Source organism: Carassius gibelio, chromosome A13 (genome assembly GCF_023724105.1).
Source record: "Carassius gibelio isolate Cgi1373 ecotype wild population from Czech Republic chromosome A13, carGib1.2-hapl.c, whole genome shotgun sequence".
NCBI lineage: Eukaryota > Metazoa > Chordata > Actinopteri > Cypriniformes > Cyprinidae > Carassius > Carassius gibelio.
In genome coordinates, this window is record NC_068383.1 from 23,208,309 (window position 1) to 23,352,487 (window position 144,179).

At 37.7% G+C, this 144,179-nt stretch overlaps 2 protein-coding genes across 2 annotated transcripts; one reads left to right on the forward strand and one right to left on the reverse strand.

Annotated features, from left to right (window-relative positions):
- Window positions 1-1,055: 1,055 nt before the first annotated feature.
- LOC128026678 (ribonuclease T2) lies at window positions 1,056-6,413 on the reverse strand. Its single transcript, XM_052613932.1, has 10 exons — window positions 6,214-6,413; window positions 5,914-6,011; window positions 5,095-5,149; window positions 4,934-4,983; window positions 4,612-4,669; window positions 4,456-4,520; window positions 4,255-4,368; window positions 3,403-3,448; window positions 2,832-2,906; window positions 1,056-2,613 (listed from the first exon to the last, which is right to left on the reverse strand). Exons 2-10 carry the CDS (start codon window positions 5,982-5,984, stop codon window positions 2,428-2,430), a joined length of 720 nt encoding a protein of 239 aa, XP_052469892.1. The 5' UTR covers window positions 5,985-6,011; window positions 6,214-6,413; the 3' UTR covers window positions 1,056-2,427.
- A 1,057-nt stretch (window positions 6,414-7,470) lies between these two features.
- Window positions 7,471-57,741, forward strand: LOC128026667 (myomesin-2). The gene is made up of 36 exons (XM_052613916.1): window positions 7,471-7,586; window positions 8,573-8,681; window positions 9,940-9,997; window positions 10,168-10,322; window positions 10,483-10,569; window positions 12,100-12,188; window positions 12,315-12,365; window positions 12,461-12,625; window positions 13,855-14,016; window positions 14,179-14,320; window positions 16,105-16,304; window positions 16,389-16,442; window positions 17,348-17,475; window positions 18,360-18,543; window positions 18,783-18,957; window positions 22,214-22,335; window positions 23,853-24,040; window positions 24,146-24,272; window positions 26,093-26,271; window positions 26,400-26,514; window positions 41,440-41,602; window positions 41,771-41,877; window positions 42,193-42,237; window positions 42,764-42,900; window positions 45,557-45,701; window positions 45,817-45,879; window positions 46,962-47,029; window positions 47,120-47,233; window positions 48,682-48,769; window positions 48,874-48,912; window positions 49,917-50,022; window positions 50,754-50,917; window positions 52,439-52,475; window positions 52,626-52,648; window positions 52,745-52,800; window positions 55,881-57,741. The coding sequence occupies exons 2-36, from the start codon at window positions 8,596-8,598 to the stop codon at window positions 56,292-56,294; spliced, it is 4,236 nt and encodes a 1,411-aa protein (XP_052469876.1). The 5' UTR covers window positions 7,471-7,586; window positions 8,573-8,595; the 3' UTR covers window positions 56,295-57,741.
- The last annotated feature ends 86,438 nt before the right edge of the window (window positions 57,742-144,179 follow it).

A 144,179-nucleotide genomic window follows, 5' to 3' on the forward strand; every position in this document is an offset into this window, starting at 1 on the left:
GACAGAATGGTTTCCAGGCAGTGATCTGTGGCCATTATGCTTGTGCCTGGAACTCTTCAAGACATTTGGCTTAGAAGCCAGGTGACATCTGTCTGTCTTTATTCAACAGAAGGCGGCCAGTCTGATGCTAATGTGGAGATAATGGTTATGCTTTTATTCATATTCACCAAAAATGAAGAGATATTGTGAGTGTGTGTGTGTGTGTGTACAGACACACACAAATGTTAAATGTTATTTATTTTTTTGTAAACCATATCATTATTATTATAAATAAACTAGTACAGTGTGTCCACGATTTTTCTAAAATAAGTGAATGAATTAGTAATTTGGGTGAACAAATTCTTAGTTTGTAGCCATAAAATCTTTTATTTATTCATTTATTTATTTAAATCTAAATTCTTCCTAAGACACAGAACTTCACTAATAGTCTGAAAGCTGAACTGAAACAGTCTTACAAATTGATTGCAGTTCTATTAGTGAACAGAAAAGGTCAGATGCATGTGAAACCATTCTTGTAACACTCCACTCAAAACTGATTTCAATACAGTTTGGTGTTAGACTCAAAACGCATCTTTTTACCTGTGCATTTATTGAATGAGCACTGTGCAATGTCCGAACTGATTGCACTATATTTTCACTGTTTTATTATTATTATTTTTTTTATGTAAAATCATTTTCTGTTTTTAAATATTTTAATCATTTAAAAAGTTTTAAAATTGCTTGTTTTATTTTTATTTTTTATTTTTCTTCATGATTATTTTACTTTCTTTTATGTAAAGCACTTTGAATTACCATTGTGTACGAAATGTGCTATATAAATAAACTTGCCTTGCCTTGCACAGGTTCTTGCTCATCACATTCCCTAATACTGGCCACCAGCAGTCATAAACACCTTAATGGCCTTATTAAAAAAAAAAAAAAATTCTATAACACCGTTTGAAATTATGGTTGCTGTTATTTCTATCAAGACAGAGACAAATCGAAGGCCGCATGAACATCACAGTTCAGCAGGGAAAGATATGGAGCTTTCAACATAACAGAGATTCAAACACACCCAGAATTATGTAATTTTTATTTATTCAATTGACACTGCATTAAAAAAAAAAAAAAAAAAAAAAAAAAAAAGTTGATGTTGAAGTGAATGATAGAAGACATTTATCACATACTGTTAAAGTAACAGACCTCTGTACCAACAGAATAATAATAATAATAATGGAAATTACTTTCACCAGCATTATACATGCCTTTCCAGTATAAAAGTTGTGCATCAAATGCCCACATCTGAAATGGCTTTTTGTTAGGTATAAACACCAAATGGGCAAAATCAGCCTCTGATGAAATGATTATCTAAAAATGGTGTTTAACGGTTAAAAAGCCAGAAAAACACTGTTGATTTACCTGAACATTCTGTGCAAATGTGAACAACACATCTGTAAACATTGTGCTTTTTTGTTTTTGGCAGAATGCATGTGCTGCCCTCCAGCGGCAGAAGCTTAAATGTGCAACTGCTGCCATTAGGCCCAAAGCTCCAAACCTACCACAAATTTAACACATTAACACTGCAAATTAAGAGATGAATGGCAGACATAAAATCAATTGTATCAGATTAAATATATCAAAGGCAGAATATTACAGCTCTAGGTCTGTAATATAAAAAGAAGTGAATATCAGAGAATGGGTTGAAAACATGATGGGTCATAACTCATATTAGAATCAAAAGAAATAAAGACTTGCATTTTGCTTAATAATAAAGATACATTTTAACTTTATTTTAGGATCAGTAGGTTACTTTCATGGAAATTGAGCCATTAGCTTACTAAAAATATATATTTCTGATTTACTGGATGAACATAATAGTGCTATATTATGTACATTTTCAAGAATTGATACAGCATGGTAGTATTTGTTGCATTGCTTGTAATTTATACTGATTTAAAAAAAGAACAGTTTTTACTATAATAAAAATACTGTATCATTAAAAGAGAATCATTTAGAATAATGTGAATCGGGGGGAAAAGTCAAATGTCTACATGCACAGTGCCCATTTATGACTCTAAATGTCATAAAAGTAACATAAAAAAAATACAAATAAAAAATGTGGTAAATGTAATTAGGAAAAAAAAATGAGAAAAATGACAGCAGTTTGGTTCAGCAACAGTAAACTGTAAAACCTACAGAACCTGCAATAAAAAGTGACCCCAGTAGAATCCAGCAGGCTGTGACACCCTTAAATCTTCACTAGACTGTTCCAGCATCATCATTTAAAACAACAAAGGAATATGATGTGCAATTGCTTAAAAATATAGTGTAATCAGGAAAGTTTTCCACACTGTTTCCAGTGTTTCAAATACAGGATGAATCCTGGTCTGAACTCTCTTGCTCAGTGATTTCACACTCCTCCCACACGAGGTCTGGGGTTGCCCACCTCTATGATCTGCTGGGCACCGGAGGGTAATAGACCGGCACGGAGTGATCACACACACTGAGATCTGACTGGCTACTGACGAGCACTGCGGGGATGTCATTGCTCCAGATTTCTTTGCTTGACTTTTCGCAATCGATCAGCTGGAAATCCCTGTCGACGCAGAGCTCTATTTGGCCCAAAGTCTGAACCTGAGAAATACAGTAAGAAATGAGATTTCACCTTATCAAAACTGATGGCAAACTGTGGTCAGTGTGCATCGAACTGTTGCCCTGAGCAGATCAGACCCAGCGTATATCAACTCAAGTGAGCTGTAAAGTCAGTTTTCATAGCAACACATTTTTAAAACTTCATATAACTTTCTGTTAAAAAATGTTGGGCAAAATATTCTGTCTGTCTTCATTCATACCTTTCCTGAATGGACGCACTGAATCTTAGACTTCACTCCGAAAAAGCCGGTAATGGCTGTCTCCACCTGATCCAGCTACAAGAAACAGGAAATATAACACACTTACTCTCATGTGCCTATAAATCACAAGATTCTGGTTTAGACTTCTTCATCCCAAGAATAGAGAAGTTGGATAAACGCAACATAAGGTTGCAAGAAGTCAGGTCGTGTGTGTTGAAATGCTGATGTCTGTTGGGCAATAATAATGCAAGCTGTGGTTTAGGAAAATACTTAGAGGCATTTTATTAGATGGATGATGCATTTTGGGAAGTTTTTGAGCTGATCATTATTTAAATTATATTACTTATGTAATCACAAGTTGATTTGTGGAATCACTGACAGGAACAGACTGGACCATTACAGTAGACATATTCCAATACAACCCTAGCTGCTGTTTATATATATATAATGCAACTGTGTAATTAGAAATAGTAACTGCACAGACTAGCACTAAGGTCAAAGATCATAGTAAAATACTGGAATAATTTACAGAGGACCACAGTGTCTCTTAAATGATAAAGCAGCTACTTACTGTGTAGTACTCCTCAGAGGGGACGATGTTGTTGTTCTTTAAAACACTGAAAACACAACAGACTCATGAGGAAATCAACTAGGACTGGGTGGTATGATGCTATTTCTAACACATTTCTATGAGACAGCAGACATGTGTTATCCGGTAGTATTTATAGCATTGTTCCTATAACTGTGCAGCCATTATGGGCTGGACTGCTTTAACTTAGCTGCTGATGCATAACATGAGTAAACAAGTAGTAATGCGGAAATCCAAAATGGGACATGTCCTAGACTTGTTATCAAGGCATGTTGTAATTAATATGAATCGCTTGTTGTGTAACATTATATTTGGCACAGTAAAGGGATAGTTCAACCAAAAATGAAACCTCTGTTATCATATACTCAACCTCAAGTCGTTCCAAACCTGTATGAATTTCTTTCTTCTGCTGAACACAAATGAAGATAATTTGAAGAATGTTGGTAACCAAACAGTTGCTGGTAGCCAATGACTTCCATTAAATAGGGAGTAAATTCATACAGGTTTGATGAGTAAATGATGACAATTTTCATTTTTGAGTGAACTATCCATTTAATATACTGTAGAATTGAAATTGATGTGCATCACAGTTCTGCATATAAGTGCTATTAAAAAAGAAAAAAAAGAAGAAGCTTTAATCGAGGCTGCAATCAGATTTTTGAGTCCGAAATATCAGTTTTATAAAATTTGTCTTGTTTTGATTTCTTTTTTAACTGCAGTGTTACATAATGTCTGTATGTGATGAAATCATCTTTTGCTTTGCATCAGTCAACTTTACTTTAACACAACTCCCCAATGTCCGGTTTAAAATGACACTGAAAAACAAGACCTTACCTATTGAGGTCATACTTGAGGTTTAGCTCGAGAGCTTTGCTGAAGTATTTGTGTTGACTGTTCAGAGAATCAGCTTTCGCAGCACAGGTCCCATGCTTTGTCCATTCATATTGCCTGGGCACCCAACAAAAAGTCCATTATTTAGTTCAAACAATCGATCAAAAAAAAAAAAAAAAATACATTTGCAGGTTTTTGACATACCAAAATTTGGGGGAAGTAGGTGCCAGCAGATCTGGCCAGTATTTTTCCATTTCTGGGATTAAGTCCTGCAAGACATGCACATACAACCTGTCAAGCACATGTCCATCAAGTTAAAATACATGAGATCCAACAGGGCGAGCAAGGCAAGCAAACTACCTCGATCAAACTGACATTAAAATGCCAGGATGTATTGCACCTCATGCCAGTGTTGGGCCTGCAACAACAACAAACATTTTCTTCAAATACTTCTACTGTCATTAATTATAATCATCCTCACACTCACTGGCACTGTCATCCTTATCAGATGATTTTTAAGATCACGTGACAACCTCTAATATCATGCATTTAATAAACTCAGATGATGATCACAAATAGTACATATTAGATAATAAGTCCCTATTAATTTAATGCACCTCAAAACACGAAGGTGTTGTACTTTAACAAGCATTAAGAAGAACATTTGTCTCCATAAACATACCATAATCCATGCAGAGTCCAATAGCTTAAATTTGTTGTGCATTGTTCCACCTATAAATGAAAAACAACTTAATTTATCCCTCAATACCCAGTGGAGGAGCAATATATGGTGCACCTGCAATAATGGCAATAAAATAATGGAAAGTAAAGGCAATACAATACACTGCAAAATGTCTGTGGCCAATGTCGAGTTATGATGAGTTTCGTCCAATCTCCCCTAAAAAAAGCAGTCAGTTCAATATGTATGATTTCAGGGTGACAATTACTATCTGGCAAATATTTTGTACAAAACACAAAACCCAAAAAACTGCTTCACTGTTATGTGTCTATGTAGAAAACATGGTCATAGTATCAGAAGCATATTAAAACCATTACGACCATGCAAATGCCTGCATCTCATTAACTTAATTATTTTTGCTGTAATGCGCAACATTTTGTAATTTCTATTATTCTGAATAGCACTTTTCGTTATATTTAGATTTCTATTATTGTAATTTTACTGGTTTACAGTAAAGAATACTGTGACAATGTTTATTAGTGGGAGTATTATTTAAATGTCATGAATCATATAAAATCATTAAAAGCAGTACAATAAATAAAACCATTATATATATATATATATATATATATATATATATATATATATATATATATATATATATATATATATATATATAAGATAAGATAAATTATTTTTCTTTTTATTATTATTGTAATAATGTTGTGCCTTAAGCACATTTCACAACCAACAATCCTTACCCCAATCGCCCCCCTCCCCTCCCCTCCACCACCACCACCACTATCACTACCATTTAAACGTCTTGTATTGTATATACTGTTTACTCTTTAATAAGTGTATCTTGCTCAATAAACACCGGAAAACACAAACATATGAGGCTATGAACAATATTGATTGTCTGGCTGCTAATACGCCCCAACTTTAAAACGCATCAATATGTATAAATGCATTTGATGACATACCGAGGATGGGCTAAGGCTGTTGAACAGAAATATCCAGCACAAAGAATGACGCCAAGTGCAATGAATCTCATTCTTGCAGATGGTGCAAGTCTGTTCGTCTTAACGAGAACAAAAGCATAATTTATCAGCGTTCATAGTCGTACATTGTATACAAAAACATACATATATACAAAAAACTCTATAAGACAAAGTCACAAAAAATGACACAAAAACTGCGCCCAGAAGAAACATAATCAAAAGTGAGAAAGAAAAGAAAGAAAAAAAAAAAAAAAAAAAAAACTAAGTTAAGACGTCAGTTACCTGTTTAAGTCTGATATGCCCGTTCAATTTACATGCACTTTTCACGTCCTCTTAGTAACAGAGAGGGTCGGTTTTAAAGTTTTTACTCAGTTTGGGTGTATGTCTTACGGCAGGACAGCCCAGTCATATCTTTCCGAAACACTTTGAGATCGAGTCACTTCAGTGCCACTTCCTTATTCACACACTGCTGCCCTCTGTGCATTTTTCACACTGTTTACAGTGTGAGGTCAAAGCAGCGCGTGCGCGGTCAAGTCATGTGACAAGCAAACAATTTATGTCACGTGAAAGTGGATTATGCAGATTAAGCTGTCTATGGAAATTACGCAACCATGAACTTTTCTAATGTCAATGCTACAGTTCCTTTTGGTAAATGGTATATGAACGGGATTCTTCTGTTGCCACTCTTTGATTTAGGCTACTCAAAACTTTTTTTTTTTTGAGATCTAAATCAAATTTGTCATTAGACTTTAGTATTATTTGTTGCTGTACATCAAAGTATTTACATTAATTATTAATGCATCTTATTTTTATTTTATATTTTTATTGTGACTTCTTTCTTTCACCCCTCATTGTTTTATCTTGTTTGTTATGTATTTTGTGGTAATGTTTGATTTCTGTAAATCCATTAATAAACTATCCTCTCTTACTTTCTTTGTCTGTGTCTCCATTCATATCTGCAAGAACACCATTCATGAGACACAGCGAGTTTGCGCATTTTGAAAATCTACACCAATTAATTTGAATGTTGTGGGTTTAAAATAAAATAAAAACACAGAATAAAGCACTTGTTGTTATTTGTGTAATGCCATTTGGTGCCGCTACTCGCGGAAAAAATGGATGTTTGTTCTTAGAAGATCACTTAGCCTTGTATCAAGATCATACATTTTATCGCTTAAAACATTCAAAAATAAAAACAAAACTGTTGTTTAACAATGAAATAAATATATTAATTAATAAAAAAATGTTAAAAATGTAAAAAAAACAAAAAAAACAGCCATACTACATTTCGTTAATTTTCCACTAATTCAAACCAATTAATATGTATTTACGTTAACACATTATTTCAATATAACAATTTCCGTTCGACTCACCTTAAATTAAACTCTCACTCTCTGTCTCTCTTTTTTATTTTTATTTTTTAACTCTTTCAGTATCCCGCGTCGATTTAAAACGTCTGTCTGGTATCTTAATATCAGTGCAAAATGATGTGGGAAGAAAGTGTAAATGCTATATATAGTTTAATGCCTATCCATAAATGGGATGCGGGAGAGGCAACATTCCGCATGGGTAATATTTTGCTTTTCATCAGCTGGTCTCTCACTGGCGGGTAGAGGCTCATCTACCTCCGCGTCGCGCTCTTGTATTCTCCTGGGGTGAGTATGTCTGGCCCTTTATTTCCACATTTTTGAAATTATAATGCAGAGTTGTCCTTGTGGAAATACAAAATAGTCCAGGCTAAAGGGAACTTTAGAACATTGCCTTGGTTGGATGTTGATCTATCTCGAATGATGTTTGCCTGAGTGGGAGCTGCACTTGACTTTGAAGGCATTCACAAAAAGTTGCAATTTTAACCAGTTTCGGGGCATTGTGAATATGAATGAATGAATAACTGGGCAGACTTTGACATTGTTTGGTCTGTGGAAAATGTGTCTCTTAAAAGTGACCTGTTGGATGAAATGACCTTTGAAATATGTATCTCCCTCCCGTAATTCTTGATGCATTATGGAAAGTGATCAATTAATTTATTTTTACATGTTGTCTGTCAAATATGTTATTGAAAACTGTGCATAAGATATGCAAAGTGTATGTGAGGTATGTGGGCTTCATATGTGAATGAGATAATGCAATGCTGCATTTGAGTGCATGATTGTTTGTGTAAATATTTATCAAAAATAAATGGGGAATATGTTCATGCCCCTTTTGAATTGTAGTGTAGTTTGTCCATATTAGAAGAAAAACATTCATGAGAAGTTGGTAATCTTTCCATAGTCAAGTACATTTACACAATAATAGCTTGTCCTTGTTCTTGTACACTATACAGTAGAAATCGCCTTGGAATACTGTACCCATCTCCTTGGACTGTCCAATATCCCAACCCCCAACCTCTAATTTTAAACTGCCGTGAGGTTTGGCTTCCCTTTGGCCCAAAGCTCCAGAGCGCCCCTCCTCTTCATCTCCACCAACAGGCCCTAACACCTAAATCATATCAGTAGCAGGCCGTACTCTGCTCAGTTTACTACAAACTGTACCAAATAATGTCAAGCACTGAGATAGGAAATCGAGAACAGTAATAAGCATCTATCAATGAAAGCATTTTGTCTTGTTTTGTGTGCAAAGACGCTGCATGTTTTCGTTCCAGGTTTTATTCATAGGTTGCCAAATATGGCTGCAGTTGTTACCAGACACAAGCATTTCGGTCGAGAATACCTCAGTACCGAGTCTAACTATGTTGTTCGGGAATACTCCAGGTAAGCTGAAGATCTACAGCAGCTCAAATCAAGCAAGTTCAAGTTTAATGAATTGTTGCAGCTAATCATGATGTCCACGGCAATACTAAAACTACTTGTAATAAAACAGTAACATCATGTATAACATATAATAGCATTGCTGGAGCTCTGCTAATACACCCTTTTACCCACAGTAGATGTTCCCTTCTTGTCACTATACTTCCTCTGGGTAGTTGACATGAAATACTTTAGGAAGTTGACATGGCCTGCAGTGCGACACGCTATACTCCATGTAAAACTCTTTTCTAATTATGCATGCGGGTTATTTGAGATCATATTAGTGAGAGAGAGAGAGAGCACAGGTTACATTTATCACACTGCAGGACCATTTAAAATAAATTGAAAGTTAGCCAAAAGGGGATTCAAATGGTCAGTTTCAGGGCCAGAGGTTTAACTTGACTGATCATATATGATGCACAGGACAACAAATACTCAGATATTGCCTGGAAACATTTTGCTTTCAATAGTACATTTGGTCATTAAAATTGATAACTTGCCCTAAAATTATCAAAATTTGTATATTTTAATATATCAGAACAAAAGCTGATTTATTTTTTTAAACATTTTATGTTAGTGAAAAGAATTCCACACCAAAGCAACATTGTGATGGTGATAGTAATTGTTTGCCCTCTGAAGGGTCAAAAGGTCATTTTTATGTTTCTTTTTATTATCATAGGTTAAAACCTGTAATAGGTATTCATGTGAACTAAAGTTCTTTTTTAAACCTGTTTGTTTTACTTGTTTCTTTCCACTTAAGACCGCCCTAAAAGGTGTTGCTTGAAATGCATGAGTTATGATATGCTTTTGTATGTTTGAATGCATGTCAAAAATGAATAAACTGATTATTAACCTGATATAACATGAAGCGTTGATTAATTCTGTGTCATGTTTCTCTCATGCTGTTTGTTTAAAGTTATGCTTTGAGCCCAGTGGTATCATTTTATTATACACTCTTAGAAAAAAAAAAAAAAAAAAGTACAAAACTGTCAAAATCTACTAATATGTACACTTCAGCTACTAAAACACACACACACACACACGCACGCACGCACGCACACACACACACACACACACACACACACACACACACACACACACACATATATAGTAGTAATATGTATACTAATAATATATACCTTTTAACTTTTGTACCTTATAGGGTACCGCCCCATTGATAGTTTTATAGCTTTTTTAAGAGTGTATGAAAATGTGTTTTCAGCTCTGCGGCTGAACAGGTGAAATATCAGTACCGAACACAGAAGAGAATCCAAGGAGTGGTAAAGCTCTTTAAACAATTATTCCTTTCTTGACATGTTGCTGTTATAATACACACATTAGTCAACATGTACTTTAATATAGTTTAAAGATATTTGCTGTTGCCTGTAGTAGGCATCAAGGGTTAAATAGGACTGAAAAGGACAATGAATTGTTTGTCTCGTTTCATCAGGTGGAGAAGAAGATGCCTGAGAAACACATCCGTGAGGAGACCATGATCAGGGGCCCCAAGTTTGTGGTTAGACTGAGGTCCCACACAGTGTATGAAAACAGTGCTATTAAACTTTTCTGCACTGTGGAGGGATATCCCACCCCACAAGTCAAATGGTGAGGTTTCTTCAAGTCTAATCTCTTCTGCGGTCACACAACGTCACTTTGACATTGAAGTTGCAGGCTTGTTAATTGCATCAAACATTTCATAATACGTGTAACCATGTATAAAGAAACTCTGAGATGATTTATTGTTGTTACATGCCATATTCTACAGGTTCAAGGATGATGTCATCTTGGACATTTCTTCTGGAAAGTACTTTGTGGAGAGCAATGCAGGATTACATGCGCTCACCATCCTCCGGTAATTTAAACTTTTCTGTGTAATATTTCGACTTTTTCGTGATGCAATGACAGAATATGGTTTACTGATGATCTGATTGAACGGAATGAGAGACAAACTTGAATGAGTGACAAGACTCGGGTTGAGTGCTCATTACATGCTCACTTCCTAGTTATTAATTGGCCAGAAAGCAGAAAACTTTCAAAAACGAGACTTGCAAGTTGTTAAACTTTTGAAAAACTTTTGTCTAGCAGCAATCTCAAAAAAAAAGATGCAGTTCACCTAAAAAATAAACACATTTGCTTATAGATAATGTAACCTATTTTAGATCCAGTAAGATTTTACATTGAAACATATCTTGACCATTAGGTAAATAAAAAAATAAATAAAAAAAAGTAAATTCCCCCAACGTTTATAATGCACCTGAATGTTTAACAGATTTTTTATTTTATTTTTTGTGCAATTTTCAGAGGTTATTCTCTTTATTTTGTGCCTATTTTTATTTAAATAATTATTGTAATAAACTAGTTCAGATTAATCTACCATTTTATTTAAATCATCTAATTAACTCAAAGAAAGTACAACAAATACATAATAATGTGCAGATGATTGACAATTAAAATAAGGCAATTTTTTCTTTAACTCATCCTACTATTGTCATACATTTTAATGATTCCAAAACATTCTTCATGTTCTCAATGCTTTTTCTTAAACATTTTGCAATGCAGTTTGACCCCAAAAGGACAAGCTCTTGATCGGTTTCGTGAGATTCCCCCTCTAAAACATTATTAAATGTTACCAGCAAGTTAATTTCCACAAAAGGAAGTCATGTCAATGGGATTGCATGTGAACTTTTCCAATTTAGTCCAGGGCCAGTGGATGCGCCGCCCACGTCTTGAGCTCCTGTCAGCTGTTAATGTCAGAGTGCTGAGTTTGGTGTCATCTGACACTCCGGCGCCTTACAGAGAGATGACTTTCACTGCTGTCAACCCTGTCAGTCCCACAAAAACTCACCCGGGCCCTTATGTCACATTCCTGACGGCGTCTTGCATTCAGAGCCCAAACCTCACAGGTGAAGCTTGGCTCTCAGAATTTTTTTCTAAAATGGCCAAACCTTTCACTTTTTGACACACAGCCATTCTCTTCAAGACCACAGGGGCCAGGGGAGAAGGCTCTAATATAGCACGGTCACTCTGAAGGTCACATTACAGTCGTCTCATTTTCCTGTCCCTTGCATCTCGTGTTTGCCATTCAAGCCTCAGAGCCTCCCGTGTTGAACACGTTCTGAAAACAGGCGCTAGTCTACATTAGCATTTAGTTTGGTGCAATTATCCTCTTGACATTAGAGCATTAGTTAACTGGTAATTTATCCATCATGATGGAAAAGCACTCTATGTGCTTTCCAAATGTCAATTAGGAAATGACTGTGGCATATATCCAATGAAATAACAATCATAGTGATTATTTATTGACTGATTAATTATTGGAGTGGGTGAAGTGTATTGAATGAAGTTGTAGACACCTTTGAATGAGTAATGTATGTTTTTGTAGGTGTTCAACTGATGACACTGCAATGTACACGGCTGTAGCCTCAAACACACATGGACAGGTTTCTTCCCAGGCCTCCATCATTGTGAAGAGTAAGGCTTTTTCTCCTGTTTTCTGTAATCTAAGCATATCTAAGCAAGATACAGTTGCTGGAGAAATTAGCCAAATTCAGACGATGAATCTTTTCTTTACAAAATCATCTCTATGTTGACTTTTAGGATGCAAAGAGGAAAAAGAGTCCACTCCTTATTCCTGGATGCCTTACCAGTGTAAGTGTGAAGGGCTTTATTCATTAAAGAGTGAATAAATGATAATGTTTTACAAACAAGTCATGAACGATAATAACCGTTTTGGTATTTCTCAGATGCCATTTTACCCGAAATCAAGTATACAAAGATTAACATCACCTACACTGAGACGTTTGACGTGACCTTTGGAAAAGAAGGCGATAAGGTCACGTTGACCTGCAAGATGATCATTAACCCCAACCTGGCTAACCTTCAGCCTGAGGCGCTGTGGTACAGAGACGGTAGGAACTGGCCAAAAAAAGGCCAATACAAATAGTGTGTGACTGTAGTGAGGTTATTGTTAATAAAGCCACGGTCATGCTAGACTTTGAGAATGCGAAATTTCTAATTCTTGACCCTCAGCAGTTGATATGATGTCACGTTCTGCAGCGTTTTTTTTTTTTTAAATGTAAAGTTATTCAACACAAAACAAGTAAATCCAAAATGCTAAAACATACAATCTACTCCACTTTCTTGCAGTGCTGCGGTTTTAAATTTACATCCTTTTTATTCAGTCACGAGGCAATGCTGTGACGTTTCAGTCTTCTGTTCTGATGTGAACCCGTAGGTCAAAGTTCACCAAACTTGAACTTTGGAATGCAGCAAAATGTGAACTAACTTCGCATTCGCTTGTGTTTCCACTCACCCACATTTGCATGCATATTAACGGAAGTCAGTGGAACAAAAAGTGTATTTTGTGCACCGAAAATAATGTGAAAAAGAAGGACTGTTCTGAATCCCCTATTATCTATTAATTAGCAAACAGATGTCCCATCCCAAATGCATATCATTTGAGGAGCTAGTGTTTTATAATGGCTGCTCAAATAAACAGATTTCAGTTCCATTTTATACTGTTACTGACGCAGACATTATGCATTTTGCCTTTATGAAATTTTGTATATACCCAATTAGCCATTAGAGTAGTTTCAAATATATATGACACTGTCAAGAACTGTATCTCCCATTTAATGGCATGTACAGTATGTGTTCAAAAACATTCAAAAATGTTCATGGAAGTTCGCAAAAAGTGGATGCTTTCTTGTATTAAAACATTTTAATACAATGTATTTAGGTGATTATCGCTATTTATTGTTATTTTAATATATATTTGACATTTGTGATATATTGTACTTATTCAAATGCATGAATAGTGACATATATTTAGTCTGAAATACTTTTTTTTTTTTTTTTGCTGTATTTTAAATAACCAAGGACAGCTGCATTTATTTATTGTGGCATTCACCCGGGTCATATATTAATTTTCAGGTTGTTCTGTAGGTGTGTTTTGCAGTCGAGTTATGCACAGAGCAAAATTTTAAGCTTTTTATGTCCATTTGTATGACTCATTTCACTCCAATCTCTTTTCTTGAATGATCAGATTACACTTTACAGATCTGCAGTCTATTCTACAAAAGAAATAGTTTAATTTTCTCTCCTCTCATACCCCATGTTGTTTTTTTGGGCCCTCCAGAGTATCTCCTGAAAGAGTCCAGGTGGGTGAAAATGGAGTCTGGAGGAGGTGTTGCCAAGCTCACGCTCACTCAACTTGCTAAGGATGATGAGGGTCTTTACACCCTCCGCATGGTGACCAAGGGAGGCGATGCGGTCCACAGGGCTTACGTCTTCGTTGATGGTAAAGAGTTGTGAACTTTTCCAAGGCTTGTTGAAAATCTTATGTGATTCTTTAAAGGTCTGGATTAGCATAATTCATCTCATATAGCGCATACATCTGTTTGGGAGTGATTCCCTCAGCGAATCAGTGGTGTGTAGGAATCATCATTCTTTGTCTTGGCAGATGGTCCACCTCCACTTCCTCAAGTTCCCGGAGCCCCAATGGACATTAAGATCCATGATGCAAATAGAGATTATGTCATTGTGTCTTGGAAACCTCCTAACACCACCACTGAAGGCCCCATCACTGGATACTTTGTTGACAGGTGACTGCGCTGACTAAGGTGTCTTCCCAGTGGGAGTGGTTTTGTGGAATACAAGTTATTTGATACCGTGGCCTCTATAAATATTTGGACACTTCACACTTTAAAATAGCTGAATGTCATGGCATTCGATAAAAAAATTGTCAAATATCTGCTAGACATTTTTTCTTAGCTAACTTGAGCCAGGTTTTCGGTAACCTATATCAAACTGGTTATTCACGATACTGTTATCTTGATTTTGTTAACTCAACACAAATTGAAACGGTTGCACTAGATTAGCTTACAGCTTCTCCTCACAAAACGGTTCATCTTATCCACATTCCACCTGCAATTTAATCAGGTGTTAAATGTACTAGAACAACCTACTGATAGTCTGATACCTACTGACAGTCTTTTCATTGCAAACCGGTCTTCTTTCTATGCAAGTGAGGATTATTCTGGAATCTACCTGATTGACAAATGTTAACGTAATGTGTCCGATGCAATTAACCTGCTACCCACAGAAACTAGTCAGTAAATGACACTGAAAGCAATATTGGATGTTGAAAAATTTGCGCTCTATTTCTGTACCCTTGTTAGCTGCATATTCTATTTAAATATGATATTTTAGAGATTTTTATATGTAATATTTATTAGAAACCATTTAAGATACCAGAGGTTTTTAATTGTTTTACTACGCAAAAGGCACTAAACTATGGAAGTTCGTTTCCGCCACTAAATAGAACATAAAACTAGGTCTTTGTGATATAAACTCACAATTCAGAATTTCATTTTCTCTGAATAGCAAGTTTATATCTCACAATTCTCCTTATAACTCGCAATTCTGACTTTATATCTCACAATTCTGATTATAACTTGCAATTTTGACTTTATAACTTGCAGTTGCGTGTTTTAAAGTCAGAATTTCAAGAAACTGTATGAACTCGCAATTCTGAGGACAAAGTCAGTATTGTGAGATAAAAAGGCACAATTACCTTGTTTTATTGTTTATTCAGTGGCAGAAATGGGCTTCCATACTAAACATAAGTCTTTGACCATTACGCCTCAATTTTGCGTTTCTGCGTCTCACGCACGAGTACAGTTTATAAAAGTGCATTCTAAAACTGTGTATCACTTCCTTTCTTCAGCCTGTGCACATTTTAAAAGCAAAAATATATGTTTGACAGATCCCACATATATTTGCCTTGTCGCAAATATCTATTTGTGGACCCAAAAAAGGATGCTGTCAATTCTCCGTTGATTTTCTGTGTTTTGTTGTTTAAAACGTAAACTTCATTTTATGCAGTGTTTTACTTAAAAATGCTTGTGTTATTATGTTTCTTTAAAATAAATTTGGGTTTTATTGACTTAGACAAAGTGTGCTTAAAGTCTACAGTTTTAAGTGTGCTTTAAGTTATATTCAAGTTACTTAATTGTAGGATCTCTAATACAGAATAAATATTGTTGTCCTTTCCAATGAAGCTGCTTAGGAAATAGCTACACACATATTTTCGCCTGTAACGTACATTGCATAGGTTAATATATGCTGTGAGTGGTTTGTTCCCTGTCACTTTGAGCTGCATTAGTGTCAAGCTCAAATTTACTCTAGTCAGGCAGTAATCAGACTGTTAAGTGATGCATGGATCTGCAATTACGTAGGCATGCTCCTTGGCTCTTATCATCTCCTCGGAATGCAAAAGTGGGACGTATCATCTCCTCTTTCACAGCAGTGTGGAAGTAATGATAGTATAATCTTGACTACTGTCCATATTCATTGTTCATGTTTTTTTTCATCTCTTGTTGGCCAGGTGTGAAGTTGGAACAGAGAACTGGGTGCAGTGTAACGACTCCCCTGCAAAGAACTGCAAATATCCCGTGCAGGGTCTGTTTGAGGGACACTCTTATTACTTCCGCGTACGTGCCGTCAACTCTCGCGGCAGTAGCAGACCCTCCAGGATGTCTGAGCCCATTGCTGCTCTGGACCCTACAGAGTTTGAGAGACTTCATGGTGAGCAAAACTAAGTTCTCATGAAGTTACATTTAGTGACTGACACTGGATATGTTCATAATGTACTGCTGTTTGATTCAACAGCCACAAAACTTGGTGGAAGACTCGACGTCGTGACTTACTATGATGACCTTGAAGGTACTTTATAGTTTGATTTATTCACTGAAAAACTGGTCAGATTTGAAAGTGTGATTTCAGTGCGTGTTAAAACCATGGAAATGAATATAATCTTTAACAAATAATGGAAAAACTCATGGACATTTCAATAGTAATAACAAAAAATGGCAAGTTAAGTATAGATTGAGTATAAGTTACTTTTGATGAATATGAAATTCTTTAGTCAAAACAAATGTGTACTTTACATTTGGTTCTTATATTAAACGCGTAAAATAATGATTTTTGCCTAAAATAATAGTACTGTCAAGTTAATCAAACTCACAATCAGAACTCCTTATTAATTATTTATACATTCAAAATGCATTCATTTATTGACAATCAATGCAGGATAACATGATCATTAGCCTTAGAGCTCAAAAATGGCATCTGGAAATCCCCTTTACTGCATCCTTAAATATTGTGGGGTGGATCTGCCTTAAAATGTTCTTCCTTTTGTCACTCAAGTCAGGTTTGTGTGTCTTTTGCATTTGTATTATGTATTAGATGACAGCAGCTGTCACTTAATGCTTTCCCCCCTATTCTTTTCAAGCTTTTTGCTTTCAGAATTGGCAATAATTATCTAGCCCATAATTGGTTCTCTTCTGAGAGGTACTGATTCGTTTTTGATGAGAATTCTATCAGGAAGGGAACACACAAACATCGGTGGTTCTTTTTCAAGTTGAAATGAACACATCAACCAGTGTCACCCATGTACATGCATTTGTGTGTGTGTATATATAGCAGTGGCAATGATATTCACATATCAGTCCATGATATTAAACTTGCTTTTAAAGCTAGTGAAATTGCTTGGATAATTTCTAGTGTGTGTAAATGTGTGTGTGTGTTGGTGTGTGTCAGTAATTCTGTTTGATGTGCTTTGGCTGCAGCCGAGGGAAAAGCTCCAGGACCTCCCTCTAAAATCTGTGCTTCAGAGACGGACCGAACATATGTTGTGCTCAGTTGGGTCCCTCCAGTCTACCATAGCAAAGCCCCCATGTGGTATTACATTGAGAAGGTTAGTTTCAGCTCACTGCCAGACGATGACCCAGCCGAATAGTCACAAACTTTGTTTCAGCTGTTTACTTTTCTTTGCATATCACCTTTTATCCATTGAGAAACACCTAGAGTGTAAGAAAGTTTAAGAGGGATATTTTTTAATTAGTTTTTGTTTCGCATTAAATGATGCAGCACAGCCCACAGGAACAATTTATTTCTCAGAAGTTAATCTTTCATAGCTTAGAAATAGATATGACTGATATTGTTGTTTTAATTATATATTCTAAAACCATTTTCTTTTGTTTCATTCCAATAACTGATATCAAAGACCCATTTTTATAAATTTTTTTGATACAATAATAACTTAATATTGCACTACAAGCATATTTGTATTATTATTGTTATTATATTAATGCAATCATAATAATAGTCATGCAAAGTTATGTGATGATCCAAAAGGGCTGCAAATGTATTTCTGACTTTGTTTTCGGTTGTGTAATTGTTAATAAAGTTTTTTGACTTCTGAATAGAAATAGCTGTAGGAGGTTATTTATGAAAACAAAGCATTAACAAAGTTAATTTCCTGTCATTGTATTTAATCTGTTGTCCCAATATTAAATTAACAGTTTATTTAAATGATCAATTGTCTCAGATGTTCCTTCTAAACATAAAAACAAAATGAAATGTGTTGTGTTTGCAGACTTTGGGGTTGTGGCAAATCCACTGTCTGTCTTTTGCTCTATTTAATCTTTATTTAATTTAATAACTGTCAACAATAGACAACTGTGATTTTTTTTTTCTTTACTTTTACAAACTTGTTTTTGTGAGAGGTTGAAGCGGTCAGTCTTATTTTCCCACACAATACATATTTGTGTAATCGTGTGTTTTTATTGACTTTTATAGCTTCAAGTTGGAGCTGGATCCTGGCAGAGAGTGAACACTAAAGTACCCATCAGATCTCCTCGCTATGCCGTCTTCGACCTGCTCGAGGGAAAGAACTATCAGTTCCGTGTGCTATCCGCTAACATGTACGGCATCAGCGAGCCTTCTGAGCCCACCAATACTATAACAACCCTGCAACTGAAGGGTAAATGCCCTAAACAAGCATGTCACAGAAAGGCCAATGTGCCTACGATGTATTTCAAATGCATATGAAATGGCATATAGATCTCTGACTTTGCTCTGACTTTAATGTTGTAATTAAGGCAGTAGTGATTTTTTATCTGCCTTTCTGTAGTGGAACAGATTCATGCATGATAGGTAATTGATGGATTGATTGGGCTGGTTGATGAAATCCCCCTGAAATGAAGTTCTGTGTTCATTCAGGTGTGCCCTCAGCCCCTGGACAAGTCGTTGCAACAAGAGAGACAGACACTTCTGTTCTAATCCAGTGGGCACCTCCAAAGGATCCCAATAACCTGATTGGATATTACATTGATTCTTGTGTGAAAGGATCTAAGGACTGGACCTCTGCCAATCACAAGCCCCATAAGCAGACCAGGTATAAGCTTAGTCTAGGTGAAATGATTTGAGGCACTTTCCACGAAAGCATCTGAAACTCAGGTCAGAAAAACTCTTGAAATTTTTTTTTAACATTTAACCCTCTGGAGTCGATGAACGCGTATACGTTTTTACACACACACACACACACACACACACACACACACACACACACACACACACACACACACACACACACACACACACACACACACACATATATATATATATATATATATATATATATATATATATATAATGTAGAAAACAGATTGTTAAAAGGATTTCTGGAAGATTGTGTGACTGGAGAAATGATGCAATAAATTCTGCTTTGAAAGTCAGCTTTGATTTTTCCTAATAAACTGTTTAACTGCACTCGCAAATGAATATAAAATTATGATGTGGGATAATTAAATATATTCTAAATAAACTACAAAAAAAAAAATTATATAGATTTATTTTGTCCTCACATTCCCCTCTCAGTGAAAAACCTGACAGAACAGCTCATTATGCAGCTCATTATGCAGGCCTTTGTCTTCTCAGGTGTAAATCACAATGATATTCATGATTGTTGATGCCTACTCGCATATGACTTTTACCAACAAAAAGTGTCTCAGAAAATTTTAATCAATATATTGTTTTCCGTGTGTGAGTAAACAAGATGATTTTCACATAATTTAGAAAGAAAAATACTAGGCTACAAGCTCCAGTTCGCAAAGGTCCCGGGAACCAATGTTCTGTATGTGTTTTATGGCCTTATTCAAGTGATTTAACATTTTTAGTTTTTCACTAACCACGCATACATTTTTTTTTCTCAAAAACACAATCATGTACATACATGCTGCTCACATATTATTATGGCCCAGTTTGATTACAGTGAGATTAGACTTTAGACATTTAGATATTTATAAGAAACTGACAAAAGCACAAATATCAGGGCATGACAAAACTTCTCCAGGCCCAAAAAATACCCTTAAGGCGGTCGCACACCGTACAAGAAGCGTCGCGTCGCGTCGCGCCACATGTAGGACAACTCAAGGTATCGCACACCGGACGCGCACATTCTATATGCGTGAGCTCAATTTCGCAGCAAGATGGGAGAGTTTTAACTTCATCTATTATTATTATTTTAAATATATGATTTTAATTGATAAAAGCTGAGTTTTGAACGTTAATTAATGAAAAGAATCTGTGTTATTATAAAAAGTCTGTTATTGTTTTGTGGTATCTGTTGTCTAGGCCTACTTACTGCTTAGTACTTAATTTCAGTTTCAGTTTATAACATCTGGGTTTTTAAATATAAAACTATGCAGATTGCGCTCTGTGGCGCGGCAGAAATTTGAACAGCGTTCTGAGTCGTAGCTGGGCGCCACGGACAGACGGCAAATGGCGCCACCGGTGTGTGTACTCCCATAGAGAATAATGTGTTCGAATTTTAAAGACGTGGCGCGACGCGACGCGGCGCTGCGCTTCTCGTCCGGTGTGCGACCCCCTTTAGACTCCAGGGGTTAAACAAAATAAAATAAAGTTCTAATTTTAGCAAATGTAAAAGCCCTCACACTAAAATTTAAATGAATAAGCCTCAGGCTAAAGGAAATTTGAATTCATGTCCGTACAATATAGGGCACAGCTCAAACAAACCTTTCAGTTGTGGACTGCATGAAGAATACAATGTAGGAGAAGAAAGTCCAACACTCTTGTGCAATTAAAAAAAAAAAAAAAAAAATGGTTCCATTTTATTATAAGGTCCAATTCTCGCTGTTAACAAAATATTAATTAACTTTTGCCTCAATAAACTCCTAATTTGCGATTGCGGTCATGGGGTTCTCAAGTGGTCTTGGGGTTTCTCCTCCCTCAGCCACCGGATCCAGTGCCACCTCTTCACTTTCTGTTGAAGAGATCGCCAACTGCCCGGTCGGATCAGTGCTACAGTTCTTGCAGGCTAGATTCTCTGTAGGGTTGACAAACTCTACCCTGAAGGTGTACGTGGTGGCTATAACTGCTTACCTCGCCCCTCTCGGTGGTCCATCTGTCGGAAGACACCCCCTGATTATTTGTTTTCTCCACGGTGCGCTGAGGCTGAGACCTCCTGTACGACCTCGTGTTCCACCATGGGACCTGGCCGTGGTCCTGAAGGCTCTCTGTAAACCTACGTTTGACCCAATAGAGGAGGTTTCAGATCGAGTTTTGTCACTTAAGATGATCTTCTCATCAGCCATCACTTCTCTAAAAAGAGTCTTGAGATTTGCAGGCCTTGTCAGTGGCTCCCTCCTTTCTAGACTTTGCCCCCGGCTTGGCCAAAGCTTTTCTGTACCCTTTGTGGCCAGGATACATCCCTCAGTACCACGGCCCATCATACTTCAGGCTTTCTGTTCTCATCCCTTATGGGAGCCTGACCAGCAGAAGCTAAATTGCATGCACTAGACACATATGTCGACAGATCTGCCATGTGGAGGAATTTGTTTGTTTACATCAGTTGTTTGTCTGTTATGGTTTGACTGTTATGGTTGGTGGATTGTTGATGCCATTTCTACGTCATAAGAGTCCTCTGCCTTCCCTCACACTTAGGGGTCAAGGCTCACTCCACCTGAAGTGTGGCGGCCTCTAAGACCTTCCTGTCGGGTTCTGGCTATGTAGGATATATGTAACGCTGTGGGTTGGTCTACATCGCGCACATTCATCAGATTCTAAGACCTCGATATTCACACTTCTCCTGGTTCCTCTATCGTCTTGCCGTACTTATGCAGAAGTCATACACAATACGCAGGGACTTGTAACCTTGAGCATTTATTGATCTTAGTTAATGTGAATTTCAACATTTACTAATACATTATAAAAATCAAAAGCTGTATTTGTTATGCGAGGGATAATGTACATCCAGCCAGTTGTTATCGCCAAATAACCGCCAAAAGGGTGATTATGATCCCGATGTGAAGTATTATTACACAGCTACTTGCCTCATAAGTCAATAATAACACTCAAAATATTGTTCAGTTGAAATATTTGAATGCAAAGCATCCATGAAAGCTACAGGGTCTGCTAAATAAATCAGATTTGTGGAAAGTGCCATAAAGTGCATGATAAGGTAATTGACAAAAACAAAATATGATCACATATTTCAACATTAAATGCCACTGGAAAACCATAAAGCTTACATCAGGAGTTTGTGTTGCTGACTAACTTTTTTTTTCTTTTTTTTTGAGGATGCTATTCCCTAAAACTTCCTCTTTCACTGCCTCATTACTGGGTTCTCACAGGTTTGTTGTGCACGGACTGACCACCGGTGAGACGTATGTCTTCCGTGTTCAAGCCATCAATGAGCTGGGCCTCAGCGATGAATCCCAGGAATCGGCCCCTCTTTCTGTGAAAGCTGCTCTTAGTAAGTCTGCCTCTCACAACCCAGTCTCCTTTGATATTCCATCAAGAAACCATTTATTTTGATCCATTTCCTCTTGCCAGACACATTCAAAAGTTGTTTTTCAGCAGGATGTGTTTGTTATTGATAAACCCACGGTGTAGTAAATGACAAAAAGAAAGGCAGGCATCAGAACTGGCTCACAAGACTTCTTTTTAATGACATTACAACAGGTTGGAACAGGTCTTTATTGATCTTTATTCATAGGCAGTGCTCAGGAAAGTTTGCCACATAATCACAGCAGAAAAGATTAATTCTAGATATCAAATGTTCCTTTAGTATACAGTAGATTGTGCTATACCGTTTATTAAAGCAAGAAACAAAAAGAGAGCGTGTTACAGTAATTTTACCATGGATAATGCACTATAGACAATTGGAGTGATTTAATTTTTAAACATCTCATCAGGTGTAAACAAACAAATAGATCCAGATAATAAGAAAATGTAATGAATCAGATATATATCATGATATAAAATTATTCATAATGTAATATAACCATCACACTATGAATATATAAGATATGGTCATACCACCCACCCCTAGTAGACAGATGCATGGAAGAGTTTTTAAAAATGTTTTTATTTCCCTTAAACCTCATACCATTTGCTAAATTGGTTTAATAATTTATACCAAAATGAGTTAGAATTTTTGTTTGTTTTTCCTTATCTCTGTGGGACACTTAGTCAACAAGTATAAATGATTTCAGCCAGCAGACCATTACATTTTTACAGATCTGGATGATTTGTAGAGCTGTTTGCTTTGTAACTCTTTAGCTTTAGCTAACAGCAATCCTCTGTTTGGACTCAGGGGGACAATTCCATACTCAGAGTCTTCAAAAGATTAAACTGAAGATGAAACTTTTTGTCCTTAAAGTGCACGCCTGTCTATAGTAAAGAGACAGTAAAAACATTGTTTGGGAAATTAATTTAGTTTATTAGATGGAATTACCAATTTTTGCTATGGACATTATTGGTACCTTGTGTGGCTTGAGGACAGTGTTTCATTTACAGCATTTGCCAGTCAAAAACAGTAAAAAAACATAAATAAAAAAAAATAAAAATAAATTATAATAATAAAAATAAATATATACAAAATAAAAAATAAATAAAAAATACATGAAGACTTACACTGACCACTGGCCCGAGGAGTATCAGGGACCAGAATATACAGTATAGGGACCTGAATGACGACTCTTTTGATCTGCAGCAGTAGGCACCTAGCAACAACTCCTTACACCCTAGAAACTGCACTGAAATTCTCTCTTTTTTTCAAAATATTTTTTTTCAAAAACTCAGTGAGCTGCGTATATAGCCATTTATATATAAACAATGTATTACATTAAAGATGCATTCCAGCCTCCTATATCACACCCGCAGACACAACACTGTGCATAGTATAAGCCAGAGCTGAGGCATGTTCATCTCAGTCCAAGACATTGAGTGATGTGCAGGACCAGCTAAAACGATCTGTCTTCTCCACAGAGCTGCCCTCTTCCCCTTATGATGTCTCTCTTCTCTACTGTGATGGGGAATCCATGGTGCTCAACTGGAAGAAGCCCATCCATTCTGGAGGAGCAGAGGTCACTGATTATTACATCGACAAATGCAATGTGGCCAAGAAGACATGGAAGGAGGTCAACATCCCACCCATTAAGGAAAGACTGCACAAGGTGGCCATGTATCGCAGTATCCTGTGCATGTTATTGTTACATCAGCTTATATTGATTGAGTTATAATATGCATATAATAACTAAGATAAACTGTTGCTTTTTAAGATTGGAGGTCTGACAGCTGGGTCAGTGTACCAGTTTAGGGTCTATGGAGCTAATTTGATTGGACTGGGTGATGCTTCGACCCCTAGTGCTCCCTTTAAATGTGAGGCTTGGACCATGCCTGAGCCAGGTAATGCGACATATGCACATAGTTTTAATTCTAAAATTTGATCATTATTTACTAATTTTCATGTCGTTTAAAACGTGTGCTGCTATTTGTTGTTACAAACTGGCACATGTGCTAACGTAAGGATTAAGTGCTCGAGGAGGATAGTGTTCAAAATGAGGAGTTTACTGGAAGACGAAGGAGAATACAGACAATATACTACACAATACAATAGGTTAAGTTACAGCTATGTTCAAAGATACACATTCAGCATTAACATAGACATTCCGGTTAGGTTACAATACATTTAATCACAGACGAGGGAGAACTGAACAGACTGGGTATTTAAACACTCAGGAGGTGATGAGGGAACTGGAGACAGGTGGGGACTAATCAATTAACCAACACAAGAAAAGGAAGGTGACCAAATAAGGGAACGGAACGTTCATAAACTGTAACATTTGTTCTGTGTAACACAAACTGAGAAATTTTATGGAATCTTTCATCAGCTGTTTTCTATTCAGAGATTGTTCATAGTCCCCATGTCTGTCCTGTTTGGTTTGTTTTTAAAGTTTATTTACAATAAATACAATAAATATATACTTTATTATTCTTAGTTTATGTAAATTTCAACAGTAATTTAATCGACTCGAATTAACATAAAGTAACAATGAATATGTGTATTTTATCAACTAACGTTAAGGGAGATTAATGCATACTGTAACAAATGTATCGCTCAACCATACAGTTATACATTTTACAGGAGAAGCAGCAGAATTTTAATCAACATTGTAGATAACATCACAAAAAGCCAAATGTTGAAGTTTCGATCAATAAATGTAAGATTTTCATTTCATTTCAGATTTAATGGTCTTTTGAAAGCACAATGTTGCACACGGTCACCGTATAGAATCTGAATTTTTACCTTTGTTTTACCTTTGTTTGTTTTTTTTGTTTTTTTACTCAATTATTTAATATTGTAAAAGAGGTCTTTGAAGATTCTACATGAAGTTATACCTCTTTATTTCCACAGAAGAGACTAAGTCATGCATTGAATGTTGGTAATTATGTGGTGTCCTAAGAACACTTTAGAGGAAGTAAAAGTCTCATGTGTGCAAAATACACTCTTGCATGAGTCTTCCAACCCACAACTCTTGGCAAACATTGGTAGTTGATGTTTAGCAGATTTATAGTAGTCTTAGAGGCACAGATCCTCTGCAGCAAGATTTCTTGTTTGCATGGTTAAAAACCTTTTTAAAGTCTACAAAGGGAATAAGAGCTCTCCATAGCTCTCTTTTGGCTATATACTGACCCTACAGGATTCCAACCTGGGACCACCATGCTGCCAGCCACCACTGCACTATATCACAATCATTCAAAAATAAACTATTGTTAGTATAATAAAACATGTTTCAAAACATGTACTTACTTGGTTTCATGTGAACCGAGTAAGATGATCAGTAGCTGTTTTCAAACAAAGAGCTGTTGTTCGAGACACATTTTCGAGACACACTCTTTTCCTCTTTACATTTGTGTATTGAACAGTCAAGACCAGACAAGAAATACAGAAGACCAATACACGTGATGGAAGCTGTGTAGAATATGTACCAGTTATGTTTTACCCTAAAATCAAAGAAATCATATCTCAGCTGAAAATCAGATGTAAAACATCCAGATTAATTTCAGTGATGAGAATATGGGTGATTAATTTACATGAAACTAAAGTCGCTTTTTTTCCCATTTTAGATGATATGTCATCTGAACATGTTTCTATGAAATTCACCCAAATGGATTAAAAGCATGACAACCTGGAGCATTTATTTCCTCGTGTTTGGATTTGGCAGGTCCAGCCTATGATGTGACCTTCACTGAAGTAAGGGATGATTCAGTGGTGGTGGAGTGGAAGGCTCCGGTCTACAGCGGCACCTGTGCCATCACTGGATACTTTGTTGAGAAATCCAAGAAAGGCTCTAATACCTGGAGCAAAGTCAACGAAAGTTCAGTCAACCACTGCTATCTTAAGGTATCGATTTGTGCTGTCAAACTCACATTCTCAGATGTTTTGTACTTTTACTTCAGCTAGACATGGAAGTATGAATACTGGTGTGTTTCTCTATGGCTTTATCAAACGTATTGTTTGAATTTTTGCAGGTCAAGGGTCTAGAGACAGGCGAGTTTTATTTGTTCCGTGTGCAGGCAGAGAATGCCCAGGGCATTGGTGTGGCTTCAACCCCATCTGACCCTGCGTGCATCAAGGCATTGCCAGGTAAACCATTACTGCATACTTGTATATATATGAATTCTTGTACATATAAGAATGAAAAAAACAAAAAAAACAATATATATATATATATATATATATATATATATATATATATATATATATATATATATATATATATATATATATATTTATATATATATTTATTTATTTATTTATTTATTTATCATTTAACTTTATGTGTCACACTGAATGGGTACTTTTTGTGCAATTTGAGTTTAGGTATCACAGTTAAAGAGACGATTAACGTTGGATTTTTGGCTGATTTGTAATTTGTTATTGAAATGTTTGAAAAACAATTACATGCTGTCGATTGTTTGCTGACAGCAGATAGGAAGTAGTTTTCAAGAAAACTTCTCTCCCTCATGTCAGTCAAACCCATAAGGCTGTGGTTCACCTTCGAAACACAAATTAAGATATTTTTAATAATAATAAGAGGTTTCTGTCTATCCATCAGAAGTCCAGGTAACCAAAAAGATCACGCATCGTTAAACCAAATCAATATGAATGAAGTGATGTTATCCAAGTCTTGTGAAGAGATTAGGTCACTTTGTTTGATGAACATATTTAATTATGGCTTTTATTTGCATCATACATAGACTAGAGCACATTACAAGGTAAACACGAAAGTTTAAATGTGTGCGTGTGATGCTTGAGAACCAGTAAGGTTTGTTTTAGTGACGCATTACAAAGTTTAGTTTACAGTGTGATGAGCTCTATGTATGTGTGTTTATATTTGCATAAAAGCTAAATCTATTCATCAAAGCAAAGCAACCGTATCTCTTCACAAGACTGTATTATTTTACATCCATGGTTAATTTTTGGGTGACTCTTCCTTTAAGGCAGCAATCCTCAGTGAGAGAACTTTGGGGATCCTGGAAGATGTATTATTAAAGGGGTTTTGTTTAAGACAAGTTTACAGCAAAGATTCACATCGAGACGAGCTGAAACTTGCAACTACTTGCAAAAGTATCATTCTAGCACACGCCAGTTTATACCAATGTGACTTGACAAGACAGGGCATTGTTTCCATAGCAACTACTCTTTACTACAGTTATTCTGTCAGCTTTGTGAAAGCAACTTAGTGTCTAGCTTCCAGAAACACGCTATAACATATATAAAATGATCATAAGAAGAGGAATGCTTGTTTACTGATTGGCTGCTGTTTGTGATGATGATCAAATTTATGTTTGAATGTCGAATTGCTTTGCATTTATTGAACCATAAGAAAAAACCATATCTATTCACATGGCTTTTTTTTCCTCACTGGGAAACTAATGATAATGATAATTTAGCTGATAAACTTGTGGAGAACCACTGCCTCAAGGGGAATTTTGTTCCAAGTCGATATGAATTGCTGTTTTCAGTCCCCTTTTTACTTCTGTAATGTGATTAATTTACACACGAAACAGGATTTTTAACAAGAAAAATACTGGGGAAATCATTTCACATCAGAATAGAGCTAGATTTTTGCTTACTAGCATGATCCAACTAGCCCTTCATGGTAGATGCAGTAAATTGCTTTGCATTCTGACAAAATCCTTTGTCTTTTGTTATTTGTATTTTATTTTATTTTCTTTTTAATATGTTATTTCTACATACAAGCATGAAATGTTCTGGAAATGGACAATGTCTGTTGTTTTTGATGTCACATCTCAGGATAGTGACTAGTTTTCAGCCAATCAAATTTGTCAGGACGTAATTTTCCTGCAGCACAAGGGGGATTAAGAATTGGTCACATGACATTTATGGTTCAAAAACATCCATCTTGAACCGAGTGGCTGTGAGCAAAGATGGCAGATTTCAGTTCACATACTTCTGAGGGTCTTGTGCACGCCGAAGAATTAACGGATAGCTTTCTTCAGATATTATATAGACCACATTGGCTTGGTGATGTTGTCATGCATCCAGGGGTTTTCCCTGCCTTTGCCTAGTGATGATGTGATCGTCTCCAGCATCTCCGTGACCCTATCGGTTGGGAGAATAGTTGCATTTCAGAGGTGGTTATTACTAGAGTATGAAGATGGGATTTTGGGATTGTGCACAGTGAAACCAGGTGCATTCAGTTGTGTCAGTTGTAAAATCCTATAGTCTTTAAGCACTTACAATACCACAGAGGATCCAGAATGGCTGAATATCAGTGCATTTAAAAGAAGGGATCTTTATTTTGGATGAAATGGGAGGAGTTCAGAGCCATGTGGGGCAGTGTGGATGACAACATGGGAGGCGTTCTGAAGTGACTTGGGGAACAGCTTCCTGCTCATTCGCAGATAAGGAAAACGGGATGATCCAAGATGATTCATCCTGAGCATCCTGAAAGGTTTTGAAGCTGATAAAATGCCATCAGCCAGTAGAGTGCACTGTGGACCCGTCTGTCTATATAATGTGTGTGTGATGTTGTATGAGATGCTGAGAAGGGAAGCCCTGTGTAGGCTGATTGGTCATAATCAAGGCCAAATCGAATCTGCACCAATCATTCACAAGCTTCTTCACACCTTGCATGTTTATTTTATTTATTTAATTTTATATCACTACCCTGAAAAAATTGAAACCCCAAAATGGTAGCATCTAAATTAACTGGTTTTATTCAAACAAAAAATATTATTTAACATAACTGATTAATAAATAACTTATTAATAAAACTAATCTTTATGCTTTAATTCAGGTAAAAAATAATTATTTAAGGTCACAACCGCAGGTCACCACTTTTACAGTTTACAGCAACATTTCACCTAATAACAATTCAAAATGAAAATTATTTTCTTGGCTTTAACTTATTCTGAAATTGTGCTATTTACTGTGTGAAGCGAATTTACAGAATATTCTGGCCACTTTCCAAATAATGAAAACGAATAGTAACACTTTACAATAATTTTCCATTATTTCATGCATTAACTAACATGGACAAATGATGGACTATACATTTATTGCAGTATTTATTCATCTTTGTTAATGTTAGTTAATGAAAATACAGTTGTTCATTGTTAGTCCATGTTAATTCACAGTGCATGAACTAATGTTAACAAGCACAACTTTTGATTTTAATAATGCTCTATTTAAAGTTTAAATCAACATTAACTAAGATTAATAAATGCTGTTAGTTCAGGCTAACTAATGTAATATATATATATACAGGGACGTGCACAGGGGGGTTGCTCAGGTTGCCCGGGCAACTGCCCATATGCCCTTCTCGACTCACGTTGCCCTTCCGAGGTGGAAAAAAATAAATAAAAAAAATCGTACAATGGATGCAGAATTTCACGTAGGCCTAGATAAAATAAATAAATAAAAATCGCAAAGCCTCTTTCACTTCCATATTCGGGCACCCTTCCGAAAGTGAAAGTCGGTAGGGGAAGGGCAAACTCTCTTTACGTGGCTGCAGCGCTGCACGCGACCGGCACCTGAGCTGAGCCTGCATGAGCGGCCCTAGAAGGAGATTGTCGCGGTTGTCGGGTGAGACGACTCAACGTTGTCGGAAAAGTAATAGTAAGGTTATAATCGTTAACGAAAACGAACGAAAAAACGAAAACTAGTTGGGAAAAAAAATTGTTTTAACTGAAATAAAAATAAAAACGAGACATTACAAAACAACGATAACTAACCAAAACTGTAATGTGTGTTTGGCAAAACTAACTAAAATAAAATAAAATTATAGATTAAATGTCCTTAGTTTTCGTCTTTGTCAATGTCTTTCATAGAGCAAACGTTCAGCTGCATTTCATTTCCCTGCGTCTCTCACTCACGCGTCTCTCTCACATAACGTTACTCGCGTGCGCACAGCCCTCCCCTCCGTGCACACCGCGTCTCCATGAGAACGAGTGTTGGAAGCAAGTTCGCGAAAGGTTGGTATCTCGTGAAAACCATTACACAATCACACATTAAAAAGTGGTATAAAAATATTTTTAATTCTGAATATAATTTTGTCAGTGTGTTAATGTCGACCCGAGAAGCGATTGCTACTTTAGAAAGTTAACTAGACGCAAGTTTGAGGTAAAATGCACTTGGGTTGTCGATGTCAAAACACTATTTAAGCTGTGATTCAAGTAAGGAATAATTGACGACGGGCCGTTTAATTATTAGAAAAATAATGCACACCTGAGGTGGTGATTCGGTCACGACTCGAAGCAGAGTCAATTATTCCGCTTATACCAAGGTTACCACACCTCAAGACATCGATCAGATGATATATTTAAAGGGATTCGTTCGGTTTTTGTACTTAATTGCTATTGTTGGGTAGGACTATTTCTTCCGCATCTCATCCAACGCTTCTTTTGCTGGTTTCACAATGTCATTTTAAAGCTGGTAATGGAGGCTTGAGCCGTTGATAGTATTATAATGCAGTTATTAATGAAGTTATTAGAAAGAGAGCGAGAGAGACAGACACACACACACGAGGCTGACTCCAGCTCTTTATTCGCCAGCTCCTTATTCGCCGAACTATCCATTCCACCTTAAAAATGTCTAGTGGTTGTTAATCCTTCCCTGTCAGTGCTATTGGTTGTATTTTTTAAAGGGACAGTTGCTCAAAACTGGCTTGCTTCAGACAGCAGTTAACAATGAACGGTAAAAATATAAAGTTATGTAAAAATGTATTGTATGTTTCAATACATAATGCACGTGACTTGCGAATGCAAGTTCTTTTTTTTATTTAAACGCCATGCCTTACTCAATGTCTTTTTCAACATACCCTGTATGAATAAAACAAGATAATATTGTTTGCAGCTCTTATGTAATCTTTATTAAAATGTATCCATTACTGTAAAAGATTAAATAAACATACATTATTTAACTGTCACACAAAATCTTGTATTACTGCAATTTCTGATGTGCTGTTGAAGAAACGTGCCCTACTCAACTGTATTCCGACAAAGCATATTGGGCATGTCATTTTTTTATTTCAAAGGTTCTCAAAAAAAGGATTACCTACAGGGCAAGAGTAATTCACTCTCTAACGAAATCCTTTATTAGACCATCTTCTGATTTTTTATTATGGAAATATAACCCAGACAAAAAATGCCCTCCAAAGCATCTGTATTTGACGAAAAAGCATATTGGGCATGTCATAATTTTTTTTTTTGAAAGGTTCTCAAACAAATGAGCATGTAGAGGGCAAGAGTAATTCACTCTCTAACGAAATCCTGCATTAGAACATTTTCTGATGTTTTATTATGGAAATATGACCCAGAGAAAATGCTCTCAATAGCGAATTTATGGGCCGAAAAAGCATATTAGGCATGGCATCATTTTCTTGTTTCAAAGGTTCTCAAAAAAAGGAGCATGTAGAGGGCAAGAGTAATTCACTCTCTAACGAGATCCTGCATTAGAACATTTTCTGATGTTTTATTATAGAAATATGACCCAGAGAAAATGCCCTCAAAAGCAACTTTATAGGCCGAAAAAGCATATTTGGCATGTCATCATTTTTGTGTTTCAAAGGTTCTCAAAAAAGGAGCATGTAGAGGGCAAGAGTAATTCACTCTCTAACGAGATCCTGCATTAGAACATTTTCTGATGTTTTATTATGGAAATATGACCCAGAGAAAATGCCCTCGAAAGCAAATGTACAGTATTGTTCAAAATAATAGCAGTACAATGTGACTAACCAGAATAATCAAGGTTTTTAGTATATTTTTTATTGCTACGTGGCAAACAAGTTACCAGTAGGTTCAGTAGATTGTCAGAAAACAAAGAAGACCCAGCATTCATGATATGCACGCTCTTAAGGCTGTGCAATTGGGCAATTAGTTGAAAGGGGTGTGTTCAAAAAAATAGCAGTGTCTACCTTTGACTGTACAAACTCAAAACTATTTTGTACAAACATTTTTTTTTCTGGGATTTAGCAATCCTGTGAATCACTAAACTAATATTTAGTTGTATGACCACAGTTTTTTAAAACTGCTTGACATCTGTGTGGCATGGAGTCAACCAACTTGTGGCACCTCTCAGCTGTTATTCCACTCCATGATTCTTTAACAACATTCCACAATTCATTCACATTTCTTGGTTTTGCTTCAGAAACAGCATTTTTGATATCACCCCACAAGTTCTCAATTGGATTAAGGTCTGGAGATTGGGCTGGCCACTCCATAACATTAATTTTGTTGGTTTGGAACCAAGACTTTGCCCGTTTACTAGTGTGTTTTGGGTCATTGTCTTGTTGAAACAACCATTTCAAGGGCATGTCCTCTTCAGCATAGGGCAACATGACCTCTTCAAGTATTTTAACATATGCAAACTGATCCATGATCCCTGGTATGCGATAAATAGGCCCAACACCATAGTAGGAGAAACATGCCCATATCATGATGCTTGCACCTCCATGCTTCACTGTCTTCACTGTGTACTGTGGCTTGAATTCAGAGTTTGGGGGTCGTCTCACAAACTGCCTGTGGCCCTTGGACCCAAAAAGAACAATTTTACTCTCATCACTCCACAAAATGTTCCTCCATTTCTCTTTAGGCCAGTTTATGTGTTCTTTGGCAAATTGTAACCTCTTCTGCACATGCCTTTTTTTTAACAGAGGGACTTTGCGGGGGATTCTTGAAAATAGATTAGCTTCACACAGACGTCTTCTAACTGTCACAGTACTTACAGGTAACTCCAGACTGTCTTTGATCATCCTGGAGGTGATCATTGGCTGAGCCTTTGCCATTCTGGTTATTCTTCTATCCATTTTGATGGTTGTCTTCCGTTTTCTTCCACGTCTCTCTGGTTTTGCTCTCCATTTTAAGGCATTGGAGATCATTTTAGCTGAACAGCCTATCATTTTTTGCACCTCTTTATAGGTTTTCCCCTCTCTAATCAACTTTTTAATCAAAGTACGCTGTTCTTCTGAACAATGTCTTGAACGACCCATTTTCCTCAGCTTTCAAATGCATGTTCAACAAGTGTTGGCTTCATCCTTAAATAGGGGCCACCTGATTCACACCTGTTTCTTCACAAAATTGATGACCTCAGTGATTGAATGCCACACTGCTATTTTTTTGAACACACCCCTTTCAACTAATTCAACTAATTGCCCAATTGCACAGCCTTAAGAGCGTGCATATCATGAATGCTGGGTCTCATTTGTTTTCTGAGAATCTACTGAACCTACTGGTAACTTGTTTGCCACGTAGCAATAAAAAAATATACGAAAAACCTTGATTATTCTGGTTAGTCACATTGTACTGCTATTATTTTGAACAATACTGTATATGCGAAAAAGCATATTAGGCATGACAACATTTTCTTGTTTTAAAGGTTCTCAAAAAAGGAGCACGTAGAGGGCAAGAGTAATTCACTCTCTTATGAGATCCTGCATTAGAACATTTTCTGGTGATTTATTATGGAAATATGACCCAGAGAAAATGCCCTCCAAAGCAACTGTATGCGAAAAAGCATATTAGGCTTGTCATAATTTTCTTGTTTCAAAAGTTCTCAAAAAAAGGAGTACGTAGAGGGCAAGAGTAATTCTGTCTCTAACAGGATCCTGCATTAGAACATTTTCTGATGTTTTATTATGGAAATATGACCCAGAGAAAATGCTCTCAATAGCAACTTTATGAGCCAAAAAAGCATATTTGGCATGTCATAATTTTCTTGTTTCAAAGGTTCTCAAAAAACGGAGCATGTAGAGAGCAAGAGTAATTCACTCTCTAACAGGATCCTGCATTAGAACATTTTCTGATGTTTTATTATGGAAATATGACCCAGAGAAAATGCTCTCAATAGCAACTTTATGAGCCAAAAAAGCATATTTGGCATGTCATAATTTTCTTGTTTCAAAGGTTCTCAAAAAACGGAGCATGTAGAGAGCAAGAGTAATTCACTCTCTAACAAAATCCTGCATTAGATCATTTTTTGATGTTTTATTACGGAAATATAACCCAGAGAAAATGCTCTCAATAGCGAATTTATGGGCCGAAAAAGCATATTTTGCATGTCATAATTTTCTTGTTTCAAAGGTTCTCAAAAAAAGGAGCATTTAGAGGGCAAGAGTAATTCACTCTATAACAAAATCCTGCCTTAGAACATTTTCTGATGTTTTATTACGGAAATATGACCCATAGAAAATGTTCTCAATAGCAACTTCATAGGACGAAAAAGCATATTTGGCATGTTATAATTTTCTTGTTTCAAAGGTTCTCAAAAAAGGAGAATGTAGAGGGCAAGAGTAATTCACTCTCCAACGAAATCCTGCATTAGAAAATTTTCTGATGTTTTATTATGGAATTATAACCCAGAGATTATTACCTCCAAAGCAACTGTATATGCGAAAAAGCATATTAGGCATGGCCTAATTTTCTTGTTTCAAAGGTTTTAAAAAAAAGGAGCATGTAGAGGGCAAGAGTAATTCACTCTCTAACAAAATCCTGCATTAGAACATTTTCGGATGTTTTATTATGGAAATATAACCCAGAGAAAATGCCCTCCAAAGCATCTGTATGTCGAAAAAGCATATTGGGCATGAAAACATTTTCTTGTTTCAAAGGTTCTCAAAAAAAGGAGCACATAGAGGGCAAGAGTAATTCACTCTCTAACGAGATCCTGCATTAGAACATTTTCTGATGTTTTATTATGGAAATATGACCCAGAGAAAATGCCCTCGAAAGCAAATGTATATGCGAAAAAGCATATTAGGCATGACAACATTTTCTTGTTTTAAAGGTTCTCAAAAAAGGAGCACGTAGAGGGCAAGAGTAATTCACTCTCTTATGAGATCCTGCATTAGAACATTTTCTGGTGATTTATTATGGAAATATGACCCAGAGAAAATGCCCTCCAAAGCAACTGTATGCGAAAAAGCATATTAGGCTTGTCATAATTTTCTTGTTTCAAAAGTTCTCAAAAAAAGGAGCACGTAGAGGGCAAGAGAAATTCACTCTCTAATGAAATCCTGCATTTGAACTTTTTTTGATGTTTTAATATGGAAATATGACCCAAGAAAGAGAAAATGCCCTCCAAAGCATTTGTATATGATAGTGTAGTGGGAATCACAACTTAAATATGCAGGATTACATTAGAGAGTGAATTACTCTTGCCCTTTACGTGCTCCTTTTTTGCTATTGAGAGCATTTTCTCTGTGTCATATTTTCGTAATAAAACATCAGAAAATGTTGTAATGCAGGATCTCGTTAGAAAGTGAATTACTCTTGGCCTCTACATGCTCCTTTTTTGAGAACATTTGAAACAAGAAAATGATGCCATGCCTAATATGCTTTTTGCATATACAGTTGCTTTGGAGGTAATATTCTCTGGGTTATAATTCCATAATAAAACATCAGAAAATGTTCTAATGCAGGATTTCATTAGAGAGTGAATTACTTTTGCCCTTTACGTGCTCCTTTTTTGAGAACCTTTGAAACAAGAAAATTATAACATGCCAAATATGCTTTTTCGGCCCATAAAGTTGCTATTGAGAGCATTTTCTCTGGGTCATATTCCCATAATAAAACATTAGAAAATGTTCTAAGGGGAAGGATTTTGTTAGAGAGTGAATTACTCTTGCCCTCTACGTGCTCCTTTTTTTGAGAACCTTTGAAACACAAAAATTATGACATGCCAAATATGCTTTTTCGGCATATACATTTGCTTTCGAGGGCATATTCTCTGGGTTATATTTCCATGATAAAATATCAGAAGATGGTCTAATGCAGGATTACATTAGAGAGTGAATTACTCTTGCCCTCTACGTGCTCCTTTTTTTGAGAACCTTTGAAACAAGAAAATTATGACATGCCCAATATGCTTTTTTGGTCATAAAGTTGCTATTGAGAGCATTTTCTCTGTGTCATAATTCTGTAATAAAACATCAGAAAATGTTCTAATGCAGGATCTCGTTAGAAAGTGAATTACTCTTGGCCTCTACATGCTCCTTTTTTGAGAACATTTGAAACAAGAAAATGATGCCATGCCTAATATGCTTTTTGCATATACAGTTGCTTTGGAGGTAATATTCTCTGGGTTATAATTCCATAATAAAACATCAGAAAATGTTCTAATGCAGGATTTCATTAGAGAGTGAATTACTTTTGCCCTTTACGTGCTCCTTTTTTGAGAACCTTTGAAACAAGAAAATTATAACATGCCAAATATGCTTTTTCGGCCCATAAAGTTGCTATTGAGAGCATTTTCTCTGGGTCATATTCCCATAATAAAACATTAGAAAATGTTCTAAGGGGAAGGATTTTGTTAGAGAGTGAATTACTCTTGCCCTCTACGTGCTCCTTTTTTTGAGAACCTTTGAAACACAAAAATTATGACATGCCAAATATGCTTTTTCGGCATATACATTTGCTTTCGAGGGCATTTTCTCTGGGTTATATTTCCATGATAAAATATCAGAAGATGGTCTAATGCAGGATTACATTAGAGAGTGAATTACTCTTGCCCTCTACGTGCTCCTTTTTTTGAGAACCTTTGAAACAAGAAAATTATGACATGCCCAATATGCTTTTTTGGTCATAAAGTTGCTATTGAGAGCATTTTCTCTGTGTCATAATTCTGTAATAAAACATCAGAAAATGTTCTAATGCAGGATCTCGTTAGAAAGTGAATTACTCTTGCCCTCTACATGCTCCTTTTTTTGAGAACCTTTGAAACAAGAAAATGTTGTCATGCCCAATATGCTTTTTTGACATATGCAGATGCTTTGGAGGTAATATTCTCTGGGTTATAATTCCATAATAAAACATCAGAAAATGTTCTAATGCAGGATTTCATTAGAGAGTGAATTACTTTTGCCCTCTACGTGCTCCTTTTTTGAGAACCTTTGAAACAAGAAAATTAAAACATGCCAAATATGCTTTTTCGGCCCATAAAGTTGCTATTGAGAGCATTTTCTCTGGGTCATATTCCCATAATAAAACATTAGAAAATGTTCTAAGGGGAAGGATTTTGTTAGAGAGTGAATTACTCTTGCCCTCTACGTGCTCCTTTTTTTGAGAACCTTTGAAACAAGAAAATTATGACATGCCCAATATGCTTTTTTGGTCATAAAGTAGCTATTGAGAGCATTTTCTCTGTGTCATAATTCCGTAATAAAACATCAGAAAATGTTCTAATGCAGGATCTCATTAGAAAGTGAATTACTCTTGCCCTCTACATGCTCCTTTTTTGAGAACCTTTGAAATAAGAAAATGTTGTCATGCCCAATATGCTTTTTTGACATATGCAGATGCTTTGGAGGGCATATTCTCTGGGTTATATTTCCATGATAAAACATCAGAAAATGTTCTTATGCAGGATTTTGTTAGAGAGTGAATTACTCTTGCCCTCTACATGCTCCTTTTTTTGAGAACCTTTGAAACAAGAAAATGATGCCATGCCTAATATGCTTTTTCGCATATACAGTTGCTTTGGAGGTAATATTCTCTTGGTTATAATTCCATAATAAAACATCAGAAAAAGTTCTAATGCAGGATTTCGTTGGAGAGTGAATTACTCTTGCCCTCTACGTGCTCCTTTTTTTGAGAACCTTTGAAACAAGAAAATTATGCCATGCCAAATATGCTTTGTCGCATATACTGTTGCTTTGGAAGGCATTTTCTCTGGATCGTATTTCCATAATAAAACATCAGAAAATGTTCTAATGCAGGATCTCGTTACAGACAGAATTACTCTTGCCCTCTACGTACTCCTTTTTTTGAGAACCTTTGAAACAAGAAAATTATGACATGCCAAATATGCTTTTTCGTCTCATAAAGTTTCTATTGAGAGCATATTCTCTGGGTCATATTTCCATAATAAAACATCAGAAAATGTTCTAATGCAGGATCTCGTTAGAGAGTGAATTACTCTTGCCCTCTACATGCTCCTTTTTTGAGAACCTTTGAAACAAGAAAATGTTGTCATGCCCAATATGCTTTTTCGGCCATAAAGTTGCTATTGAGAGCATTTTCTCTGTGTCATATTTTCGTAATAAAACATCAGAAAATCGTCTAATGTAGGATTTCATTAGAGAGTGAATTACTCTTTCCCTTTACATGGTCCCTTTTTTGAGAACCTTTAAAACACAAAAATGATGACATGCCAATTATGTTTTTTTGGCATATACAGATGCCTTGGAGGTCATATTCTCTGGGTTATATTTCCATAATAAAACATCTGAAGATGGTCTAATGCAGGATTTCATTAGAGAGTGAATTACTCTTGCCCTCTACGTGCTCCTTTTTTTGAGAACCTTTGAAACAAGAAAATTATGACATGCCCAATATGCTTTCATATTTCCGTAATAAAACATCAGAAATTGTTCTAATGCAGGATCTCATTAGAGAGTGAATTACTCTTGCCCTCTACGTGCTCCTTTTTTTTGAGAACCTTTGAAACAAAAAAATTATGACATGCCAAATATGCTTTTTCGCCCATGAAGTTGCTTTTGAGGGCCTTTTCTCTGGGTCATATTTCCATAATAAAACATCAGAAAATGTTCTAATGCAGGATCTCGTTAGAGAGTGAATTACTCTTGCCCTCTACATGCTCCTTTTTTGAGAACCTTTGAAACACAAAAATGATGACATGCCAAATATGCTTTTTCGGCCTATAAAGTTGCTTTTGAGGGCATTTTCTCTGGGTCATATTTCTATAATAAAACATCAGAAAATGTTCTAATGCAGGATCTCGTTAGAGAGTGAATTACTCTTGCCCTCTACATGCTCCTTTTTTTGAGAACCTTTGAAACAAGAAAATGATGCCATGCCTAATATGCTTTTTCGGCCCATAAATTCGCTATTGAGAGCATTTTCTCTGGGTCATATTTCCATAATAAAACATCAGAAAATGTTCTAATGCAGGATTTCGTTAGAGAGTGAATTACTCTTGCCCTCTACATGCTCATTTGTTTGAGAACCTTTCAAAAAAAAATTATGACATGCCCAATATGCTTTTTCGTCAAATACAGATGCTTTGGAGGGCATTTTTTGTCTGGGTTATATTTCCATAATAAAAAATCAGAAGATGGTCTAATAAAGGATTTCGTTAGAGAGTGAATTACTCTTGCCCTGTAGGTAATCCTTTTTTTGAGAACCTTTGAAATAAAAAAATGACATGCCCAATATGCTTTGTCAGAATACAGTTGAGTAGGGCACGTTTCTTCAACAGCACATCAGAAATTGCAGTAATACAAGATTTTGTGTGACAGTTAAATAATGTATGTTTATTTAATCTTTTACAGTAATGGATACATTTTAATAAAGATTACATAAGAGCTGCAAACAATATTATCTTGTTTTATTCATACAGGGTATGTTGAAAAAGACATTGAGTAAGGCATGGCGTTTAAATAAAAAAAAGAACTTGCATTCGCAAGTCACGTGCATTATGTATTGAAACATACAATACATTTTTACATAACTTTATATTTTTACCGTTCATTGTTAACTGCTGTCTGAAGCAAGCCAGTTTTGAGCAACTGTCCCTTTAAAAAAATACAACCAATAGCACTGACAGGGAAGGATTAACAACCACTAGACATTTTTAAGGTGGAATGGATAGTTCGGCGAATAAGGAGCTGGCGAATAAGGAGCTGGAGTCAGCCTCGTCACACACACACACATACACACAGAGAGAAAGAGAGAGAGAGAGAGAGAGAGAGAGAGCTTGTGTGAATTAGACTGCAGCAGCGTCTCTAAACAGCGCTGTTAGTACCTCGCTAGTGAGAAATGTGTACTTTTGGAAAATCGTCTGTCATGTTGTTGTTTTTGTTAGTCCTGTAATTTCCGTTATTACAGTTTTACTATGCGAAGTGATATGGAACTGTAATGCGGTCAAGATAGCTGCCTGGAACTACGTTCGCCATGCTTTTCCCAGAAAATAATGTCACGCCTCAGAACGTTCGTCAGCCAATCAGATTCAAGCATTCAACGGCCCTGTAGTATAAATATTAAATAATGTTATGCCATTTTTTTACTCTTACACTGAATGTTTGCTCCTTCATTCCAGATGAGTAGGCTATTGTATAGGGTAAATTTAGTATAGGGTGTGAAAATTGTACAGCTGTGGAATTTGTATAGGGTGTGAATTCTGTATAGAAAATTATTGCTTGACTAAAGTAAAGCCGTCTCTCTCTTTGTCACCAATGCACACTCACTCATGCACACACCCACGGCACACACACACACTAAAAAAATTATGCTGTATTTAAAGTTTTCTTTTTATTTGTTATTTGTCATGTTCTTTTCTCAGATTAAGCTCCCTGACAATCTCCCTGACAATCTTGTCTTGTTGTAGGGATTTTCATGACTCAAGTCATGTTTTTCTATGTTATTATTAGTAGTAGTTAAGGTGATTGAGTGCTGTATTTCAGTGTTTTACTTTGTGTATATATATTTTAATAAAGACCTTGTTATTCTCAGTCCTTCATATAGCCTGTGAGGTTTTTTTTTGGGGGGGGGGGGTGCCCTTTTTTTAGGTCAGAGCAACTGCCCCTCAAAATTCCTGTGCACGTCCCTGTATATATATATATAAAATCCTTAATAAAATATATAATAAGTCTTCTGAAACCATAGCTTTGTGTGACAGAATGAATGTAAGCTGATTTTTACTGAAAATGAAATATAGTGCAGCGTCAGGTTTGATTTCAATGACATTTGGTTACAAGACACATTGGATCCAATGGCATATGACGTCAGTGGTGTTAAATGTCATCAACAGGGATGTTTTTATATTTGACATTTGTAGTCCATTGTAGACCATTGAAATATCTTCTAATTAATATTAAGATCAACTGAAAAAAAAATCCATATTAGCAATTAAATATATTAATTATAATATTCGTATAATATTCATTAGTATTTAAATCTGAAAATTATGAGTACTGACCAATAATCCCACTGTGTCCTATAATTCTGTTATATCCTGCAGTACTTGTTTTGTAGTCTGCGCTTCTTATCTGCCTGTTTGCTAATTCTTCTCTCTTTTGTTATTTTGAAGGCGCCCAGGAAATCAAATGCGGCGTGGATGAGGAATCAGGTGACATTTATCTCTCTTTTGAGAGCTGCCAAATGACGGAGAAATCAAAGTATGTGTGGAAGAAGTCCTACCAAGAAATCACTGACTTCTCTAAGGGAATCGTGGTTAAGACATCAGGCAGCCAGTAAGAAAAAACACACGTACGATGTGTCCCAGCTAGATCTGGACGAGACACATATTAGCTCAAAGTATATTTAGGGCAATACCACAGTCTGTGCATATTGAATTCTATTTGTTTTCCTTTTGTTGTCCCACCGAACAGACACTAATATTTGCTCATTTGTTTGTTTAGCTCAACTTTGCTTTTTAAGAACCCAGACAAAGAGGATTTGGGCACATACTCTGTGTCTGTTACACATACTGATGGAGCCTCCGCCAGCTACAAGATCTCAGCAGAAGGTGAGGCCTGTTAATATATTATGACTATCGCCTTCATTATTAATGCCGTTCCTCAAAATCATATAGTGTACCAGACGCTATCAAAACATTCCACAGACAGATCTGATTCATATTTGATTCAGATACTTGTCTGCATGTTGATCTGTATTATGGATGTCACATCATTTGCAGAGAAATAGCTGCCATAATAGTATACATGTCAAAGATCCTTAATAATAATAATAATAAACATTTGTGTTGTGATCGCCTTGAAATTGTTGATAATGATGATTGCTGATAAAAAAAAATGATAGTTACCTCTGTCCTTCACTTTAGAGCTGGAGAAGATGTTGGCCCTCAGCTATGACATACGCAACCCGAGTAAGTGACCCTGCATAGCAGAGATTGAACATGAACATGCTCAGTAGGCACACTCGACACTTTAATTGAAGAGTATAATCAGTGTTCCCACAGTCGTGGAAATATTCCAGGATTGTAAAAGTGATGGAATTCAAGAAAATCCTAAAAGGTCATAGAAATGATTGCTCACATTGCTTGATAGCCATACTTGCCCCTACAGTAATAAACTATATGCCATGATGTGTTATACTATTTATTAAACATTAGTGTTTTTTTGTTGTTGTTTTTTTTTTTCAAATTACTGTAGTTTTATAATACACTTGAGGCAATTACAGTGATTTTACCAAAGTTAAATGGATTTGGCTTTACACTGTGCCTGAAAATACCATTTAAGCTTGATAAATTCACTGTGAATTCACATGGGACATGACTTATTGATTAAAATACACTTTTTATTTAGGATCGGCATGTGTTATTTCTGCGTATGTAACAGTGACAGCACACTAGACAACATGTCAGATGGTCAGGTGTGACTCTTGTGCCGCAGTTATTCCTCTGAAGACTGAACTGGCCTATAAGATTCTAGAGAGAGGCCGGATGCGCTTTTGGCTGCAAGCTGAGGGCATCTCCTCTGCTGTGACCTACAAATTCTTTGCCAATAACAAGGAGCTTGTCAACTGTGAGGTAAACAACTGCAAATAAAATGGTACAGGCAGCCACATGTCTTCATTAGTTCATAAACAGTAAGCAGGGAGTTCTATTTTAAAAGTAAAATTAAAAATTTACATTTAAGTTCTTCCAAACCCCATATGACTTTCTTTCTTCTGTGGAACATAAAAGAAGATGTTTAACAGCACAATAAAAGCACCATAAACAGGGTCCTTGTGACTTCTTTACTATTTCTTGAGTCATTAAGTACTGACAGATTATTTTAGATATTTATATTGACCAATATAGTATGTTTAATTATATATTCTAGTATCCTTTGCCACAAATCTTCACAAACACCAATAATTTAATAACTGCTTGTTAAATGTAACCAATAACAGATCTAAAATAAAATGTGTGTACTGTACATTATAATTGTGTGATTTCAGCTTTTAGTTTGTGTTTTTATTTTTTTATTTGGTCACACTTTATTTTAGTCCAATTCTCACTATTAACTAACCATTAACTATGACTTTTGCCTCAATTAACTCCTTATTTGCTGCTTATTAATAGTTTATAAGGTATTCGGTAGGATTATGGATGTCATGCATTATATGTACTTTATAAGCACTAATAAACAGCAAATATGTTAATAATACACATGCTAATAAGCAACTACTTATTAGTGTGAATTGGACCCTATACTAAATTGTTACCTTTTATTTTTTTATTTTGAATTTAATTATTTCAACTGGTTATTAGCAGTGTTGGGCAAGTTACTTTTAAAAAGTAATTAGTTACAGTTACTAGTTACTTCTTCCAAAAAGTAACTAAATTAGTTACTCAGTTACAAATTTTAAAAGTAACTAGTTACTTAAGAAAGTAACTATTGCGTTACTTTCAAGTAAAATTAAATTTTAAATGCTCTAGGGGTGCTCCGATCGTGATCGGCCGATCGTTATGCGCATCTCGTCAGTAAAGCCGGTTATTTAATCAGCGGTTAATTCCATCAGGTGCGTGATTTCACATAGAGCAGCTGTTACTACACAGAGCCGTTGTTAATAGAGAAGATGCGCAAATCCACTTCATTTTCAGCGTTTATTGGCGCATCTTCTCAGTTAACAACGGCTCTGTGTAGTAACAGCTGCTCTGTGTGAAATCACGCACCTGATGGAATTAACCGCTGATTAGAAAACCGGCTTTACTGACAAGATGCGCATTAACGATCGGCCGATCGTGATCGGAGCACCCCTAAAATGCTCAAATGTGACCCCACCTCTACCCCTCTTTAAAGGAACTTAAAATACATGTGCATGTTCAATTATTTATGATAAATCTGAATAGTATAATGAAATGGACACTTAATACAATACATTATTAACAGAAACATGAAACATTGTACACACATCTGAAGTGAGACTAGCCTCCAATCAAATGCCATGGATGTAGATATTATGTTTATATAGTGGATCAATGCAAATAACACGATAGATTTTTGGGAACTTTTGATATTTCCTTTTATTGTTTCTTTAATTTCTTGAAGGAAAGAGTAATGTATACTTCTATTTAGAGAAGGCTACTGTTGGATTATTTGGGCTCGTCGCCATACCTGTCTCTCGTTGACTGACTGGCTTGTGTTGTTCCTTGTGTGTCCTGTCCTGTCCGACTATGAGTTATGATGGGTTGTTCGTAATTCATGAGCGTTAGTGATGATGGGTCGTTCGCGAATGAGCGTTAGTGATGATGGATCGACTCGTTCGCGAATGAGCTTTTGATGAGTCGTTCGCGATTCGCGAATGAGCCGACTCTAAGAGCCGGCTCTTTTAGTTGAACTTCGGGAGCTGGCTCGCATATCTGAAGAGCCGACTCTATTTTTTCAAATTTAGCCTATAGAAATTAAATAATTATGTAATAAAAATGGAAATATTATAGTCAAAGTCATTTAAAGAGCCGTTTGTGAGCCAAAGAGCCGGCTCTTTTCAGTGAGCTGAGTCAAAAGAGCCGAATTCCCATCACTACTATGCGTGCTTTCGAACACCCGCCCAACTCTACCTCTGATTGGCTTACAATGAAATTTTACTCTACCTCAGCCAATCGTCAGCATTTATGCGCTTGTCTCGTGCTCTGCCCACTAACCAATGAAGAACAGTAAAAAAAAAAGTATTTGCCTCTCGCTCAGAGATCTAGTTGGTCTGATGAAAAAAAAGAACAGCTTCATCATCAGTTATAGTAACGCGCCGCATTTTTTGGCAGTAACGGTAACGGCGTTATTAAGATGAGAAGAGTAATCAATTAGATTACTCGTTACTGGAAAAAGTAATGCCGTTAGTAACGCCGTTATTTATAACGCCGTTATTCCCATCACTGGTTATTAGCCATAACAGTTATTTGCTTTTCGATATCAGCCAGCAATTGAATATTGGTGCTGAATAATTGAATAACTTCCCTCTCATTGAAATGAAAAGGCCAGCATGGACTGGTTTTGTACTGGATTACTGAATGGTCATTCCCAGTGTACTATCACTTTAAGCTTAGCTCCAACCTTTGCTGTGCAAGAAAACATAACCATTCCAAATAAACAGATTCAGCTCCATTGCAATACTACCGTCTGTTATGTTTTTCTGTTCCATTTGTGTGAGCCTCCTAAGAAAAGCCCAGGAGAGAAATGTTTACCTCTCTGGCTTTTTCACAGCAAACTAAAATGAGTCACGATGCAGCTACGGGCATTATCGAGATGGTGATGGATCATTTCACTGACGACAGCGAGGGCACTTTCACCGTGCAGATCCAAGAAGGCAGAGCCAAGGCCCAGTCCTCTCTGGTGCTGATCGGAGACGGTGAGAGCCAGCAGCGCTCTAGGGCTTCTGCGCCTCTCATCTTGAGAGACTGTGCTCTTCTGTTGAACTCTACTCACTGACCTCTTATAGTTCCTGCTTTATTTTCCTTTTCCAGCCTTCAAGGCAGCGCTGGCTGAGGCGGAATACCAAAGGAGGGAATACATTCGTGTGAAAGAGGGTACTGCACTCATCCTGTTGATGTAGCTGTTGAAATACACTTAGAGTGAATTAGACCCTGTGGTTTTGTAATCCATTCTTGGTATTACTTTTTTACAAACAAGCTTTGCATTATATACAACATCTCGTATTGGTTTCCTGCTGAAATATGCATTGAATAGCTCAGCCTAAAAGGACATTCTGTCACTGCCCTCATGAATTTTATTTTATTTTTTTAAACCTGTATGACTTGCTTACATAGAACATACATGAAGTGATTTTTTATAATATGTCTCTCTATTACACTGTAGGTGCTTCTCAGACTAGTAGATTTGATAACACTTTATTTTAGGGTCTCTTATCTAGTTACTTATTAGTATGCATTACTAGAATATTAGCCATTTATTACTATTATTGCTAACTAAGTACACATTAATGCCTTATTCTACATGACCTTACTCTACATCCCTAATCTTACCCAACACCTAAGCTTAAAGGGTTAGTTCACCCAAAATTAAAATGATGTCATTATTGACTCACCCTCATGTCGTTCCAAACCCGTAAGACCTCCATTTATCTTGGGAACACAGTTTAAGATATTTTAGATTTAGTCCGAGAGCTCTCAGTCCCTCCATTGAAGCTGTGTGTACAGTATACTGTCCATGTCCAGAAAGGTAAGAAAAACATCATCAAAGTAGTCCATGTGACTTCAGAGCGTCAGTAAGAATTTGTTGAAGCATCAAAAATACATTTTGGTCCAAAAAAAACCCAAAATGCATTGTCTTCTCTTCCGTGTCTGTTGTGAGCTTTGATTATGTTTTTTATTACTAGCTTACTAACTATTAATAAGCAGCAAATTAGGAATTTATTGAGGAAAAAGTTTAAGTTAATAGTGAATAAGTGTTCCCTATTCGAAAGTGTTACCGTAGATTTAGAAAAGGTTAAGCTTTGCACATTGCAAATTTTGTCACTCAGCTAAAACAGATAAAAACCTTCTTTGCCAGACTGGGAGACAAGCAAATCACTTAGGCTGGTTTATTTTTTTATTTATTTTTCAGTAGGGTTTCTCACTGATTCTTTGAGTTTTCTCATTTATTCTTTCAGGCCCTCATTTTACGGAGTTCCTCTCCATTCAAACTGGGGATAATGCCTCTGTGACTCTTGTTTGCAAGGCAAGTTGAATGGGAACGATTAAGCCAAAGCAAACTTAATGTCTTTGACTGACTGATGATATAATGCCATTTTCTTGCATGTCCCTTCAGGTGGCTAATCTGAAGAAAGAATCTGTGTTCCAGTGGTATAAGGACGATGTAGAGGTGATTCCTGAGGTGCCCGCCGATTTGAGCTCAGGAGTCTGCAAGTTCCCCCTAACTAATGTGAGCAATTCATTGCATAAACACGGGAGCTAAAAAAAAAAAAAAAATTAGCAAAGTGGTTCTTAACTGTGCCAAAATTGCTTAACATACAAAAGTCAACCAAAAAGCCTTAAAATCACACAATGAAATGTATTAAAAAGACTAGTTCACCTAAAATATTATTTCCAGGTTATTAAATATTTCCAGTGAATACATAAACAATAGTTTTGTCATGACAACTCTTGGAGCGAAAGAACAATGTTTATGTGCTTTGTCTTGGCGGAACAGACTTGCTACTGCTAATACATCCACAGACATACTGCTGTAAGCATAAAGGAAATACTGCTGCTGCACATTTAACATACAGTACAGCATCCATATATAACATACATGAAATGACCCCATAGCAGATCTATACAGGTGGAGCTGGGGAAGGTGGAGGGTTTCTTAAGCATGCGGCAACAGCTACAGCAAGCACTAGTCAAGTATTTGAATGTTGAGCAGCAACATTGGCTGCTGACTTGAAAAGAAACCAATCAGCTGTATCATGTGGATAATAATGAGATTATATCAGATTGAGTTAGAACATATCGGCCTGCACCATCTAGAGTTTCATGACAGAGCTTTGTTTAACAGTGATCTAAAAGCCTAACACATGAAACAAATGCTGGGCTAGATCGTATTACTATGAGTCATTAGCATTAGTGAGTTTACTTAAATAAAATTACTTATGATGTCAACTGAATATGATTGAATTGAATTGTTTACTCTTCATGTTCTCTTAATATTGTGTTTCTTTACACGTTTATGTGGCTAATTGCAATTTATTAGTAGCATTTTTTTTTTATTCATTATGTCCAGAGAGCAGAACAGACCTGTGAGCCATTTATGGGTTCATGATCACTAGTTTAGTCAATAACAGATGTTTGTGTTTGTGTTTTTCATAATCAAAGTTTAAAATTAGTATGAAGCATGTCCCATAGCTACAGTTATTTAAGTAAAAAGACAAATAATCCCTGCTGGACTGTTACGGGTAATAGCTCTGTTTTGTTTCAGTCGATATTTTTCCCAGGTACAAAGTAAAACAGCTTGTGCAACTTCCATAAATACAAAGAAGCATGACACAATTATGGTGTATTTGTTATAATCGCTCCTGACATCTTGTGAGAACTACTATAAGAATATTTAACATGAGAAATAACCTTTCTGAGTTTTTGACTCCCAGGGATTTGAAACCAAGGGTCTCAATCAATTCAGTGCCATAGTCATTTTTTTGAAATGCTGGTTATTCTTTGACATTTTTTGTTAGAATTATTTCTACAAAAACTATATGAAATAGCTATTATTTACTCCCAAGACAATGTAGCACAAAAGCTATTCTGCCAGTAATGCTCTAAAAAAAGCATCACTCAGGTGGCCTGTTTTTGTGAGATGCTGTATTTCTTTACTTTTTTATCCTGAAATTGTAGTTCTCCAAGAAGGATGTGGGACTATATAAAGCAACCATCACTGATGACAGAGGCCAAGATGTGTCACAGCTTGATGTTTCTGGCAAAGGTACCATCTCTCAGGATTGTCTTATCAAATATAGAAAAATGTAAATGTGTGCTGGAAAATGTTCCATAAAACATGTATTAAAGATCTCTTATTCTCTCTCACAGCTTTTGATGACATCATTAATGAGCTGAGTCGCATCGCTGGTGTGTATGACATGTATCATCATGCTTGTCATTTGGCTCTCCGAAGCCAGCCTGTCTTTCCTTGTGTTAACATCAACTGATTTTAAATCAACCGTCTTCCACCCCTCTCTCATCTTCTCTATCCATGGAGTCTAAATCTGGTCATCTAACGTAAAATGATCCAGAACTTCAATTATGAACTTTTTATGGTTTCCCATAGTTCATTTTTAGTGCTGTGCTGGAGCAGTCACGATCTTAGTGATGAATTGTATGACTGTAAACCAAGGGAGACTCTGATACTCCTTTGCTAAAACGCATGCCTTGTTGGTGTTTAAGTGAGTATTCAGATTAAAAAAAGAGCATAAATAAGCATAATAGTAAATCCATCAAATAAAACATCATATACAAAGTAGATAAAAATACTATTACAGTTACATAAAACCCATTTTAAGCTTTTATAAGCCCAAGATTTAAATTCACAAAGAGTGTTAGAAGCATAAGTTCAGTCAAGCATGTCCAAACTTTATACTGGTGAAATACATAACTATAATTTTAATAATATATATACTTTTTTGTGGACTGGTCATCCATGCGGGGTGTTTCCCTGTCTTCGCCTTGAGATGCTTGGAAAGGCCATAGAATCCCTATATAGGAATTGATTAATATTATTTTTCCAATTACAATTACTTATGATTTTGAGGTAAAAAAGGTTTTGTCAGATTCAAAATTTTTTTTTACACACAATTAATGTAAACTACACTGGTTGACCAATTCATTGCACTTCTACCCACTTCAGTTTCCAGTGTACTAAAATAATTACTACTCTTTATTCCAAAAAAGAAAACAATAAAATGAAAACAGCAGAAGGATCATTTTGAAGAGAAAAACTGTTGTTCCTTGTTGCTGGGTGCCTACTTGGAAATCTTTGCATAAATAGCACAGAATCTCAGCTTTAACACGTGGTGAATCACAGCATTGTTGGTGAATTTTAAGATCTCTTTCTTTCTTTTTTCGGACCTGGATAGGATCCAGCGCCTCTGAGTTGTCGATTCAGTGCACTGCGGAGGGCATTATGCTTCAGTGCCATATGAAATATTACACCGAGGAGATGAAGATCCATTGGAAGCAAAAGTATGCACATTTTCCACTCTCACTTGAAATGATTTCCTAGAATAAAAAAAAGATACACAAATACACAAATACGCTTCATGTCCCCAGGTGTGACAGCGACTCTACATGTAAACATGGTTTTCAGATTTTGTGCTTTAGTTTTGTGTTGCTTTAGAGTGAGGTGTACAAAATAAACGATTGTTGAACTACAGGAAATTACAAGAATAAAGAGTCTGTCTTGTTCCTCGCTCTGTTGTCGAAGCAAAACAAATCATTCTGATGGCAGTTGCCTAATGCTCTGCCCTAGAGGTGGTTCAGTAGCATGTGAAATTCTAACACAGTGAGAAAAGCCTCGTCTGCTCGCATGGCTTCTCAAATCCCTGTATTAGCATTTTGAAGTGGCTATTCTGGGTTTTTCCTCCCCCTGTTGCACGTTTTGAATCACATGCAGTGCAGGTATTAATGCAGGGGAAATTTCACATTCAGTCGTGACACAAAAAAACACCCGCTGTGTATAATTTTACACTAGGGACATGCTAATTTGATGCCCCACTTTAAAAAAAAGGCATGTCAAACGATTTGAGAGCATTTACTCTATGGAAAATTAGCAAACAATTGATCTTAAAAAGGGATTGAGATTAAAGAGGCCTTCGGTGTAACATGTTAAAAGCTTGCTTGTGTTCATATTGGTTCTATCATTCTCTCAGTGACAAACAGATATTAATGCATTCATGTACTCTTTGTACTTCAAGGGATTCTAAAATCAGTGCATCAGAAAGGATGAGAATTGGTGGCAACCCAGCAATGGCAACTTTGGAGATCGTCGAACCTACTGATAAGGATAAAGGAATGTACACTTTTGAGATTGTGGATCCCGAGAAGACGCATTCTCGTATCATGGACCTCTCTGGAGAACGTGAGTTGTAAAAAAAAACGTATAGACTGTACTCAACAAAACTGAGGTAGTGATTTGCACTCAGTTTGTTTGGGTAGATTTCTTCCCATGTGTTGACTGAAGACCACCTAAATTTACCAGCTATGACACACTAAAATAATTTAGGTTGATATTTGTCAATAAATTACACACTTTATTGCTTATTAAATGTGAGTAGTACAAACTCTTGACTGTCACGTTTGCAGTAGGAAGTTACTCATCACTGTATTGATGTTAATGCAATGATCACTCACTGAGTGGAGCAACATTTACTATAAACTTAATTAATGTAGCCACCCACAACCTTAACTACAAGCTCCACTCTTCAGCACAATGGTAACCCCAAAAACTTAACTGATCATTGAGCACTACCAGATCTTTCCCTAGACTCAAAAACACTTCATATCAACATTTACTCGTCTGATCCAACCCTGAATGATGAAGCATGCTGAGAACTAAAAAGCCACTGCCTTGTTTCAGTTTATGATGCTAAAATTATTTTGGTAGTACCAACCAAATTAAGTAAACTTCAGTTTTACATATTTAAGTAGATTGAACACAATTAAATTAAGAAAAAACAAAATGTTTAGCAATTGTGTCACTTCATGTACCCCATTTTGTTAAATCAATTTAACAACCAGCAAAAAAAAAAAAAAAAAAAATATATATATATATATATATAAAAATAACTTCCACCTCATTTAATTTTAATGGTCAGAGAGAGGGTTGTGAGTAATCACAGCAAACTATTAACTGTTGGCATAAAACAACCTTTACTAAACATTATAATTGGACCTCAGGGGGGCGGGAAATATATTCAAAATGTGTGAAAAAGAACCCAATTACATTTGAACTTAATTGAGTATCAAGTGAAATACTTGAACAACAGCTCAGATATTTTTAACCACACTACCAGAATCAGCATTAATGAGAAAAACACATCCGTGTTGAAGGTGATGGCAAGACTGTCACGTTTTGAGAAGGTTTTGTCTATTTTTAAAGATTTTTTTTTCCATTTAAGAAAAAAAAAAGAGTTACAACAAAGATGGTCAACATAAACATGTGTTCTAAAATTGATCCCGTGAGAATGTGTTCATAATTATAACTATAAAGGCCGCTGTAGCAGCTGCACACACAGGAGATGTATTTAGGGAAATCCAGGGATGAAAAAGTGCTGTCATAGTATCAAAGGTGCAGATACTGGCAGGGGGTTCAGTTAGTCAACAGACTGTTTGATGACAAACATAATCAAGGGCTGGTTTCTGACAGGTCATGCGATTTGCCGAATGGTGACAGTAATGAGTAGGGGAAGAAGAGCTATTTCCAGCGAAGCAGGAAAACAATGCTATTAAAATAATGAGAGCTGATTTTCTTTTTATGCAATGCCTCTGGGACAAGACGCTGCGAATAAAGAGACAGTGCTGTTTTCCTTTTTTAAAAATTTGTATTCATGTTTTATATGTTCTTACTTTTATTCTTTTCTTTCTGTTTTCCCCTCTGTAGTCTACAACAACGCCTACGCAGAATTCCAGAGACTCAAGTAAGAAAACCAGTGCATCAGACCACCACATGGCTTTCCACGTCCTAAATGTTTAGAGTTGCAAAGCATGTGAGCTGTAGATCAGTGTTTGGGTAAAACATTAAGGTCTGCTAATGAACTCAACAATGCTATGTTTCTTTTGCCCTTCAGAGCAGAAGCATATGCTGAAAAGAGTAAGTATACTCAATCACTCCCAACCCTCTCAGGGGTCCTGTTTTGATATGTAATTATACTCCTAAAATTAACTTTGTGTTTTTTTTCACTGTCAGACCGTGGCAAAGTGATTGGTGGTCTACCTGATGTTGTAACTATCATGGAAAATAAGGTTTGTTTAAACTGAAATTGGATTCTGATCTGACTTCCCTTTGAAGAAAATCATGTCAAGACCACAACATATGCCTATACATACATACATACATATAATTATATGGAGTGTGATGTGATATTGTATGTATTGTATGTATTGTATTGCATGTAATGGAATATTGCAATTTTGTAAGAACATCCTGCCCAGGGACTGCAAATGCAAAATTATATATATATATATATATATATATATAAATATATATATATATATATATATATATATATATATATATATATATATATATATATATATATATATATATATATATATATATAGTTTTATAAAACTATGAGAAAATGCAACTGAGAATAGGCATTATATTGTATTACGTTGTACAATATTCCCAAATCTTATATTTGAGCTTCTTCAGAGTCATCACACTTTGTCCGGATTCCAGCTCTGCTTATTCTGGACTTTCTCTCAACTAATTTCATGAAGTGCATTCTGGGATGCTTTTTAAACAAATTGTGCAGGTGTTCACATGTATGCTGGACATTTTTTGGCTGCTTTTCCCTCACTATCTGCTCCAACTCATCCAATAAAAAATGGGTTTGTGATGTTGGCACGATTTATATTTGTCTTCAAACCTAATTTCAGGAATTTAAGCATAAGCCTTTAGATCAAAAGGTTTTTAAGATCATAATAAACTAATTCAGCTTAGTGTGTCCAAACTTTTACTTTGCCAATCTGTGTCCGAACTTGGAAAGTGTTGGCATGAGGTTGCATCCAATCTTTCAACTACAATATTTGACCACACCAGTAAAGCTGCTAAACTCGGTTTTGCATTATATGCACATTAATATCTTGAAATGGACCTTTTACTTAAAGCAATCTACTAATAAACTACCAACTAATTATAACAGTAACCAACACAAACACATGTTCATCCACCTAGACAGATAGTCCAACAAAAGCAACTTTACAGCTCAAATAATGAACTAGTTTTCACAGAATAATTCAAGCTATTTAACCAAAGACCCACATATTTCTGGTGACTTATGAAGCCTTACTGTAAAACAATCAAACAAAAGTTCTACGTAGAAAAGTAGTCACCATCAAAATGATGATTTAGGCAACTTAACCATTTATATATATATATATATATATATATATATATATATATATATATATATATATATATATATATATATATATATATATATATATATATATATATATATATATATATATATATAAATGGTTAATATATATATAATTAAAAGTTTTTTACTGAATAATTATTGTAAGTGCCATATTAAAATGATAGGTTACACTTTATTTTAAGGATCAATTCTCACTATGAACTAGGTGCTTATTGGCAAGCATATTACTAGCATATTGGCTGTTTATTAGTATTTAGAAGGTCATATGCCTTATTCTGCATGACCATAATTTAGATCCCTTAATCCTACTCAGTCTGTCCTACCCCATGCCTAAACTTAACAACTGTCTTACTAAGTGTTAATAAACAGCAAAGTATTGAGTATATTGAGGCAAAAGTTGTAGTTAATAGTTAGTTATTCGTGATAATTAGTCCCAAAACTAAAGTGACCAAACTATGCGCTTCATGTTTCTGCTTAGAGACCCCCAAGAACACTGTCCCCATAGACATCCATTGAATCTGCTTTACTTTACCCATGATGTTCATTTGCTTTTAGAAACTGAGCAATGAGTCAGCCTTATTTTTTGTGGTAATCAACATTATGCCTCAAATGTTGTCAGTAGACCCAAATTTGTATTATACCCAGAGCATTCCTTTCAGTCATCCATGGAGAACTGTAGCCAATGCATTAGTGACCTGTATTGCCGCAGGCAGTCGTGTCGGTGAGTGCCGTTCTGTGGCTTTTCCCTTCAGCCCTGGGAGTGTAAGCTGGAGGGCGTCATACTTCTCCGCTCCCTAAGATCCATGTCCATTGTCTTTGGCTTCATAATCCATTGCTTGCAAGCAGCATGAAGCCAGCTTGGGGAATATGGTGTATTCTGCCTGTGAAAGGATATTGGTGGGATTAGGATTCGCCTGAATAGTTGATGCTGGAAACACCCAGCACCCTTTTCTCTTTCAGATCAAATAAACAGCAGGTCAGTGGCTCTCAGATCCATTAAAGCAGTGGTTTTCAGTCCTGGTCCTCCTGGGGACCCACCCCTCAGCACATTTTGTGTGTCTCCCTTATTTAACACACCTGATGTAGATCACCTCCATGAACTGAACTGGGTGTCAGATAAGAGAGACATATAAATGTGTGTAGAGAAATGGATCCCTAGGACCAGGATTGAAAACCACAGCATTAAAGCAAACATGAGGTGAACACATGGTGACCTGCATAGGTCACATACACACTGTTTTTCCAGTGAGAGCTCCCCACCGCAGGGCTTCGTACTATATTTTAGTTTTCATTGAGCTGCTCTTCTCCCTAAAAAAACCAAATGAGTCACTTTGTTGAAATCCATTACGGTGAAATATGTCATGTAAACTGGAAAAAAATACAACTGTGGCAAAATAGAAGCAACACAAAATTTAGAAACAGCATTAGATTTATGTTGTCACGTACAGACTAGAAATATTCTTCAGAAATTGGTTTCTCACTATAACATTTTTAAGTTTAAGGAATGCAGCAAGAAGGTACATAGGTATATATATATATATATAGATATAGAAGGTACATAGGTATATATATATATATATATATATATATATATATATATATATATATATATATATATATATATATATATATATATATAGATAGATAGATAGATAGATAGATAGATAGATAGATGTAAAACATTTTATATATGTAAAATATCAAGTATATAAATAAAGAAATATATAAATAAATGTATTCTATATGTTGAAGACAGATGCATAGCCATCCCACCTTCAGAATTCCATATTATCATTCAGAATTATGCGCATCTGCTTAATGTAGTCATGCTGTTTCTCATATTTATGTCTTTAGCATGATAATGGCAACCTACTTCCTCTGAGGATGCTCTTAGAAGAAATATGTGTTTATGCACTTGTTTTTTATTTTCTTCAGACTCTGAGTCTGACCTGCACAGTCTGCGGTGACCCCAAACCTCTGGTCAGCTGGTCTAAGAACGAGCAGGAATTAGAACTTAGTGATCAGTACGTCGCTGCCTTGGACTCGGGCAAGTTCGCCAGCCTCACCATCAAAGGCGTGTCCCTGGAGGATTCCGGCAAGTACACCATGACGGTCCTGAACAAGTACGGCGGCGAGTCGGTGGACATCATCGTCAGCGTGTACAAACACGGCGACAAGATTCCAGACATCAAACCCACATCCTCACCCAAGAGGATCATGCCGCCCACAGTTCCCATCGTGATTCCCACTGCCCCTGCTGCGGCCAAGTCTCCCGCTCCTCCCCAAAATGCCAAATCCTCTGTACCACCCCGTGGCATGAAGTCCCCCACTCCCACCAGGAAGAAGTAACAGTAACTTCTTATTCACCCGTACAGCACAAATTAGATTAACATTTCTGGTAGGAAATATCAGTGTTTGCAAGGCAGCAAAGGAGGTTTAGGTTTAGTTTTGGATTTTGATTTGCTGTAAACATAATGCCATTTTGCCACCATTGTGACACAGCACATCTTGTTTTCCCCCGCCTGTAAACAGGAATCTCCATAGTTCATTATATGGCTATAAAAGGGTAAAGATTATTTTTCTGATGAGTTGTGTTGAATCACATACTGTTTAGTATGTCTGTGCATACTACATTTATTTGAAACGTCACAACCATTAAACATATGTTCTTTGTAGCTTGTCATCTGATCTACCAGCATTACTATAATTGCTTCACTTCCATTCACAACTTATCTTCTTTGGCTTCATGGGAGATTCTAGATCAGGGATCCTCAAAGATCCACTTTCCTGCAGAGTTTAGCTCCAACCCTAATCAAACACACCTGAGCATGCTAATCAATACCAATCAATGTCTTTGGGATCATTAGAAAATCACAGGCAGGTGACTTTGATCAGGGTTGAAGCTAAAACTCTGCAGTGCATTGCACCTCCAGGGCAATATTTGAGGAAGGGGGTTCTAGATTCTTGGTAGATAAAGTAGGTAATCTGAGTCCTTTTTCCAAATACTGTGAATTTGGCATACTACTCTTTTGCTGTACTGGTTTTAGCATACTATGGAAGTAGTAGTATTCCACTAACATGGAAGTAGGCATATATTTAAATTCATTGTTGTTTAAGCATTCAGACCAGCTCGACACATCTTTTGCACAACCAATGTTCTGAGTTTAACGTTAAGTGAGCATTAGAAGATGGCACATTTAATCTAAAGATAGTAAGAGTAAGAGGTAATTGTGCACAAATTCATTCAAACTCTAACCAGAATAAATGAGGAAAATCAATATTATGCTGTCTTGCAAACACTGTGATTGAACTGTAGTGCGTAAATCAGTGAATAAAGAAACTAGAATTGTAGGTAGTATTTTTCACCCAAAATGCATCATCGTATCATAAAATGAGCAACCATGAAGTATGAAGAGAGAGTAGGAAGTATGTGTGAGGGAGGGTGGGGCAAGTTATATTTAGTGCCGCGAAAAGAAAAAAAAATGTGTGAAACAGTTTGTCATCTGGGCTTCCTAAGCTGAGCGGGCCTCTAATGAATTTGGCTCCCTCTCCCCTGAGGTGCTTGGAGGGAAAGCTTTGATGTTAGTTTATTAAATCTCTGTTTAAAAGCTGCTCTTTCAGTTTGCCACTGGAATCCAGAGGCATTTGCTTTCTCCAGTGGATGGATGTCCTGAGAGTGCAGGACCTCCACTTAGCTCCCAGCTGCAGCCACGAGACCATCAGTACCTCTCTCAACCTCGTCTCACTTCCTCACAATTTTCTCCTGGCTTTGTGTTAATAAAAGAGTTGGAAGTCACTACCTGTGTCATCCCTGCCTTTACATCGTACACAAACACACACACAATGATATTAAAATATGAATGTGATTACAGAAGCTACCGGCCAATCTGAAACGCATCAGCACTTCTCTTCGGCTCTTGGGCCAGTTGTACTTCACAAATCATTTCATGTATATGAAACACCTAGCTTGAGGTGCTTTGCTGCCAAGAATGCACTACTACTTCCTAATTCACGATGGATGACTTGGCAATTTGGATTGCCTGGCATATCTCCAGATATTTATCAGAATTACTTTTACCTATTTTGAAATAAATGCCTTTGGTTTACAGTGGCCACAAAGTGGAACTTAGACTACTCTGAAAACCACTCTTTGTTGCATTAGATAATACACAAATGAACCAAGGTGACACAAATGCTGCTAGATCATTTCTCTTCACTTTTCTTCATTGACTTTTAATTAACTGGCAAGCCGATGGTTTTTAGTGAAAGTCAGTACTCCTCAAGTGCACAGAAGTGTACTGTTAATTTATTACAGTAAATAAGAACATGATCCATCAGTTTCAAAACTACAAAGTGGTACTTTTGTCATCATTTTGAACAATCCATCTACTGTTTTATTATCTAAAAGCCCAACAAACCTTTTTTGTTAAATGTTTGCATGAAGAGTGTGCTTGTGCTAGCAAATTGCAAGTAAATTTCACAAATAATTACAAAGAAAAGGCAGTAACACATTAAAATGGGAAATATTACTACTAATAGTAATACTACTACTCCGGCTAGTTTTATTATGTAACTTTAAAAAATATATATATATACATATAATTTTAAAAAACTATTTAAACTATGGTATAACCATGCAAACCAGGGGCCGCTGTATCTATGCTCCCGATAATGCTTTTCATAATTTAAATGTTTAAGTAATGAGTTCGTATTTTTAATGCTAACAAGCAGTGGCACTGTTTAATGTTTTTTTTTTTTTTTTTTCTGATTAAATGACTTTAGTAATCAGTTCACTTCAATAGAAATTTGATTGGAATAATTAAAAAGTAGGAAATTGTTTTGATTTTGAAATGAATTTAATTATAATATGTAATTTAATCAGTGGATTTTTATTTTTTATTTATTTTTTGCTTTGAACTTACAGATTTCTAAGGCAACTGACAATCTCAACAAATCACTTTCAAGACATGAGGAGTATCATTTCCAAATTTTATGCAACACAGAGCATTGGCAATATCACACGCAGGCTGAAAATGCCACTCCTGCATTACAGATGATCCGCAGTGAATTCTAATGGAGTCATTGTTGTAGCTCTGTTGCTGACCAGTGCTTGCACGGCAGACTGACCACCAAACACAAATCCGTAAGACTGAACACCACATGGTGGCACTGGTGTCCCAGTACGAATTCTCTGCAACCTGCTTTCACCCAACGGAAGAAAAAAAGACACAATACCAGATTACTGGGCCTGGTTTTATACTTTGATTTCCAGTGAAGAAGCAAATGAAAAAAAGTATGTAATGTGTCAAGGTGTGTGTGTATGTGTGTGTAAGCAAATGCAGCATCAAGGAACTTTAATTTTAATCAAACAGCTATTAATGTAAATTTAAAATGTATTTTGTAAGAACTAAAACCCATCAAAATTAATATTTTATTGCAGTTCTGTTATGCTTTCGGAAATTCGATTAATTGTATTTCCACTTTTTTTCAAAGTGATCTTTCCTTTTTTCTTTACTGTGTAGGTGCACTAAATCAAAGCTACTAAAACGTATTTTGAATTTATCAATAATAATACGAGCAGAGTAAATGATAGTGCAGAGTAAATTACATCTTTTGATCTTTTCATTTTATTTCATTATTTTATTTTATTTTATTATTTATCAGTTGGTCACTCGTATGTATTTATACACACAAGAGGATGTTTTAAACAATTCTACTTCCTTCTTAATGGATTCTGAATACCCAGCAAGTAAATTGAGAAAGTTATGACTCTAGCATTTCATTGAAGAGCCCCTTGGGTATCCCACAACACAAATATACATAAAACATAATAGAATCTGAGACTACTTTGAAGTAAAGAAACTTTGCTATTGTTATCACTGCTGAGTGCACACAGCATTTTCACTGGCAGATAATCTGAGTGTGGGTGAGCGTGCTTTGAAGATGTGCTAGCTTCCACTGCACTGAGCAAAAAAGAAAGCCATGCTAACAAAACATGTTGAGATTCTTATAAACACGAACGGCTGCCTAAAATAAGAGTGGAAGCACTGTGAGGCTCGTCAGCCATTCACACTACACCACGTTTCATTAACAAAAAAAGTTCTCGAAGAAAGTTCCTCTCACACTTTCTTTTACAGCCTAAATTCACACGTTCATGGAGATGAAGATAAAGACTACAGTTTTTCTCATTTCTTTTTTAGCTTGCTGTAAGAGAATTAGCACAGAAAAGCCCATGAATTGATTCGTAAAGGAAAGTGTTTCTTCGTCTTCTTCAGTGTTGATCGTGGAGGTATGTTATACCTGGAAAAAGCCATTTGTTAGCATTCCCATTCATCTCAAATTATTTTATCTTTTCTCATGGGAACTCACTTATAGATACAAGTTTGCTTTTAACTAATCACCTGAGCGATTATACTAATAATCATAAGAAAATAAACACTGCAAGCGTGTCTTCTAAGGAGTTTTTGATATGCTGATTTAAGGTCTCTATGTGCACATATGTATATGAAAGGACTAGATCTTCTCACTATAGTGATTATTTGCCTTTCAGCACTAAACACATGTTGAATATAAATGTGTCCTCTATTTTGAGTGGTTTTCAAAACTGTGTTAAAGGAATAAGGAAATTAGGTTGAGATTCACCCACTGTGAAAGAGAATGACACATAACGACCGCATAGCATGACAAATGACTGACTTCGCAGAGTTATGTAGCATTCAGGTTTTACGCTCCCCAGCACATTTGAAATATAATGACATTTTCTTATTTGTAACTCGTTGTCCTTGAACAAATTCATGAAATGCATTAGATTCCCAAATGAGAATGGCTACTACTTACTGGGAATTTTTCTTATTTATTTATTTTCACAAAACTGGTTGTGAATCACCCAGACCTTTTCCAGACTCCATGACAATCAACTGTCTCTACATCTCAGCTACTATCACGGCACACTATTAAACTTTTATGAATTGCATCAAATCACCAAATGACAGACTTTTCCTTCTTAACTACATAAAGAGAACTGATTTCGAAAGGTCCTGTCTTGCCCCAAGCAATGCTCGCCATCAAGCAATCTTAGAAAATGAGAAGATAATGATGAGAATTGTGAACGGATATTGAAAAGAATATAGCTCGAAATCACATTTAACAAATTGATTTGCAAAATTATTACGGCATGTTAGAAATTCTTAAAGGTAAAATGTGTCTCTATCCCACGAGCAGAAGTGCAAACTAGTTTTCAATCTAGGTTTAAACACTTTATTTTCGATTATCATTATTTTAGTTCTTTTTTGAGTAAATGATGACAGAATTGTTGCAGTTGCAGCATTAGATAAGCAACCCCAGTCCTCCATATACTCATATGGTAATGTTGATTGGGCCGGGACTTTTAAATTCATAAATTATCAGTACCTTTCTTTGCACAGTTTTGGTCTAGTCCACAAATGTATTTTGAGAGCAGTGCAAGTAGCTTTCAAACTGCATTTCAAACCAATTGAAATGAATCAACAGTAGTTCAATGGTGCACACTACTGATGCCATCCAGAGGATTTGATCCCAGAATGCTATTGGAAATATGCCAGAAACTGAGTTCCACTTACACGCCTCTGGTTTCTGGTTCCCCCAAAGCGAAACTCCTGCTCAGCGCTTCAGAGAATGCTTTCAGCGTTAATAACATCGGGGGATACTAAAACAACAAACAAGAGTAAAGATTCCTCTCCTTCTGTCCCCTTGTTTTAGAACAACTGATAGTCTTGGAAGGTGTATTAATTATTTAAGCTGAATTTCACAAGCTTGAGTACTGTCTTTTTATCAGAGTAAATATATTTGCATACATGTTGAGCTCCATAGAGTGGCTATTCACGTATACCATAACACAGCAGATGGATTCATTATTTATTCTGCAAAAAAATGCAGGGAAAAAAGTTCATGTCTGTGAAGCATTGATTAGAATAACCAGGAGGGTAAGCTGAGCAGTGAATAGCATTTAAAATAATTATTTCCGTTTGGACCCACGGTAATATGCAAATAACAGTTTCAGGTTCAGTGAACCTTTCCATTTGTAACACAGAAGTCTACACCATGACTGCTTTTTGCTTATTAGCTATTTATTCCGTTTTTACCTAGAAGCAATGCCACAACACAATTAACACTTGAAAAATAAAACATCCACTCAGGACAGAGGAAGAAAAGCCTTCTGTGCCAATAAATGGCCGACTGATAAGCCAACAAATAAACAGACAATAGACCAGCACCTCAGCGAATTAAACAGGTTTTTAAAAGGACCCCATTTAGCATTTTAGCTGCATGTATATGAATGTTATTTCAGAAAGGAAGGTCATTACATCAGCAGCACTGCTCAGACAATTCAAATGCTCAATTAATGTCAGGGTGTATAAAATAATGAATTATTACCGCGAAAAAAAAAAAAAAAAATAGGCTGAAAGCTGGAAATGTTTCATTCGAATTTCAAAAGAAAAAAAAAAATGAATAAGAAATAATATATACTGTCAATGAAACCTGTTTTTAGAACCTCCCATATATTTACTGAAATAAAACATTTTAAAATTTAATTAAAATAACTATTACTGTAAATATAGTTATGCCTGAAAAGACAATGGAAGTTAAAAAAATAAAATTGACGGAGACAATGTTTCATTCATTTACATAATGCACAATATACTTTTTTGAATGAAATTTTCTTGACAGGCTTGTGGAGATTCACCCATGAGACAGTAACATGACATGACATGAACATATTATTTAGGTTCCTCAATGGAATGAGGCACACTGAAGGAGAAAAAAAAAATTCTATATAGCAACTCACTCAGTAATTGTATCTGAAAATAAAAACTGAGAAAAAAATCCCATGAGTAATCATATTACTGCAGAAAAAAGCGAATTCATCAGATGAAAACCACTTAAAGGTAAACAATCTAAAGAAGCTACATGAGCACTTAATCATGCAAACATGTTTTCCATTGTTTTCAATTGTCTTTATTTAAAAGCTTATCATACAAGATGGTTTCAATAAGCTGTACCGTGTTTAGATGTTGTACTCGCTGTGTAAGATGCCAAGGAAATGTTCACGTTGCATCTTGTACAGATAATTTGCATTTCCTAATTGATTGCCCATATGGTTGCCAAATATAACACAGGTATAATTTCCCCTGGTATGAAAACTCCTTAATGTTGTTCTCCCTTTTCTACATCTCTATTCACATACGCTTGGGTATTATGTATATAATTTATATATTTTTACATAAATGCCACCAGTAAGACTATAAAAGACGATCATTTACAGTATATAACTAATAAAGAACAAAGACGAATACCAGCATGTGACTAAATATTGCATTTCATTATAGATATTATAGATATCAGGATATCATATTGGTCACACTTGAGTTTAAGGACCAATTCACACTATTATTAACTAACTATTGACGACTTTTGTCTTTATAAACTTCCAATTTGCTGCTTGTGAAAGTTAGGTAGTTGTTAAGTTTCAGTATGGAGTAGGATTATGGGATATAAAATATGGTCATGCAGAATAAGGCATTAATATTTGCTTTATAAGTATTAATAAACACCCAATATGCTAGTTATATGCATGCTAGTAAGCAATAGTGCATGGTAAAAATTTATCCCATGACATTGCAAAATTAATTTAGAATAAATAGTGAATCGTTTGACATGTTTTATTCAGATCAAACTAAAAGGAATATGATCAAATTTTTCACATGAGAGAGTGCATTTTTTGGAGTATGTGTGTTGGTGATGGTGAAGATAATAATAATTATTCAAAGCATACATTTCCCAAAACTATGTGTACAATAAGTTATTCCAAAAAGCAATCTAAAAGTAGCTGCTTTGAGTTGCTGAGCTGATGCTTTATTACAGTTTTTCTCAGTCGCTTTGGAACATTTCTTGAATCATTCTTGAGATTTGCAAAACAGTAAGTGCATTTCTCAAAACAACTCATACAAATAGCAAAACACCATGGATTACCTGCAAAAGCCAATCTCTTGCTAGCTCAATATCCTTAGTTAATCTCTCAAAAATAAATATCTGTGTCAATGAACATGTCAGTGCCATCAGAATGACAAGTCCTTGTGTTATAGTTTACGGATAAGACAGTCAAATTGCTTAGTCATGTTGTCAATATAACAGTGTACTCTGGAGGGATGTTCTGATGTAAACTATGGCAGCATTTTGGATGATAGTTACTGTATTGAACAGTAAGCCATATGCTTATGTATGCCATATATCCATTTGAAAAGTACACATTTACACATTATGTGGGATATTGATTGAAAGAGACTAGATAGAATTCACAGTTACACTTTTACTAGTGGTCTGACCAAAATATATATATATATATATATATATATATATATATATATATATATATATATATATATATATATATATATATATATATATATATATATATATATTTAAACCTTTACAATGTCATTGTGATATAGAAAAGGAAAAATAAATACGGGCACAAAGATGAAAATAAGTCCATTGTCAGAATTTGTAACTCTTGTCTTGTCCTCTGTCTACACAGTATGAGCTTTCCCACTGAAGACTCATGAGATGAACCTTTGAGCTTTTTCAGAGAAATGGTTTATCATTGGTTTATCATCTACATTCTCCTCATTAGTCAAGATTCACTTGCACAATTTATGCCATATTGAGAAAAAAAAGTCTAATTATAATGTGTTATAAAAAATAAATAAAAAGTGTTTGGCAGTTTATGACAACTAGGTTAACAATTTAGCATTTAATTACTTATGCGATGAACTAAAGACTAGATGTTTTGAGCGGTAAGACTATTTGCACAGAAAAGTATATAATACATTTTGAGCGACATGACATTAGCAAATGATCATGTAGGAAAACGCCGATAAATGTGTGTAATCAATTGCATGAATGTACAAAAGCAATTGCAACTTGTTCAAAAGAATAAAAAAAAACAAAACATGATGTACAAGTAGTTTTGAGAATTTTATTTCTGATTTGAGAAATGCACCAAAGTTCTTCTTAGAGGATGCTTGAAAGTAGGCTGCTACTGCTCATAGCGGGTCTCATTGCCAGAGAGAGCCCACCACACCCAGTGGAGCGAAATAACAGCAGTGCCTTCCGTGGTGTGCCAATCAGCCCAGCCACACTCAGAGAGGCCACATTGGGTGAGTTCTAACAGCACCTGCCTGTTGAAAAGCTGTCTTCATGTCTGGCCTGGCTAGGTGCCCATTATGACCAGTCTCCCATGGTTAAGGCCTCTCCGATCTGACAGCACTCCAGCTCCAGGAACAAAGGTCCTCCACACCAGGTGCTCAGAGCTCACCATCTGCAGAGCTACACCTAATGACCGCCTTTCTTGAGTTGATCACCGGTGTTTGGTCTGCCCATGAAATACGAATTGAAGGTGACAGAAAATCACACAGTCCTATCTTAGTTTTAAAGTGTTACAGTGAAAAATAAACCAAAAATGACTCTATTTACTTTATTAAAAAATGTTCATGGCTTTAAGTTAGTGCCATATTTAATTTTGGACAGGAAAGAAAATGAGGCTTTGAAGGGTAGAAGTACAGTGTGTTCAATGGATTGTACTGCTGTTTATCAGCATGTTCAGCTGACAAAATCTTTCTAAAGACTTTCAGAAAACCAAAACCTCATCAAACAGGAAGAAAGATAGTGTTGTTAAAATGACATATTCGAGGATCTTTAAACAGTGGAAGCCATAGTAGACTGTAATCTATCCCTCACAAACTCATTTTCATATAAATTACATTTTGGACTTTAAGCATAATATAACAGTCTCTATTTACATTTCATAAGAAGTTATGAAAGCGGAAGTTGACATGTTGGACCATTCAAATGCAACTCAGAATTTGGGCTTTTGTCCACAATCTCAATAATTGTGTATCCAGCTTTACAGTTGTCATATTAACTTGAATAGCCTATAATAAAAAATAAATAAATAAATAAAAAACACTTTTACAAAAAAAAAAAAAAAAAAAAAAAAAAAAAAAAAAAAAAACATTATCTAGCTGTACTAGACACTAAAAATATACTAAATGGATTAAACTATGGATTTTTGAGATCGATTATAACCGATAGGCATTGCCAGATTTCTTCTTCTTCTTCTTCTTTTATTTTATTTTTTATTTTTCTTCACAATGCAAAAATGTTAGCTTGTCAATTTATAAAAGATGGGCATATCAAAAATGTCTTTCTCAGTGATTATTGACAGGTTTGTTTGGCTGATGGTGACAGTCAGACTGTTATGTCAGGCTTCGATCAACTAGCAAAGAATTTTTGCGCTTCATGTGAATGTGACAGTTTAGTTGGACTTCACTAGCGCATGCAGTGCTTGTCTGAAATTGATCTTTGATTTTTGTCTGTCAGACAATGCTCAGATAACTTACTGAAGCTTTTCCCTTATGAGTTGCCGTTTACTTTACTGGCTTACAATGATGCAGCAACATCTATGATATTAAGCAGACAGCTTAATTATTTTAAGCCAGTTGTTTGCAAACCAGCTAGTGCTTTTTCAAGAATTTGCATGATCCCTGCAAAAATGAATAAGTATTATTTGATTATTCTGGATATTTGGTTTGAGAAGACGTCAATAGCTCAGTTGAAATGGAAGTGTAGAACTAGAAAAAAAACAAAAACAAAAAAAAAAAACTTTATTGAGATGTTGGCTTGACAAAGCCTTGCCCAAAAGTTGTATAAGCCTTTGCAAAGTTTAAGCCTTTGCAAAGTTTAAAAGCAGCTGTATGATTTGCTATGTGGTTGCTAATTTATTGTAAGTGGTTGCTAGGCATCTGTTTGCTAAACAGCTACTTGCTATTATGTTTCACATGTCCAGGCTATATTCAAAGACTGGTCGGTAAGCAGTTTTTAAGGTGGTTGCTATTAATGCTGTAAGCAGTTAAGGCTAAGATGTTTTGAGTGGTTGCTAGGCACTTGCTACGCAGTTGCTAAGTTATTCTGAGTGTCTGCTAGGCTATTTCTAAGGCATTGTGTGGTTATAAGTGGTTGCTGAAGTGTAGATGTCTAAATAGATATATTTTAAACATGATTTCTAAAGCTACAAAGAAGTACAGGCTATATATCATCTTCTGTAATTGCCTTAGGTCACCCAAAGGTACAGTGTCAGGTGCTTTCTCTATATATTGTCTTGAAATCACAGCATAAAAGAAGTTACATTCCCCTAGTTTGATCTAAACATAATGTTTTTACCCTGCTGCTATGGAATAAGGTATCTCTATAAAAATCCCTGAACTCTCAAACTTTCTATTTCTCTCCCCATCTGTCTTTTTGAGACCTTGGGTTGCTTTGGATGCATTAAGATGCATCAGGGACTGCTGTTTTTGAGCTTTTCATTAACTTTCTAACTTTACAAATGCTAATGACACTGCTGTCTGCAAGACAACTTTGAAAACTTTCTAAACAGCAGATTGTTATATTAGCGTAGGTGTCCATTTTGGCATGAATTGTTCTTTTAGCCTTGCTTATATTGAATCTGGTTACTTTTTAATATAATTTGTAGTAATATTGCATCACCAGTCTCTCTACTCCCTAACATTAAAGCTCTTATTTTGTCAGTGATAAATGGAGTTACCGGGAAATGTGCTACATTGTAGATTAGTTCTACCCCCACTAGTGCCAATTATGACAATACATTAAAGGTCTTGTTTTGAAATGGAGTTCTTAAACTGTGCATTACTCTTAGGCTTCTAATTATAAATGATAGTATGGATGACTGATTTATCAAAAATGATTGTGACTCAGTAACTGAAGGCCAAAATGCAATGCAAAGCACATATGGCAGCATATTGGATACATTATGCAGTGACATTTATACATTTTAACTGCAGCTTAAGTGTCTTTGGACTTGGAATTATATTTTAAGAATATTATACTTATCTAACCCCAATTACTTAAATTAAAGAATAACTAATTTCAATATATATATATCAAAGCTTGGTCAAACAATAATGGCAGAGGAAAAGTGTCATTATTTTGATGTAAATCCAATTAATTGTCCATTATCTTTTTTATTGAAGATGATGTTTATTGATTATTCTAACCCCTTATAATAAGGAAGATATTTATTTATCTAACTGTTATAGAAAACAATACTATATAATACTACATGCTTATAATACTATGTACTATATGCAGCAGAATAATAATGAATGGATATTCTGATCATTTGCTTTGTGCAAGCTTGCATGCTTCAAAAATTAATTTGGAGACGCATGTTCATAGCCTGAAAAATGGACATCAACATTATATGATGGCAACACCATACACCGATTTTCCTCCCCGAGACAATAATTGCACTATTACTCTGAGCGCTTTATAACTTTCATTAAGCTCATTTCCCTCGTGATGTATAAAGAAATGTTTTGTATTGTGAACACATCTGCTTTTGATTAGTGCATCTCATACACTTATCAGAAATAATGTTCAGATCAGCCGCCCAGAAAGGTAAAAGAGCGTAGAATATGAATACCAGACGGTTAAAACAATTAAATCTAACTGAAATTGAAACATGGGGTTATGTTTGCACTACTGCAAGGGAAGTTTTTGACAGGGAATTTTTGAGCTGTATGTAGTAATGCATAATGAGTTCTCCTGTGAGCTATGTCACGTCATCTGGGGCAGGTTTTCTGTCAGCACGGAGATAAAATGTGGAGTTGTTTGGGCCCGTGGATATGAGACATTTGGTTCTCCATTGTTTTATCCCGGTGCCTGCCATAATTCTGCAGCACAGTGGAACAATACAGAGGATTAGGGAATGTGGGTCGTCTCCATCAGTTAGACTGCACTGCGGAGCCCTCAGTGAGTGAGAGAGAGACAGCTCCAGAGACACAGAGAGTGGGAAAGTGGTATAGACAGTGAAATCTGCAGTTAGAAATCCAAAACAAAGCCCGAACTAAAAAAGGATACAAAGGTTGCGTTATATAACACCGATCAGTGTGCACATTGTTCCTGAGCTCATGGAGTGGGCTGCCATAAAAATACATCACACACAAATTATGTGTTTTGGGAAGATGCAGACAGAATTGTTCAGGAATAAATCGGCAGTGAACCAGTTCAGGTTGTTCAGGTTCACTGTGGAAATTCAGTCACAGGCTAGCCATTGTTCTCAGATGCTAAAGAAGATTTCTTTGGGTTCAAAGTCAGCACTATTTCGATATGCAGGCCTTTCCTGTATTATCGATGAAGGAAAAAATGCTACAGCATTGAAATCTCACCAGGGTAACCTTGCTCTTCTTGTTCCTTTGAATCAGGAGAATAAGAGAAAAGGAACACAGTACCTTAAATCAGTCCAGTCTCATTTATAATCCATGTTATACACAGAAACATATGTGTAGGAGAGACCATAGAGTTTTGTAATATAGGATATATACAGTATTGTTCAAAATAATAGCAGTACAATGTGACTAACCAGAATAATCAAGGTTTTTCGTATATTTTTTTATTGCTACGTGGCAAACAAGTTACCAGTAGGTTCAGTAGATTCTCAGAAAACAAACGAGACCCAGCATTCATGATTTGCACGCTCTTAAGGCTGTGCAATTGGGCAATTAGTTGAAAGGGGTGTGTTCAAAAAAATAGCAGTGTGTCATTCAATCACTGAGGTCATCAATTTTGTGAAGAAACAGGTGTGAATCAGGTGGCCCCTATTTAAGGATGAAGCCAACACTTGTTGAACATGCATTTGAAAGCTGAGGAAAATGGGTCGTTCAAGACATTGTTCAGAAGAACAGCGTACTTTGATTAAAAAGTTGATTAGAGAGGGGAAAACCTATAAAGAGGTGAAAAAAATGATAGGCTGTTCAGCTAAAATGATCTCCAATGCCTTAAAATGGAGAGCAAAACCAGAGAGACGTGGAAGAAAACAGAAGACAACCATCAAAATGGATAGAAGAATAACCAGAATGGCAAAGGCTCAGCCAATGATCACCTCCAGGATGATCAAAGACAGTCTGGAGTTACCTGTAAGTACTGTGACAGTTAGAAGACGTCTGTGTGAAGCTAATCTATTTTCAAGAATCCCCCGCAAAGTCCCTCTGTTAAAAAAAAGGCATGTGCAGAAGAGGTTACAATTTGCCAAAGAACACATCAACTGGCCTAAAGAGAAATGGAGGAACATTTTGTGGACTGATGAGAGTACAATAGTTCTTTTTGGGTCCAAGGGCCACAGGCAGTTTGTGAGACGACCCCCAAACTCTGAATTCAAGCCACAGTACACAGTGAAGACAGTGAAGCATGGAGGTGCAAGCATCATGATATGGGCATGTTTCTCCTACTATGGTGTTGGGCCTATTTATCGCATACCAGGGATCATGGATCAGTTTGCATATGTTAAAATACTTGAAGAGGTCATGTTGCCCTATGCTGAAGAGGAAATGCCCTTGAAATGGTTGTTTCAACAAGACAATGACCCAAAACACACTAGTAAACGGGCAAAGTCTTGGTTCCAAACCAACAAAATTAATGTTATGGAGTGGCCAGCCCAATCTCCAGACCTTAATCCAATTGAGAACTTGTGGGGTGATATCAAAAATGCTGTTTCTGAAGCAAAACCAAGAAATGTGAATGAATTGTGGAATGTTGTTAAAGAATCATGGTGCCACAAGTTGGTTGACTCCATGCCACACAGATGTCAAGCAGTTTTAAAAAACTGTGATCATACAACTAAATATTAGTTTAGTGATTCACAGGATTGCTAAATCCCAGAAAAAAAAAATGTTTGTACAAAATAGTTTTGAGTTTGTACAGTCAAAGGTAGACACTGCTATTTTTTTGAACACACCCCTTTCAACTAATTGCCCAATTGCACAGCCTTAAGAGCGTGCATATCATGAATGCTGGGTCTTGTTTGTTTTCTGACAATCTACTGAACCTACTGGTAACTTGTTTGCCACGTAGCAATAAAAAATATACTAAAAACCTTGATTATTCTGGTTAGTCACATTGTACTGCTATTATTTTGAACAATACTGTATATATATATATATATATATATATATATATATATATATATATATATATATATATATATATATATATATATATATATGATTAAAAAAGAACAGTATTTACAGATAATGCAATACTAATACAATAAAAGCCAAATTAGTTGTACTTAGAGTACACATTCATGACTATTTCTTAACACATGCATGTTCATATTTTCAAAATAATGAACACAGTGGAGAAAAGGGAAAGAGAGAGCATTAGAGCAAAAAATAATAATAATAATAATAACACAAAAACACTGAATAAATTAATTATTTGTGTATTACTATACACCCAATGTGCTTTAAAATATACACCCCTATTCTTTACGAGAAGTGCCATGGGCATTTCTAATGACCACAGAGAGTTAAGAACTGGGTTTAACATCTCATGCATGGTGGTTTTTACAGTATAGTGTGCTTACCACTATACTGGGACGTTAGGACCCACACAGGCCACAGGGTGAGCACTCCCTGCTGGCCTCACTAATACCTCTTCCAGCAGCAACCTAGTTTTCCCAGGAGGTCACCCATCCAGGTACAGTACTGACCAGTATCAACCCTGCTTAGCTTCAGTGGGTAACTTGGGCTACAGGGTGATATGATAAAAAGATAAAAGATAAAACATAAGTAAACGTTATGTGTAATGCAATTAGAATGTGCTTTAAGTTCAAGGATGACACATAAAACTAATCATAACCTTAATTAATGTGAATGCATGAAAATCATAAAACATACATAGAAAATAGTGTTATAAATATGATTTAAATGAAAACTCTAAGTATATATATATATATATATATATATATATATATATATATATATATATATATATGTATTAGGGGTGTAACGGTTCACAAAATTCACGGTTCGGTACAATTCACTGGTGTCACGGTTCGGTTCGGTACGGTTCGGTACGTTTTAGATAGAGCAAAAAGAAAAAAATTGGCAGATAAATTTCCTTGATTTTTAAAAAATGTTTAATTTATTAAACTTACTTTTTTTTTTACATTGAACTATGATGGGGCTATTCTTTACCCAACTTCTATGGTGTTTCCTTAGCAGCATACTGTATAAAACAAAAACAGCTCCTTATAAAAAAAATGAAAATGTTATATTGTTGTAGTAGTTATGAACAAATACAAAGATGTAACTTTTTATATGGAACTCTATAACTCTTTATATTGAGTGTGTTTTTACTCAGTTGGTTCTCTACAGGGCTTATGTTTTTTGGAACAAAGCAGGAATTACAGTCTGGCTGAAATGGGCTCGTGAAGGAATATTGTAACGGGGCTCAATTACGCATGTTCTTAAAACCTGCGTTTTCCACTACAGAGTGCGCTCGCTCACTCAGTACGCGCTGAAGGCTAGTTGCAAAATGGCTAAAGGATCTTTCACACAGGACGTGGTACGCGCGGCGCTGGACCCTGGGCTTAGCATTGCCCTTCAGATACAATGCGATTTGCGCTGCACTATGCCAAGAGCAAAGTAGGTGGAGTTTTCAAAACTGCCTGTGCATACGTTCTATTTATAACAGTTCTTCTATCTAATAACGTGCAGGCCTGTTAATTGTATCGTACTGCTCAGGAAATTCCAACACAGTACAGTACTAGTCCATTTTGATTTCCGTGCTTGTTTGGATGCCCCTCGATTGGTAAAGTGCACCCAAACACTAGACCTGTTGGTTATTGGAGGATCTTCTATTTCTGGTCTGTTAAACGCATTGGCCATTTTGCAATGAGCCTTCAGCGCGTACTGAGTGAGCGAGCGCCTGACTGAGTAGCCTAACATAAGCATATAAGTTGGTGTTTTTTTTCTTCTTCGTGGGTGTCGGGGGGTTGCCTGTTACGTCATTTGGGTTATTGAGCAACCTTGTTGAACGCATATCATCATATTTCAAAAAAATTTTTTTTCCAAATATAATTAATTAGTCCAACGAACCGTTCGGTTCATAATAATGTGTACCGCGTACAGAACGGTTCAATACGAATACGCGTATCGTTACACCCCTTATATATATATATATATAAGCAATCAATAATTTACATGCACTAAAGTCCTACTTAAGTGTGTCAAAAATGCACTCAGCTAATTAAATAATTACATTTCATATACACATTTAAATTATAGTATACTTTTTCTGTCTTTTTTTTTTGTTCGTTTGCTAATCACATCAGCATACATCATACTGTATGTTCATCTGAACACATGATAATTGTACAATCTTTACATATTCTCCGGAAATATTTTGAAGCATCTTGATGCAGGAAACATGTCTACTTTGTACTGTACTTCAATCTTCATCTGAGAGGCTTCTCTCTCACGCTTTCACTTATTAGCTGTTCTGTCCAATGGCTTTGAGCAGAGGCAGCATCACAATTCATGTTATTCATGTTACATTGTGTGCTGAAACTATCTTTGCAGTCTCTGTAGGATTTCTGACTGAAAGCTTGCAGGCTCACTGTGAAGTTTGTGTTGTGAATATATGCTGGTCACCTCAGCCAGCCCTGTTTTGGAACAAATTCCAAAAGATAAACAGACAATGGCTTTATCAGAGAGCAGACAGACCTTCTGTGAGTTATAATATGCCATGTGCTCCCAACTCCCAGCACAGACTCCAGAGCACAAGCTGACCATTTGCAAATGATTCTGCAGTGATGAAACAGGAAACATGGCTAAATAAAACCTGACTGAGCATATTTAAGACCTGGCAAGACCAGACACCATTGCATTTCAGCCTGGTATAAGTAACATTAACAAAGTACATATTCTTATACTTTATGTCTGAGTAGTTGCTGCAATGTACAATATGGGCATACAGACAGCATCTAAAATGTAAATCATATGTACCTATAAGTCTGCTGCACATTAAATTATGAAAGACGTTTCTGGTTTGAGGAAGTTCCACTCAAAAAGACTGAAACTAATTATTTCACATCATAAGGTTGCATTACAAATAGTCCAGTTTGACAGAATGAACTACCGTATTTACTTTCCTTCAGGTTTGTTTTCACACAGAAGCTTTAAAATGTAATTGTATCCCATTTTCACTTCAAATCCCAATTCGCAGTAAATTGCAATGGTTCTAATGTTGTTAAATACAGTATTTGTTATTTTTCTAAATGAAAGAAATCACCTTGAAATAATATTCTATAAACATTTTTGATTAAGCCAATGTATGTTACATAATACATTATTAATATTTAATTACATTATATAGTATTATAATATGATATTACTACAGTGGAATGAACTGTGGAATGTTGTGCAAGACTGTGTAGTATTTTACAGCATAACAATAACATGTTTATTGCAAAATATTTACATATATTCAAATATTTAAGTTGTTTGAGAGCAAAGACACTAGGGAGATTTGCTCAAATAAGATATTTTCCATTTCCATTATAAGAATATTTGGTAACACTTAATTTTAAGGATCAAATTTCAGCTTTTAATTAGTTGCTTATTATCATGCATATAACTAGCATTTTGGCTGTACTTATAAGTACTTATAAAGCACATACCAATGCCGTATTCTTCATGAACGTATTTAAGACCCCTAAATCCCCCCCATACCTAAACTTAACAACTGCCTTACTAACTATTAAGAAGCGGCAAAGTTTGTTCAGGGAAAACTCTTAGTTAAAAGTGAATGTGTTTTCCCTATTCTAAAGTGCTACCGAATGTGTTTTCTGACTGGCAAATCTCTAATAGGATTAGTGTAGCTGCCAGAGATGTATAGTAACGAAGTAGAACTACTTCGCTACTGTACTTAAGTACTAAAAGGCGGTATCTGTACTTTTCTAGAGTATTATTTTTTTCTCCTACTTCCACTTTTACTTCGGTACATATTTTCGCTGAGTTTAATACTTTTACTCCGATATTTTTTTTATGTGCTGCATCGTTACTCGTTACAATTATAATAATGTTACGAATCATTCCATTACAAACCACTGCCAGAACTGTAGATGGCAGGTTTGATGAAGCTGGCACATCATTGAGCGAATCAAGCGATTAAGAAGACTGCGCGTGCTGACTGAACTGCTGTGAAGAGAGAGATGAACACCGAGCCGAGCCAGATAATGACTCGTTCACGAGTCAAGAACCGGTTGCATCGGTTTTCGGATGACCAGTAACGTTAGTTCTTTCTGACAGTTCGATTCAATAAACCAGTTGAAGAAAACAGTTCACCGATTCTTTTGCGCTCGATGCAATGGCGTCATTGGCGTCATTGGCGTTGACTGCACATGGGCTCATAACATTAACACAGAATCAGTTCAGAATCAATCACCAAAAGAAAACAGTTCGGTTCCAGACGCTCTGTGTGTCGGTTTGCTTCACGCTAAATCACACATGCGCAGTATCATCAGCTCCTCGGTTCACGAATCGGACGCGTCTGACACAAACGGTTCTTGACTCGTGAACGAGTCATTATCTGGCTCGGCTCGGTGTTCATCTTCAGTTCTCTCTTCACATCAGTTCAGTCAGTGTACTGTTTGAATCAATGAATTACTCCGGGATATTGGTTTGTTTTAACTCAGAGGGAGTGTCAGACACATTAAACAAGTTAACATCTTAATTCATCTGTGGATTAATGCGTATTGGAGACGCGAACTGTTTAAAACGATTCAGTTCGATTTGGTGGACTGTTTCAAAAAGATCCGGTTACATCGAATGATTCGTTCGCGAACCAGATATCACAAACTGCTTTGTTTTTAACTGTCTTAAAACAGACACGGAAGAGAAGACAATGCTGAATAAAGTCATAGATTTTGCTATTTTTGGACCAAAATGTATTTTCGATGCTTCAAAAAATTCTAAATGACCCTCTGAGGTCTTATGGGTTTGAAACAACATGAGGGTAAGTTATTAATGACATCATTTTGCAAATTGGGCTAACTAACCCTAGTAACCGTTTTTTGTTTACAAGAAGTTACAGTCAAAGGAATTGTGATTGTCCTTTAGGTTAATCATTTGAAATAGTAAAAACAATATGTTCAAACTTTTGACTACTTTCTTTAATAGCTACATAACACAATACTTCTACTTTTACTTTCAGTACTTGAGTAGTAAATTTTAAAATAGACTACTTGCAATACTTAAGTACAAAAAATGTTGAATACTTTAGTACTTCTACTTAAGTGTGGTGCTTAAAGAGCACTTCTACTTCTACTCAAGTCACTTTTTTGATAGAGCACTTGTACTTTTACTCAAGTATGGTTCTCTAGTACTTTATACATCTCTGGTAGCTGCTTACCTGTGATTTGGATGTTAAATTGAAGTTAACTCATCACACTGATTTGTCTTCTGCCCAAGTGTATATCCAAATTTACTCTCAAAGCACCTTCTTTAAGAGGTTATCGTCAAAAATTAATTTCTCTGTGGAGAACTTGAATATGATTTTTACCTCTGGAACCCTACTGTTTTGCTCTGTTGGAGTTCTTCGTTTAATTATTTATTGAAGATCATTACAAAGAGATTAAAAGTAGCATTTTTAAAAGGTTTGAAGATCTCCCTTAGGCACAAACCAGAATGACTATTTATTTCTCCCACTGAAACATTTTCGTTCTTTCTTTTTTCCTCCGAAGGTCTTCATATCATTATCAAGATGTGAAAGCAAGGACAGTGACAGATTCAGAGAGAACTCAGCTGTATTCTGTTTTCAGGTCAAGCAGTCTCTGGTGGCCTAGCCTGAAGTGGCTTTACTGTCACTTCTAATCAATGCAGACTTAATTTCCTTTTAGAGATTCAGAAATCTGTAGTACTGAGGACACGATATGTCTGCTGTCAATAATCTGACAACATTTGTGCTGAAGTAAAAAGTGACTGCTTTCAATGTAACTGCTTTCTTTTCAGGGTGACATTTGTAATATGTGCCGACTCTCTCAGCCTGCTGATGATATTTTCTATGTAGAGTAGGTGGACCATCCTTAATTTTGCATAACACATAGCTGTCATAGAACTGAAACTATAATGGATTCAGCATGATGCTGGACACCTCCTTTGAGATTTTGGTAAAATTTCTGTTAGCTGTAGTTGCAGCTATTTTGGCATGTTCGTGCTGTCTTGGTTTGAAACCTATGCATAAGCCACTGGGGTAAACTGTCATGTTTGTGGAATGAGCTTTGGAGCAGCAAGTGGCTTTGCTTCAGAATCGAGATTTTACATCTGAAATCAAGTGGTGGTCCTACACAGTGCCACAACTGTTTATTGTAGGAAAGTTAACAAAAATATATGCTTAAATTCGATTCAGAATTAAATGTGTAAATATTAACATAAACTGCATAGGCCGAACAACACCAATTTTTTAGCATGACACAGAAATAGGAAAACTAACTGGATAAGAAAGCTGACAGTTTGGTTTTGTAAATATCATATGATAGTTTACATTAGATGATTTTTTTTTATAATTTTACAAAATACCATAGATTTTTCTCCTCCTTTTGTGAGCTGATAAATCTATTTATTTTGCTAAAATTATGTGTAGTTGCATTTTAGTACCACACTTTATTTTAGGGTTGTAGTTAACTATTAACTACATTTTTTTTGTCTCAAACTCCTAATTAACAGTTCGTAATGTAGTTGTATGTAGTTCAGGTATGGGGTAGGACTAAGGGATTCAACATGTCGTCAAGCAGAATATATGATTTATAAGGACTGACAAACAACCAGTTTGTTAATAATATGCATGCTAAATGAGACTTAAAATAAAGTACTCGTCTATTGTGTCTCATGTAGCATAAAAATTATCTATATGTTACCAACAATCATAGCAAGTTGCTCAGACCACTTATCCTCCATTATGTCTAGTATGTCTAGAACAATGCTGTATACTTCTGCCGGCTTTGCGGCTTTAAATATTGAGTTGCAACCACACAGCTTTTGGTTCATGTATGTACTTCTTTATTTGCTCTCTTATTTTGGTTATACATCATTATTTGGCCTATATGTTTATATAACCCCTCATTCATTGCGACGAGAGGGTGAAAACAAACGTAACATAGGTTTAGAAAATGCATTAACCTCAGGAATGCTGGGCTTTGGAATGGAAGATACCTGAAGATTGTTTTGACACTGAGCCCCGCGGTGAGGTTGAGCTGTGATGCGCTGTACACCTTCTCTCAGATGGATAGCGTGTACTTTGTTATTCCGCCTCTGGGAGAAACACATTTTAGTGTCAGTCTTTTTCAATGTTCACCACAAACTGAAGTTATGGAAATGTTTTTCTAATTTCCAGCATAAGTGATGTTAATATTTGCCCATGTCGGCAGGTTAATAACTGCATCAGACACTTTTGCAGCACACAGACCTCTTCTCTGGTACACTCGGCACACTCATTACCCCCTGTTTCATGCTTGAATGCTCTGTTTTTAAATCAAAGACAATGTTCAGTTCTTTGGACAGTGAAGTGGCATTCCAAGAATCTGTCCTTCAGCCCTGCACATAATACAGAATATTGAAACAAGCTTTGGGCCCGAGGGGCATTTTCATTTGAACCACCTGCTTTATTGACCTTAAAACGCCTGATGACAAATAACTTCACAGTGGATGGACTCATTTCTAATAACCCATTTTATATCAAATCATATTCTTCCTTCCTGGCCAACCAAAAGTAACTGAACACAGTAGAAAACTACAGAACATTATGACTGTGTTGGAGAAGCAAATAAAATTTAGCTAGCTAAGCTACAAACTATTACAAACATCAGCTAAACTAAGCTATAAATAAGTAAATGCTCCTAGGTTTTAGAGAAAGTAGCTCGTTATAGAATGGTGGTGGGGAGCAGCAGCTCATTTGCATTGCCATTGGCAAATTCGCTCAAAAGGGAAATACCTATTAATTATGATCAATAAAAGAATTTGGATCAAGTAACTGGTTTGGGGGATCCCTGACAGAATCAGTCTTAGGTGTCCTGCCAACAATGGTCCAGCGAATGTTTAGTGGGAATGTCTATAGACTATTACTATTAGAATATCACTATTTTGGCAATAGATAATAATATCCTAATACCCATCCAACACACTTTAATAGCATATAGCTGTGAGACAACATGAACAACATGTTTAGCAAAACAATAAACAACCTAAGTGTGATATAAAGAAGACTTTATGAACTGCACTAAACACTTAACTAATCTAACACACACATAAACTTTAAGTTTTGTGGATGAGTGAGAGTCGGGTTTTATAGAAAGTCGTTGATGAATACAAAGACAATGCTGTAGTAGTTTTGCAGATGAAATTTAAGTGGGTGATACAGGAAAAACCTTCAATATTGTTATATCTTTCTCTGACATTACACATTTGAAGAGACACTCATAAAAGCAGCATATTTTTGCTTCCACCCTGAGTTTGCTGGACCCTCTCAGGCTCCTGACATCTCATCCAGGGCTCGCGAAGAGGACCGTATGTCGATCGCCGCATCACAAGGTGGGCTTGAGTCCTCGGGAGATGAGGATTCGGCTGCGTTGCCTCCCTTGGGAGTGCCAGTGTTGTCCGAGTACTTTCCAGAACTAACGGTCATGCTTTCCCGGGCAGCGGAGAGCATCAGGCTTTAGTGGAATCCTCCACCCTGTCCCGAGCTCTTGAGGCTGGATGACTGGTTCCTGGGGGCTGCTCATGCGGATCGTTGGAAGTTCATGGAAGGCACCTATAACTGCCCGAAACCATTCTGGTACTTTCCCTGCCTTCACTGCCCTCTATGGCGAGGCGGCCAAGGGGTAAGCTGGGATTTGCTCTCCGCTCTCTGGGTGACAAAGGTCACTGCGTGCTCCTTGGGTCAGGTGATGTCCACTTTGGTGGTCCAGTAGCGCCACCTATGGCTGAACCTGGCAGACATGAGGGAGTCTGATCGGTCTCAAATCCTCAACACCCCGGTCTCCCAGGATGGCCTCTTCTGCGATGAGGTAGAGAGCTTTGCCCAGCAGTTCTCTGCCACCCAGAAGCAGTCTGAGGCCATCAGACACATCCTGCCCCAACGGCCCACTGCTGCCTCCACTCTGCCCCTGGCGCAGCCACCTCAGCCTGCTCATCGCCGAGGCCGCCCCCCTGTGGCCTTCTCCACTCCCGCAGAAGGGCACAGAAGGGCAGCACAACCCGTCTCTGCCCCTAAGTCTGCCAAACACCAGGCCAAGTGGCGTTCCTGAGATGGGTGACCCGGAGTTGGAGACATCAGCTCGTCAGGAGATGGTAGCAGGACCACTCCTTCCCCCGGAGGAGGGCTGGGGGAGAATCCTTTCATTCTAATTTTCTTTTTGTTCCGCCACTGACCCTGCGGCCGGTTGCACCCAAACCTTCACTAAAAGAGCTGTTTCCTCTACCTCCAGGTCCCAAGAGGCCACGAACGACAGTTGGTGACGTGCTTCCTCGTCGCTCTCGTTTTCCTCTCCCCTTGCCAGTTTCCATGCAAAGCCGGCTCGAGAACGGTTTGCCTTCTCATGCCCTCTTTGCTACTTGGAGTCAGACGAGTGCCTGCACTCTGCCCCTGCTAAGGGACGCTATGCCTCCCATGCCGGGGCTGTCTGCTCCACCATGCTGCCCCACCGTGGGTACGCCTGTATTCCCCTTGACTGGTTGGGTTTCTGGGAGCTCCCCAGGCCTCCCCACTGGCTCATCCGGATGCTCAGGCTCGGCTATGCGATTCTGTTCGCCCGGCTTCCCCCAGGTTTCGGGGTGTCCATGAAACGATGGTGGGCAACGATGCCCCTGTCATGCACGTGGAGGTCACGACCCTACTGGCAAAGGGCGCGATAGAGCCAGTCCCTACAGCTGACATGGAGTCCGACTTTTACAGCACTTACTTCATAGTACCCAAGAAGACAGGTGGGTTACGGCCATTCCTGGACTTGCGTGCCTTGAACCGAGCTCTGCACAGACTCCCGTTCAAGTTGCCAATGCCCAAACACATTTTCAAATGCATTCGTCCAATGGATTGGTTTGCAGTGATCGACATTCCGGGCAGCCTCAATTGTGCAGCCGTAGAGTTCTCACTCTGGGGAGAATCCACCCCCAGTCGGTTCAGCTGATTTGGGAATGCTTCAAAGATGCCCAGGTAGACCTGTTCGCCTCTCCAGAAAATTCCCACTGCCAGTTGTTTTACTCCCTGACCGAGGGCACTTCCAGCACGGATGCCCTGGCACACAGCTGGTCGCTGGGCCTGCGCAAGTATGCGTTTCCCCCAGTCAGCCTTCTTGCACAGATGTTGTGCAAGATCAGGGAGGATGAGGAGCAGGTCCTCTTGGTTGGGCCTTTTTGGCCCAGCCGGACCTGGTTCCCCGAACTTGTACTCACCGCGACAGCCCCTCCCTGGCCACTTCCTCTGAGGATGGACCTTCTTTCTCAGAAACGGGGCACCCTCTGGCACCCACGTCCCGATCTGTGGAACCTACATGTGTTGGTTCTGGATGGGTCACGGAAGGTTTAGGTACCTTGCCACCACAGTCGGTAGCTACCATCACTTCAGCTAGGGCTGTGTCCACCAGACTTGCCTATGCTTTGAAGTGGAACCTCTTTGTCACTTGGTGTTCTTCATGGCGTGAGGACCCCTGGAAATGTCAGATCAGGTCAGTGCTTTCCTTTCTTCTGGAGGGGTTGGAATGAAGGCTGTCTCCTTCCACCCTCAAGGTGTATGTGGCCGCCATTTGGCTCACCATGATCCTGTTGAAGGGTAAGCCACTTGGGAGGCATGATCTGATCATCAGGTTCCTGAGAGGAGCAAGGAGGCTCAATCCGCCTTGCCCTCAGCAAGTCCCCTCTTGGGACCTCGCAGTGGTTCTATCGGCACTGCAGAGGGCTCCCTTCGAACCCTCGCTCTCAGTATAGCTAAAGTTTTTATCTTTGAAAACTGCACTCCTAACGGCTTTGGCTTTAGTGAAGAGAGTCGGGGACCTGCATGCATTTTCAGTTGATGAAGTGTGCCTGGAATTCGGGCCGGCTAACTCTCACGTTATCTTGAGACCCCGGCCGGGGTACGTGCCCAAAATTCCCACCACTCCTTTTAGGGATCAGGTGGTGAACTTGCAAGCGCTGCCCCTGGAGTAGGCAGACCCAGCCCTGGCGCTGCTCTCTCCAGTATGTGCGCTCCGCACCTACGTGGACAGAACTCAGTGCCTTAGGACCTCAGACCAGAACTTTGTCTAAAATATATATATTAGAGGTAGGCATATATTATTATTTTTTTATCTAGATTAATCTAGATTAAAATGGCTTATTTGAATTCTGCCGACGGCATTCAGAATATGTGTGTTACCGAGTAGTAGACTGCAAACGTGTCCTATGTGAAAGCACATTGAGTCCGTGCTGCACCACATGCGTAACGCACACGGACTGCATACGCACTGCAGACGGAATATTTGTGAAACAGGCATGAGCAGGGCGGCAGCTGGGGTCAGCGGGGCCCGGTGAAGGTTGTACCAGTGGGCCCTGTTTGAAATTGCTTAATTTGTATTTTCGTTTATTTTTATTTATTTGTGCTATTTACACAATGTTTAAGTTTTTTTTTTAAAGTTTGTAGGTGTCAAGATACAGAAACTAAATAATTAAATGTAAAAAAGCACTGTATAGTCTTCAATGTAAAAATGAAATACAATCAAACCTAAATTTATTCAGACACCATCAACATTTCTCACATTATTACAGTTTTGCTATATATATAAAAAAAATATATCTGGTGTCTGAATAATTTTTGGTTTGACTGTTAAAACTACAAAGTAGTCAAGAGCAGTGAGTGATTTTCATTTTAATTTTCTTGGATTAACATTACAGTAGCTAGTAGCTAAATTAGGCGCGGTCACTTTAAGAGACGATGAACGCATCCAATATGATACACATCCCATTTTTTTCCTCAACTGTTTACTTTCACTTAAGAAATAACTGGCAGTTTTTTTCGAGCATAATTTCCAAGGTTGATATTTTGACATATTTCGCATGTATTTGTCGGCACTAGAGCAAAAATAAGCAAATTCGATGTTCAAGTGTTTTGGTCAAAACCAGTGGCGGCTCCTGTCAGTTCTCTCAGGGGGGCACATGTTTGCTCGATTAATGAGGATAGTTCAATTGATAAATTAACAGCTAGTTAAAGATGTAAAGGGAACTGAACTACTATAGTATAAATTAAAAATAAACTGACATTAGGAATTAATCTCTTGCTCTCCTTATGTTTTTATATGCATGTTAACAGCAGCAGCAAATGAAGACTGATGTCAGGACTTTTTACTTCGATTTCAATAAGAAGGTTTAATAAGAAATAATTGAAGTCACATAAATCACTGTTTACACAACTCGCTTATATTACTGCTCATTTATATCATATTCCTCACTTACATTACACTGCTTACTTAAATTATTCACTTACTGTATATTACACTGCTCCCTACTATCCATATGCATCTTTGCTTTTTCATGATTTTTCACCTTCTCAGAGAGATGATGCATTTCGGTGACACCTGTAGTTGTCCATGCAATGTCCATCATGCTCTCGCGATGTAACAAAATGCAGCTGTAAATTAGCAGAACAAAGCATCAGCTACTTCACAGCCTATTAGCCTTTTTCTCTGCTCATACCACTTCCTTGAAAATACTTGCTTATACGACTTCCCGCCCTTTGTAGATACTTGTTTGATGTTTACATTTGGTCTTGGTTGTCCTAATTCTTTAATTGCCAATTTATCCTTATTGCTACAACGAATTAATGGTATTTCTTTCAGTGACACGATAGAAATAATCTACGCTGAGGTAACGTTTGCCGTGATGTTGATCAAGTTCAGCTGACAACTGAATTTGCATAGCTGTCCCCGTCTCTCTGTTTTTTTTTTCACATTTGATAAAGGTATTAAAGTAGTATTTAATTTTTTCCTTGTTGTTAAAATTAAAAATAGTTTTGAAATATTTTTGGATGTCACTGTTCCCACCAGTAGTTGCCCAAGTTAAGGTTATGCACGATGACGAAAGCACGTTAGGGCGAGCCCTCCCGGAACTCATTGAGATTGCATTGCAGTGGCTGCAGTTCGAAAAAAAAAGATCTTTGAATGGAAGTCTATGAGAGCACTATGGGCGATTCAAAGTTTGACAGAAATCGCCCAAAAAGGGGCGGTACTACACAGAAAGCGACTTAACGCTGATTTGACTATTTAGAGGCAGCAAAAACAGTCTAGAATAGTGAAAGCTAGCGTAACACTGTGGTTGAATGTAAAATAAAAAAAAATCGTCGCCCAATCACCCCAATGGAGAAACCGCCACTGGTCATAACACTTGAAAACGCTTATTTTTAGCGTCTCGAGACGCCTTTCTCTGTGTGAGCCCTGAACACCAGAACACTGTGAGTATTGAATTGGGCTCTTTCACATCTTTTGTTTGTTCAAACTGCGATTTGAATTTGTTCGTTTAGGTGCAGGAGGGACTACGAGGAGAAGTTCGCAGAACATAGCTCGGTTCAGTGTCGCTGTCCGTGACACGCGGCTCTCTCTCTCGTGCGCACCCAACACAGTGTGAGTAACCAGCTACTCTGTTCAGCTTTTCCGCGTCTTGTTTTTGGATGCTTTAATGTTTAAATTGACAAGCGGTAAGGCTTAACAACACATGAAAAAGATAAGCTTTCGTGACGATGCGCAACATTTATATATATACAGGGGCGCACATAAGTGGTCCGCAGGTCTGCATGTGCGACCAAAATGAAGAATACGTTATATAAATATGTTCTGACAGCACATTCATGTACCGACATGGTTGACAGCTGTTAATACACAATTACCATTTTAGATCACAAACTGTACTATATAAGTTTTATTTTCAACCTGAAAGCATAAACCTAGGCTATGCCATGTAATTTTCAAAGCACAATGCAAAACTGTGACATTCATCCACTGACGCTCTTTAATCAGCAGCGATAAATTTACTTACTTGCCTCTAACCTGCCAAAATAAGCCTGCTGATTTTATATTTGAATCATAGACTATATGTTTGAATACGATGAAAACGCTTTAATTTATTTATCTTTAGATGCTTTTATCCAAAGCGACTTGAAATTAGGGAATACAGAAAGCGATTCTTCTTAAAGAGGCAAACAAAGAAAGTAGTAGTAAATATTAGTGTTCTATTTTTAAGTTTACTATAAAATAAATGTATTTGTATTTAATACTAGGACTGCCTTTTATTTTTAATAATATTATCACACACTATTACTTAGTTTATTTAATATTATTTTATATATATAAAAAAAAAAACTAAATAAATAAAGTGCAATAATATTATAACTATTATTAATTCATCTTTCATAGTTATATTTAATGGGTCATGTTATATGCAATGTGAGGACCAAACCAAATCTCCAGGGGCTGAAAAAATTATGTGCACCCATGTGTGTATGTATATATATATATATATATATATATATATATATATATATATATATATATATATATATATATATATATATATATACATACACACACACACACACACACACACACACACACACACATATGGAATAATGATTGCCACCCCCCCCCCTCCCTTTTTTATTGTAAGGTACTACCCCTTATAACTTCAGTACAGTTAGCTACATATTCTCAGTATATTGAAGTATACCTACCTCATCTTTTAAAAGAGTAGCATGATTATAGTTAAAGTAAGTTATCCAACACTGTTACTTAAGGCAACATATAAAAAAAAATGATAGAGGAAAATATTTGAAAAGAAAACAAACTTTGGTTGTTGAGATCGATAGACCCAGTTGTCAGACTTCAAGGAACATTACGGGAAACCACTTTGTTTTCAAGAAGCCTTACACAGGCTCCATTTTGAGAATACAAATATCTCAAGGCATTGTGCATGTATTATCCTAAGCAAGTTTGGCCTTTACAAGGACAAGGACGGCAGGCAGGATGCTGGGAGCTTTGTGAACTGCAGAAAACCACCAGAATCCTCTGGGCCTCAGGGCCTTTCCCCGTCTTCACAGCCACCATCATGAACTTTTCGCCTAGAGCTTGCAAAGTTCAAAGCAAACACACCCTGTCTGACACATACATACTCAAACAAACAAAAGGCCACCTTCTTAAAATAGATGATGACTGAGAAAATGAAGGATCAGTGGCTGGATGACTTTATCCTCTTCGCTGCCAATAACAAATAATGTAATTTTTCTCAGCAGAAAGTCTGTAATAAAATAATTGATTACACAATGCAATAACACACACATACACACACATATATACACACAAATTAAATAACAAAAAATAAATAAAACAGTGGTTGCCATCAAATTTCAGGTGTGCAACATTTACGTTTTGATAATGGCTGTTTTCAAAAAATATGAATCAGAAATACAGTATCTTAAAGGTCCCATGACATGGATTATTTCCTTTTTTTAAATGCTTTTTTATTGTTTCTTTAGGTGTACCTATATTGTTAGTAAGATTTTTACATTTAAAATTTAGAAATACAAAGCATTGTTATATCCAGATAGCTTTTATAGCCCTCTGACTTGAATGCTCTGTTTGACCCTTCGTGTCTGCTGTGAGTCTCCGAGTAAACGACAACTGTTGTGATTGGCTGACATCTTTGCATACGAAATGCATATTACATGTGGAATCCCTCTCAAATATATATATATATATATATATATATATATATATATATATATATATATATATATGTATATATATATATATATATATGTATATATATATATATATATATATATATATATATATATATATATATATATATATATATATATATATATGTATGTGTGTGTCTGTGTGTGTGTGTGTGTGTGTGTGTGTGTGTGTGTGTGTGTGTGTGTTATTTATTTATTTTTTTACTATTACAGCTGTCGAGATTAACGAATCGTGGAAGTGTTGATTATATAATATTTTTTTCGATCTTTTCACATCACATGAAAGGCTGCAGTGATGAGCACTGAGTAAACAGAGTCTGTTTATCGCGTGAATGCAGTGCTCTAGTCATTATTGCAACACGTTTTCTCTCACAAAATGCTTTCACCACAACTAACAGAAAACACATGAAGACACCACATGAATACAGTAAGAGCTTGCGATGTGTGACAGAACTTGAATAATTAGCTACACATCAGAAATCACTGATCACAGATCAGGCATTAATGAACAATGTTATTCACTGTTTGTGGCGGTGCTGTCGAATCCATATCATAAAAGTCTGTTTGTAACGCCTGTGCTGACATTGCGACTGAATTATATGTAAATATTTGGGCGTGCAAAGCAGAGAAAGGGGAGGTAACATTTAGCCTTATAACGTCACAAGGAGGAGATTCAAGATCAGCCCGTTTGAGCTTCCATTTTCTCAAAGGCAGAGAAAGATAGCAAAATCTCGATTTACACCGATTCAAATTTCTAGAACCTTGGGGACCATATACAGGCTAGGGGAACTCATATTAATGTTAAAAAACCTCAGAAAGTGAAAATTTCATGTCATGGGACCCAGAGGTGGGTAGTAACGAGTTACATTTACTTCGTTACATTTACTTGAGTAATTTTTCGGGGTAACGAATACTTTTCGGAGTATATTTAAAGATGGGTACTTTGTACTCTTACTTGAGTACATTTTTTGGGAAAAATCTGTACTTTTACTTCGTTACTGTGGGCGACGCCCCTCTCGTTACTTTATCTTAATGCAATAAATGCTTCAGTTTATTCCAAACGCGCCGTCTACTTTTCTCTGGACAATGAGCGATGCCCATTCGCGAATGATTCATTCTTTTGAGTCAACTCTGTTCAAAGGCTTGATCAAACCAATTGGCAAACGAGTGAATTGGTTCATGAATCAGTTTGATTGAGTCGTTCAGTTCCATGCTGCACGCGCTGAGCTCTGAAGCGGTTCACTCAGAGTTGTAACGTTTAAGAATATTAGCAGCGTTGAAAACGGGGCTATGGAACTGCACTGAATTGAAAGCTAATCTGCAAAGGCTATTCTTTTCTTGCGATGGAGATCCTTATTAGATGAACGCGTGTGCTGTCTACTGTTTAACAGGTAATAACTTGGGCTACATTCGATTACAGTACACGATACCACTGTGACATTAGTTTGTTGTACGTGTGTGGCTTATAACAGGTTGAATGCAGCTTCCAAAAGACAAAGAATAGCCGATTAAGATTTTATTAATTTTAATACAATCACACCAGTGCGAGTACGTTCATCAAGTCATATCATCAGCTGCTAAATTCAGATCTGTGATCGCTTGCTGGCGCTGAGCCAGAGACAGACGCGTTTTTACAGCGCTGCGCATTAACCAATCACACACGGTTCTGTTGAGCTTTTGAATGCAATGGCCAATCAGAGGTGTTCCGATGAGTCATCGCTGAAATGCCGGTGCTTCCTTCACTCGCTCACTTACTGAATACCTCTTTCTGCCGAATTCTCTCGTCAGAAACAACAAAGTGCAGATGTGTGTACGAATCTATAATTAAGATATTGATTTCACAGTGTTAACAGTTTCAGTGATTTTAATGGTAGTTTCTGAGAGTGAATGAAATCTAGACTGTCAGTGAAAATTATGTTTAATAATGTAAATGTTATTTGCTCTCTTTCTGAACAATGAAAGATTAGTAGCAATATTTATATCACATTAACTTTCAATGTTAAATTCACATTTAAAATAAACTCAGTCGTATTAAAAATATGTTATGGCATGACACCTATATTTGTTACTTAAATAAACAGACAGGGTTTTATAATAAATTACATAAATTGGATTAAAGGCTGATGAAATATATAAATTTATACACACACACATACATTACATACATTTTTTGTCTATATATCTATATAAAAAAAGGCTCCGTATATATGACCCAAAGTAACTAGTAACTAACTACTTGAGTAGATTTTTTATCCGATACTCTTTTACTCTTACTCAAGTAACTATTCAAGACTAGTACTTTTACTTTTACTTGAGTAAATATTTCTAGAATTACTTTTACTTTTACTTGAGTAAAGTTTTTGGGTACTCTACCCACCTCTGATGGGACCTTTAAAGTACTTGGCATTTGCATCAAATCTTTAATCGTGTGTAATTTGGAGAATGAACAGAATCTGTTGGAAGCATGATACCACATTACGTGTAATGGTCGACTGTGTTGCATATCAAATGCGGCTTTGCTCCTATTGAATATCACAAGACAGTGATGAAATATTAAAGAGCCACACAGATGGGAAATCAAAAATTACCTGTATTACAGTGTATGATGTAGCTGTCCATCAGTGTAAACAATGTGCAAAGTAATTAAACCAAAAAGTACACGATTTATAAAGTTATTGGCTTCTAAAGTAAGGAGTCTACTCTGAATCGCTGAAACGAGTCGTTATAGATTTCAAATCTTTTGCCCATCTCTATGTACGTCACTATGAACACTTTGCATAATAATCTCCGCCTACCGTCTTGAGAGAAACGGATCTCTGACCTCCCCCACCCCCACCTCACAGACGCTCTGGTTGGTTTGAGAGCATCATGTCGAGGAGACCGTGTGTTTTTAATTGTAAAGGCAAGTGTATTTTATTTTCACTGCCAAAGAATGAAGATCAGAAGAACTAATGGCTAAAATTCATTTTTACCACAATAACAGAGCAGTACAACAAATTCCTTTTGTTGTGTTCACAACATTTCACTGATGACTGCTTTTCTAATCTCGGTGAGTACAGCGGGATTTTCAAAGCGTTTGGCCATAAAAGATGGTTCGTTACCAACTTTATTTAGACCAACAAGCATCTCTGAATCACAACGCGAAGCATGATTATGAAGTTATGTGTTTGTTTTCTCCCGAGCGTCTTATCAGTATGTGTGCTGTCTGCAGCCTTTAGCTGCGCTGATCTTCATTTACAAACACGTCATTAAAATGAAGTGTAACTCTGTGAATACTCATCGAAGATAAATGAGAGAGATATCTATAGAAAGCTTGACATGTCTTCTTTAAAACTAAACAAGTGCTGCTAACAGATATTCTGTGATAAAGTAATCCATATGATAAGAACGCGATGTCCGTTTTTCACGTCTCCCTTCATTATATCTAATATGACCACGCCCCCGCGCTGAAAGCGCTATTCAGATTCAAACTGAAGCGCGCGGCTTGAATACGCCCACACAGAAGAAAAAGCAGCGAGACTGTTCAAGTTTTTATTTTACTGTTTGCTTCGCGATGAGAGGAGTAAGACATAATTCACCCCAAAAAGATGCTAACGCATTGTTTACCATGAAGTTGCGTGCGGAACAACCAATCAAACCTGACTATGTTAGTTGACCAATCAGAACACAGTATGCTACCGAAAGGTGGGGTTTAAGGAAACTGAATCTTTTGAACAGCTTTGCGTGAACCGTTTGGGGATCTCTGAGAATTGAGGTCATTTTAAAATGATATTTTGACAAAATGACAATGTTTTTTAACCTTGGATGGATTTAAACCTATTGTACAGGACTTATAAACAGTGATAGGAAGCTTAGAATTTTCATCTTACTGGCTCTTTAATGAAGCACATGTATAGTGGACTGACCATCAATAACTGGGCTCAACAGGGTCTATGTACTGCATGACACTGGTGATCAACAAATCAACTATTCTGCAGCAGTAAAAGCCTCTTTGTATTCCACTCTTTTGTTGTTCGTTAATTGCTAGCTTTTTACATACGTTTCTTCTTGTGATATTAAAGAAACTTATTACATGTCTCTGTGGAATACTTGATTCTGATTGGTCAGTTGTGACAAAAGCTAATAACACAGACTCATCCGGGTAACAGCAGTCGGCGCTGTACTCTTGCTTGAACTATTGTTTTATACTCTGTAATGGATTATAAGAGAACTAACAAACTGTTAAGGTTTTAAAACATTTTTGTCTTAATTATTTTATTGCCTTAATTATTTTGTGGTGAAATGTTGTTTAATAAGTGGTCTAGTATGAATTTGCACATGCTCGCAACTTCTGTCTTCATGGAAGCTTTGCTTTCAAATATTTCAACTCATATCAATATTTCATGTCTAATTATTTACTTAAGTGGCAAGTAGCTGTTTAATAAGTGGGATAATGTACATCCAGCCAGTTGTTATATCAGAATAATCCCCGACAGGGTGATCAGGACCCCGATGCATAGTATTATATTATCCATTACAAAATGCACATACCTGTGCAAAACCCACTGTCACAATGCTAGGGTATTGTGAGTTGGCGACAGGGCATTACTGTGATGTTGCTGGGGTGTTTCTTGGGTGATTTCTCACATGTCTAATTCAAAAGAACCCATCCCCCATTTCTATGAAAGTTTACCAGTTTAGAGGCATACCAGGAGTTGCATGTTACCCACTAAACTGAGTGATAATTGTCTGTTGCAATGTTTAGTATGAAAATATACTACATCATCTTATTATATAAGATGTGTCTTTTTTCCTATTTAACCATTATTGTGATTTTGCATTGCATTGTACAGTAACTATGTCACATCTCACTCACTTTGTATCCTTTGTAACATGGACACTCAAATTGGAATTTTACTCAATATAAATACCCTGTGAAGTCCACTTGTCATGTGTGTCTATGGGATTTTCCCAAAGTCCATTTGTTTAACTGTCTGATTTGAGGTAACATTGTGTCTGTGACATCAATGGTTTGGGGCGAATTACTCACCAAAGTTTAATACTTTAAAGTTTTTTTTTTTTTTTTTCAAAAGTATGAGCAACAGTTATGCCATATCAAGCACCACTAATTATGAAGTCAAGATTTATTAATTCATTTTTTTTTTGTTAGCCATGCTATATACAGTGTAATGGTGTAGTGAATGAAAAGCAATTTTTGGTCTTATATGTGCATCACAATGTCATGTTTTATTTATTTATTTATTTATTTATTTATTTTACATGGACTATTATTTGCATAATTTTCTGTTTGTTGCACTAATGTCAAATTGAAAGACACCTAAATAATGAATACGGTTTAAGAATATATTTTTCACAACATTACCTCATGACCTGTTGTCACATCATTAAAACTATACACTACAGAGTCAGCCAAGTCCTCATTGTGATTATTTTGAATTATGTGAGGATTATGAATAATTGATGTAATATTGCAAGGAGAATATATATATATATATATATATATATATATATATATATATATATATATATATATATATATATATATATATATATATATGTTTTGCTCAGGCTCTTCAGGTCCTGAATTGGTTTTCACACTCAGTCATCACTGTAAAGCTGCTTTGAAATAATCTGTATTATACAGTATAAAGTGTTATACAAGTAAAGGTGACTTGACTAATATTACTCAGTGCTTAATATTTTGATATGTTGTATCAACACATTCCAATACACATTTTAAGGATAAGTGATAACGAGAGACTAACACTTTACATAAACCTATTTAAATGCATAATACATGCAATATGCTGTGCTGACTTAGCTTTGCAGTCTGTAGCAACATCCCTTTATCTGTAATTACAATGTATTAGAAACATTTATTATACAAGTGTGTTAAAGACCAACTAACCTATAATCAAATTGATAATTTTATTATCAGGGCCAAGTGTAAGTTTAAAGTCCATTGATAAGCACCCCCCCCCCACCCCATTATCAACAGGTTTGTACAGATTCCACTGTTTCATTCACCATGTCAATTACAGACTCTAATTATAGCTTTCACCAGCTCAGTGAAAGTGTTTATGTGGTGTAATTATTTTAAATACAATAAGGAATGGTGTCGCCATAAAAGGTCAGATGACATTTAGCAAAGCACTCTCACCATGTGGTATTCCTAAAAGCAGATCACACACTGACACGTGTGAGCATGGCTACATTAATTTTTAATGCCCTTTCTAGCTCGTCTCTTGGTTAAGAGCTTGAGCATGGTGAAATAAATTCATCATGGCAATTAGAAAGGTTTTTGATCTGGCTTGTAAGAACTTTGCCTGACAAAGGTGGGGACACCCCCAATTCACCCCCTTCATTCTTCTGCAGATGTGAATGGAACTCAGATACACTTTGCTGACTGAATATACAGCAATGCAGTAAAATAAAACTGTTTTAGCAGGGCTCTGCACTTACAGATATTATATTGTAAAGACAATAATAATAGTATATATATTTATAAATCGATGAAAAATGGTCCATATAAGAGATAGGTAGCGGTAATGCACTTATAAGTCTGTGATCCGCAAAACGAAGAAGAAGATGCCTCACACAACTGCTGTTGAGAATGCGCATAGGAGGACAAGCTCAGGAGACTTTGGACATTGCTTGAATCAGAGTTAAAAAATAAATAAATAAATAAATAAAACTATATAAAAAGTGTCTTGCATAGAACTGATCGTATTGTGTTTTTACACATCAATGTATCGTCACGAGCTACAGGGTTTAATTTGGTTCTGGTTGTGTATGGTATTTTTTTGTTTGTTTATTTTATTTTATTTTAATCTCAGTTTTATTCTACTGAAAAAACAAAGTCACCTAATGAGGGAAGTTGTTGCCTAATGGTTAGAGAGTTGAAGAATTGTAGATGGGGTAAGAGAATGCACAGCGCTCTCTACACCTTCTGTACCATGACTGTGGTGCCGAACGCCCAACTGCTCCTTGGGCGCCACAGCATACATGTCTGCCCACAGCTCCAGGTCTTTGTTCACTGCTGTGTGTGTGCACTTTGGATGGGTTAAATGCAGAGCACAAATTCTGAGTATGGGTCACCATACTTGGCTGTATGTCACTTTCACTTTACATCTTGGATGCTCTCGGGGTAAGCAGATCAACATAAAATTTTCATTTTTGGGTAAACTATCCCTTTAACTTTAGGTATTGGGTAGGATTAGGGATGTAGAATATGGTCATGCACAATATGTGCTAAGTACTAATAAATGCAAATATGTTATTAATAGGCATGCTAATAAGCAACTAGTTAAACATGTATATTGGTCCCTATACTAAGTGTCACCAATGTTTTAAAGAGACACTCATCTTCTGCATCTCCATGTATAATTTTTCAATACAACAACAGTTCACAATGATCACATCTGTCTGTAAATACAAAAGATACCATAAGCACAATAAAACTAGTTTGTTTGCTGAATTTCAAGCCATGTGACAGTTTTGACTAATATTTAAGTGTTTTTTTCTCTAAACATCTTCCCTTCCAAAACTCTCAAATCAAATATCATGGCCTCAGGTCAAGCTGGACGTCACTGACATCATATGAAATTTCATATCCAATATAACTTTGCCATATTTGATTTGAGAGCTGCTGCAGAGGAGAAAGATTTCTGTCTGTTTCTCAGATGAATCTTTTGATCTCAGAAGACACTATTATTTTATGCCGCTATTAGTCCTTTTTGGAAAAAACTGCCATTACAGTGCCTTTAAAAACTCTTCTTTTGTGTTCCACAGACAATACAATTGGTTTGAAACAACCCATGAGGTGAGGATGGGTAAATAACAGAATTTTCTTGTTGGTTGAACTTCTCTTTTAACAATAGCTGACTAAGTTTTGTTGAGTGGGTTGGCTCTCTGCTTTCCACCTCTCAGTTACAAAGAGTGCACAGATATCACAAGGTTCCAACAACACTGCACTGCAAAAAACACTTCTGAGTTTTCTCTCTCTCTCTCTCTCTCTCTCTCTCTCTCTCTATGTAGTATGGTTTTAATACAAAAAATAAAATAAAAAATACCTGATATACAGACCAGCCTCTCCATGAACATCTGTGCCAGATTTCCAGGCAGGTTGTCTCATGCAGGTTGAAACTGTTTGAAAATCACAAGTTCAATTGAAAAGCAGCAAGTATTTTTCACACAAGGGCCCTGTCATGTGGCGATGATGTCTGTTCTCATTTTCCACAGATTTCTCTAGGCAGTTATGATTTCTCAGTGCCTCTAAGAGCTTTCTTAATCTCAGTGTCAATAAGTATGCTAATGTAAAATCAGAATGTGTTATAGAAGTTGCGTATGAAAGGAAATAATGGTGCATTAGACTACTTAAAACACCTTGAGCAGTCAGACATGGCCTTCCACTGAACCTGCATTTGCATTTGTTAAAAAAAGTGTCCTAAAATCATTGCTTGCTCTGATAAATTGCCTTGTACGTGTGTGACATAAGTAGCACTAACTACACAGTTGCTCCATCACTGTAAACCAGAGCAAGAGCTCACCCGGCTTTGGCTGCATGCGTTCTAGGAGAGCCGACAAGTCTACACCTTGTTAACAGCACTCAAAGTAGCAATGAACCTCATCCTTTTAAAATGTTCTCATTCCATAAAAACCTGCAAGGCCTCCAGTCATAGGCATGTAGCCTGTCTGTTCAGTGTAGAGAGGTAAGGGGCTAAGAGACTAAGAGATTCAAGCCGAATGCTGACAGAGTGCGCAAGAGAGGGGCTACAGGCTCGGCAGACAATGAGCCCTGACACATGCCAAATCAGCCTGAGTGCACACACAGCAAAGCCTTAAGGCAAGTGACAAGGTACCTGGCCTAAAAAAATGAGCTCATCTTGCCCAAGTTTTGCCCTTAAAGTGTGGTTTGAGAGTTACTTATCTCATTAATGATAACTAGATTTGCATTTCCTGAAGGAACCAGCAGTGTTTCCAAGGCTGCACAAAGATAGTGTTAACTTTTGGGTTAAGTTTAGGTTACAGCCTTATAACATGTTAATAACATATTTAAAAACATCACATCTCAAGACCCCTCTATTCTGTTCTATTGCTTTTTGCTTTGTGTTTATTAAAAAAATCAGGATGCAAATAGATTTAAGAATAATAACTGACATGAATTCAATATATACATTTTATAATAGCCAGGGGTCCATCCACTTATAATAATTTTATATATATATATATATATATATATATATATATATATATATATATATATATATATATATATATATATATATATATATATAAAAATTTAAAAAAAAGCAGATGCCCGTAAAATGCACATAAGATTGTAAGATGTACATTAAAAATTGAAAAGTTTTTTTTTTATCCATAAAAAACATAGAAACATATTATATCTATATAAAACAGGCACATATACTAAAAGCATTGTTTCCTTCCATATAAATTTAGTGACTTTTGAGATATTATATATACAGTACAGACCAAAGGTTTGGACACACATTCTCATTCAAACAGTTTTCTTTATTTTCATGACTATGAAAATTGTAGAGTCACACTGAAGGCATCAAGGGCTATTTGACCAAGAAGGAGAGTAATGGGGTGCTGTGCCAGATGACCTGGCCTCCACAGTCACCGGACCTGAACCCAATCGAGATGGTTTAGGGGTGAGCTGGACCGCAGACAGAAGCCAAAAGGGCCAACAAGTGCTAAGCATCACATGTGTTAATTCATAGTTTTGATGCCTTCTGTGAGAATCTAAAATTTTCATAGTCATGAAAATAAAGAAAACTCTTTGAATGAGAAGGTGTGTCCAAACTTTTGGTCTGTACTGTATATATATATATATATATATATATATATATATATATATATATATATATATATATATATATATATATACTTGAATTGATTTGAATATTGTTGCGTCCGAGCGGCTGTAACAATATTTATTAAGATATTTTTTAACAGACTGAACAGGAATAACTTTTTATCTTAACATCACCTCACACACCCAATCGACATTCCTTCGGGGGGTTCTCTAGCTCTCTTATTTAATGCTTTTTTTTAATACACTACAGTATGCTTTGACTCCATGTTACAACGACTTTATTATCTAAACATTTAGACTTTGTTCTTGTAATATTTCGACTTTATTCTTGAAATATTACATCTTTAATCTCATAATCTTAGTTATTTTTTTTCAACGTTGCAGTAAAACGCCATCGTAACAAATAATCAGATACCACATAATTTTCACATTTTCCCTCAGTTTAATAGTAATGACTTTATGAATTTCTTCACTGATAAAATAGATAACATCAGAAATACAATAACAAATGTAGATTCTACAACATCTAATACTTCAGTTTCATCCATCGCACCTAAAGATAAACTGCAGTGCTTTACAACTATAGGACAGGAAGAGCTTAATAAACTTGTCACTGCATCTTAACCAACAACATGTTTATTAGATCCTGTACCCACTAAATTATTGAAAGAGCTGTTACCTGTAGCAGAAGAACCGCTGCTCAATATTATTAACTCGTCGTTACCTTTAGGTCACATCCCAAAACCATTCAAGCTGGCCTTATTAAGCCTCTTATTAAGAAACCACAACTAGATCCTAGTGAACTGGCAAATTATAGGCCCATATGTATGAGGAGTTTCATTCAGGCTTCAGGCCCCACCATAGCACAGAAACTGCACTTGTTAAAATTACAAATGACTTCAGATCTAGGCTGCATCTCATTGCTACTTTTATTTGATCTTAGTGCTGCATTCGACACCATACATGTAGATCATGACATACTCATGAATCGATTACAAAACTATGTATTCAATTCAATTCAATTCAAGTTTATTTGTATAGCGCTTTTTACAAAATAAATCGTTACAAAGCAACTTTACAGAAAATTATGTTTCTACAATATTTAGTAGTAGCTAGTAGTTTGTGCACATTTGACAGGATTTTAGAAAAAATAATAATAATAATACAAGACGTAGTCAGCTAGACGATGAACTATCAATATTATTAAGTTATTATATGATTCAGTCACACATTTAGCAATAATTGTTAGTTCTGTTTGTTGATTCAAGGTTAGCATCATCTGGGGTCCTCTGAGGGTCAGCATCATCTCTTCTCAGGTGTTCTGGATCCAGACTGGAGCCTGTTTAAATCCTAGTTACCACGGGATGTAAATCCCGTGGCGAAACATAGAAACAAAATACAGACATCATTAGCATAGCTGCTGATCCAACAAAGTAAAATTAGTTTAACCCAAGCTAATGAATAAAAATGCAACTTTGAACAGATGCAACTACACTCACAATTAAAAAGAAACATTATTCGAATGCTTGGCGAAAGAGATGTGTTTTTAATCTAGATTTAAACAGAGAGAGTGTGTCTGAACCCCGAACATTATCAGGAAGGCTATTCCAGAGTTTGGGAGCCAAATGTGAGAAAGCTCTACCTCCTTTAGTGGACTTTGCTATCCTAGGAACGACCAAAAGTCCAGCGTTTTGTGACCTTAGGGTGCGTGATGGGTTGTAGCGTGGTAGAAGGCTAGTTAGGTATGCTGGAGCTAAACCATTTAGGGCCTTATAGGTAAGTAATGATAATTTGTAACTGATACGGAACTTAATAGGTAGCCAGTGCAGAGACTGTAAAATTGGGGTAATATGATCATATTTTCTTGACCTCATAAGGACTCTAGCTGCTGCATTTTGGACGACCTGTAGCTTGTTTATTGAAGAAGCAGGACAACCACCTAGAAGTGCGTTACAATAGTCCAGTCTAGAGGTCATGAATGCATGAACTAGCTTTTCTGCATCAGAAACAGATAACATGTTTCGTAGCTTGGCAATGTTTCTAAGATGGAAGAATGCAGTTTTTGTAACATTGGAAATATGATTTTCAAAAGACAAATTGCTGTCTAATATAACACCCAGATTTCTGACTGTAGAGGAAGTAACAGTACATCCGTCTAGTTGCAGATTGTAATCTACAAGATTCTGTGTAGTGTTTTTTGGTCCAATAATTAATATCTCTGTCTTATCCGAATTTAATTGGAGAAAATTGTGTGTCATCCAATCTTTTACATTTTTAACACACTCTGTTAGCTTAGATAATTGGGAAGTTTCATCTGGTCTCGTTGAGATATATAGCTGAGTATCATCAGCATAACAGTGGAAGCTAATTCCGTATTTTCTTATAATATTACCAAGGGGCAACATATATATTGAAAATAGAAGGGGACCTAGGACGGATCCTTGTGGCACTCCATATTTTACTGATGATAAATGAGATGACTCCCCATTTAAGTAAACAAAATGGTAGCGATCGTACAGGTAGGATCTAAACCATCTTAGAGCCTGCCCTTGAATACCTGTATAGTTTTGTAATCGATCTATGAGTATGTCATGATCTATGGTGTCGAACGCAGCACTAAGATCAAGTAAGACTAGAAATGAGATGCAGCCTTGGTCTGACGCAAGGAGCAGGTCATTTGTAATTTTAACAAGTGCAGTTTCTGTGCTATGGTGGGGCCTAAAACCTGACTGAAATTCTTCATACATATCATTTTTATGCAGGAAGGTGCTCAATTGAGCAGACACAACTTTCTCTAAAATTTTAGACATAAATGGAAGATTTGAAATAGGCCTATAATTTGCCAGTACACTAGGATCTAGTTTTGGTTTCTTAATAAGAGGCTTGATAACCGCCAGCTTGAATGGTTTTGGGACGTGTCCTAAAGTTAACGACGGGTTTATGATATTGAGAAGCGTTTCTTCTGCTACAGGTAACAGCTCTTTCAGTAATTTAGTGGGTACAGGATCTAATAAACATGTTGTTGGTTTAGATACAGTGATAAGTTTATTTAGCTCTTCCTGTCCTATGGTTGTAAAGCGCTGCAGTTTATCTTTGGGTGCGATGGATGAAACTGAAGTGTTAGACGCTGTAGAATCTACATTCGCTATTGTATTTCTAATGTTATCTATTTTATCAGTGAAGAAATTCATAAAGTCATTACTATTTTACGTTGGTGGAATATTTGAATCAGGTGGCATCTGGTAATTTGTTAACTTAGCCACTGTGCTAAATAAAAACCTTGGATTGTTTTGGTTATTTTCAATGAGTTTGTGTATATGGTCTGCCCTAGCAGTTTTTAGAGCCTGTCTATAGCTGGACATACTGTTTTTCCATGCAATTCTAAAAACTTCTAAGTTAGTTTTTCTCCATTTGCGTTCAAGACTACGAGTTAATTTCTTGAGAGAGTGAGTATTACTGTTATACCATGGTACAGTACGTTTTTCTCTAACTTTTTTCAATTTGATTGGGGCAACAGCTTCTAATGTATTAGAGAAAATAGTGCCCATGTTGTCAGTAATTTCGTCTAATTCGTGTGTATTTTTGGGTACAATTAGCAGTTGAGATAGATCAGGCAGGTTATTTGCGAATCTAAATTAAATTGAATGTAGGTATTCAATGACAGGTTTAAAGGTCGTTTAGATCCTACTTGTCCATTCGCTACAACTTTGTTTATTTAAATGGTGAGTCATCTCATTTAAGCACCAGAGTTAGGTGCTTCTACACTCTTGTTAATCAGCTATAATTTCTGATTATAAACTGATTTTGGAAATGAATTAAGGGTAGGGTTAGGTTTAGGGGTAGGGATTGGGTTAAATCTATATTTTTAATAATAATGTTGATCCAGGATCAACAAAACATGTCATACTTGGCAGAATCACGGCGACCTGCAGGTACAAGTTGAAGTATGGTAAATGGAAACAGAAGCATTACCTTTCACAGTTTCAACTACAGTCATTTCATTTTAATAGAAAGACTGTGATGTTTAGGACCGGTGGCACTACTTTTGAAATACAGTGTATTTTAATGTTTATTGTTTGTCCCCATGCATGCCTAATGTAAATGCCTTTGCTGAAATCATTATTATATACGTTTTATATATAGCCTAACATATTTTCTGAGGTAATCAAAAACCATTATGTGACTAAAACTTCTTCTTGAACTTCTGAACATTCCTGAACAGCCTGTACAACAGCTCAGCGGTGTCGGTTCAGGGATCACTGCTGTCAGAGGATCTTGGCTTAAACTTTTTTGTTTTATATAAACTAAGAACAAATCAACAACACCAACTTTCAAAATCCTTTTGAACGCGGGACCTGCATAATACCTGCATAATAAATAGCATTCACAAATATTTGGAAATGTAAAAGGCAGGACAGTTTTTCAGAGAGGGCCGGGGATTGAAATTCCCAGACTTCATCTCTTTTCATCGAGTCCTAATCAAGGAGACTTGTGGAAATGCAGCTCCACTGATGAAGGGGATAGAAGGAGGTTGAAATTCTTGCGAGTATGCAGTCGGCCTTAATTGCATATTTGCCAGCTCTTAGCAGGCCAAGTGGAAGACAATGGCAAGCTGTGCAGACAGGTAGAGAGTGAGAATTTTTTTTTTTTTTTTTTTTACAGGACAATGACTGATACAATTCTGTAAAAAAATATCTGCAGGGAGCTCAGACTCCCTGGAGTCTGGGATTCAGGTTATCGTTTCCTTGTGCAATCAAATGTGCTAAAATTTCAAATTGCTATCCTATCACTTACTCCCTATTTGAAATCTAGCGTATTATGACTCTAGGTGACATGAAGCCTGGATCCTAATATCTTTTCGAATATATAAAGAAAAAAAAAGAGATAAATTAATAATAATAAATTACAATCCATTTTCAGCGTTATTGTCCACAGTTCACCATTTTGATAAATTGCTGTGTGATGCAAATTGCACACCAGAATACACTTTCCTCACCTGTCACCTTACTGTGAAATATTATTATCAAAAATAAATAGGAAAGAAAAAGAAAAACAACTTTATTTGAACATAAAGGTAATTTATTCAAAGCTGGTTAGTAGGTGCCCAGGAAAAAAATATTATTACTATGATTTTTTTTTTTCAGTATCCTTTGATAAATAGGAAGTTCTAAGGAACATTATTTATCTGACAAAACAATAAAAATAAATGAAAACTATTTTGAATGATGATAGAACATTAACCATGTAGCACATTTTCTCTATAGTACTGCATCCATTTGCATTCTTTCAAAACTGTCACCAGGGATTGTTTCATATTCTTTAATATATAAAGGAGGCAATAAAAAAAATAAATAAAAACAATCATATAGCCTTTCAAATTGATATATTATGCATGTTTTTATATATTAAAGCCAACATTCATCAAACCATGCGTTGTCTTTGAGCCTAAATTACATGTTCTTTGTAGTTTGTGATTAAATGCATGAAGAATTCCTCTCATCCAGGGAAGTGCTTTCTACTCTAGGCATTTCTTTAGACTGCACAGCCTCATTATAGTAATAAGAACAATATTGAGTGCATCTTTGCAGAGAACATGAACGGCAACACAGGCTAATGTACAATGATACCTGCAATAATGGTTTATCAGTCAAGCCAACTGCTGTAGCTGAGCGAAAATAAATTTGAGGTGATTGCAGTGCTGTATCATTTCAAGAGAACATTTGTGTTGTGGTTTCATTGATTTTCATTAGGCATGTTCCAGGCACCGAGCATGCTTTAAGTGAAATTAATGCTTGAGACTTCAGTGTCACATGGGCAGCTCACAAAAACATCCTTATACATCCAGTGCCTGAGTTAGACGAAAGATAAATGAAGCCAAAGGATTACACAGTGGTCCGATGGGACCAATGCCCTGGGGCCTGAGACTGTCAGGGGCCTCAAGCCGAAAGATCTGCAGTGCCTCGACATTTGTAAAAAAGCTCCTGCAAATTGAAAAAGACAGATGAATAGTGCTTGATGTGCCAGTGACTATTGTATCAATGTAAAAATACCAAAAGATGAAAAATGGGATCTGCATCTGTCTCCTGAGACCAGCAGTACAGCTGTGTTTTTTTAACAGTCTTTTGCTATTTATTATGCTTGTGTGTTCACGCAAAACAAATACATTTTATTTAGACATTATGTCTTATGTATGTGTTTTTTAGACACTAGACAATATACATATCTGAAGGAATTACTCTGCAATAACAAATCACTTTAATAAATTAATGGATGAAAAGTACAAGATGATTTCAAACTGAAAACTGATAAAATATACGTAATACAGAACAGTATGCTGTTAGCGCTAATACAATACATACCATCTTAAAATAAGAAAAATGTCTAAATATTACTATTATTATTATTTTTAAATTTGTGTGATGTTGAAAATACAGACTACATTTTGAAATGACTAAAGGTTTGAGTACTGCTGTGAAAATGTACTATTTAAAAGTAGATATTCTAATATACATATTCAGTTTTTTCTTGAATTTATGTTTTTTTATTCATATGAAATATTAACTTATGGTCTTGGTACAGGTGGCTTTAGAGGTAGTGAATTTTGAATTGCCAAAATTGTCAATAAAGCCTTGCTTGTGTAAAGGACATTGTATCTATCTTCTCAGATTTACTTCAGTAGAAATATCTCAAACCTAATGAAAGGTTCATAGTTTGACGGAAAAAAAAAAAAGTGTGCATCATTTTGTCTCAGGAATCATAGAAGTGTGCAATGTACCAACGGCCTCAAAGGACCATAATCCATCCTTGATGAAACCATCTTTCATTTCTCTGGAATTGCAAAAGAGGAGGTGGAGACGAGCAAATACACAAACAGAACACAAGAAGCATTAAAGAATCGGATTACCCATCCTACTTTGTTGTCTGTTCATGGTCTTCAGGAGTACAGAAAACAAGGATATGCTATTTACCATCATCTCTGTATGACAGAGATATTTCCTGGCCCTCTTCGGCATTGATATGGCCTCCCGAACCCCTTTTCCTTTGGCTGAATCAGAGAGAAACAGAGTAGTTACTCAACCTCAGAAACATATCCAATCACCTGCTGTCTGCCGATAATGGAGCCAGGTGGAGGCCGGTAATAGAAAATGTGAATTGCCGTGTGTCATGCCATTCGGTGAAGAAAAAAAAAAAAAAAAAAAAAGTGATTATCAATATTTCACCTGACCCATCCTTCTGTCAGAGTCCATTTCCATTCGAGGATTCCATTAAGCAGAATTCACATGGATACTGAAACCTAGACAATAATAATAATACAAATAATACTTGAGCTCCCTCGGGTTTTGACGTGGAGATGTAGCAAATCCTTGTATTTGTGATGAAGGAGTCACAGGAATCAGGGGCACCATGATATCACAAGTGACCAGACAATGGCTTCAGGTATTCTTTGTCTTAATTATGTCCTTTCTGCACGAGCAAGTGATAATGTATCTATGGTGTAGGACATCCATTTTCCAATGGTGCAAGATAATGGCTTTATTCTGCTTGAGACAGTAATGACTTGTGTTTTAGAGCCAAATACTTTGGCTGAACAGGCAGATTGGCTGCAATTATCAAATAATAATCCATATTTCATATTGATAATCCCCTTGCAGTTACACAATCCATTCCTGGCCAAGTTTTATTCATCAACCCCTATAGTTGCGTTATCGGGAATGCCACTATCAATAAAAACATTTAACATTTAGGGAAATAGTGAATGATGGTATAGGTGCGATTTTGAACACAGCACAGGACAGTTGAAACTTGAAGGTTCATCAGAAACTCCCATTTGGCTATATTTTCCTTTGTAGGAAAAGTTTCCTCAAAAAGTTTTGTGTTTTGAATCTATTGCTATTATTATTAATGACTATCCAAAAAAAAGGGTCTTCTAAGGTTTCATCAATTTATCTTATTGCCCAAAACCAATTGCATTCCTTTCCCTCTTTCAACATCAGATTAACGCAGCTGTGCCTTAAAAGGCTTCTGCCTTAATGACTTAGCCAAGCAAACATCCCCTGTGATCCACACAGAGGTTTGTGAATCCATATGCAAAATGAAAGACTGCTCCGACTGATTAGTTTTCAGGAAGACAATCCTTCATCCCTATTGCCTAGATTAGTTGTAATCTTCCATTGCAAACATAGCTACCTGGATGTCATCTAGCCAACACCGTATTTGTCAGTCTCAAGTCAACGCTTCACTGAAAAAGCCCCCCTCACCGGTTTCAAAAACTCAAAAATTATCCCATGTGCATGAGTGATAATAAAGAGTGAAGTTAATCAAATCATAACGCCATTAAAACATGCAGATGCTGGAAATATGCTAAAAATACTTAATGGCTGTAAACAACATATTTGTCATTAAATCTAATCTGATTATTATTTTTATTTTTTTACAATAATATATTTACAAATGAGCAATGGCTATAATAGTCATCAGTGGCTGAACACTACCCTCATAGGACTGTCGCTAATAGGGTAAAAGGTGGGAACAAATCTAGAGGTCCACAGCTGCAGGGGGCGGGGCACAACAGTTTTAGTAGAATAGATGAAGGATCCAGTATAACACTGTGAAACAAATTTTTACAACAGTTTTGATTTGCTTTTATTTTTAATGTTTCTATATGAAATAACTTGGCTGTATACAAAAATCCCATAACGTTGTGAATAGGGCTGGGACAACGCGTCAAGGTCATCGATGACGTCGACGTATTTTTTGCATCGACGTCATAGATGATGACGCAAAATATGCGCATCGATTCGTCGACCTGTTTTTGTTTCTCTAAAAAAACGTTTGCAAAACGTATACCTTATGTGCGCTGAATATAAGCGATGGCCGGACCAACATTCTGTCCAACGTTATATAACCAACGTTATTTTTTTTATTTTTTTTGGCGGCTGTCAAAGCCTTATTTGATCGGTGAGTGATGTGGAATAGAATGACTGCTGCTTGACAGGGCGCGTACGAGAGAGAGCCCCGGCTGCGCGCGCACTCACAGTCTTCAAACAACACGAGTGCTGCTTGCTCTCTCTCTCCCTTGTGCATATTAATCAAAATCATTAAACACGATAGAAAAAGGGTGGAACGCCAAAGTTTCACGTGGAGCATTCTGAGATTTATTTATTTTTTCTCCATGACAGGCTGCTGGCTCCCACTGTAAAAACAAGTATTTTGTATTTCTAGTATAAAACAAGTATTTCTAAACAAGTATTTTGGGTGACCTTTTTTATTGAATGCTAGACATCAAGTTGTTGTTATTTTCATCTGAAAGAATAACTTTTTTTTTTTCAGTAAGCTAGGCCCTATGTGTTCAGTAAGCTTGTTTCAGTAAGCTATGTGTTTTCAAGGCTTCAAGGTTTTATTGAATGCTATCTCTATACAAGTGCAAAGTAATGCATTCTTAGTCAGTCTATTATTTTGTAATTTTAAGAGCAATATACATATATTGCAATGTTAAGGAATTCATGTTTTTTCATTCAGATATGTAAATCAACATGTATAAATTGTTAGTAGTCAATTAATGGGGAGATAATCGAAATCGAATCGGTCTGAAAAATTAATCGTTAGATTACTCGATGCATCAAAAAAATAATCGCTAGATTAATCGTTTAAAAAAATAATAGTTGTGAATAATTAACTATGCTCATGAAACCTAAAAAAATATTTCGATCTTGTCTCCTTGACGGAAACCGGGACAAGACCACAGGAAACAGATGGTTCTTCTGCACAATCGGACTTTGCTGCAGCCTGGAATTGAACTGCTTATTTCGTCTGGCCAGCCAAAATCTGGCCCCCAACTGAGCCTAGTTTCTCTCAAGGTTTTTTCTCCATTCTGTCACCGATGGAGTTTTGGTTCCTTGCCACTGTCACCTCTGGCTTGCTTAGTTGGGTATGGTTATGCCGAGTTCACACTGCTTGATTTTTCACTTGTTGACAGTTTTTGTGAAATTGCAGACAAATGCCCGAAATTGGAGCAGTCGGAAATTCACAAACACGCTGTGGGCAATGATTTCTGATTTAAAACTACATTGGCGTTGTTCTACAGCCAATGAGAGACTAAGGTACAGGGCAGAGGGAAGTTCGGAGAGGAGTTACAGACCAGAATATAAGTATTTTAATTAGTCGACGAATCGATGCTTTGATTCAAGGAGGCTGATTCAACTACACCTCTAACAGTCAAATATTTGTGGGGTGTTACTGATTATGCCATTTTGACTATATTGGGGAGCTCAAATGTCTGATTTCACATAGAACTGCTTGTTTTCTCCCAATAAGTTAATATACAGCCTATTATGATAAAGCTATAAGAATCTGAAAAGAGAGAAGCTTCAAATTAATATTTTAAAGTGTGTGAATGAATCCAACCACCCCTATAGATTTATGTTCCTCCTTCTATAATCGGTGACCGACAGAGGAGCATCTTGGTGGCAGGGATTTAAAACTTTACCAAGACTCAAACTGACACAGGCAGAGACTGGACTTTTTAGAACAGGTAGGGTAAAAGTGATTTCATAATTTCAGCCGGTTTATATATATCATGGATATATTATTTACCTGATATAAAATGCATAATATGCATTTGGTTTTGATTCAAGCACTTCATTGTAGCACTAAAGTGATATGTCTTCAGCGCACAGCACGAGCAAGTCAAACTACAATGCAGAATTTAATAACTATGACTGGGACAGTTATAAACATACTATTATAATTAGTAGACCGTTATACTAAAATGCTATGCATTTTTAGAGTTTAGCTGCTGAGTTTCTGGACATTGTTTCGTGAAGACGCGTCCACAAAAGGAGTTCGCATTCAGAGATATGTTCATGTGCATTAGGGCCCTTTTTGCAAACACCCTATAAGTCTTAATATTAATGTTATGTTGTATAAATAAAGAAGCGTATTCTATATGAAATTATGAGTTGAATCCCATTGATTAAAACTTGCTATTAAATGTCAAATGTCACTCTACTAGTCATCTTCAGCGCACGTGGCTCAAAACAGAAATGCAGAACATTAACTGCTAAAGTTTTAGGCATGTTATAATGAGAGCACTATTGTAAGAAAAATACAATTGTTAATTGTTATGGTTTCGCCGATGCTAAGTGTTAGCTACCTGTTCATCAAAACATAAAACATTATTTACCCCATTTATATCTGGAAGGTGTTCAGTACACATTGTCCCTGTGTGTTAATATCAGTAATTATGTTAGTCGAAAGTCTGACTTGACTCTTGTTAATGTATTTTGCCCCGCCCCCAAACATATAATTCGACTATCAGACGAATATCGGCAAGATTCGAAAATTCCGATTCAACTATGAAAATTCTTAGATTTTGTACTCATAACATAGGGTATACCTGAACCACACACACACACACACACACACACACACACACAAACACACACACACACACGTCTGTTTTTGTGAAAAGTGGAGCAGTGGGCAGCCATTTATGTTTCAGTGCCTGGGGAGCAGTTGGGGGTTCGGTGCCTTGCTCAAGGGCACCTCAGTAATGGTATTGCTGGCCCAAGACTCAAACCCACATACCGTTCAGAGGGGTGGCTAGTGTTTATCAAAGCTATACATCATCATATGTTAAAGACAGATCTTATAACACATTCACAACTGACATCATAATGAAAGTCTCAAACTCAGTCTCAGATTGTGTTCATACGTTAATTCGACCAAGAAGAAGTGATGAAACCAAAAGCTACAGTACAGAGTTCTAATGAAATGATAGCATTTCTCCAGAACTGAAGTGGGATACATCAATTAATGACACAAAACATAATATTTTTTAATTTGTGAGGGGTTTCACCTTGCCTTTGGCCCGAACTGCCAAGATGTTTAATATGTTAACCTTAACGGAAAAGGAAATCATTTTTCCGTCTGTTTACAATTGTGGGGGCAGCGCACCCTATGGCTCATTGGAGGGGATAAGAATGAATGTCTTAAGAGCTTGCAAACCATTCCCCTGACACTCAGCTGGAAATTGCAGCAGTCTTTTTAGATATTGAAGGGTTCTTATACTTATAAATGGCTTAAAAAGAAATGCTGCCCCTCTTCTTGGCCCAATAAGCAATGTCTTGAGGACAAGGAATCTCAATAAAGAAAGGATGAGCAACAAGGGGGCATCATCTCCTTTTTTATTGTCCCTGGAACACATGATCTGTAGTGGAAATGACGCCACATATCTTCTCTGACAAGTTGCGGAGGACAATGATAGAGAGATTTGAAATTGATTTTGCTCAGATACTAAAACAAACAAGGTCATATTTGGCTGGGGAGCTTATAATGCCCATGATCTACACTGTGAAATCAGTCTCTGCTTCTCGCAAATGGAAAATGCTGAGGTATAAATAAGGATGATTGTTCATGTTCTGGTTGAAATGGAAATGTGAATTGCCCTTAAACGGACAAAAACCTTGGAAGGGTGCAATCCATTTACTATGCCCCAGCGTCTGAGCGATCTACACTGCAGCTTATGGATTGGTCCTGGAAACATGGGTCAGAGATGTATTAAGCTTTGGAGATTTGGAAATACTTCATAAGACTGATAAATTTGTGAGAATGTCTTGGCCCAAAAGAGCAAGTAGTTCTGAAAATGTGCTTAGATTATTAAACAAATCTGAAAATCTGTGAAAATATGAGTTAGCTATAATATTTTGTTTATTAAGATAATAGTCTTCAAATAAATAAATAAATAAATAGTCATTGCTTACTCTCATGTCCTTTGACCTCCTTTGATATATATTTCCATCCATTGATGTTCTTGAACCAGACTTCCACATTTGAGAAATACAGGACATCAAAGACTCAATATATTGGCCTAATTTGTTATGTGCCAAATTTAAATCTGAGCACAAATGAGATTCAAAAGCCTTGCCGGAGGGCGAGATGATCAGTGAATGATTTAACAATAATTTTTGCTTCTCATATATCATATGGCTTTAGAACACTTGGATAACAGCACAAACGTCTTATGGACCACATTAAGGGCTTTCTTTTTTATTTTTTTAGAGGCTCTTATCCCTAACCTAGCATTATATGGAAATGCTTGTCTATAGATTGTAAAATTGCAACACCTCATTTGGATGGATACTAATGCTTGTAACATTTCTTAATCCTTCTCCACCGTCATTTCCATCATGCTTTACTCAACATCACATACAACCCTGCCCTCTCAGGGGAAGAAATTTTGCAAGAAAGGATAAAAATCTACCAAAGCATTACTAGGCTTACTAATGTTGCTTGCAGAGGTGAATATAATTGAAATGAGTGAACATATATTGCATTTTTGACATTTCTTTCACAAAGTGAAATCAGTATGAGGGAACATTGCATTTCTGCTAGCAAGCATATTTGAAACCACTTAACATTTTAGAGTTTAAAAAATAAAATATAGTATTACCCAATATGCTTAAAGTGCCAAGATCAATGACATTGATTATAGTAGAGCATTTATACTCAACTCTTATCAATAGCAATATTGTTGGGCATAGAAATTTCAAGAAAAAAGGAATCTGTGGACACACTATATTTGGACATGATGTTTTATACCGTTCCTGATTACAGATTCATAGCCACTGTAGTTGATCAATTTCAATTTCATCTCTACCTCACAGCTAATCTGAAATATCTTTTATTACATTCTCCCAGAGTTTTACACCAGCAGCTGCTCCTCTGGAGACCAAGAGTGGGATCTTTTATTATTTATCTACCATATGCACTCGGTATCATTGTTCACTGTCGCCATCTTCCAGACAGACACATTGAGTAGCCTTAAGCCATGTATCTTTCTGCAGTGATGCCCTTGAGAAATGTCCAAGATTTTAGGGTGTACTGTCCCTAAAAGTAGTAATGTTACTAACCCAACTGCATTTTTCAGCAGCCTGACAGCTTTTTCAATAACTACCTTATAGCAGTTTCTAGCAAGTAGAACTGTTTTAAATTTTATATGCAACCAAGTGAGCTGAGGCTATAATCAAATGTACTCTTAATATTAATATATCATATAGCATTAGGAAGTCAGTTATTTAAAATCAATTCATTTGAATTTTAATAAATACATGTTCCATAAACTCAGTGTGCATCTACATAAGTCAAACAACTCAAACTTCAAATTTGTTTTGTTTATTTTGCATTTTAGATTTGTATGTATATATTTTTTTTCTTAAAACATTTATTCATCTTGTCAAGGTTTTTTTTTTTTTTTTTTTTTTTTTTTAAACTGTTTAGTTTTTTTTTAAAACTGTTTAGAAATTCACTATATAGAAGTTTCAGTGACAAGTTTAATTGAAATTAAGTGAATTTTAGAATGTCTATGTCTATTTTGCCTTTATTGATGTATAAATCAAAGCCATATTCTCTGGAATGATTTAACAATGTTCCAAGTTGCATCTTTTGTGCATCAATGGAATCACAACATTTGATATTTTGTATGAATAAGTTCATATCATGAGTGTTACAAATAAGCTTACATTTCATCAGAGACCTATAAATCATAAATAATTCTTCTTCATTTCTCAAAACTACTAAATTATAATAAAGTATTCAATATTATGACATTTTAGTTTGTTTGTAGGTTGGGCAGAGAGAGAGAGAGAGAGAGAGAGAGAGAGAGAGAGAGAGAGAGAGAGGAAAAAGACTGCAATATCTATTATTTTGCATTATGTTATTATATTAAAAGGATGATCTATACCTAAAAGACACGGTCTATGTTTCCTCCAGCCCTATATTATTTTACAATTATTCTCTGCTATATTAAAAGGAAACCAAAGGCCTGATAAGGATTAGGGGAATTTTGAAGATTAGTTTCAATGACAGGTCTCAGTCCTGATTTTCTCTTTTCAGACTTTTCAGCCTGTGGGGAGAAGCACACTCATATTTGCCCATCTATTTTGTCCCTCAAATGAGGTAACTTCAATTTTGGTCTAGTAGAATGAAAAACTGTGGCAGAAAGATGTATTTTGCCCTTGAGTCTGCAGCGAGACATGATTCCCACACTGATATCCACCATGCATTGAGCCTTATGTGCAAAGAGTTTGTAGACCAGCTACTTCAAAGCATGCAAAGGTCTGAGGAAATATACATTGACATATTGAAAGCCTGACTATTAAAAATGCATTTAAGTATTAAAGAAAAAAAAAATAGGTTTACCACTTAAAAGAAAGTAGAATACAGTACCAGTAACAAATTAATTGCCATTTAATAACTTTGTGGGCTCAGTTTTCTCATGTGTTGACATGCTCTATTATACATTATAGTCTGTGGCGTGTGTCCAGTAATTCCAGTTAGTTTAGTAAATGAATGCTCTACCATACAGGCAGTCACACACACACACACACACACACACACACAAATCAGCGTATTGGCTCTCGAGCCTTACTGTATATGGTTCTTTCAGTGAGTGCCTATGGTTCGACTTTAAAAAAAAATCATAAAACAAACTAAAAAAAAAAAAAAAAAAATCTTATCAATGATCAAAGTTAGTGTGTTGATTTAAAGATCAAAATATTAAATATTTTAGAATATTAAATCATTCATCAGTGCCCGTTTGTCATGTATTATACACCAACCAATCATGACCTGGGACAAGTTCAAATTTTAATGGACAATGTAAAGTAGAGTGGTAATTTGCCATTTTTGTTTATAAATAGGTTGAAAATTACAAATGTACATTTGTGGAATTCTCTGGATCTGTGGTTTGACTCATTTTATAAATTGTATCTCTAAAAAAATGGATTCTAACTGACTGATGAACACTATAAAGCGTTCAAAAGTAGTGTTCAGTTCACTTGTATTTATTTGTATTGATGTCAGACACTGCAATATGCTCTGGTCCCCTCCCTGCTTGCCGTGGTGATGAGATGCATAGCAGATTGTCATCACTCAATGGCTGGATGTCTAAGTGGTGCCCACAGAATAACATTGGTTTCATAGACAATTGGACGAGCTTTTGGGGCAGACCTGACCTGTTTAAAAGAGATGGTCTTCACGGTGGTCTTAGAAATATGGCAAATAGTCTTAGTGTTTATACTTGACTAACTGGGGCCCAGGTCAGGAAGCAGACAGACTGGCTAAACTGACCGTCTGCTAGCTGCCTCCCGTCACAGAGGTCAGTTAATTGTCAGCACACAGAGACTCTTTCACCTAGATATCACACTATAGAGACTGTCTGTTCCACGAACTAGAAAATACAAAAAACGTCCAAACCAAGTTAAGGCTAACAATTTAATTGAGGTCCAACAAATAAAAAACAAATGCAATATGGATAAACAAATGATAAAGCTTGGCTTATTGAATATCAGATCCATTTCTACGAAAACACTTTTTGTAAATAATATGATAACTGATCATAATATAGATGTGCTCTGTTTGACAGAAACTTGGCTAAAACCTGATGATTATATTATTTTAAATGAGTCCACCCCCCAAGATTACTGTTATAAACATGAGCCGCGTCTAAAAGGCAAATGGGGAGGAGTTGCTTCAATTTATAACAACGTTTTCAGGATTTCTCAGAGGGCAGGCTTCAAGTATAACTCATTTGAAGTAATGGTGCTTCATATAACATTATCCAGAGAAACCAATGTTAATGATAAATCCCCTGTTATGTTTGTACTGGCTACTGTATACAGGCCACCAGTGCACCATACAGACTTTATTAAAGAGTTTGGTGATTTTACATCCGAGTTAGTTCTGGCTGCAGATAAAGTTTTAATAGTTGGTGATTTTAATATCCATGTCAATAATGAAAAAAAATGCATTGGGATCAGCATTTATAGACATTCTGAACTCTATTGGTGTTAGACAACATGTTTCAGGACCTACTCATTGTCAAAATCATACTCTAGATTTAATACTGTCACATGGAATTGATGTTGATAGTGTTGAAATTATTCAGCCAAGTGATGATATCTCAGATCATTATTTAGTTCTGTGCAAATTTCATATAGCCAAAATTGTAAATTCTACTTCTTGTTACAAGTATCGAAGAACCATCACTTCTACCACAAAAGACTGCTTTTTAAGTTATCTTCCTGATGTATCCAAATTCCTTAGCATATCCAAAACCTCAGAACAACTTGATGATGTAACAGAAACTATGGACTCTCTCTTTTCTAGCACTTTAAATACAGTTGCTCCTTTACGCTTAAGGAAAGTTAAGGAAAACAGTTCGACACCATGGTATAATGAGCATACTCGCACCCTAAAGAGAGCAGCCCGAAAAATGGAGCACAGCTGGAGGAAAACAAAACTAGAGGTATTTCGTATTGCTTGGTGGGAAAGTAGCATATCCTACTGCTAGATCTGATTACTTTTCTTCTCTTTTAGAAGAAAACAAACATAACCCCAGGTATTTATTCAATACAGTGGCTTAATTAACGAAAAATAAAGCCTCAACAAGTGTTGACATTTCCCAACACCACAACAGTATTGACTTTATGAACTACTTTACTTCTAAAGTCGATACTATTAGAGATAAAATTGCAACCATTCAGCCGTCAGCTACAGTATCACATCAGACAGTGCACTATAGACCCCCTGAGGAACAGTTCCACTCATTCTCTACTATAGGAGAGGAAGAATTGTATAAACTTGTCAAATCATCTAAACCAACAACATGTATGTTAGACCCTATACCATCTAAGCTCCTAAAAGAGGTGCTTCCAGAAGTCATAGGTCCTCTTCTGACTATTATTAATTCCTCATTGTCATTAGGATATGTCCCCAAAACCTTCAAACTGGCTGTTATTAAGCCTCTCATAAAAAAAACACAACTTGACCCCAAAGAACTTGTTAATTATAGACCAATCTCCCTTTTCTGTCCAAGATACTAGAAAAGGTGGTATCCTCACAATTATATTCCTTCTTAGAGAAAAATGGTATATGTGAGGATTTCCAGTCAGGATTTAGACCGTATCATAGTACTGAGACTGCTCTCCTTAGAGTTACAAATGATTTGCTCTTATCATCTGATCGTGGGTGTATCTTTCTATTAGTTTTATTGGATCTTAGTGCTGCGTTTGACACAATTGACCACAGCATTATTTTGCATAGACTTAAACCCTTTGTTGGCATCAGTGGAAGTGCATAAGCATGGTTTAAATCGTACTTATATGACCGCCATCAGTTCGTAGCAGTAAATGAAGATGTATCATATCGATCACAAGTGCAGTATGGAGTACCTCAAGGCTCAGGGCTGCTACTCTTCACGCTTTATATGTTACCCTTGGGAGATATCATCAGGAAACATGGTGTTAGCTTTCACTGTTATGCTGATGATACTCAGCTCTATATTTCCTCGCAGCCCGGTGAAACACACCAATTTGAAAAACTAATGGAATGCATAGTAGATATAGAAAATTGGATGACGAGTAATTTCTTACTGCTAAATTCAGAAAAAACAGAGGTGTTAATTATAGGGCCTAAAAACTCTGCTTTTAATAACCTAGAACACTGTCTAAGACTTGATGGTTGCTCTGTCAATTCTTCGTCATCAGTTATGAACCTAGGTGTGCTACTTGATCGCAATCTTTCCTTAGAAAGCCACGTTTCTAGCATTTGTAAAACTGAATTTTTCCATCTCAAAAATATATCTAAATTACGGCCTATGCTCTCAATGTCAAATGCAGAAATGTTAATCCATGCATTTATGACTTCAAGGTTAGACTATTGTAATGTTTTATTGGGTGGTTGTTCTGCACGCTTAGTAAACAAACTACAGCTAGTCCAAAATGCAGCAGCAAGAGTTCTTACTAGAACCAGGAAGTATGACCATATTAACCCGGTGCTGTCCACACTGCACTGGCTCCCTATCAAACATCGTATAGATTTTTAAAAATTGCTTATTACTTATAAAGCCCTGAATGGTTTAGCACCTCAGTATTTGAATGAGCTCCTTTAACATTATATTCCTCTACGTCCGTTACGTTCTCAAAACTCAGGGAATTTGATAATACCTAGAATATCAAAATCAACTGCGGGCGGCAGATCCTTTTCCTATTTGGCGCCTAAACTCTGGAATAACCTACCTAACATTTTTCGGGAGGCAGACACACTCTTGCAGTTTAAATCTAGATTAAAGACCCATCTCTTTAACCTGGCATACACATAACATACTAATATGATTTTAATATCCAAATCCGTTAAAGGATTTTTAGGCTGCATTAATTAGGTAAACCGGAACCGGAAACACTTCACATAACACCCTATTGTACTTGCTAAATCATTAGAAGAATGGCATCTACGCTAATATTTCTCTGTTTCTCTCTTGTTCCGAGGTCACCGTGGCCACCAGATCCAGTCTGTATCCAGATCAGAGGGTCACTGCAGTCACCCGGATCCAGTACGTATCCAGACCAGATGGTGGATCAGCACCTAGAAAGGACCTCTACTGCCCAGAAAGACAGCGGTGACCAGGACAACTACAGCCCCAGATACAGATCCCCTGTAAATACCTTGTCTCAGAGGACCACCAGGACAAGACCACAGGAAACAGATGATTCTTCTGCACACTCTGACTTTGCTGCAGCCTGGAATTGAACTACTGGTTTCGTCTGGTCAGAGGAGAACTGGCCCCCAACTGAGCCTGGTTTCTCCCAAGGTTTTTTTCTCCATTCTGTCACCGATGGAGTTTCGGTTCCTTGCCGCTGTCGCCTCTGGCTTGCTTAGTTGGGGTCACTTCATCTACAGCAATATCATTGGCTTGATTGCAAATAAATGCACAGACAGTATTTAAACTGAACAGAGATGACATCACTGAATTCAATGAGGAACTGCCTTTAACTATCATTTTGCATTATTGAGACACTGTTTTTCAAATGAATGTTGTTCAGTGCTTTGACGCAATGTATTTTGTTTAAAGCACTATATAAATAAAGGTGAGTGATTGATTGATTGATTGAAACTATAATAATTACTGTAATATAGCCCAAGTGCCACCCACAGGCTTATTCTGTGAAGTGTAAGCTAGAAAAATGTTGACATGAAAAGGTCTTTATTAGCATTTTTGGATATTTTGCAAGAAGTCACTTATGGTCATCAAAGCTGCATTTATTTGATTAAAAAATGTTTATACTTTAAAAAAATTTATTTCTGTGATGCAAAGCTGAATTTTCAGCATCATTACTCCAGTTGTCAGAGTCACATTATCATTCAGATATCATTCGAATATGCTGATTTATTATCAATGTTGTTGGAAACAGTTGTGCTGCTTAATATATAGGTCATCGGTTTGGGAACATTACTATTTTATGTTTTTTGCTATATGTATTTAACATTGCCCCTATTTTACATTTTAGCCCCTGCCCCTGAGGAACTCTCTGCACGTCTCTGCTGCTCACTGCTGAAAAGCTCTTCTCTGAAACATGGTTGTTACTGCACTTCTTTTTAATTAATTAAACCTCCAGCTTCACTAATAGAGCGCAGCGTTAATTCAGTCAGGCCACGGAGGCAAAAGGCTGTGACCAGCTGATGCGGTCAGCTGTCAAATCGCTCCAATCACTACCACTCTCCTATTAGACACGGGACCTATATACATGGCACTACTGCTCGGTAAGCATGCTCAACGGCTCGCAAATGCGCAGATGCACATGACCGTTACGTGGAGCATCGAAATACTGCAAGAGTGTTTCGAGAGCAGCCAGCTGACTCAGCCGCCGCAGAGTGACTGCAGGAGCACTGATGATGACACTGTTCACGATTGGCCAGATTCAATACATGACAACAATCATGCGTGTTCGGGGTAATTCGACATTTTCAGTTCCAACAATGGCCACAAATCTATGTTTAAAGACTTTAATGTAGCCTGTTGTATAGAGTCACGTCATCACACTACACGGATCAATCTACCCCTCTGTATTAGCATTTAAACAGCATGTGATCATGTTGAACTTTATTCTTGAATATATGGTGCCGTATTAAGCAGTATAAGTACACGTGCTCAAGGAACGTTCTAAAATGCTGTGTATTTAACAATTCTGAATTTTACTTACTTCATCTGTGAATAGTTTGCGAGCACCGTGTGAGTGCCATTAACAGGAGCAGAGTGTCCGGCTGAAATGTCTGTTTTCTCCTCATGAATCCATTTTGGACAGGCTTCTGAGGCAGAGTATGGTCTACAGCATGATCTACAGCTACATATAGAAGTGTTGGTTATAACCAGTGGATATTTTATACAACGTACATTTAATAAATAAATAAAATAATACGACACTGACTGCAAGGAGAAGGAGGAGTATGAGGAGGAGGATGAGAAGAATTAGGAGGAGGATGAGAAGAATGAAATGGAGAAGGAGATGGATGTTGAGAAGAATGAGGAGAAGGATGAGAAGAATGAGATGGAGGATGACAAGAATGAGGAGGAGGATGAGAAGAATAAGGAGGAGGATGACAAGAATGAGGAGGAGGACGAGAAGGATGATGAGGAGGACGAGAAGAATGAGGAGGAGGAAGAGAAGGATGATGAGGAGGACGAGAAGAATGAGGAAGAGGATGATTAGAAAGAGGAGGAGGATGAGAAGAAGGAGATGGAGAATGAGAAGATGTAGAAGATAGAGAGGGAGAATAAGAAGGATATGTAGAAGATGGAGATGGAGAAGTTGTTGAATGAGAAGGAGAATTAAAAATAAATAAATAAATTAAATTAATGAATAAATAAAAAGGGGCTGCTGTTTTCTCTCGCTAGGGAGATCACTCTTTGCCGCTATAGCTGCAGGGGACTGCTGTTCATCCTTCAGCAGGGGATGAACAGCCCTGCTACTTAAATGGAGAAGGATAAGTTGTATGTGAAGGAGAATGAGAAGGAACTGAAAAAAAGGGGGCTGCTGTTTTCTCCCGTGGGAGATCACCCCTTGCTGTGATACCTGTAGGGGACCGCTGTTCTATCTCTCAAGCGAAGGACGAAGAAAGGGACTGCTGAGAACACCCTTTGCTGCTATAGTTGCAGGGGACAGCTGTTCTTCCTTCAGCAGGGGATGAAACCCCTGCTACTTAAATCAAGAGGGAACTTGCTATTTTCAGGAATGCTTTTTCAGGAATTAAATAAGGACAATTTTGGGGCGTCTTCACGCTACTCTCCTACCCCTTAGACCAAGCTCAGGGATATGCTGCTTGTTTTTGCGGTTCTCGGGCTGGAAAGAATACACCTTCACTGCTTTTATCAGCTACGTTATTAAAGAGAGGCCTGCTATTCTCTGTCTCATTAGAGGGGAGAATATCCCTTCGCTAGCCAGTAGGCTATATTAAGGATATCTCAATAACACTGTCTTTTTTCTTTGCAGGAATGTAACAGGTTTGTTTTGGGGGGTTCTTCTTCAGGCAGTAATACCTCTCATTGTGTTTTGGGGGTTAATGTTTAAGCTCTAGAATGTTCAATTATTCTGGGAGCAAGAGCCCCCATGAGGAACCATACCTCCAAAGATAAATTGTGTTCAATTAACTCAAGTAAACTTGCCAAAGTTGTTCCTGTCTGAAATCGAGTGCAGCGTTAGTTCAGTCAGGCCACGGAGGCAAAGGCTGTGACCAGCTGATGCGGTCAGCTGTCAAATTGCTCCAAACACAACCACTCTCCTATTAGACACGGGACATACAGTATTGTTCAAAATAATAGCTTATAATGACTAACCAGAATAATCAAGGTTTTTAGTATATTTTTTATTGCTACGTGGCAAACAAGTTACCAGTAGGTTCAGTAGATTGTCAGAAAACAAACAAGACCCAGCATTCATGATATGCACGCTCTTAAGGCTGTGCAATTGGGCAATTAGTTGAAAGGGGTGTGTTCAAAAAAATAGCAGTGTCTACCTTTGACTGTACAAACTCAAAACTATTTTGTACAAACATTTTTTTTTTCTGGGATTTAGCAATCCTGTGAATCACTAAACTAATATTTAGTTGTATGACCACAGTTTTTTAAAACTGCTTGACATCTGTGTGGCATGGAGTCAACCAACTTGTGGCACCTCTCAGCTGTTATTCCACTCCATGATTCTTTAACAACATTCCACAATTCATTCACATTTCTTGGTTTTGCTTCAGAAACAGCTTTTTTTATATCACCCCACAAGTTCTCAATTGGATTAAGGTCTGGAGATTGGGCTGGCCACTCCATAACATTAATTTTGTTGGTTTGGAACCAAGACTTTGCCCGTTTACTAGTGTGTTTTGGGTCATTGTCTTGTTGAAACAACCATTTCAAGGGCATGTCCTCTTCAGCATAGGGCAACATGACCTCTTCAAGTATTTTAACATATGCAAACTGATCCATGATCCCTGGTATGCGATAAATAGGCCCAACACCATAGTAGGAGAAACATGCCCATATCATGATGCTTGCACCTCCATGCTTCACTGTCTTCACTGTGTACTGTGGCTTGAATTCAGAGTTTGGGGGTCGTCTCAAAAACTGCCTGTGGCCCTTGGACCCAAAAAGAACAATTTTACTCTCATCAGTCCACAAAATGTTCCTCCATTTCTCTTTAGGCCAGTTGATGTGTTCTTTGGCAAATTGTAACCTCTTCTGCACATGCCTTTTTTTTAACAGAGGGACTTTGCGGGGGATTCTTGAAAATAGATTAGCTTCACACAGACGTCTTCTAACTGTCACAGTACTTACAGGTAACTCCAGACTGTCTTTGATCATCCTGGAGGTGATCATTGGCTGAGCCTTTGCCATTCTGGTTATTCTTCTATCCATTTTGATGGTTGTCTTCCGTTTTCTTCCACGTCTCTCTGGTTTTGCTCTCCATTTTAAGGCATTGGAGATCATTTTAGCTGAACAGCCTATCATTTTTTGCACCTCTTTATAGGTTTTCCCCTCTCTAATCAACTTTTTAATCAAAGTACGCTGTTCTTCTGAACAATGTCTTGAACGACCCATTTTCCTCAGCTTTCAAATGCATGTTCAACAAGTGTTGGCTTCATCCTTAAATAGGGGCCACCTGATTCACACCTGTTTCTTCACAAAATTGATGACCTCAGTGATTGAATGCCACACTGCTATTTTTTTGAACACACCCCTTTCAACTAATTCAACTAATTGCCCAATTGCACAGCCTTAAGAGCGTGCATATCATGAATGCTGGGTCTCATTTGTTTTCTGAGAATCTACTGAACCTACTGGTAACTTGTTTGCCACGTAGCAATACAAAAATATACGAAAAACCTTGATTATTCTGGTTAGTCACATTGTACTGCTATTATTTTGAACAATACTGTATATATGTGGCACCACTGCACAGTAAGCATGCTCAACGGCTCACAACCCTCTCTCCCTCCCCATTATAAGCATGATAATATTAGTGTGCACCTGTCTGGTTGTCGTCTTCTCTGTTTCAGATCACTGAGGCTTTCAAAATCACTGCTGAGAGACCCTCATCTTTAAACCAGGTTACAGGATAAGACGTCCCACTGCCATATCCACCTCATTATCACGGTATGCTTTAAAGACATTACTAAGAGTCTTAATTGTCATTTATTTCTAAACTCATGGTTCCGGGGGGTTAATGTTAAAGCTCTTGTATGTTCAATTATTCTGGGAGTAAGAACCCCCATAAGCAACCATATCACCAAAGATAAATTGTGTTCAATAAACTCAAGTAAACTTGCCAAAGTGGCTCCTGTCTGAATTAGCAGTTAACTAATAAAAGTAGCTTTAAGGGTATTGTAAAAAGGCTTTAAATTACTAAGGCATTTGATTTGATTTGTTTTCAAACCTGTTATTTTTGGAGTTTTGTCTGGGGTTCCGTTCCACTGGTTACTCTTTTGTCGTTACAGGGCTGTGAACTATAGAGAAAATGTTTTTCACAGAATCTGTACATGGCTAGAACATTTATTAGTTTAGTTTCAGTCACTGTACTCAGGCAACCTGCCAATGTATATTCTCTATTTAGTAAGATATATTCTAATTTAATTTGTGGAGCTGAAAGAGAAAGACTGTAAATTTTAAATATGTATATCTGTTAAATATTTTTGTCAGCATTTCAGATGGTGAGATTCTTACAGTATCTCACCCTGGTCCAACATTGCATGCCTACTGCACTCCAGACTGATTATTCCAAGAGATGGCACAATTGCTCTGTTGCCCTAATTGATCTGCTATAACAGCAAAACAACAGATTAAACAGGGTCGACCCAAACTGCCTGTGAAATAGTGGGAGACATTTCTGCTTCACTGTTAGAAACACATTTGCTGATAGTTACAAAGCTATTTGAGTGTTCATCTATATATCCAATGGCTCTGGAATATGTAGGTAATAATTGATGTCAGGCCATTGAAATATTTAACAAATAATGCACACGCAAGGTGGTGATGTGGCCACAACAGGTGTGCATTATTTTTCTAATAATTCAAGAGTCTGGAGTTAATTATTCCACTTATACTATGGTTACCACACAGCAAGACATGGATCAGATGATATATTTAAAGGGATTTTTCCAGTTTTTGTATTTAAGTTGCTTGAGCTGTTGATAGCATTCTAATGCTGTTATGAACCCCTTACTAGTAACCCCCCCTTTTTGGCATGGAGGCAGAAATTACATACCCAAAATCATGGTGATTTCCTCTTCCAGCAGGACTTTAACCCCTGCCCACAGTGCCAAAATCACTTCCAAGTGACCTGACCTGAACCTCACAGATGATCTATGGGGTATAGTGAAGAGGAAGAGAAGTAACATCTGACAAACAATACAGAGGAGCTGAAGGTCGCTATCGAAGCAACCTGGGCTTCAATAATGCCTCAGCAGTGCCACAGGCTGATCACCTTCATGCCACGCCACACTGAAGCCCCTACAAAGTATTGAGTGCATAATTAAACCTACTTTGGATTTATTTTTTTCTTTAAAAGTTTCCTACTTTAAATTTTTCTAAGCTGTAAGTAACCAGAATTAAATCAAAAATCTCTTGAAATATTTCAGTCTGTGTGCTTTGAATCTACAATATAAGAAAGTTTGCTTTTTTTAAATTAAATGGCAAAAAATAAATAACTTTTCCATGACATTAATTTTTTTTTTTTTTTAGATGACACACCTGTATATGATCACTATGGTAACCGCTACAGGCAAAATTGAGGCAGCTACCAGCTCCTCGTAGGACCCCGGGGTCAGGAGTCATAGCACATACACACACAGAGAACTTAAACGTCAGTGGCAGCACCATCGTTGTGTGTTTATTGACAACAGAACAGCATGTAGTAAGAAGGTGGGTACAAAGTAATGGTTAGATTATTATTTAGCTTCAGCCTGCTTCTGCCCTGACCCGATTCTTTAGCACCAAAACAAACACACCCATGGACAAACACAGGACCTGCTACGGTGGCCGAGAGAGCTAAACGTGCTGCAAATAACAAAAACACCTGCAAATTAAGAACACATCTGTATCACTTTGACAACACTTGCTGCAAATACTCACAATACAAACAAATAAAGAAATGTGCTGCAAAAACATAGACCACATCAGAAATATTAAAGGTACCCCAAAAGTGACAAATATGGCTGGGACATAATTTATCAATGTTTGTTCTGAAAAGATCTTTGTTTATTTCAACAATCCTGGTTGCTGCTACAGCAATTCTAAACAGTCACTTTTGGACATCAACAAACGTTGTTTCCAACATAGTTTTAGATCATCCTTTCAACTTCAGCGATCTCCCGCCGGAGCTACTGAGATCACCGGATCACTTGTACCAACCGAAAGTGCTTGGTGTCGGCGTCAAGACTGTAAACAAAGATGGGGAAAGCGCGGAGGGCTGAGTGCTAAGCTAAGGCTAAACCCACATCGACCAGTTCTGCCCAGGATCTTCCTTGCCAATGTACGGACTCTGATGAACAAGATGGATGAACTAAAGATCTGGACCCTCACACAGAAATAGCTTGTGCACTGTAATGTTATGTTTTCACTGAAACATGGCTCTGCAACGATGTCCCAAACAGCGTGGTGCATATGGATGGGCGCTCTTTCTTCAGGGCTGACAGAGTAGCAGCAACCTCTGGTAAAAACAATGTGGTGGAGTATGCATTTATGTAAACAAATCATGGTTTAAAGACTCTGTCATTGTTGATACCTACTGCTCTGCTGATCTGGAGTTCCTGATTATCAAGTGCAGGCCATTCTATCTACCACGTGAGTTTACTTGCATTGTTGCTGCTGCAGTTTATGTACCTCCGGACGCTAATGCTAACGTGGCTATGAAATAACTTTGTGCTGCTTTTAGCAAATTACAAACCCTGCACCTGGATGGAGCCTTTATTGTTGCTGGGGACTTCAATCACTGCACTTTAAGATCTGTCCTCCCTAAGTTTCATTGAAATGTCTCCTGCACTACAAGGGGACATAAAACATTGGACATGTTTATACTAATGTGACTGATGCCTACAAAGTCACACCCCTCCCCCATCTGGGTCAGTCTGACCACCTCTCTTTGTTCCTGCTCCCCAAGTATACCCCAGTCATCAAATGTGTGAAATCTTTTTTAGGACTTTTAAAATCATTAAGGACTGTTAAAATCTGTCTGGAAGGTGCTGACTCCACTCTTCAACATCAGTTCCAGCACACAGACTGAAGTGAGTTTGCTGCCCAGGCCACCACAAACTCTCAAATCAACATCGACAATTACACCAATTCTGTCCTGGAGCACATCAACAGATGTGTGAGCAGAGTGACCACACACACACAAAAAAAAATCCCCAATCAGAAGCCCTGGATGAACAGAGAGGTATCTGCCAGGCCAAACTCAAACATAAAAAGAGGATTGAAGAACACTTCAATTCTTCAGACCCCCAGCGTATGTGGCAAGGCTTACAATCTATCACAGATTACAAACCACCTAACTCTGTGCCCCACTCCAGCTTGGCCTCCCTCCCAGACGAGCTTAATCACTTTTATGCTTGTTTTGATAAAAAATAATAATGAGATCTCAATCTCAAACTCTTGTGTTTATTTGTTTGTTTGTTTTGGACTGCTTGTTTGGTTTTGACCTTGGCTTGTTTTCGACCACAATTTGGATTACCCTTAACAAAGATCATCTGCAATTGGATCTACTCTCTCCTGTGTCTCACTGAACATGATCGTCACAGAAGGAATCCATCCATAAGATCCAGCAGTATGTTCTTTGATGCTTCCTCCCCAGCCACTGAGCGGGATAGAAAAGGTGGTTTTGAGGGTACTCGCCTAGTCGTGTTTCGTGGGACCAGGGGAGGTCGCACATGAGTGAGTGGTCGAGAGGAGGTCCAGCATCGCTCTCCACCGTGGCCCCCCTTCAACCCTGGGTTCGTGAGGAACGGATGGGAATCGCCGTCTCACCATTGTGTATGGAGAGGGGAGAGGAGGCACAAGTCTGCCGAGTCAGCGCCGCTGCACAATATGGCCGCCAGCCCAGTGCCGCTGCACAGAATGGCTGCCGGCCCAGCGCCATTGCACAAGGTGTCCGCCAACCCAGCACCATGAGGCAAGATGGAAGCCGGCCCAGCGCCACGAGGCAAGATGGATGCCAGCCCAGCGCCACAGCCCAAGATGGCTGCCAGCCCAGAGCCACTGCGCAGAATGGCCGCCGGCCCAGCACCTCTGCCCATGATGGCCGCAGGTCCAGCGACACTACACAAGATGGCCGCCAGCCCAGCAGCACGAGGCAAGATGGATGCCAGAACACCGCCACAGCACAAAGTGGTCACCAGCCCAGCGCCATGATGTAAGATGGCCACCAGCCCAGCGCCAATGTCCAAGATGGCCACTGAAACATTTTTTAATTATTTCTCCATGCTGTCCAAAATCCTAGAGATTCCCAGGAGTGTTCATGTCACGTCTGCTGATCCAGAGACTGTTCACGTCACATCTACTGAGCCAGCGCCACAGTACAAGATGGCCACTAACCCAGCGCCACTGCACAAGGTGGCCGCCAGCCCGGTGCCACTGCAGAGGATGGCAGCTACAGTGGGCTTTCCTGAGTTGAGTCAGGTTCACGTTGACCCTCCAGAGTTGAGTCAGGTTCTGGTTTACCCTCCAGAGTCGAGTCATGTTCCCGTTGACCATCCAGAGTGGAGTCAGGTTCCAGTTGACCTTCCAGAGTCAGTGTTAGTCACTGTCGACCTTCCAGAGTCAGGGTTAGTCACCATTGACCTGCCAGAGTCAGGGCTAATTCTGGTTGACCCTCCAGAGTTGAGTCAGGTGCTCGTGGACCCTCCAGAGTCGAGTCAGATGCTCGTGGACCCTCCAGAGTCAGGGTTAGTCACCATCAACCTTCCAGAGTCAGGGTTAGTCACCTTTGACCTTCCAGAGTCAGGGCTAGGCACCATTGACCTTCCAGAGTCAGGGCTGGTCACCGTTGACCCTCCAGAGTCAGGGCTAGTCAACATTGACCTTCCTGAGTCAGGACTAGTTACCGTTGACCCTCCAGAGTCAGGGCTAGTCACCGTTGACCTTCCAGAGTCAAGTCAAGTCACTGGTGATCTTCAAGGACAGAGTCAAATCACCGGGGTTCTTCATGGGAGAATTCAAGTCACCAGTGATCTTCATGAACAAATTCAAGCACATTGGTCTTCCTGTGCAAAGGCAAGTCACCAATGATCTTCATGAACAAAGGCAAGTCACCATTGATCTTCATGAACAAAGGCAAGTCACCATTGATCTTCATGAACAAATACAAGTCACCAATGATCTTCATGGACAAATGCAAGTAACCAATAATCTTCATGAGCAGAGTCAAGTCACCATTGATCTTCTGTAATCCAGTATAAACACCATGGGATTACCAGAGTCTTGTCACTTCTCTGTGGAACTACCAGAGCCTCCCCACGTCTCTGCTGAACTGCCATAGACGTTCCACATCTCTGCTGATCTACCAGAGTCTCTCCTCGCCTCTGCGGAACTTCCAGAGTCTTGTCAAGTCTCAGCCGAACTCTCTGAGCACCCGACTGATCCTGTTGTGGCCACAGAGGCTACCTTTAACTTGTTCATGTTCTTTGTTTCAGACTTGCCCAACCAGACTTGTCCTCCTGTTAATTCGACCACATGGTTGTGGGTCTTCTGCTCCACCCTGGGGGGCATCTGTTTCGGCCGCACGAATGTGGTGGTCTTCTGCTCTGCCCTGGGGGGCGTCTGTTTCAGGCACATGGATGTGGTGGGCTTCTTCTCCGCCCTGGGGGGTGTCTGTATTGACTGCACGGATGTGGTGGTCTTCTGCTCCGCCCTGGTGGGCGTCACGCTATGTCCTTCCTTGACTTGTGTTTTTGTTTTTGTGTTTGTGTTTTTTTTTTTTCGTTCTTCTGCCTGTTTTCCACCTTTGGACCTGGCCCTCCATCCCTCCCCCTGATCCTCCACCAGTCCACCTCCCTTCTGGGTTTCTTGTCCGTGTCTTTCTTTCTGTTTCCCCTTTAAGGACCTGGCCCTCCGTCCCTCCCCCTGATCCTCCGCTGGTCCACCTCCCTCCTGGACTCCTTGTTTTGTGTTCTACTTCTCTTGTCTCTGTTTCCCCATTTTACCTGGTCGTCTTGTCTCTGTTTTCCCCATTTTACCTGGCCCTCCGTCCCTCCCCCTGGTCCTCCGCCACTCCACCTCCCTCCTGGTCTCTTTGTGTCTTTGGTCTTCCCTTGGGTTCGGGTGGAGCATCTGGCAGCTGCACAGTAAAATATTTATATAAAAAACATTGCACTACTGTTATTTTGCATAGATTACATTGTTCAACGATATTTTTGCACACTCATCCAAATGTATTTATTACCACTGTTCTCACGTTCCTGCTGCTCATAATGTATATATAATCCTTCATTGCTCTGTTCATAATGTACATACAATCCTTACATTGCATTCATATTTATATTCTGTATATACTCTGATCAATATTGTATATACAACTCCACTGTACATTCTGTATATCATAGCTTTACTTACTCTGCACTTTTATGTACATAAAACACTATATTCTTGCACTTCTGTTTAGATGCTAACTGCATTTCATTAGCTCTGTACTTGTACTCTGCATAATGACAATAAAGTTGAATCTAATCTAATTTAATATAATCTAATGTTGTAAATCAATTTCTAGTACCACAAGTCAGAAGCAAGTCCACTTACCAACCAACAGCTTTCAACATTAACACCATTAGAACAATTATTGACAATTTCAATTCGGAAAAGAGATTGTCAAATTTGGGGTAAGTAATCAAGATTGAAGGTCAAAGAGATGCACAGCCTGACCATCACATGTAAACCCTTGTGTGTAAACTAGATCGTTTGATTGACTATCCCCCACCTAGAAGAACCAGACTGAAATTTCTTAGGGGACCTTTTAACCTCTGGTGTCCACAGAACATCCTTATGTCAGAGAATAACACAGGAACTGTATTGTATAAATGTAGATGCACCAAAATGAACTCAAAATGACTTATGAATGAATATCAGTCCATCACTCCATATCATTTATGAAATCATTGACTATTATGTTTCTAATCACTTATTGTGTATGTCTTATAAATAACTATTGAAAAGCTTAAGGATTCATATTCATGTTTAGTATGTATGTGTTTCAATCTGGTTGATTGAAACGTTTCTGACCATCAGTTATTTGTCAAATGTATCATATTCTTGTTATAGGAATCATGTCCAAAATTATTTCCTGCAAGAGCGAAAAAAATCAGACCACATGTTTGATAAGATAACATATGATTTATGATCCCACGAGCAAAGACAATATCTAATTGGTTAAGACAACATTTGAGGTGTGGCTAAAAGGCCAGTTTAAATACTCAGGACACCATCGAATTTAGCTTTTAGCATTTGCTTCTTAGCTTTTGCTATTAGCTATGCCGGCTTTTAGCTTGTTTTTATTTTTTGCTCCTAGCTTTTGCTTTTAGTCATCACTTATTAAATTATTTAAATAAATGAGTAGCTTTTAAGTGAACAACACAAATTATATTAGTAGTAGCACACTAAATGATTTTCCTAATTGTATACCTTTAATGTGCTCAACTGTTTCTTCATCAAATGAGCACATAAGAATGCATTCATCAATGTATTATTGTTGGTTTAAGTTGTAAATACCCCAGGCCCACCAAACAAAAAGTTAGTCACGTATATCTGCATTTTATTAGCTTATAAATAATACATTTTAAAGCTGCATCATTAATTTCATTAATCATTCTGCAACGTGTTACAACATCCAAACATTAAGAATACCAAACTACATTGTGCACTTTTCCCCCCATGTCCCAAATAACATACAATATTCATAACATTTTTATTTGAAGCTCTAATGCAAAATGAGACCTGTGTAAAGTGGTTTCTCTCAAGTAAACACGGTGCCTGGAGGGTGTGTGTGTGTGTGTGTGTGTATAACACACACAAAGAGTCTATTTGAACAAAACAAAATATCATTTAACACAATAGATGCTATTTAAACTAAGTGAAAATAGCATTTTTTTCTTGGAAACAAGTTTACTGAACTTAAGAGGCAATTTATGCATGTTAGAGGCTATGTATACTGTAGTACTATAATGTACTGTAGGATATGATTCACACTACATCTCCTGCTATCAGAGGGGGGCGTTATTATAATTATTCCTGTAATTTCTGTCGGTCTCAAGCAAACAATTGTGGGCAGAGTTAGTGTAAATATCATTTGCCAACAAGAGGGCATATTTGCATTTGTGCCTGGTCCACTGCAAAGGCTGGGCCTGCATACACATAACACTGTGTCTGCTCTCTTCTCTTCCTTCCCTCTTCTGTGGCTTCTCAGTTCCCTTTTATGTGAGTGCTAATCAGGCCACAACAACCTGCAGCTGAGGCTCCTTGTCAGACGGGAAAGGTGCACACCTGAGTTAGAGCTGTCCCTGGTCCTTAACACCACGGTTTAGCCCAGACCTTGTGTCCTCTGATGATGATCTCCATGGTGCTGCAGGTTACCTTCGGGCCACCACTATATATATATATATATATATATATATATATATATATATATATATATATATATATATATATATATTTACATAAATGCATGCAATGTAACTAAATATAGCAAAAAATTACACCAAAAAACTAGGGTTTCGTGCGAAAAAAACAACAAAAAAATCAAGGTGTATTACTCATTAAAAACATGAGTATTAAGTACACACTTGAGATGATTATGATGATTTATGAGGTGCAGTATTGTTAAGACACATGGGACAGTGTAACATGCCATACGCCATACGCTGCTTCAACCTTTTGATATCAGAATATATATATATATATATATATATATATATATATATATATATATATATATATATATATATATATATATATATATATTGTGACACGTGTCCCGAGCGCTCATCAGCATCACCCTGTTGGGCTGACTGGCCACACCTGCTTGCCATCAGCCGCTGCACATATAAACCCCGCAAGCGGGCACAGAGGTGAGAGATGTCTCCACAAGACTCGGCTAACACTGTCTTTTCCTCTGCCCTTAGAAAGCAGCTTGTGACCGCCATCCCCAACGCCATCGGAGAGCACGGACCCACACTGCACTAGAGCACTTCCAAGACAAGACGGCGAGCACCAAACACCCAAACCACCTCACAGCATCGCCCGTTCATTTACCGATTCTTTTAATAAAATCCACCCTTCGGGGAACTTACCCTCATCCTTGTGTCGTGTCCTACTTCACCCCGCCACATTGGTGGAGAATGCGTGCATAACAGTGAAGTGGACACCAGAGGTGGGTAGTAACGAGTTACATTTACTTCGTTACATTTACTTGAGTAATTTTTCGGGGTAACTAATACTTTTCGGAGTATATTTAAAGATGGGTACTTTATACTCTTACTTGAGTAAATTTTTTGGGAAAAATCTGTACTTTTACTTCGTTACTGTGGCCGACGCCCCTCTCGTTACTTTATCTTAAAGCAATAAATGTTATAAATGCTTCAGTTTATTCCAAACACGCCGTCTACTTTTCTCTGGGCAATGAGCGATGCCCATTCGCGAATGATTCATTCTTTTGAGTCAATTCTGTTCAAAGGCTTGATCAAACCAATTGGCAAACGAGTGAATTGGTTCATGAATCAGTTTGAATGAGTCGTTCAGCTCCCTCCGCACGCGCTGAGCGTCTGAAGCGGTTCACTCAGAGAGTTGTAACGTTTAATAACATCAGCAGCGCTGAAAACGGGGCTATGGAACTGCACTGAATTGAAAGCAAATCTACAAAGGCTATTATTTGCTTGCGATGGAGATCCTTATTAGATGAACACCGCGTGTGCTGTCTACTGTTTAACAGGTAATAACTTGGGCTACAATCGATTACAGTACACGACACCACTGTGACATTAGTTTGTTGTACGTGTTATAACAGAGAGGAGTCAAGTTGAATGCAGCTTCCAAAAGACAAAAAAATAGCCGATTAAGATTTTATTAATTTTAATACAATCACACCGGTGCGAGTACGTTCAACAAGTCATATCAGCTGCTAAATTCAGATCTGTGATCGCTTGCTGGCGCTGAGCCAGAGACAGACGCGTTTTTACAGCGCTGCGCATTATAACCAATCACACACGATTCTGTTGAGCTTTTGAATGCAATGGCCAATCAGAGGTGTTCCGATGAGTCATCGCTGAAATGCCGGCGCTTCCTTCACTCGCTCACTGAATGGAGACCTCTTTCTGGCGAATTCTCTCGTCAGAAACAACAAAGTGCAGATGTGTGTACGAATCTATAATTAAGATATTGATTTCAGTGTTAACAGCAGTTTCAGTGATTTTAATGGGAGTTTCTGAGAGTGATTGAAATCTAGACATTCAGTGAAAATGATCTTTGATAATGTAAATGTTATTTGCTCTCTTTCTGAACAATGAAAGATTAGTAGCAATATTTATATCACATTAACTTTCAATGTTAAATTCACATTTAATATAAAGTCAGTCATATTAAAAATATATTATGGCATGACACCTATATTTGTTACTTAAGTAAACAGACAGGGTTTTATAATAAATTACATAAATTGGAGTAAAGGCTGATGAAATATATACATTTATACACACACACATACATTACATACATTTTATCTATTTATCTAAATAAAAATAGGCTCCGTATATATGACCCAAAGTAACTAGTAACTAACTACTAGAGTAGATTTTTTAAGTAGATTTTTTATCCGATACTCTTTTACTCTTACTCAAGTAACTATTCAAGACTAGCACTTTTACTTTTACTTGAGTAAATATTTCTAGAATTACTTTTACTTTTACTTGAGTAAAGTTTTTGGGTACTCTACCCACCTCTGGTGGACACATACGAACGTACCCCTCACCACGTGCTACGAGTGGACTGGTTTTGATTTCTTTGTTTTGTTTTTTTTCCCTCACGGCCTCTACCTCACAAGTCTTCTCTGGTTCCTCAGGTGGTGCTCCTCCCCCAACGATGGAAGAGCTGTTGAAACATCTCACCAACGTGAGCATCTGCCAGCAACAAATTATGGAACACATGGCTTCCCGGCAGGGGGGAACTGAGCGAGAGTTGGCTGCGCTCCGCCTCACCACAGCCCAGCAAACTCCGCTACCTGACCCCGTGTTCAAACAACCCAGCTGCTGCCCAGGATGAACCCCCATGATGACATGAAGATGTACCTTCGGATGTTTGAGACCGTAGCTACGAGGGAGGCGTGGCCCAAGGAAGATTGGACACGCATCATTGCACCCCTGCTCACTGGAGAAGCTCAGCAAGCATACTTCGCGCTTCCCCCGGAACTAAGCACCTCCTATGAGGACCTACGAAAGGAGATCCTGGGACGAATGGGGTTGTCACCGATCAGCGCTGCCCAATTGTTCAACGAGTGGACCTTTGACCCACGGCAGCCAGCCTGGGCCCAAGCTGCTAGCCATCCCGTTTCTCCTGAAGGGTGGTCCAGGAGCGGCGCACGCTGGGGGGCACCCTGCGTCCGGTGATCAGGCCGGCGATTCCCGCCCCACAAGATGAGCACATGCCCACGGATGCTTCCCGCTCCCCAGGACGACCTTGGCTGGCAGCCTGCGCTGTGCACACCGAAAACGCGCCACGAGCGGAAGTAAAGTTAAACGCACGGCCGTTCCTCACCCTTCTGGACTCCGGCAGTACTGTCAGCCTAGTCAGGACCTCCATATTACCTCCGCTGGCATACACCAAGACCAAGCTCTCCATAACCTGTATGCACAGCGACACCAGGGAAGTGCCTGCGCGGCGAGTCACCATCACTGCACCGGTCGGTGCCTGACCGATAGACGTTGGGCTTGTCCGAGACCTCCCCATACCGGTCCTCCTGGAAAGGGTCCGACCGCCTAATCGTCGCCATCACCCAGCCCGCCAGTCCGGCCAGGAACTGCCCATCCAGGAATCCCAGCAGGAAGGCCCCGTGACGTCCCGTGCTGCTTGACTCTGACCAGCCCCAGGGATGGTGAGTTACCCCGCCTTCACCCTAACCTCTACTTTGATTTATTTCAGCAGGTGACCGGGGGCCGGGAGTTTCTCCAGGGAGCAGCACGAGGACAATCGGCTCAAACATTGCTGGGCCCAGGTGAGGGTTGCCGAGGGGAAGGAGCTCCAGCCAGCACCCCACCCAACACCGCATTTTATTGTGGAAAATGGCCTGCTCTACTGTGTCGCCCAGCTGCGGGGGGAGGAGAAGACCCTGCTGGTGGTTCCTCACAGCAAGACGGAGGCGGTGATCGAGATCGCCCATGCCCATCTGATGGCTGGCCACCTAGGAGCCCAAAACACGATACAGCACCTCCGTGACCATTTCCACTGGCCGGGCCTCGAGGCTGAGGTCTGTTGATTCTGCCAGTCCTGTCCAACGTGCCAACGGACGTCACCTCGGACCCCTCCCCCCAGCCCACTGATACCGCTACCCATCATAGAGGTGCCCTTCGAGCGGATTGGGATGGATTTGGTGGGGCTGATGCCGTCCGCCTGGGGGCACTAACACATCCTGGTCATCGTGGTCTATGTCTCCCGGCACCCTGAGGCTATACTCCTCCAGAAGGCAACAACAAAGGCGGCATACCGTGCATGTTACAGAAACATTCTTGCCTTTAATTCCCGGTACTTCCAGTTCGAGAACACCATGAGCTCTTCCTCCTCTTCAGCCAGGTCGGCATCCCGTCGCAGATTCTGACTGACTAGGGTACCCCTTCATGTCCCGGATGGTGGCGGATGTCTGCAAGCTACTGAAGGTACAACAGCTCCGCATCATGGTGTACCACCCCCAGACCGACGGGCTCGTCGAGCGGTTTAATCAAACCTTGAAGCAGATGCTGCACCGGGTGGCAGCCGAAGACAAACGGGACTAGGACCAGATTCTCCGCTACATGCTCTTCGGCATTCGGGAAATAACTCAGGCCACCACTGGCTAAACCCCCTTCACACTGCTCTTCGGCCGACAGCCCCGCAGACTGCTCGACGTGGCCCGAGAGGCCTGGGAACAACAGCCGGCAGTACACCGAACCACCATCGAGCATGTGCGTGAGATGAGGGAATGGATCGATAGAGTGATGCCTGTCGTCCGGGAAAATCTTATAAAAGATGCGCAGCAAAGGCATTACAACCTGGCAGCCCAACCACGGGAGTTCCAGCGAAGAGACCATGTCCTGGTCCTTGTGCCCACTGCTGCCTGCAAGTTCCTGGCTACCTGGCAAGGCCCTTATACAGTCACAGAAAAGGTCGGCCCCATTACGTACCATGTGCAGCAGCCCGGTAGAAGAAGGGAGGATCAGCTCTACCACATTAATCTGTTGAAGCGCTGGGTCAGGACCGGGCCCCAGCTCTCCACATATGCAAGCTCCACTCCCGTGTTTGTGGATATGGATCCCCAACTTTCGCCGCCCAGAAGTCAGAGCTGAAGCACCTGGTCAGTCATTTTCTGGATGTGTTCTCCCCCCAGCCTGGGTGGACCCAAGTACTGGAGCACGATGTCCACACACCACCGGGAACCATCATCTGGCAGCGGCCCTACCATCTCCTGGAGGCTCGGCGACACGCCATCGAGGAGGTGGTACAAGAGATGCTGAGGTTAGGGGTAATCTAACCATCGTGCAGCCCATGGTCCAGCCCCATTGTCATGGTCCCAAAGCCCGACAACACCCTCTGCTTCTGTAACAACTTCCGCTGCCTGAACGAGGTCTCCGAGTTTGACTGCTATCCAATCCCCCGCGTCGACGAGCTGCTGGACTGGTTTGGGAAGGACCCAGTTCATATCCACTCTCGACCTCACCAAGGGCTACTGGCAAGTCCTGTTGACGGAGCAGGCGAAACCTAAGATGGCCGTCTCCACCCCAATCGGCCACTGGCAGTACCGGGTCCTTCCCTTCGTCCTACACGGGTCCCTTCCACCTTCCAACGGCTCATGGATGTCCTCCTCTGGCTGCATACCTCGACGACGTCATGATCCACTCGGAGACCTGGGAGGACCATCTGGAGCGGCTGCGGAGGGTGCTCACGGAACAGCCCCGGGCTGGCCTCACCGCCAACCCCTGGAAGTGTCAAGCCAAGTATTTGGGGTATCAGGTATGTCACGGCCTGATCCGACCTCAAGAGAAGAAGGTGGCAGCTATCCTCTCTACACCGCGGCCCACCTCTAAAACACAGGTACGGGCCTTTTTGGGGTTTGGTGGGATATTATCACTGCTTTATCCCTAACTTCTCCTCCTTAGCTTCTCCCCTGACAGACCTGACCAGGAAGGGGCAGCTGGAGAAAGTCTTGTGGAACTCCGAAACAGAAGCAGCATTCCTCAAAATCCAGGCCTCCCTGATGACGGAACCGGTCCTCCGTGCCCCCGACTTCAACTATAAAAAAATAAATAAAAATCAAGGCCCTTCACTGCCTATAACTTTGACAATTTTTGAGCATTATCAAATCTGGTTGATAAAAAGTAAAGCCCAAAGAGTCTTCTTTCCAAAGACACCAAAATTATGAATTTAATTTTAAATTAGGGAGGCCATACTGGGGGGTCTGGTTTGTCACAGAGCGGAGAGGAAGAAACAGGGTCTGGGTCCAAATGCAGGGAAGAAATTACTTTAATATAAATTAAACAAAAAAGCAAACAAGACAAAAATAAAACCGAACAGATATCCAGGACAAGATCAGAATCAGAAGTAACCGCAATACACGAGTAATAAGTAACAATTAATACAGCCAGACAGAGTGGTGTGTGATATAAGAATATATAGTCCATGACAATGAGCAACAGCTGTGTGTGTGATTGAGAGACAGGTGTGCAAAGTGAAGGTAGATGACTCCGGGAGCAAGGGAGAAACACAGGTGTAGCAACTAAAACAATGATGAGGTAATACGATGGGCGGGGTCAGAAAAATACAGGAGAGAGCACATGGCACCAAACACAACACAAACACAACGGGACGGTCGTGAGCGGACGCCGCCTATGGAGTTTTTTTCTTAACGGCCACCGCCACCTCTGGGGAATCGTGAGCAGCCACTGCCACCTCGGGGGACTCGTGAGTGGCCACTGCTGCAGCCTCGTGGAAGCTGGAAGCAAACTCCTCCGCCTCGCAGGGAACATCCTGGGTAGACATCCCGACCCTGACAGCTGAGCCATTCACCTGCAGAGCCAGGTTGATATAGTCCTCCAGAGTCTCTCCAGTGTGCCAGAATGGCGTAAGGGACCTGAAGGGCTCTGCTAGGCCTCCCCAGAAGCACAGCATAAGGCAGGTCCTCTCCGTAGCCGATAACTGAGCCGTCCCCACAAAGTCCCTGGTGTAATCCTCGATGGCCCGATCTCCCTGGTGGACATCAAGAAACCTCCCTGCTGGACCCATGTTTGCTGGCGGCATTCTGTCACGGCGTGGCGAAGGGCGCCAAGGAATAAACAGGGTCTGGGTCCAAATGCAGGGAAGAAATTACTTAAATATAAATGAAACAAAAAAGCAAATGAGACAAAAACAAAACTGAACAGATATCTAGGACAAGATCAGAATCAGAAGCAACTGCTAGACACGAGTAACATGTAACAATTAATACAGCCAGACAGAGTGGTGTGTGAGATGAGAATATATAGTCCATGACAATGAGCAACAGCTGTGTGTGTGATTGAGAAACAGGTGTGCGGAGTGAAGGTAAATGAGTCCGGGAGCAAGGGAGAAAGACAGGTGTAGCAACTAAAACAATGATGAGGTAACAAGGTGGACGGGGTCAGAAAAAGACAGGAGAGAGTACATACCACCAAACAAACACAACACTCCCAGAAGACAGTGACAGAAAAACAGAAGACTGTGACATGGTTAATAGATTTGTAAAATTTGTGTTTACTATTGTCATTTTGCATTATCGACACACTATTTTCCTAATAAATGTTGTACAGTTGCTTTGACACAATCTGTATTGTTAAAAGTGCTATATAAATAAAGGTCACTTGACTTCACTTGACTTAACCCTGCTCAGAAATGTATCAACAGGGATGCATAGGTTGAGTGGAGCCCAAAGAGAAAACCGGGGCCTAACCATCTCAAAGGAAATGAGGCCATACTGCACGTAACCCCTACCATACAGGATTTTAGAAAGCGCACAGAATGCCTAATGTGCACACTTAGCACAATGTGGATTTAAGAAAGTGCACAGAAGCTCAGCATATGCATTTACCATAGCATGGATTTAGAAACATCTTTATAAAAGGTTATCCAAAAACTGTCAGTTGGACAGGCCAAGCACACTAAGTGATTGTGGCATGCTAAAGAAGTGGCAATTAATTCAGCTGGAGGCTGCATTCTCACAACACATGTAGATTTAATATAAGTATCTCATAGAAAAACCCCTCTGAGATAAGGGGGGCACTGCTAAATGCACCAACAAAGAGAGCAGACTAAAAGGGAGGCAGACAGTGTCCTAACAACCTTAGTCTGCAGCTCAATGGAGCTCCAAAAGCATAGGACCTGCTTTTCATCAGAGGAGGTCTCCGAAGCTCAAATGGGAGCGGCATGCTCAAAGGTAACCCTCCAAGGAGAGGGGAGCACTGCTAGGCTCGACCAAATAGGGGCAACTAATCAGGGAGGCAATAAGCGGCCAAACTACCTGATGTCACTTTCACAGACCTCACAGAGCGCCAGTGTTTGACCCCTAGCTAAGGGAGAGGAACCTAGGTCAAACAAAGCGACCAATAGCACAGGGGGAAAGTACCTAGTTTTTTAAGTAGAGAGAAGGACTAACATAATTAAAAAAATAACACTATTACCACATAGCACATTTATTATCAGTGATATTTACAACTTACTTGATACATTTACACCTCAGATGATCATAAACACCAATGACAGTGTATAACAGATATTTATGGACAGAAGCTTAGTTACATTCATAAACACAAGCATGCTTTGCATGTAGGCCTATACAATATAGTTATAAACATATATGGCTATATTCGTGACCAGAAAATAGCCTATAACAGTAAAGTTCTGTCTAATCATTCTCACTGTCATTAGGCTAGCAACATTATAACTAATTTTACTTTTATATTGTATGTTATAGAACAAAACAATGAATGAAAATAAAACAAAACAACAACAAAAAAACCTTCCTGTCACCTTGAAACATTTTGATGTTGTGAATAAAACTTCATGTTTCACTCAATTATACGTGTATTTTAAATTACAACGTATATTATAAGTGCTTCTCAGTAAAATAGAATGTCAAGGAAAAGTTCATTTATTTCGGTAATTCAACTCAAATTGTGAAACTTATATATGTATTAAATAAATTCAATGCACACAGACTGAAATAGTTAAAATTTTTTGGTTCTTTTAATTGTGATGATTTTGGCTCACAAAAACCCACCAATCTCAACAAATTAGAATAGTTCATAAAACCAATAATAAAAAATAGGCCTTCTGGAAAGTATGTTAATATACTGTACATGTACTCAATACTTGGTAGAGGCTCCTTTTGTTTTAATTACTGCCTCAATTCAGCATGGCATGGAGGTGATCAGTTTGTGGCACTGCTGAGGTGCTATGCAAGCCCAGGTTTCTTTGACAGTGGCCTTCTGCTCATCTGCATTTTTTTGGTCTCTTGTTTCTCATCTTCCTCTTGACAATAGCCCATGGATTCCCTATGGGGTTCAGGTCTGGTGAGTTTGCTGGCCAGTCAAGCACACCAACACCATGGTCATTTAACCAATTTTTTGGTGCTTTTGGCAGTGTGGGTAGGTGCCAAATCCTGATGGAAAATTAAATCAGCATCTTCAAAAAGCTGGTCAGCAGACGGAATCATGAAATGCTCCAAGATTTCTTGGTAAACGGGTACAGTGACTTTGGTTTTCAAAAAACACAATGGACAACACCGGCAGATGACATTGCACCCCAAATCATCACAGACTGTGTAAACTTAACACTGGACTTCAAGCAACTTGGGCGATGAGCTTCTCCACCCTTCCTCCAGACTCTAGAACCTTGGTTCCCAAATGAAATACAAAACTTGCTATCATCTGAAAAAAGGTCTTTGGACCAATGACAACAGTCCATTTCTTCTTCTCCTTAGTCAAGGTAAGATGCCTCTGGTGTTCTCTGTGGTACAGGAGTGGCTTAACGAGAGAAATACGACAACTGTAGCCAAATTCCTTGACACTTCTGTGTGTGGTGGCTCTTTATGCCTTGACCCCAACCTCCATTCCTTGTGCAGTTCTCTAAAATTCTTGAATCCAGTTTGCTTAACAATCCTCATAAGGCTGCGGTTTTGTCATTTGACAACACTTTTTTTTCCCCACTCAACTTTCTGTTAACATGATTGGATACAGCACTCTGTTAACATCCAGCCTATTAATACATTTTTGTGACTTACATTCCTTGTGAAGCCTTTGCAGGTGCATCATTTTTTAATTTGTTGAAATCGTGAATTGGTGGGATATTGTTAAATGTGAGCCAAAATCATCACAATTGAAATAACTAAAGACTTAGACTACTTCAGTCTATGTCAGTGGTGTATAAAGTACCTGAAAGTCATACTCACGTAAAAGTACAGATATCTAACCAGAAAATGACTTTGGTAGAAGTTGAAGTCACTATTTAGAATATTACTTGAGTAAAAGTATTACAGTATTTGATACTTATTATCATGCTGCTCCTTGGAGAAACCCCTGGCCCCAGTCACCTGCTGGAACAGATCAAAATACAGGTTATGAGATGGACGGAGTGACTCACCTTTCGTGACGGGCGGTTCCCAGCGAGGCTGGCAGGGTGAGTGACGATGTTGAAGATTTGGGCGGCGCTGTTTGGAGATAGCCCCATCCGGCCCAGGATATCCTTCCATAAGTCCTTGCAGGAGGTTCTTTGTTCCAGGGGAAGTGGGAAGTACAGTACATTCACGTTCGATTTCCACTTGTCGGGAGGCCATGTACTCCATAATTTGCTGCTGGCGGATGCTCACCTCGGTGAGGAGCTTCAACAGCTCTTCCATCGTCAGGAGAGGAGCGCCACCTGGGGAACCAGAGAAGATGCGTGAGGCAAGGAGCGTGGAGAAAAAAGCAAAACAAAAAAACAAACCAAACCAGTCCAAACGCCATGTGAGGAGGGGTCGTCAGTGTCCTTTTCACTGTCCTACCCGCATTCTCCACCAGTGTGTCGGGGTAGAGAAGGACACGACTCGAGGATGAAGGTAAGTTCTCCGAAGGGGTGGATTTTATTAAAAGAGGGGTGGTGAAATGGCGTGGCTGTGAGGCGGCTTGGTGCTCGGCTTCCTCGTTAGTGGTGTGCTAGTGCAGTGTGGTGTGCCTGCTCGGTTTCCAGGGTGACGCTGACGAGAGCTTGGGACACGTTTCTCAATATATATATATATATATATATATATATATATATATAATGTTCATACACAGAAAACATGAAAAAAAGTCAAAATGTGAAATTAAAACCGCCTGTAGGTAACAGCAAGTAAATGTGTATCATTAAGATTCAACTGATTAATTCAAATGACTGATTCATTCAGAAACAAAGCATTTGATAGTGTTAATGAATGAACCACTGATTCATTTATTCAACCGATTCATTCAAAAAGCTGATTCATTCAATAAGTAAACACCATCCATTGCTCAGAGAACAGTGTTGTGATCTTTGTTTGGAACTACTTTCGTTGGCAGAATTGAGCAAAAACGAGCAATAATATGTCTAAAATGTAAGTCACTTATTGCTTTACTGGACCTGTATAAAATGATTATTAAATATGTTCATGCATCTGCAGAAAAACAGTACTCTTTGTGTGACATAGTTTAACTTAACTAGGCCTACATAAAATTATATAAATACAAAAAGCATACAGAAGAATTATTGTGCAAAAGTGTTTTTAGGAGACAGACTTGCAAACGCCAGACCACTGATTCGTCAAACCTGCTTTCCTGCAGTCTGTGTCCTTCTGACTATTTTGTAGTAAGTAACGAATATACTTACAGGAAATTTATCAGAGTAATAGTAAATATTTTAATCAGGAAATGTAGTGGAATAAAAGTAAAAGTTGCCTTAAATATAAAAACTCAAGTTATGTACAGATACTCCCAAAAATTACTTAAGTATTGTAACAAAGTATTTTTACTAAGTTACAATACAACACTGGTCTGTGTGCATTGAATTTATTTAATACATGAGTTTCACAATTTGAGTTGAATTACTGAAATAAATTAACTTTTCCTCAACATTCTAATTTATTGAGAAGCAACTGTACATTTAAGAATTATAGTTTGGAGAAAGTCTAACCAGTAAAATGTGTTCAAGTTATCTGAAAACTAATAAAAGTAAATTAATATATATATATATATATATATATATATATATATATATATATATATATATATATATATATATATATATATAATATAAAAATAAAAAATAATAAATAAAAAGACTTACTCATGTTTATGATCTCTGCTGGATCAGTCATTCTTTTTTCTGAGGTAATCCAAAGCTTATTCTTCTCAGTGCATCCACCTGGGGCTAATTATGCCTTATTCCTCTCAGTGCGAAGCAAACATTAAAATTTAAATAACTTGAGGGACATTCTCGCTGCTTTGTTTGCTGTGGTGTTGGCACTTACTGCTGCATGCTTCACGTGGACCATTATAACATGTTTAGCACACTCAGCACGTGGGCGTGGTCGCATTAAATATAATGAAGGGAGACGTGAAAGACTGGACATTGGGTTGTTTTAATATGGATTATTTTATCACAGAATATTTGTTTTCAATAAGACTTGCTTAGTTTATGGGCAGTGTGACAGAGATGTCTGACCATGGGCCTGACCGTCTAGCGAACTGCAGAGTGGAACTAAGGAGTGTAAGGCCACTCAGTGCCTCAACGAGAGAAGGAGCTCTATCTCAGAGAACGTGCATGATGGTTGAGAGGATGACTCAAATCTTCAGAGACCCCACATGGTGAGTCATGAGTAGTGCGTCCTGTCCAGGGCAGCATCTCGAAGCAAACACCATGCCAGAACATAAGGGAGCACATCATAACACATTATACTCTGAAAAATGCTCAACCCGAATGGAGGACCCACTGGTCCTGAGGTTACAGCTTTAAACTGTGGACTTGATCAGCTAAGAAGGCTCTCGCAGAGGCCCAGCAACTGCCCAGAGGCTGCATGGTCCAGTAAGCATGAAGCCAAAGATGTGGTACCTTCACCACGATCAGTTAATAGCGAGAGGTTCTGACTTAGCAGGGGAGGTGCTCGACAGGTCCTAACCCTGTGCATGACTCAACCTCACAGGTATCATCTGAAGGCGAAGCCCAAAGAGCACTTTAGTCAAGATCATCCATAGGTAGTTCTATGGGACCTGACAAATAACCAAAGATATCATAGGTCCAGCATAAGAAACTGTAATGCGAGCACAGGAGGCTCTCTACCTAACCTCGGTCGGGTGGAGGGGATGATGGCTTCAGGGGAATTACAGGGATGAAGATGAGAGCAGATGTAAAAACTCTCAGAGGGAGTTGAGACGATGCTCAGATTTCTCAGGAATGTATCTTGAGGGGGTTTGGATGGCAGGGAAGGAACCTTAAAAGAAGATGTCTCACCCACAGAGGGATAACTGGCTAGCATCTCTTCAATAGGGGCATCATCTCATTTACCATTATCATGCATCCGCTCAATATTGGCATAATTAGTATGCTGAAAACTGTGTTTTCCAAGCCTTCTCGATCCCCACATGGAGATCAGGAAGAAATGCAAGGCACATTTAAACTGAAGGATTATGATCAGGCACCACTTTTTCAACCCGCTTCGACAGCAAGTCAAGCCTCGCCATGGCGTGTTCCATAACTTCAAGTAATTCATTGTACGCAGAGAAGGATTCATTCTCAACCTCATCCGACAGCTATTAGAGCATTAGCCACTGGATCAGATGATGCAAGAGAAATAGCATCATAATCCAGCAGCTCACTATCATCCACAACTGATGAGTGAGAAAATGGAAAGACCTTCTCTCAACTCATCAGCCAGGTCCACCTGCAATCCCCACAATCTCATTTACCTCTGTGCCTCAGCTGACGGCTGTCCCTCTTTCCTTGAAAAGAGGGACAAACTATGGCGGCGCTTTTTCATTGGAATACGCTCACCTCACAATGCATTCAGATTGTCCACTCGAGGACATCGCACACATGCTCTTTAGCAAAACAAATAATGCAAAGATCATGTGTATCATCAGGCATCAAATGACAAGGACAAGGATTCACACACTTCTTAAACACCTTACTAGTGCTCTCCATTGTATAAAGTGGAAAGATATGTTCTCTCATGCTTCAAACAAAACAATCATGAAGACGAAGAAGAGGATGACGTGTTATCCTGGTGCCCTTTTATACTGTGATCGCACCGGGTGTTTCAGACATTAGTCACACTGAAGTTTGTCTCCCATATAACCCCTAGAAGACACAGTTTGTAGTTCCCTCAGAAGGGAAACCCTGTTTCATATTGAAAAATGTATAGTTTAGTTGTAGAGGTCAGGTTAGGAGCTCGGCATCTACAGTGTAATGCTAATAAAATTATTGTAGTGGTATTGGATGCCTTACTATACAGTAGAAGCAGACAGAAGAAAGCTACATTGCTGGAGGCGTTTGTTTATTTGCTTAGTCTGTCTGGCCTTTAGTTGTACCATGCAAACTTTTAAGCTATATTAGGCATATACACACTAGAAAAAAACATTTGACAAAGTTTAACAGCATGAATAATTTGCATATTCTCAAGAGAGAATACAGTAAATACATTTCTGAAAGGCTTGACAACAGTAAACAGCCTGCAGTTAGGCTAATGACCTATATTGCTTGTTGATTCCAGTTATTAATATTAATGTATCCATTTATTGAACATTGATGATTAATGACTTTGCAACATATTTGTTAAAGTTTTTTTCTAAAAGATTATTGTTTATATTTGTGTGTGTGTGTGTGTGTGTGTGTGTGTGTTCTTGTTTTTGTGACATATAAGGACAAAACTCTGTATAGTGACATGGGTATGACACAGGTATTACAAGGAGAGGGTGACTTATGAGGACATAACCCATGTCCCCATTTTTCAAAATGCTTATATATCATACAGAATGAGTTTTTTTTTTTTTTATTATTATTAAAGTTCAACTGGGTCTTCTCTGTTAAAGAAACAAGTTTTTTCATTCAGTTGATCTTAATCTTGTTTTGAATTGCTATTTTGCTATTGACTACACCGGTGATTGGCTCTATTTAAGCTCTGACCTGATCGGTT

Bases quoted from the DNA above. Each gene is read 5' to 3' on its own strand.
- LOC128026678 (XM_052613932.1), bottom strand. From the start codon at position 5,984: ATGAGATTCATTGCACTTGGCGTCATTCTTTGTGCTGGATATTTCTGT. The intron at 5,150-5,913 runs GTATGTCATCAA...TGCTTTTTTTAG, and splicing joins ACAGCCTTAGCCCATCCTCG to GGGAGATTGGACGAAACTCA. The intron at 2,907-3,402 runs GTAAGTAGCTGC...TGTTTCTTGTAG, and splicing joins CCTCTGAGGAGTACTACACA to CTGGATCAGGTGGAGACAGC.
- LOC128026667 (XM_052613916.1), top strand. From the start codon at position 8,596: ATGGCTGCAGTTGTTACCAGACACAAGCATTTCGGTCGAGAATACCTC. The intron at 52,476-52,625 runs GTAAGAAAACCA...TTTGCCCTTCAG, and splicing joins GCAGAATTCCAGAGACTCAA to AGCAGAAGCATATGCTGAAA. The intron at 52,649-52,744 runs GTAAGTATACTC...TTTCACTGTCAG, and splicing joins AGAAGCATATGCTGAAAAGA to ACCGTGGCAAAGTGATTGGT.